The sequence below is a fragment of the Lepisma saccharinum genome, chromosome 14 (genome assembly GCF_977018435.1).
Source record: "Lepisma saccharinum chromosome 14, izLepSacc3.1, whole genome shotgun sequence".
In the NCBI taxonomy this organism is placed as follows: domain Eukaryota; kingdom Metazoa; phylum Arthropoda; class Insecta; order Zygentoma; family Lepismatidae; genus Lepisma; species Lepisma saccharinum.
The window spans coordinates 79,719,719-79,842,433 of NC_139242.1; the positions used below are offsets into that span (position 1 = coordinate 79,719,719).

Genomic DNA, 122,715 nt, shown 5'->3' on the forward strand with positions numbered 1-122,715 from the left:
TTATTTCTAGAAGCAGCTATTTTTTTTATTATACTAGCAGCCTTGACACTTTTATTCATTCGGCACACAAGAGTTCTACATAATACATACTGAGAATCACAATACATGCTTCGATAATTTAGTAATTTCAATATTTTAAGAAATGGTTTGCAACTAAAATGATACTTTCATTAGGTTCATGACATTTCACAAAGGCAAACATTGTAGTTCCATTTGGGCAAGAAAAAGTCCTTGGGAGCAATAAGAATGTGCATGTAGTTTAAAATTTGCTCACCAGATAGCAGGAAGTAACCAACGCTAGGCAAGCTACACTATTGTGACATCTGACGGAAAACTGCGGAATCACTACAGCGTCACGTTTTGTGCCGAGAGAAAATTAAGCTGGGCTGTAACTAAATAATTGGTTGGGCTTCATCGTAATTCGCCTTGTTTATTTTCCATTAGGTACTTCCAATTTGCATTGCTGTCTGTTTTGCTTTGGTCCATTGCCCACTAACAAACGTCAATAACATTTGAAGAATTCTCAAAATATAATTAATATACTCAATTATGAACAAATTAGATAGAAATTAGTGGCAGCACATGTGAACTTTACCAACAGTATTAGGTTAATAATTGGCTGATATATTATTATTAACAATATTTAGATCAATTGAAAACATCACCGAAGTTACAATTGTAATAAACAACTAAAAGCTCTGGACATGCTTGCCATGTGATCTCTCAATATAGTTATGCATTTCTAGGACGAAAGTAAATAATATGCGCAAGGAGAGTCAAATCACCAGTTGTCGACCATTTGGCATTTCCCGTTCTTGACTCAAGAAACATCTAGTTTAAGAAAGATTTGATTGATTGAATTGGTGTTTTAAGTCCACTTTGTGTACAGTAAGGCTAATCGGGACTGGACCTACAGTTTAAAGTGAGATCAGAACCACTATGTGCTTCCACCGGGTATCGAGCTCCGGACCCCTTGATTACAAGGCGACGACGCTACCACTGCGCCATCGGGAGGCCCTGAAACTCCCATTTGATTAGCTGTAACTTAAAGTTGAATATCTTGTGTTTCATTTTCTCCATTAGGAATGCATGGCATTCTGAAAGAAACTTATTGATCATATTTTTCAAACATCGTATCTTGCTTAATAATCAACTTCAAAAAAGGAAAAAAAACACTTCCAATTGCAACATGGAAAGAATTTTACAGCCGGAGGATTTTTTAGTAGCAGTGCGCATTCGGACACGACATTGAAATGAACCCACACCAGGTGCAAAACTGTCACGTTCCCCCTTAAGGAAAGGATATATTTCAATTTGTAGAAATAGGCCAATCAAAGTAATGAAGTAAGATGCCTTACCCGGAACAAATTGCAACAAAAGCTCTGATTGCATTTTTTGGTAGATGCAGTAGTCCTGATCCACATAGCAAAAGCTTACCTAAATCAGAATTGACCTTGACTGCCATTTTGAGCCGCCATCTTGAATTTTACTAATGTACGTTATTTATTCACAAAAACAGGCCTATCTTATTTTATAATGGATCGATTTTCACGTTCTATACACCGTTAGAATGGTAATTGTATTCTCTTCAAATTGTGCATATTTTAAATGTCGTATGTTAAATGGGTGAAATCTTTTACACGAAAATCTTTTAAATGGCTGAAATATGTTTGTTAACTTGCGCCCCCCCTCTCCTAGTAACCCTATAGCGCTACAGCCCAATATTAAGCCCTGGCTTACCTACCAACTGCCGGCCTCCCTCCCACGCGGGCCACCAGGGGGGCGTGGAGATCTGCAGCCAGAATAGGGGGACGGCTGGTCGGCCCGACCAACCCCCAGCCGTTGTAGGACTTTTTTTTTCATTGTCAACATTAGTATGAAATTAATGGGTCACTGCAATGAAAGGTGGCGGTAATTGTAGTAAAAATCCTAATGATTTTATTTTCACAGCACTCAATGTCGATTACAACGTTTCAAATCACTTCAACAAGTTAAGAATTTCACACATCACTATATATACACTATTATATAATGTTCAGTATGAATTCAACCAAAATTTAATGAATGACAATGGGAATAACAAAAAAGAACGAGTTATCAGGAATAAATGAATGATCAGATGGTGCGTATAGGTGTACAGTAGTGTATTATTATAATATTATTAGTGTCAATATTAAACGTTAATTGTTTAATATGTTATAAAACTGATCATTACTGGAATTCATCGTCATTTTTATCTTCATCTTTGAATTTATGCGGTATATTGCACTTATGTGGACTGTTGGAGCACGCTGAACCCCGACATTCTCCACATGCATGTGAACAGTCGATATTATGCTTTCGGCAAGAACGACGACTTGATGCACAGTCTGTCATACAGTTTCAATGGACCATTTCCAAGACACTGTTAGGTGCAGGAGTTAAATCTGTTAGTATTGGGAGTAGTTGTCATCGTCAATGAACCATCCCCATTCTGTTGGTAGCAGCCGATCATTTCCCCTCCACACTTGAGTTTGGTAGTAAGCTCTCATACTGTGGAACTTGGCTGCTGCTGACGTTCGTGGAAGGGACTGAGGCTTAATTGACAAAGTATTTCGTACAACTTTTTCGCTGAACCGTTTAAATCTGAGCACATCAAGACTGTCTGATGCTGAACCATTGTGTTTTGTAACTGTTGCTTTCTCACCTGCTATTTTGTAATAGTCTGTGATAGTTTCTGATGGGTAATTAAAAACGTCTGCACATTTGCATAAAGCTGCCCCTTTCATTAGCATTTTCAGGCCTTTCCCTACGCCGAAAAACTGAGACGTAGAGTCGCATCCTTAAAAGGCATGTACGAACAGAAGATTTTTGACGTTGACTCCCAACTACTCTGGACTGCTTGAACATGCCACGGGTGCGGGCTGCGCATTGCATTTCTTGATCTGGGATGGAAGAAAATATTCTTACACTCAACGTGTGTGTGGTGACAAAGAAGAATCAGTACATCGGTATCATCAGCGACAACAATCACATCCTTCTCCCAAGCAACTTCCACCGCAGTCTGTGCAATTAATACATCCGCATCTCCTTTTGCATGTACACACCGGCAGCAAATTCCTTGTAGGTGGGAACTGAGCATGTGAATGAACCGTTGTTTGTTCAATTTGTTTGCTAAGGAGTTTTCTCTTTTTGATGACAAGGTTGCTGTTAAGGGTTATTAGGACGTCAGGACTGCCATCCTTTCCATATGTCCTGGAGTGGGTTCCATCTTTTACAGATGGACCATCTGAATATCCATCAAAAACAATGATTGCACTGCCATAATGATGTTGAATGTGCACTGCGTAATTCTTGCAGATGTCTAAAACGTAACGCCTTGAGTCCATGCTACATGATGTAACAGATCCCCTCCATCCAGAATGTGAACGCTGCTGACAGTCTTGGCTTTCTGTGTTTCTTTAACAGCAGTCCACAAGGCATCCGCAAGAACTGATTTATTCGCCTGTCGTGGAAGGAGGGTTGAATGAAGGAGTGCTGCTGGATAGCTGCACATTTTGTGCTTTAAGAGCTCCTCTGTTGGCATACTTTCACTAGTTGCCACCACTAGTGTTGCTCACGGGACTTGATAAGCCTTTTGAAATTCGAGACGGGACGAGACGGAATGCCTTTCTCGTCTCGTTTTCGAGACGAGACACGAGACGGGACGGGACGGCTTTTGAAAAGTCTCTTCTCGTCTCGAATGTCTCGAAAAAATAAAAGCAAAATATTTGATCAGTTGCAAATACTTGTTTGCTTGGAATAAAGTATTTCAATTAGAAACGTTGATAAGCGTGTTTTAAGTCAAAAGAGGACTATTCTAGAGAGACTAATGAATGAATTGAATACCTAAACTTATTTTCTATACTCTTTCGAATCTCAACGTTACTCCCCATTTTTTTCAATTTACTCCAGGTTAATAACTTTATGTTACGATAGTACTCCAGATACTAATACAATTTTGAATAACATCAAGTAAAAGGGCAGGTAGAGAAGGTGGAAGGAGGGAACAAAACATCTTGGAGTGTCTGAGTCCGAGATTTATCTTGTAAAAATAGTCTCAGCTTTATAGGTTGGAAAGATAAACGGACCGACGAATAGGGTTTATTATTATTATTATTAAATTTTTACATCAAAGGGTGTACAGAAGTGAAGTTATTAGGAAGTAGGAAAAACATTGTAGGAAACATGGCAGTACAAATTGATAAGGAGTTGTTGGGAAAGTTTTTAAGGAATCCAAGATATTAGCAAGACTAAGAGAAGGAGATAATTAGGGACAAATAATCTTGCATTATCCCACTCCGAACAGCTGAGAGCTAAAGAGGAGGAGAAAATACGGGAAATATGGAAATAACTAATTTGGTGATTTTAGTGTTTACAGGGAACCATGACAAGATTTTACCACATGATTATTTGCACGGGTTGCGAAATTATTAGAATGTTATGGAAATTTCGGAAATGTCTTTGTTCAGAAAATTCTTGTTGTTTCCCTCAGGCAATCTACAGGTGGTTGGATTCGATTTCTTTACGTCCGTTTGAAGATTATTTCCAATGCTTTTTTAAAATTTATTTATTTCTTATTTAAGGAGAATACTATTCTTGGATTGTAATAACGAAATACCGAGTCTGATATAGAATAGATTTCAAATGAAGAAGAGCACAGAGTTCTGTATAATCGCCGTAGAAGGAAACGTTGTTCTACGAGGGGACTCCCCGATGGTGCAGTGTTAGCGTCGTCGCCTTGTAATAAAGGGGTCCCGGGTGTGATACCAGGTGAAGGCACATAGTGATTTGAATCCCACTTTAAACTGTGGGTCCAGTCCCGATTAGCCTTTCTGTAAATCAGATGAACGAATGTTGTATCTGTTCTTTTTATTCTGTGAATTTAGCCTAGTTTTTGAGCAAAATACATGTAGTATGTACTGTCTACATTTTCACTCGTTACCAAACAAATTTCACAAAGTATTTTTTTATTAAACTTCAGAGGGAAGCTGACATCAATGCCAGGAAGGGACGGGAGCTCAGCTCACCCCCTGCCTGGTTAGGCCAGGGTGTATTCCGAGACTATTTTTCGCCGCTCACCACTGACAGAGGTTTCGCTTTGAACAATGGACACCGTTGCTTCAGGGGCGAGGTTGACCTGCAGTAGCGGGTAAGTGCCATAAATCCAGGCCTGAAGTAGGACTGAAGGTTGATGCAAGGGAGGGGCAATAAAAATTCTGTAATTTGGTTTGCTTGCTGACGACGTTTTGCAGGAAAAACTGAAAAGGAAAACGGCAGATTTGAATGAAAGAGGGACAGTGAACACAAGTTCTTTGTATTATTCGCCACACACAAGCTTCCATTTCGAAGGTGAGGCTATTAGCAGCGAAGTTATTAGAGGGTTGGAAGCAGTAACGACGCCAGAGGGGGGCAGGGGGACGCCCCATGCCAGACACTTCGCCCCCCGGCCCCCTAACTGAAGTTAATGAAATATCGAATAATAAGAGAGTTCATTTATAAGAGTATGACGATTTTCACCTTTTCAAAGTGGTGTATTCTGCATGATATCACTTTCCTGCTTATAATACCAACTTGATTAACAAATATTGATTTGTTTTAGTATATACGTATATAGCTATGTGTGTGTGACTTTCTTTCAAGATTCGAGCGTCGACCTGGACATAGGTGATTTCTCATTCATTTATGTCCTGTAATAGCCGAGATTAACCTAAGTTTTAACCAGTCTTAAGAACTGGGAAAAGTGTTGAATGTGGATGGTTTTAAAACATCACGATTTTTCAGGACCACAAGACATCGTCTGTAGTACGGGCAAATTATTCTAATCGTGGTCGTTAGTGACAACGCTAATTATTAAAAGACATTCAAAGTTGATTCAAGATTTGGTTGGTTAGTTGATTTAATGTTTTAAGTCCACTTTATGCACAGTAAGGCTAATCGGGACTGGACTTATAGTTTAAAGTGCCTCTACTGGGGTATCGAACCCAGGACCAAAGGTGATCGAAGAAAACCCGACACTCCATGTCAGTTGTTGTGGATTCATCGCGGTTTCTTACTATTCAGGGACTTGAATTTCGAGATGATGAGTCTGAGGAAACCTTAACAAAGGGAATTTCTTCGATACTCTTGAAGTTAATGAGGGGATATTATTTGGAAATGTATTGAACGTGAACCTTAAAATGCAAATTACACTTAAAATTCGATTCAAAACATATCGCGGGCAGGTAAAAGAACGCATATTAGGATTTGCCACTCTTCAATCATTTGATGCAGGTTCGCTCTTTCTCGTACATATCAAAATCGAAGAACTTCTTCCCACGAACTCCATAAGTGCCTGTAATTGGATAGCACAGACGTACGTTGGAATGGTAGAGTATGAGTAAGTAATGCCAGGGACAGAATATTTCTTGAATTATGAGATAACTGAAACCTTTGTCTGATTTTTTATCCTGTGATAACATTTCCCTGAAAGGTGAAACACAAATTTTGCCCAAAACTCTTCAGCGTTACGAAGATGGTTGTCCTTAAAATCTTTGAAAAGGCTTGCTCGAAACAGGATGCTGGATGCAAACTGCCTCATTTGGCTGTGCTTGCCATTGAGAAGAAATGTCAAGTCCTGGACGTACCAAGGGTGGGCAATGTGTTCTCCAAAGCACATAGAGCAGAATTCTCCTACGGGAGGATTGCACTTCACTAAGTGCCTCACATTGTTTCTAATACTTAAGAAGATTAATTTCTTCCAACGTAACGTTTATTTTCCAAGAAAATTAAATTCTTCGAAGCATTTTTTCGTCATTTATATTATTATCTTAACAAATATTTATATCAGTAGTTTAATCTCAAGAAAGACGATGAATTATAAAATTATGAATGTCTTCCAATACTGAAATAGGCCACTAGAGACAACGCAACTTACCAATAAAAAAGAATTAATGTCTTTATTAAAACGAATCATGTGGAGATAAACTCGTAATCAAGAAGTAAATTTAGGCAGTAAACGTCCACTCTAAATAAAAGACAAACACAAAACACCATACATGAATATACTAATAATTATAATAATAATAATAATAATTATTATTATAAGTATTATTATATATGTATATATGTGTAGTGTTTTCGGGCGTTTTAATGTGACTGACCCCTTACAATATTTTGTTCCCAGCCTTCCGTCCCCCGCCCCCCAGTCACATTTCACTGGCGCCGTCACTGGTTGGAAGTAAATTGATTAGGACGAGGAAAGTAACATTAGCTGTTGACAGTGTTGCACCAAAGGACGTGATATGTGCTACTGTTTGTATAAATGATAGGAAATTTAAGCATAAATTTATAATTGTTGAGACTTGTTTCCGCCATTTCATTGTAGGAAGAGGTTTTCTGAGACAGAGTGGGATTATTTTACACATACATGAGAAAGGGTGGTTGTTTAAAGATAGAGACGTATTTTGCACATTTTTTAAAAGTTCAGATAAAACGAGAATTTAGCCTTACTGTTATGAAAAGAAGTAACGCAGTACAGGGAAATAATAACTCTGCACATTTCTCGCACCTGGTGGGATATAACACACATTCACAAGGTATTGCAGGAAGTCTATGAACGAGGATGAAGAGGGATACGTGAAATTTGACTTACCTGCGGGTGAATTAGTGGATTCGAATATTCTTAAGGTTGATAATTTTTTAATTTTTTTTAAGTCCACTTAATTCACATATAGGCTAAATCGCGAACCGACCTACAGTTTAAAGTGCGATCCGATCTACTTTTTGACTCCATTGGGTTTCGAACGCGAAGACCGTTCATTACAAGACCTCGACGTTATTACTACGCCATCGGGGAGGCACCCAATTTACACAAATATGTTGATTCCAATAACACGTTATATGCATAATCTGATAATGATGCACTTTTGGTGCATCTAAACATATTTTTTTCAACTATAGCATGTCTAAAAGAATCAATCAAATTGGGATTTTTATAACTTCAGGAGGCACGGCTCTGTAAATATGCGATATAAACTAAATGCAGGTTTGCCTTCCATACGTGATGGTTTTGTTACGTTTCTTCGCTTCTTAAAACATACACTTTTGCAGGAACGGCTTCTTGCATCCTCCTGGGGCCTTGCTGTAGCTAAACAAAAATATATATTTGTTTAGCATGATCGAGGGTTACTTATTCTTGCCGAACTTACTAGAAAACAAGGATTCTATTGGGATCATACGGCTTTGCATGACAGTATCAATGAAGATTTATGTACAGAAATATTAATTAGGAACTTTTTTTTTCGTAAACTGGATTTAACATCCTTGTTTGTTATTCAGCAAATCTTCAATTCATCACCTTTTTTGACATTAATTTCCTAGCCAGGACAGCTGTTTTTATGCAAATTTTGGCGATCTTAACTACACGTAAGCTAGATATTAGCTAATATTCGTGCTGTTATATTACTATCCTTGTACCATCTTTGTAACATTGCATGTAATAACAATAATAGAATTAATTAATTTACATATTCAAGTGAATAGACCTATGAATTATATTAATGTACTAATTTAAACATTTGCTTAATTGTTGTCGTTAATGTTGTTATTATTATAATTTTTTCTGAAACACTTGGCTCGGACACCTTTCCCGACATATGTTTCTAGATGCGTGCCTGCCAAAGGATAAATTAGATCAAGCGGTGGTGGTACCGGACTTAGAGGCTAAAGGGAAAACAAAGTATGTGCGTCATAAGCTGAGCGTAAGAAACAGCACAATATCACAAAGAAACACTTTTTGAAACTTATATCATAGAAGATGTTTAACAATATTAAGAACAATAAATGCTTTCTATTTGTAATATACTAAGTATTGAAATTTTAAATAGTCTTTTGTGTTCGTACTACACATTTAAAAACTTTTTTGTTGCTCCCAGCGCCAATCTTAGAATTTAAAGAAAAAATGTACATTTTCATAGTGCACGGAAGTTCGACATTCAGAAAGAAAGAAGGTCTAGTGGAAAACACTTGAAGACTTCCAAAAGGTATAGCAGTAATGAAAAAGAGCACTCACTTATGTACGATGCATAGACAGATGTATTGAAGCGAGAAAAAACACAAGATAGATTTCATAAGATACCTAGCAATCAGTAACCAACAAACTGCATTTTTAATATTAATGTCCTCGTGATTAACGAATCTTATTTATTCTCACCACGCAATGGGTAAACTATTTGGAGCTTTATCCCACTTTCCGGAAAAATATTGTGTTTCTGCTACTTTTGACTTTTGTTGGCATGATATCCCGGATCACTTTTACGAGACGAGACGAGACAAAACGAAACGGGACGAGACGAGACGAGACAGAACCCTTCGAGACGGGACACGAGACGGGACAAACGAATATTTTCGAGACGAGACACGAGACGAGACAGCATTTTCACGAGACGGGACGGGACAGACCAAAGTCTCGTCTCGTCTCGTCTCGTGGGTAACACTAGCCACCACGGCGAGTCGTTGAAACAAGATGCAGTGATCGATTTTTAAAACTTCCTTATTAAACTTTATAAGCTTTTTCATTGCCATTGTCGCAGCCTGTGCACTTCGTTCAGAGGTGTAAGATTGCACGTTTTTACCAACCATACAACGAAGTATGCTTTCTCCTACTTCTGTAAGATCAACGTTCACTTTCTCTGATGCACGCACACCTGATAATACGCTGCGCAACGGGGAATCCGCATGGAATGTGTTTCTGTCAGTAAGATATTCCAGAAACTTGTCTGTATCTTCAGCATCCTTTCGACTTCGGGCCTCAGATGTTTTCTTCTGTTGTTAGCTTGTGTTGTACTTCACCCCAGTGAACTGAGTACTGAAAGTGGTAAACGTTGTAAGTGCCAAAAGCGAAAGTGTTCGGAAATCGCATCGTTCCGCACATCAGCCCGTAAGAACGTTCACACTAGTGACCTCTTTACACGCCCTTTGAACTACTTAGAGGACTACCAGCCACTTTTCACGTTTACCACATTATAAAGCATGGCACATTTCACAGTTTAACGTGGAAAACGATGTTTGAATTATTGTGGCACTTACAGCGTCTACCAATTTTAGTCTTCAACTCTTGCATGGCACAGTTCACTTCAGCGGATGGTGTCATTGACTGCACCCACACATTTACTTCAAAGTCCGTCATCCCCCTTCCTCTTGTCAGGTCTCCGCTGGATTTTAGGCTTGTCATAAGGACTTGTTCTATGAAATGATCTGCTGGTAGCCCTGCCCAGTATTTTTGAGACCGTCGGAATCCTTTCTGAAATTCACAACTGCGTCTATACTCAAGGATTTGTCGCAAAAGGCACACAGATCTTCTTCGAAATTGTCCATGATGACAGCCACGCCTTCAGTAACTGTTTTTGTTTGGGGATTGGGTCGTGGGGTCCGTTACACTACAAACTGCATTTACAACAAACAAAACAATGGCATTAATCGTTAATAAATCAGGGAATGAAATTTACATTATACAGGCAGTAGCCTACAGTGCAAAATTACACAGTATAACACAGGAAGAAGATCAAAACATGTTGTCCATAAATATTAACATGGTAAACAAACATGTTAACTGCAAGAGCAATTAATAAATTGTTTTATTTGGAATTTTTATTAATACAAAATAAATATTCCACATACGCCATTTAGAAGATTTACAATTTGAAGAGAATGAAATTACCATCCTAACGGCGTATAGAACGTGAAAATCGATCCATTATAAGAAAAAGATAGGCCCGTTCTTTTGTGAATAAATAACGTATATTAGTAAAATTCAAGATGGCAGCTCAAAATGGCGGTCAATGTCAATTCAGATTTAGGTAAACTTTTGCTATGTGGATCAGGACTATTTCATCTACCAAAAAATGCAATCAGAGCTTTTCTTGTAATTTGTTCCGGGTCAAACCACAGATTGACTGGACTAAAAGTATCACACTGTCTTCTCTATAATAACAAACATGTCATTCTACATAATACTCTGACAAAACGTTTGTTGGAAAGAAAGAGTAATTTGTATGACATAAATTGAAATTATTTTAAAAGGTTTATTTTATTACGTTTTATTTCTGTGATAATTTATTTCATGTTTACGTGTATTGTAAAATTCATTACCTCTGAATACCAAACTCCAGTAGTTTGAAATTTTTAATTTAACAGAAGGTTCATTTGAAATCCTCGTGTTTAATCACATATTTGTCTTCAAGTTGAGTAACATTATTTATGGGTTAGAATTAAAATCATATGCTTCTGTAATTATGTTCAATCATTTTATTAATCTAAAAAATTGGAATCACATAATAAATCCTCATATCATATTTCAATTTATGAATTTATATTATTGCACAATTCGTACATTTTCACATGCTTAAATGTTTAATTTACATATTCTGGTTTATAATATTCAGGATCCAATTTTGAAATTTTGCCACTCTAGTAAAGCCAGAGAGTGGTGTCCAACCACCACAAGACTCACTTGTAAAAGACACAACTGCTGACAATGCGCCATTGCAAATTAAGGGACCTCCTGAATCACCCTGCGAGAAGAAGAAAATTATATTTGCAAGTCCCTTTCTTTAAGCAATGTAATAACATTACAAATAATAGCTTCCAAGATTTCAAAATTAACAAGGGTTCATAAATTTCACATTAATTAAAAATATAACTACCCGACATTCCTAAATTTGCAAGTTTATTGCTACTACAAGTTTTGCAGTCTATCTCTTATAATAGAGGGTTGTTATTTCTGTTTCGTTTCAACATCGACCTTCCAGCTTTGTCAGTTCCCTGCAGAAGGTCCCTTACCTTCAGGTTTCCCAGCAGAAATCGCCTGCATACATTTATTTATTCCTCTATACGTGACACACGTATAGTAGTGCCCACTGAAATCTTTGGATCTCATTATTCCAATAGTACTGGGAAATGTATGTATATTTTCCAGTTCTGTATTGTGTATTTTTCCATACGAGTCTGTTTCTTTCGTCTGTGTACAATCACTTTTTGATTATTTTATATTTATTAGGTCTACATTTATAAGAATCTGCAAGAATATTGTAATAGAATAATCTGAAATTTAAACCAAGACTGTGTTATATGCATCTATCTCGAGGTCTGCCGTTAAATGATACAGTAATATGTGTGTGTGTGTGCGTGTGTATAGCTTAGAAATTCTTTATACTTGGTCGAGGATAAGCCTGTTGTTACATCATGAGTTACCCTAAAATATCACAAGAAAAACATTGTAATACATAATTTACCAAAAAATAATTCTGCACTCTGTGATTGGTCTGCCCAGGAGCCGACCGATAGGACCCTAGACATGAAAATTTCCCTCCATACCAAATACGGACCGAGAAATGCATAATATTTTCTATGGACATTTATCAGCAAACATTGAAGATAAAGTACAGAAATGGGTGCCAAGAACAAGCAGTTTTATTTACGCCTGGGGTCCAAATTGACCTCGTTGTACCACACATGGGTTAAGGGCCATTTAAACAAAAAGAGGATCAAAATTTAAGGATATTTAAAAATAGTATTATGCAAGGGATACGTATTTGGACCTAGAAGTCATAAAAGAAGAAGTTACTGGAGAATTGTTTGTAATCCTAAAAGTCATAAGCTATACACGTGTCCCAAAATGTACTTTACAACTTTGATGTCATACAGCACAACTTGTAATTGACATAGAGGAATATACTTTGTTGTAGGTGACTCACCAACACTTAAGTTTTTTTTGTTAGGTATTGAATAAGATGGTGCACCATCACACTGGCCCTTAGACGTGAAAAATGACCTGCACAGGACAGTTCCAGCACGTTGGATTGGAAGAGATGGTCCAATTGCCTGACCTCTTAGATACCCTGACATTACACCCCTGGAGTTCTTATTGTGGGGCTATGTCAAAGACACAATGTACAAGACTCATGCCATTGATCTTGATTATTTGAAGGCCAGAATAAGAGTTGCCATTGCCACAGGAATTTTGATTAGATGGTGTACGCGCCACAAGAGGTGCGCATGTTGAAGTAGACTAGCACACAATAAAACTTCATGTGTTGGTAAATCGAATGAGACATGATATGTTTCTTTAAGCCAATTACAAGTTGTGCTATATGGCATTAAAGTTGTAAAGTACCTTCTTGGACACCCTATATATTTACCTACATATAACAAAGTAAATAAAAATACGTCGGCTTGCAAGTCATATGGCATTCATAGGAGAGAAAGTAATTATCGTGATCTTCTTTAAGGGTAAATATTACCAGGCCAGAGCAAATTACCAACTCTCTTTACGCGTTAGTGTTGTAAGTGTCTGAAAACACGATACACAATACCTTGACAGAACAATGCTGATGACATCTTTCACTGAATTTAGTGAAGCAATATCACTATTATCATACGCAGAACTACAACAATCCTAGTGCAAAGGTTTTAAAAATTCCTCGACCAATTTCAAACTCCTTCTCTCAACGGAAACTGTTGCGCTCGGATATTGGGACAATGGACCTGGTCAGGAACATGTGGAACTTTATCGTAAAATCTGTCGTGTTCGGTGGCCTCCTGGCTGGACTGCAAAACTTCCTATTCGGCTTGAACAAGGAGAGGTTATGTTTTGGATGGGACTTCGTTTAGTGTTAGGGTACCCTATAGGCATTGCTATCCCAAAGGGTTATACGTCAAAATATCGACGCAAAAACATCGACAGCACATAACATCGACAGAACAAAACATCGACAGCACAAAACATCGACAGTACAAAACATCGACAGCACAAAACATCCACAGTACAAAACCGACGGGAAAAACATCGACAGCACAAAACATCCACAGTACAAAACATCGCTGTTTTTTGTCATTAAAACCGTTAATTATAATGCAGTCATGTTTTATTATTATTGGAGGAAGGCGGAAAGTAGGATGAGCAGAGTAGAAAGACGGGGGTGAGTAACAGGGTGGAAAGTTGAGGGGCGCTAAAACTCCAACTCGTCCAGGTGAAATGTATATATTGATATCCTCAATGAATAGGATTTAGTGTTGTGATAATAGCATCATGAAGCTACAGCTCTCCTTTGTTTCGATCAAACATGCCTAGATTGGTCGATCTTGTTTTTAGGTTTCTTATCAGCCATGGTTGTTGCGCAAGAGCGGTATTTTCATTGCTTCGATAATTTCGCGCTGCACGCGCACCTTCTGACATCCAAACAATATTATTATTAGCACCTGATTCTTGCCCCAAAGCTCAAACAATGGAATCGTAAACAATGCGAAGTGTCATGTTTCCTTCTGCTTTCTAGCAAGCTGCTTTTAACTTCATAGACTGGATAGTTGTATGCTCCTTATATTGTGGATGTGGAAAAAATGTTCCTTTATGACTATGATACGAAACCGACTGAGGGCCCCTTTGCTTTACCTCCCCCGCCCCCCTTCACCCAGCGGTATCTGCAGACCCCTTGTGACAGCCACTGGACAGAAGCCTTCAAAACATCGTCTCTCCCAAACATCAGGGTTTATCCGCAACTGATATCAATTCTGCCAGTCACACCAGAAGGGTTGCTAGAATTCTTGTCACAAATGTAGATTGTGCATGAAGTGTTTTTAACACTGCCTTAACAGCCTTATATGAACTTAAGAAAATAAGGAGAATAATTTAAGGAATTCCGTCTATTGGAATTTATTTAGCTGTAATTTTTTGCTACTAGTTTGGGTTAGATATAAATACACAGGTTGTGGCCATACACATAGGCGGATCTAGAACTTGTTTCTGGGAATGACATGGAATATATGTATTATATATATATATATATTTATCCTGGCCTAGGCATGTGTATTCTTTGCGAGTGTCCATCAATTTTATTATATATCTCATCAGTAGTATAAAATACAATATTATAAACTCAACAAATGATGAGCCCCCCTCAAGCAGATTTGGCTACACTTAAAACAAGCTCAACATGCCCATATGAGCTTTTTGCTCAAGTGTAGCACCCTGACTAACCCAAGATTTTTGTAAAAATGCCCTTGGGAATTTCCCGAAACTACAGTGTACAAATGATGACCCCCCTCAGATTGATTTGCCCATACTTACAAAAGTTGCATCAGCCAGATTGTTGTCCATAAGCTTGTTAAAAATATGCCCCTCTTGATATTGCTTTGGATACACTTGAAATTAAGCCAAGATCCTCATAAAACCCACACCCACCCACACCCACATACACACACACACACACCTACACACACACACACACACACACACACACACACACACACATATGTTTACTTCTGGTTTATTTCTATTGCATCATGTTGTTCAACAAATTATTATCCAATATTATGCAACAAATTATAAGGCAAGAGCTCCTGCATCATGTTTTGCAACAAATTATTACCCAATATTATGCAATAAATTATTAGGCATGTGTTGTTTTCTGATTGGTTGGTTATGACATAATGTGATGATGTGTTATATTCTGATTGGCTTATTGTTTCAGATGTTTTCAATGCGGTCCGTGCTTAGGCTATATAAAGAGATTTTGCATTGCATATCAGCCAGTATTGTGAGAGTTGTTGAAGAATAAGGGTGTGTTGTTGCAGTGCTTCTCATATTTTTTAAACACAAAAATATAGCAGATTTGTATAAATTGAATTACAAATCTATTTGATTTAATATACAGAATTTTTTATTATTCATATCAAACATATTTGTAAGATATTGAACAAAGGGTTTATATCTGCCCAAGTGCTTCTGTACTTATTCTATTTTTGTGCATGTAGGCTATCAGCTTTATACAACCTGTCATAGGTTTATTGAGTATAGAGTTTTGATTTGAACCCCAAGAAATTTTATATAAATACCAAAGCCAAAAATATTAACACACATACACACACACACACACACACATACAAAATATACAAAGCACACTGCTGAACCCAACTGATATTTTTTATTAAGTATAAAATTTTGATTTGAACCCCAAGAAATATTATATAATAAACCAATAATAAAAATGCCAAATCAAAAACATTGTAATCAATGCAATAAGAATATATCCAGCCCCAATTGGGTTAAGCACCAAAAGAATTGTAATCAGACAAAAGCAGAATTCTCACAAAAATATGCCCAAAATGCCATAGAGAATATAGCATGGAATATTTCACTTATACTTGTTCTGCACAGTCATCAACATTTCCAAACAAAATTGATTGGAAATGTTTGTGTGATTGCCCTGTATAACTTAGATTGCAAGGCCATATTTTGTAATTTTCTAGACCAGGAGCTAGACCCTGAGCACCAGAAACAGGCTATAAAGTGCCTCTCTACAAATTATGTAAGCATTATGGAGCATACAATATATTTTACAATTTTGAGAATCTCAATTTAAATTCAGGAACAAGAGATTTGGATTTGATGTATCTGGAAATATCTCTTCTTTCAAAAAATGTTTGTATCTTGAATCAACCTGCAAACAACATTACATGTTAGGCTGGGCTATCTCAAGAGCAGAGGCATGCAGCTTAGTGGTTTCCCGCACTCACATTCTGTAAATATATTCTATGATTTTATTATCCTATTAAAGCACCCAATGCTGCAATTTTTAAATTTTTACTGTGTATGCATCAAAAGATTGCAGGTGATGATTGAAATCTGCACCACTATACAACATCCCACTGTGTGTTGTAACAAATTCTGACCTATGGAACCTGTCCAGATATAGCTGCAAAGATTTGAAATATTTCTAATTTGAGCTCTGATTAAGAAGGATCTCAAAATCATAGAATCCTCTTAGCTTTGTATAATTTGTGAACCAGTGCCCATAATAGGAAAAATTGCTGTAATAATAGAAAACAACAATTCTTCTATAGGTATTATACACATTACACTTAAACCCCCTAATCACCCTTAGGTTAAGACATTGTGTGTTGTCCAGTGCCCACTGAAACTCTGTTTCATTGTTGATGGCAAACACATCATGCTCTGACAGTGTTGAGAATCTAATTCTGAAACCCTCAATAAGAGATTCAGATCTAATACATCTTGCAATGCCTCTTCTCTCAAAGAATGACATGGTGCATGCATAATATATTTAAGATCTATATGCACAGTTGCAATCTTTACACACAACAGTTTTCATAGAATAATCAGCACTACAATTTTTGGATTTTTGATTCAACAGATACATCATAATCTCATTCAAATCAATAATACCTCTATTGTGGAAATTTCCTGTGCGGACAAAATCTGACCCTCTATACACCATGCCTGTGTTTGTAGTTATAAAATCAAATGCATCAAAATAGCTTAGGTACATGTTATAATTAAAATGTTTCCAGTTTGCAGTCTGATCAAAAGACATATGTGGTGTAGATTCAGGCCAGGTTGCAGCTTCATATAAGTATTGTACAGTTGTAGGTGTGATTTTCCAAGCTGTGTTATATTCTGAAATATTACTACCATCTGCATGTCTTGGGCAATCCATATGCACTTAAACTAATTCATGCACTTGGCCTAATGTGATTCATCAGGTTGAAAGTATTCACTTGGCCTAATGGGATTGCACTGGGATTCTTGCATGCCGTATAAAATCAATTTATTGATGTTTCTGAGCAGTTTCACAGGGATTGTACCTATTCTATGAGCTTATAATTTTATACATGGGAAAATATTTATACACTTGTAAGCAGTTGAACTCTGAAGTATAACCTGCCTGCTGTATAATTTAAGTCTATATGTTTACACCACTGTACAGTTGTTGAAAATTTCTAATAATCAAATATACAACAGCCAGAAGATCTGAGTACACACAAAACATAGAGAATTGTACATGTATAACATCTGCATGTTCAAAAACATGTACAACAGCCAGGAGAGTTCAAATCTCAACCCCCCGTGCCTGTCACATGCATTATTTTTGAGTTATTCAAGTTTGTAGGTATAATTATAGGTTTTTTGAAAAAATTATAGAGACACAAATCATAGAGAATTGTACATGTATAACATCTGAAAAGATTCCAGGTCTCCATCACCTATAGTTTCTGAGATAAATTTGAAAAAATTATCGACTTTTTGAAATTTTTAGTATGTTGTTCAGTGGTGCCTAACAAACATATATTTGCTTGTTAGAGCCCCCTAACATGCATAGTTCTCAAAATATTAACAATTTTGTTAATATTGGACTTTCTGAAAAATTTTATTTATAGAACAGACATAAATTGGACATTTGCAGCTTAAATATTGCATATATCAGGAAAATTATAGAAACAAAAAATGTAAAGAATCATGCCTAGAATATGCCTCCAAAATTTTAAGTCTCCAGTACTGATAGTTTTTGAAAAAATCACAAATTCAAAAAATTATCGATTTTTTAACAAAACTTCTAAACAGCCTCTAGATTTCAAATTGCAACCCCCATGCTCCTATCTTGAAAAATAGGCAAGTTATTCAAGATCGAGAGAACAGCAAGAGATTTTTGAAAAATTATAGAGATCAAAAAGTTGCATCTTGAAATGCCTATGAGAAATCACCAAGCCCCATGTCTCTAGCATTCATGGTTCCAGAGATAATCAAAATTCAAAAAATTATCGATTTTTTCAAAATTTGAGTATGTTGTTCTGTGAGCCATGCCGGGTCATCCCATCGGCCCAGAATGAAATTATTTGTATATGGGCACCTGTGTTAATTCTGAAATTAAAACTGTAGGCCCTAATTGAGTCTCTGGATTGAACATGTGTCAGCAGGCAGGTTATAATATTTTAAGACAGAACTGAGAGTAGAGTATCATGTCTCTGGATTGAACATGTCTCAACATTATTATACAGCAGGCAGGTTATAATATTAGAGAGTATCATGTCTCTGGATTGAACATGTGTAAACATTATTACACAGCAGGTAGGTTATAATATTTTAGAACAAAACTGTTTCTGGATTGAACATGTCTCAACATTATTATATAGTAGGCAGGTATAGCATGCACAGGAAACATTGAACTTGTGACAGAGTTCAGGGCATTGAGATTGTATAGATTAATGCACAGAATTCCTAACCCAGTGGCATTGAATATTTGCATGCACAGGAAATATTGAACTTGTGACAGAGTTCAGGGCATTGAGATTGTATAGATTAATGCACAGAATTCCTAACCCAGTGGCATTGAACTTGTGACAGAGTTTAGGGCATTGGGATTGTGGAGATTAAAGAATCTTTGAGCATAGGCAATGCCTGGAATGGATTGTCAAGGTTGTGTTCAGTGAAAGAGCAATGTCCTGAAAATATATACCTATATAAAGCAGATACAGCACAGGCATTGTTCTATTCTCATGTCAACCGGTGAGTACACACTTTGGCCCAAGTCTCATCCTATTAGGCCTGAGCACCTGCTCAACACAGGGCTGGGATACACAAATTTCAGTGATTATTACACAGCAAGCAGGTTATAATATTTATACCTGTTAAATCCTAACATATTATTCTCAGTTCTGTTCTAAAATATTATAACCTGCCTGCTCTGTAAATCCCTAATACTCGGGCCTAAAATATTATAACCTGCCTGCTGTGTAATAATGTTTACCCATGTTCAATCCAGAGACATGATACTCTCAGTTCTGTCTTAAAATATTATAACCTGCCTGCTGAGTAATGGCCGCGGTGGCTCAGTCGGTAACGCGTCTGACTGCCATGCTCAAGGTCCCGGGTTCGATCCCCGGCCGGTTCAAATCCGGGAACTTTTCTAACGGTGGAAGCGGCCCCGGCGCCCACCCAGCGTCGAATAACATGGGTACCTTGGGGAAACCCTGGGGGGTAAAGGCGGTCAGGGGCGTGATGCTGATCACATCACCCCCACTCACGACCGGATCAAGAAAGTGTGGGGCGTTACCCCCACACCCCCTATACGCCTTCATGGTGTGGTGCTATGCACAGGGGAACACTTTACTTTTTTTACTTTACTTTACTTTTTGCTGAGTAATAATGTCAATCCAGAGACGTGATACTCTCAGCTTTATTTTTATAACCTGCCTGCTGAGTAATAATATTGATGCATGTTCAATGTCTTAAAATATTATAACCTGCTTGCTGTGTAATAATGTTGATGCATGTTCAATCCAGAAACATGATACTCTCAGCTTTGTTTAAAATATTATAACCTGCCTGATGTGAAATAATGTTTACCCCTGTTCAATCCAGAGACATGATACTCTCAGCTCTGTCTTAAAATATTATAACCTGCCTGCTGAGTAATAATATTGATGCATGTTCAGTCCAGAGACATGTTCAATCCAGAGACATGATACTCTCAGCTTTATTTTAAAATATTGTAACCTGCCTGCTGAGTAATAATGTTGATGTATGTTCAATCCAGAAACAGTTCTGTCTTAAAATATTATAACCTGCCTGCTGAGTAATAATGTTGATGCATGTTCAATCCAGAAACAGTTCTGTCTTAAAATATTATAACCTGCCTGCTGAGTAATAATGTTGATGCATGTTCAATCCAGAAACCTGATACTCTCGGTTAAAACCTATAGTTTTAATATTATAACCTACCTGCTATATAATAATGTTGAGACATGTTCAATCCAGAAACAGTTTTGTTCTAAAATATTATAACCTACCTGCTGTGTAATAATGTTTACTCATGTTCAATCCAGAGACATGATACTCTCTAATATTATAACCTGCCTGCTGTATAATAATGTTGAGACATGTTCAATCCAGAGACATGATACTCTACTCTCAGTTCTGTCTTAAAATATTATAACCTGCCTGCTGACACATGTTCAATCCAGAGACTCAATTAGGGCCTACAGTTTTAATTTCAGAATTAACACAGGTGCCCATATACAAATAATTTCATTCTGGGCCGATGGGATGACCCGGCATGGCTCACAGAACAACATACTCAAATTTTGAAAAATCGATAATTTTTTGAATTTTGATTATCTCTGGAACCATGAATGCTAGAGACATGGGGCTTGGTGATTTCTCATAGGCATTTCAAGATGCAACTTTTTGATCTCTATAATTTTTCAAAAATCTCTTGCTGTTCTCTCGATCTTGAATAACTTGCCTATTTTTCAAGATAGGAGCATGGGGGTTGCAATTTGAAATCTAGAGGCTGTTTAGAAGTTTTGTTAAAAAATCGATAATTTTTTGAATTTGTGATTTTTTCAAAAACTATCAGTACTGGAGACTTAAAATTTTGTAGGCGTATTCTAGGCATGATTCTTTACATTTTTTGTTTCCATAATTTTCCTGATATATGCAATATTTAAGCTGCAAATGTCCAATTTATGTCTGTTCTATAAATAAAATTTTTCAGAAAGTCCAATATTAACAAAATTGTTAATATTTTGAGAACTATGCATGTTAGGGGGCTCTAACAAGCAAATATATGTTTGTTAGGCACCACTGAACAACATACTAAAAACTTCAAAAAATCGATAATTTTTTCAAATTTATCTCAGAAACTATAGGTGATGGAGACCTGGAATCTTTTCAGATGTTATACATGTACAATTCTCTATGATTTGTGTCTCTATAATTTTTTCAAAAAACCTATAATTATACCTACAAACTTGAATAACTCAAAAATAATGCATGTGACAGGCACGGGGGGTTGAGATTTGAACTCTCCTGGCTGTTGTACATGTTTTTGAACATGCAGATGTTATACATGTACAATTCTCTATGTTTTGTGTGTACTCAGATCTTCTGGCTGTTGTATATTTGATTATTAGAAATTTTCAACAACTGTACAGTGGTGTAAACATATAGACTTAAATTATACAGCAGGCAGGTTATACTTCAGAGTTCAACTGCTTACAAGTGTATAAATATTTTCCCATGTATAAAATTATAAGCTCATAGAATAGGTACAATCCCTGTGAAACTGCTCAGAAACATCAATAAATTGATTTTATACGGCATGCAAGAATCCCAGTGCAATCCCATTAGGCCAAGTGAATACTTTCAACCTGATGAATCACATTAGGCCAAGGAACCTCCCCGATGGCGTAGTGGTAACGTCGTCGCCTTGTAATCAAGGGGTTCCGCGTTCGATACCCGGTGGAGGCACACAGTGGTTCGGATCCCACTTTAAACTGTAGGTCTAGTCCCGATTAGCCTTTCTGTGCATAAAGTGGACTTAAAACAACAATTCAATTCACATTAGGCCAAGTGCATGAATTAGTTTAAGTGCATATGGATTGCCCAAGACATGCAGATGGTAGTAATATTTCAGAATATAACACAGCTTGGAAAATCACACCTACAACTGTACAATACTTATATGAAGCTGCAACCTGGCCTGAATCTACACCACATATGTCTTTTGATCAGACTGCAAACTGGAAACATTTTAATTATAACATGTACCTAAGCTATTTTGATGCATTTGATTTTATAACTACAAACACAGGCATGGTGTATAGAGGGTCAGATTTTGTCCGCACAGGAAATTTCCACAATAGAGGTATTATTGATTTGAATGAGATTTTGATGTATCTGTTGGATCAAAAATCCAAAAATTGTAGTGCTGATTATTCTATGAAAACTGTTGTGTGTAAAGATTGCAACTGTGCATATAGATCTTAAATATATTATGCATGCACCATGTCATTCTTTGAGAGAAGAGGCATTGCAAGATGTATTAGATCTGAATCTCTTATTGAGGGTTTCAGAATTAGATTCTCAACACTGTCAGAGCATGATGTGTTTGCCATCAACAATGAAACAGAGTTTCAGTGGGCACTGGACAACACACAATGTCTTAACCTAAGGGTGATTAGGGGGTTTAAGTGTAATGTGTATAATACCTATAGAAGAATTGTTGTTTTCTATTATTACAGCAATTTTTCCTATTATGGGCACTGGTTCACAAATTATACAAAGCTAAGAGGATTCTATGATTTTGAGATCCTTCTTAATCAGAGCTCAAATTAGAAATATTTCAAATCTTTGCAGCTATATCTGGACAGGTTCCATAGGTCAGAATTTGTTACAACACACAGTGGGATGTTGTATAGTGGTGCAGATTTCAATCATCACCTGCAATCTTTTGATGCATACACAGCAAAAATTTAAAAATTGCAGCATTGGGTGCTTTAATAGGATAATAAAATCATAGAATATATTTACAGAATGTGAGTGCGGGAAACCACTAAGCTGCATGCCTCTGCTCTTGAGATAGCCCAGCCTAACATGTAATGTTGTTTGCAGGTTGATTCAAGATACAAACATTTTTTGAAAGAAGAGATATTTCCAGATACATCAAATCCAAATCTCTTGTTCCTGAATTTAAATTGAGATTCTCAAAATTGTAAAATATATTGTATGCTCCATAATGCTTACATAATTTGTAGAGAGGCACTTTATAGCCTGTTTCTGGTGCACAGGGTCTAGCTCCTGGTCTAGAAAATTACAAAATATGGCCTTGCAATCTAAGTTATACAGGGCAATCACACAAATATTTCCAATCAATTTTGTTTGGAAATGTTGATGACTGTGCAGAACAAGTATAAGTGAAATATTCCATGCTATATTCTCTATGGCATTTTGGGCATATTTTTGTGAGAATTCTGCTTTTGTCTGATTACAATTCTTTTGGTGCTTAACCCAATTGGGGCTGGATATATTCTTATTGCATTGATTACAATGTTTTTGATTTGGCATTTTTATTATTGGTTTATTATATATATTTCTTGGGATTCAAATCAAAACTTTATAGTTAATAAAAAATATCAGTTGGGTTCAGCAGTGTGCTTTGTATATTTAGTGTGTGTGTGTGTGTGTATGTGTGTATGTGTGTTAATATTTTTGGCTTTGGTATTTATATAAAATTTCTTGGGGTTCAAATCAAAACTCTATACTAAATAAACCTATGACAGGTTGTAAAGCTAATAGCCCACCTGCACAAAAATAGAATAAGTACAGAAGCACTGGGGCAGATATAAACCCTTTGTTCAATATATTACAAATATGTTTGATATGAATAATAAAAAATTCTGTATATTAAATCAAATAGATTTGAAATTCAATTTATACAAATCTGCTATATTTTTGTGTTTAAAAAATATGAGAAGCACTACAACAACACACCCTTATTCTTCAACAACTCTCACAATACTGGCTGATATGCAATGCAAAATCTCTTTATATAGCCTAAGCACGGACCGCCTTGAAAACATCTGAAACAATAAGCCAATTAGAATATAACACATCATCACATTATGTCATAATTAACCAATCAGAAAACAACACATGCCTAATAATTTATTGCATAATATTGGATAAAAATTTGTTGCACAGCATGATGCAAGAGCTCTTGCCTTATAATTTGTTGCATAATATTGGATAATAATTTGTTGCACAACATGATGCAATAGAAATAAACCAGAAGTAAGCATATGTGTGTGTGTGTGTGTGTGTGTGTAGGTGTGTGTGTGTGTGTATGTGGGTGTGGGTGGGTGTGGGTTTTATGAGGATCTTGGCTTAATTTCAAGTGTATCGAAAACAATATCAAGAGGGGCATATTTTTAACAAGCTTATGGACAACAATCTGGCTGATGCAACTTTTGTAAGTATGGGCAAATCAATCTGAGGGGGGTCATCATTTGTACACTGTAGTTTCGGGAAATTCCCAAGGGCATTTTTACAAAAATCCTGGGTTAGACAGGGTGCTACACTTGAGCAAGAAGCTCATATGGGCATGTTGAGCTTGTTTTAAGTGTAGCCAAATCTGCTTGAGGGGGGCTCATCATTTGTTGAGTTTATAATACCACAAACCCTACTACTCTCATCCTCATCGTCATGACTAGCCAAATGTGGCAAAAAAGCGAAACTAATTAACAAAAATAATATAGGCCTATACCTATTAGGGCTGAGACTATGCCGATGTCGTTGTATCAGTATCGGCTGATAAAAATAGTATCGACTTCGGAAAGTATACGCTGGATTCAGTGGCGGCGATTGGTTTCCAATACCGTGGAGTAAGGTGCCAAAACTGGAGGGGGGGAAGACAGTACATTTCCCTTTGTAGATAAGGTTCAGCATAGTGCGGGGGCAAAAGTGGCAATAAATGGGTTGGCAACTCACCCCCTAGTCTACCCTAATCGCCGCCACTGGCTGGATTTACTTTCAGATACTGGCCGATACTTTTCCTGAGTTTTGATAGTTGGCGGGTCCATAAAAATACCGCGCGACAAATTTCACAGTCTAAAGTCGGGCCGCGATAAGAAGCGGTGTGCAATCAGAACGCATAATGGAAGAACGTGACCAAATTCTGTCTCCTCGTTGGCTGCAATGTGGCTGGGGGTTTTCTGCGTTGCCACGTTCGCACAAACAGGCGGACAGGATAATCAGCTGTTGGCAAGCTGGGGAAAAAATAAAACGTCACACGAAATTAAGCTCGTACGTATCAGTATGCTAATATATGTTATTTCCGTCGTAAAGTGATAAATTAACGAATCTAGAAGTTTGAATATGAAGTTTCTTGTGGGTTAACGTTAACTTCCGGTGTGAATTTTACTTTCTGGCAAGCATGAAACATTTTCTCTTCCTGCTCTACACAGCAACCGAAAACCTTCACTGAAAGAACCTCTGTTGTGTTTTTACTATAGTACATTGCAAGCATCAGCTACCGGCATCTTTTTACTTGTGTTGTATCGTATCACAATTACCAACAAAAGAAAGTGCGTCTTGTTATGAACATCTGTGGCAAGTCGTTCTCTTTTGATTTCATGCCTCCTCTCTTTGCCTTCTTTATCACGCCGCGGCGTTCGTCCTTTTCAAAACTCGATACCGACCGCAACTATATTATTTTACCAGCCTCCATCTCCCTCCATCTTCGTCTTGGCCTCCCTACAGGTCTCTTACCATCAGGTTTCCCAACAAGAATCCTGTAAACTCCTCTTTCCTCTCCCATTCGTTTCACCTAAGTCTTCTTGATTTAATCATTCTAACAATATCTGGACATGAATACAAATTATGTAGTTCTAAATTATGTAACCTTCTCCACTCACCTGTCTCCTCATCCCTTTTATCTTCAAAGATTTTCTAAGGATCTTATTTTCAAATACTCTCAGTTCATGTTCCTCTTTCAATGTAAGGGACCAAGTTTCACATCCATATAATACTACAGGCAAAATTACTGTTTTGTATATTTTAACTTTTAGTTTCTTAGATATTAAACGAGAAGACAAAAGTTTATGAAGAGAGAAGTAACATGCATTTCCTGAATTAAGCCTACTTTTTATTTCCTCTTTAATATAATTTTCATTTGTTAATATTACTCCTAAGTATTTGAATTTGAAAACTAGTGCAAACGAGTTGTTATCAATAATTAGATTTTGATTATTACCTAACACTTGGTTTCGGCCTGTAAGCATATATTTAGTTTTCTCTTTGTTAACTTCCAAACCTAACTCTTTAGCAGTTTTGAAAAATATTTTAGCATTATTCTTAATTGTATTCACATCATCCCCCAGTAAGTCTACATCATCTGCATATGCTAACAACTGAGTCACACCATTTAATTTTAGTCCTTCTTTAGATTCTTTTACCTTCCTAACAGCATATTCTAAGGCAAAATTAAAGAGCAATGGAGATAATGCATATCCTTGTTTTAATCCATCATGAATTGTAAATTTGTCAGACATATTAATACCCACACGAATTTTACTTTCTGTTTCACTGGTGCATATTTTTATCATACTATCAAGCTTCTTAGGTATTCCAAACTCTACTAATATATTATATAATTTATCTCTTTTAACCGAATCATATGCTTTTTTGAAATCAATGAATTGTTGATGGACATTTTGATTATATTCCCACTTTTTTTCAAGTGTCTGTCTGATGTGAAAAATTTGATCTGTAGTTGATCTGTTACGTTTAAATCCACATTGATAATCACCCATAATTTCATTAGCATATGGGGTTAGTCTTGTTTAAAGAATGTTAGATAATATTTTATATGTTGTTGAGAGTAGAGAAATTCCACGGTATTTATTGCAGTTCATTTTATCACCTTTTTTAAACACAGGAACAATTATGGATTCTTTCCACTGTTGAGGGATTTCTTCTTTATTCCATATTAAACAAATTAATTTATGAATTTGACATACAGTATTAACGAATTTCCACCATATTTAATTAACTCAGCTGGTATTAAATCAATGCCAGGTGCTTTGTTATTCTTTAGACTTTTAATAACATCTTTAACTTCAGTCAAGTTAGGTTCTGGAACTAAAGGTTCTGGAACTAAAGGTTCTGCTGTGTGCAATTCATTTACTTCTGGATTATCTCCTACATGGACATTTAGAAGGTCATTAAAGTAGTTCTTCCATCTATTTGGAATATCGCTTGGGTCAGATAGAAAATCACCGTCTTTATCTTTTATCAAGTTCACTTTAGGTTGCCACCCCTTTCTAAACTCATTTATACCTTTATATAAATCTCTGATATTTTTATTTTTGCTATTTGTTTCAATTTCGTTAATTTTGCTTTTCAAGTAATCTCTTTTTTTACTTCTGAACGTGTGATTAACTTCTCGCTTTATTCTATTATAATTGTTTAGATCTGTATCATCAGAATTATTTAACCACCTAAGTCTAGCCTGATTTCTTATTTCTATTAGATTATGACATTCATTATCAAACCATGGCTTACTTTTTCTCGGTTTATGGTATCCTATACTTTCTTTAGCTGCTGATTCTATTGCATTACGTATGTGCTCCCAATTCTTATTTACGTCTGTTTCATTTATATTTTCATCATCATTTAAATCCTGCAAAATATTAAATCTATTTGACAGTTTGATTTGGTAATCTTTCTTAATTCTTTCATCAGTAAACGTTCCTGTATCAAATTTTAGAACTTTTAGATTTTGTTGCTTATGATTTATCACTGAGAGTCTTTCTCTTAATTTAGCAATTACTAAATAATGGTCATTGGCACAGTCAGCACCTCTATGTGTACGAACGTCAATTATACTAGTATGCCTTCTCTTATCAATGAGAATATGATCTATCTGATTATGAGTTTTACCATCTGGAGAAGACCAGGTATATTTATGGATATCTTTTTGTTTAAAAGTGGTACTTCTCACAATTAAATTCTTTGAGGTTGGAAAAGTAATCAATCTTATACCATTATCATTACTTAATTCATGAAGACTTTCTTTACCAATCGTGGGTTTAAATGTCTCTTCTTTGCCAATCTGTGCATTACAGTCACCTAACAGAATTTTCATATCATACTGAGAAAATTTATCAAAGACCTGTTCTAACTCTGTATAAAAATCATCTTTAGTATTATCATCTTTATCTTCCGTTGGTGCATGTATGTTTATTAAAATAATTTTACACCATCTACCCTGTAAAACTGCATATGATATCCTATCATTAATAAATTCTACTGTTTTAAGAGCCGAGATAATTCTATTATTTATGAAAAAGCCTGTTCCAAAATTATGATTTTCAGTACCACCATAGAAAAAAGTATAATTTTTAGTTTTACAATTCCCTTCTCCTGGCCACGTAACTTCCTGGTCAGCTACTACATCTAATTTATACTTAACTATCTCATTAACTGTACACTGAAATGCCCCAGGCCGGTAAAGGCTCAGAACATTCCAGGTGCCTAATTTAATATCCTTATTCCTAATGTAGATCTTATCCTTAGTCCAGGTACCTCCCAAAGTAGTCCCCAACCGGAGATCCGAACGGGGGACTATTTTACCTCCGGAATATTTTACCTTGGGAACAACCATGGCTTTATATTGCTGTTTCTTGACATTTTTTTTACAGTGCAGAGTTGTCAGCTCTACGCCTAACCCACAATATGAATGGAGGAGCTACTACACAAGACAAACATAAACACATTAGACAGCAAAAAAAAAATCACCTTTTGCCACCCAAGGCCTTTTTCAGAAGTAAGCCTCGGTTGCCCAAGCCGATTTTGAGCAAAATGCAGAGTTTCAATTAAATGAGTGTAGATCGGAAGCTAATTGCCCTAGAGAGATGAGTGATATACCGTTGTACGCGGAATGAACCAGAGATTCATACTATATGAAATTTTTGCAAATACGGCGTATATGTTGTGTGGGGGGAGGGGCTAACTATCAAAATTACAAAATTTCGGAAAAAAATTTGGTTCCCCCACCCTCCCCAAGAAAAAAGTACATGACAGTGTCGACATGCACATGGAAATGATCGCTGACATGTAAGGAACACAGAAATATTTTCATTATCATCATATGACCAATGTAACTTGAGTTGTACCCCCAAAAGAAATGGTCGGCACTCCACTGATTCATGCTTCAATATGCAGCGGTACCTTGAAATGACTATAGCTCAGAAACTAAATGCTCTAGAGATATGAAAGATATACCGTTGTACGCAGAATGAATCAGAGATTCAGACGATATAATTTATGCACATTCGGCGTACATATGGAGGGGGAAAGGGGGGAAATCCCCTCAAAAATACTTTTCTTAAAAAATATGGTATTTCCCCCCGCCCCGAAAAAAAATGTCAAAATGCACAAAATGCAAAATTTATGCAAATTTGGTGTATATATGGAGGGGGAAGGGAGGAAACCCCCAAAAATTATTTTAAAAAATTTTCACTTCACCCAAAAAAATGTCTTCGCATTTGGGCACAAAACGACACCTACGCACAACATTCACGGACGAAAAGCTAGAATGTAGTGACAAATGAGCGCCAATTCTTGCAGCTGCTTGAAATTATATTTTTAGACAATGCTGGGTAACCCCTGTTGCCACTTGTGGACACTTGTGGTAAAAAAAAAAAAGGTTTCCTTCATCGCGCTTCGAAATTCCATTCTCACAACGCAGATTCAACAACCAGTTTCCCCCTCCCCCTCCTCCCACCCCCTGCTTGCGCCCTCACGGAAAACTTTCATTTTGACATCGGATACTGATAAACAAGCTTCTTTGGAATGCAATTAGCAGGAGGGAGTGAAAAGCATTGCTTTAGAACAACAAAGCTGGTCTTTCTTTGTCGGCAAAATATTGACCTTGAAAAGAGACGCAAAAGAGAAGTCCCTTTTCCCGCCTTTCCCCCTTCATTTTCATGAAGACAAAAAAAAATGCAAAAAAAAACATTTCTGTTAAATACATGTGTTAGGAACAATATAAAAAAATAAAATCGAAATTCTAGCCAAAAATAGAAAAGTTATAACGTAAAAACTACGACCTTGACACAGCGTCTCGATCGAGACGCTTGGTCCCGTGAGGGTTACTTTTGGGTATCTCGATCGAGACGCTTGGGCAGCAAAAGTAAATAACTCTAAATAAATAATTTATAGAATAACAATTTTGTAAATATCAGAAACACTTTTGGTGAAAGTACATTACTCTCGTAATCATTTAATGGTCATTATTAGGTTCTAAGATAGGAAAATAAAGGAAATAAAATATATGTACTGATGGTGTGAAGCTCCTACGAAAAAAAAATGTAAACACAGGATTTCTCTTGATTTAAAATTCAATTGTATGAGCAAAAATAGCAAACATTTCGTGTAGAAAAATATACAAAATACTAACTATGTTAAACCATAAATAGTGTCAATATCATTAAACTGTAAATAAACATGGTAGCTGATATTTTTTGAACTATCATTAAAAAAAATCAAAATTCAGGTACAAAGACTACAAAAATATTTTTAAGTTACAATTATAGAGTACATCCAGAATGTTTTAGTTTCACTGGAAGAAAAGTTACTGAATTTATTATTAGTTTCATTAACAAACTCAACAAACATTTCCATAGGAGTTCGAGTATCAGAAACAGAAAACTGTATGTTTACGTATATTTATTTGCTTTAATCAAACTGTCCAAATCTTTTACAGGGCCATTTACTAGAAAAAGCCTTTCTGTAAAAACATATACCTATGTGCATGGTGCAAAAAAACCATGCAAGCAAGTTTTTAAATTATATTTTGCGGAACATACAAAAATTTACCTCTAAAACAGAATTTCACAGAACTGAGTTACTGTATTACGGAGAAGAATTTATCAAGAACAAATCAATTGTGTGTGAATTGGTTGATTGAGTTGGTGTTTTAAAGTCCACTTTATGCACATTACGGCTAATCTGGAATGGACCTACAGTTGGAAGTGGGATCCGAACCACTATGTGCCCCGACAGGGTATCGAACTCAGGACTACTTGATTACAAGGCGACGACGCTTACCCTACCACTGTACCATCGGGGAGGCACGTGTGGGGGTGTGAAGTGAGCAAATTTGGGAAGCTACATGAGAATACAGGCTCTGGCAATACAGAGTTCAATAAATTACAACGAAACGCTTGGCAATTGCTCGATTTTCGTAACATTAATGATACATTTGGTACATGTGTTATTAATGCTTTGAGCTACCTGTATGTAGAAACATAAAAAATGAACGAAAGAACAGAAGTAGTTAACGTTGTTCCTTCAAATATGAACAGAGTCGGAATGGGAACAATGGAAGTGTCCGTTGTTGACTGTTTAACCAGATGTTTAATCCTACACGTGTTTCTGTGTACTCGCGAAAATCCTGAAGTAGGTCAATCCCAGGGGGTGCTCGTTGCTATGTGAAGTACGTATGCATTACGTCATCTGGGAGGATCGGGTTTGACGGTGCTCGTTGCTATGTGCAGTAAGTTTGGTGCGGGGTACATTTAGCCAGCCCTGGCCCAAAACCATGGTAACGGTTGAAGTTTTTGCGTGCGATGACGTGTGACCGGCCAAGTGAATGCATCACTTCAATGTGAAGTCACGTGAAATGAGGGGTGTAAGGGGTGATTCCACGTAGTACATCCAACTGTCAACCTCACTTCCACGTTAGTGCACCCTGGACTGCGTTTTGCAGACGAACGAGGCTCTGGCGACTGGCACTCTGGCCAGTATAATTTTGTGTGTGTTGTCCTGTTTTTGGTCCTTGTGTGTGCTGAGTGCCCCTTTACAGCCTCAGCTTTTAACGAAAGTCAGAACATTTTAAGATTTTACTTATGCAACGTTAGAGTTGTTCTTTGTAAAGATAAGGGGCTGGACCCCGTATAACGTGACGGGTGCAAAATAGCCTAAGTGCTGGCGCACCCAAAATTTTAAAATCAAATCAAATCAAATCACGTGAAATGACAAAACGACAGTGTTGCAGTATGCAGATATTAAACACCAGAACAAGAACAATGTCTAGATTAGGATGTGTACTACAGGCTGTGGAAAAGGAGATGCTATAACCACTAACGCCGTCAAACTGTTGGGCGGGAACTTTACGTCACATATCATAAAGAAATAATAGGGTCTGAGCTTGCGATTAGTCCACTCAGAATTAGTTCACTTCATCAGATGATTTACTAAATCTCATCAATTTACATTGTCGAATTCATTATTTGAGTTTTTTTTTGGTTTAGGTTCAACATCGTCACCGAAGAGAAAATTATGCTCATTTCTTTGTTTTCCTTGACCCTGTACATCCAGGTGTGTTATGTACAGTGTACGTACAACTATAGATTGAATTGTATATGATTGTATCTTCTCCAAATATGATGTATAAAGAAACAAACTGCCGGAGAACTAAGTGAGGTGGGTGTACAATTTTATATTACTATTATAGTGAACCACAAGCAAAGAAACCTGCGCAGACTCGCGACTCCTGTGCACCGTACTCCAGTGTGGAGGGAAGGGGGAGAGTGGAGCATGCTCTCTTATAGCCCGAGTTGAACAGAAGAGGAGGAAGGTTCTTTTTCTTGTGGTCGCTCTTGTAAGTAAGGGGAACTGTGATTGGCCATTCATCTATTTTATCACTTCTTCATCATCTCAATTGACTTAAATGGCCGGAAGAGCAAAGTAAATTTATCAAATATAAATACAAACACGTACCGTTTAATAAATAACCAAAATGGAATGAAAAGTTAGCAGTTTGTATTTTTATTGCTTTATGTGAATATGTAAGGAAAAAGCGAGAGAGAATTGTACACCAATGGCAAAGAAATGGTAGGCGAAGTATTTACCAGGATTATACTCCCTACATTCCTGCTCATAATAAGGAGTCGAAGGCATCTTGCTTAAGGACATTTCTTCGATGTAAAACTAAAAGTTGACTTTTCAGATTACGTACATAATCTTCTGGGCAGAAATGCGCACTGCAGATTCTAGCATTAGCATGATTCACGTTAGCGTTCCCACACGAATCCAAAGCTCGGTGACCGAAGAATCCTTTTGAAAAACGTATATAACGTATATATTATGTTCAACGTACTTGGAAGATGTATCTTGTGCTGAACTAAAATAAATAATAATAACAAGTGCTGTGCGGTATCTCGAAAAGTCGGGACCGGGATCGGAAAGAAAAATTCTGTCCCTATCCCGACTACAGCAAATGACTTCCCTACTTTTCTGGATCCCGAGCAGTCGGGAAATACCGAATGGTCATTTTAAAGCGGTATTAAATCTTGACGTTTTCTGCATTACAAGTGTCTGGAACTTATCGGAAATTGTTAGTTTTCATTCCAGAAATGCAAAGAAAATCACTTAAGGTGAAAATGAGAATTTGAGATTTCCCGACTAGTCGAGAAATTGCGAATATTTCCCGTCCCGAATGTCGGGATTTAAAAAAAATTCCCGTTCCGATCAATAATATTCTGTCCCGAATAACAATAAATAACTATCTATATTTATTTTCAATTTGTCTGAAGCCACAAAATGTAAATGGGTGGAAATGCTAATTTGTGTACTCGATTTCGTGTGTTCAGTTTCTGGCATGGTTTCCTATCTGCATAGTGCAACACTAGCGCATAAATTTGGAATTCATTTCATGGATAAATTCACCTCTTACCGTCGTTTCGTCATCACGAGTAAACAACGGATTGGCCCAACCTATACTTCTAATAACCTTGCATTTAGCTACTAACACGTCGCAAAAATCTGAACAAGCAGGTTGTTGATTTCGTAGCGTTCGATTTATTTTTATTGTATTTTTGGGTACTATTATCGTATGGGTGAAACACCTACGAATCATATATTTCGGACTTCTTTACATTGCTAACGTGTTGCGGAACATTTCTTAAGGCGAAATAATGCATTTCTAACTAAGATAATGTTTATTTTCTCTATTTACGAGTACTTACTGTTACTTGTAGTTTCGAATCTGTAACACATTATGGCCGTGATAGCATACTGGTTTAGGGGGCGTTCTGAGAGTGTTTTGTCGATTTATGCAGTGGTGCAACCTCGTTCACCGGAAAATATCTACTTTCGTGCCCCTATTTGAAATTATGCTAATACGTCGCATTTACGTGTAGAACTTGTAAAATAACCTTGCGATTTACCACGTTCATTGTCCATACACAGCAATTCGGAACCATCTTTCTTTCGCAAATCGTTAATGCTCTTCCTTTACGCACAACACTCTTGCAACCTTGAATATTGACGTCAGACGAGGAATGCCTACGTGGTTAGGTTAGGCCTGTTAGGTTAGGTTCCATTAGCATAAATACAAAGAAAAAATAATATTTTCGCTAAGAGACGCGTTACCTTTGTATTGCCTAACATGAAAAAAGTCTCTCCTGTGACGTCAGAACACAATGTTGCTAGAATGTTGTGCGATAAGTGACACCCATTCGGGTCGGAACCATCTTTCTTTCGAAATTTGTTAATGCTCTTCCTTTACGCACAACCATCTTGCAACCTTGAATATTGACGTCAGACGAGGAATGCTTACGTGGTTAGGTTAGGCCTGTTGGGTTAGGTTCCATTAGCATAGATACAAAGAAAAATTATTATTTTCGCTAAGAGACGCGTTAGCTTGTATTGCCTAACATGAAAAAGATCTTTCCTGTGACATCAGAACACAATGTTGCTACAGTGTTGTGCGATAAGTGACACCCATTCAGGTAGGAACCATCTTTCTTTCGTAATTCGTTAATTCTCTTCCTTTACGCACAACAATCTTGCAACCTTGAATATTGACGTCAGACGAGGAATGCCTACGTGGTTAGGTTAGGCCTGTTAGGTTAGGTTCCATTAGCATAAATACAAAGAAAAATTGTAAAAACAACTCTCTCCTGTGACGTCCGAACACAATGTTGCTACAATGTTGTGCGATAAGTGACACCCATTCGGGAAAAATGGCTTGTTCCGAACTCGACAGGTGGTTCTAGTGAAAACACGGCGAGTCTGAAACACTGGCTACGGGGTTGCATCGTCTTAACACACGGAACATTGCACACTCATGCAAAAAGCAAATGGCGGGAGCAGAAACAGCGTGTCGGACAGAGATTTTCGCAGAAAACAAAACGCATTCACATTAAAATGAATCAAATCTACATTCAGGAACTTCCAAAACGCTCAAGAAAATGATTTCCGTAAGTACTTTCTCCTGTAAATTTGAAGGAAATTTGAAGGAATCCGTTTTACCCATACGATAATTTTACCTATTTTTGTACTTTTAGACTGCAATCATGTCTAATTGTGCTGTAGCAAGCTATGAAAACTATAACCAGAAAACTAAAGGAAATGACATAAAATATCATAGATTTCCAGTCGATAATTGCGTAAGTAAACAATGGATTCATTCTTGTAGACGAAATGTAAAAAATGCAAGTGTGCAGTGCCAGTTATTGTGAAGAAGACTATGTGCGAGATCTAAAAGCAGAATTTCTGTATTTTCCACCAAAGAACGTGCTGAAGCCAACTGCAGTGCCATCGCTAAAATTACATCCAATTACTTTAGTACCAAATAATTGAGGAAATGGTGTAGTTCTCCTAAACACTTATCTTCACAATATGCTTCGCTTGTAGGACGTGCTGATAAGGTTTGCAGATCTGTACGCTACGAAAGACACTCAATAAGGAAACGTGCCCTAAACAGGCTAAAGACTATGCTGCCAAAAAAGTGAAAAATATATAGACCTTGGTATATACACAAACTGCAAGCAATGTTTCGTTGTTGGAAAACATATTCGATCTATTACAAAGGAGAAATACACATCTGCATAATGAAGCAAATAAATTAAAGATTACAAACAACCTCTTTCAACCGCTTTGACCAAATAAAAAAGTTCAAAATCTAGAACGTAACCTAACCGACAGTACTACAAGAGTTGTCATCAATATTTTGAAAATGTGTTCAACTAGTGCGAAGTACGTAGTGAGCCTAACTGATTTGTTAAGTACATTTTATGTAAGTCGGATTTATAATTATTAACAATTTCATTTAACACAGACCGATGTTGATTGTGATTTGTATGTTCATATTATTGTGAAAAACGTTGTCGGAAATGGGCATTTCGAAGATCGTGTACTAACTTTCACGCTATTCGAAATGAACTTCACTTAGTACATCTTCAATTCGAGTTACATAGCGTTGTATGCACGATGGTAAATATTGCATAAGTGAATATTACACCCATCATTAAAATGTTTGCAACTTTGTTCAATTTTGGTATTTCACAAATATATTGTGAATAATTTTGTACCCTTGTACTCAATATAAACCAATGGATGTTACATTATTTCTTTGTAGAACATTTCTGTCAAAAAGAGCAAGATCTAAGATTAGTGTAATGCAAGTTACTTCGTTAATGTATAAATGTGTGTCGCATATCAGCCTTGGAGTATATTTTCCGGTTATACAACTCAGACACGCATGGAAATAGATAATCTGCGGACAAAGTCCTTTAACGAATAATGATTCGTACAGTTGCACGGTCAATCATTGTGAAGTTCATGTAATTTTTCTCCTTTATTGTTTAATTAAACTAAGATATTTTCATCGATATTCTCAAAGCGTTTCATTTACCGTGTGATCAAAAATCTATTTCTATAGACTTGAATTAGTAGGTTAAGACATTCAAGTTTGATGTTCCTAGTACTCATCAAGTATTTCGAGTAGGTTAACTTAGTTAAATTAGTACTTGTACACTTTGGCTCGTCTTCTGCACGCGTTTGTATGTAAAGTTCTTAATACGAAAAAATACTTTTTAGAACTATGACAACGATAACTTGCAGCCAAATTTGAACCAGAGAAATTAAAAATATCTGCAAATTACAAACTGGAATTGCGTTTTCAAAGTCTGAAACTACTATCTTACACACTATTTCATCATTCTTCCTCCACATAAAACTTTTCAAAAAATTTTTGCTTGTAGAACTTTGATCCGTACGAAAATTATTGTACAGTAAATAAATATATGAAGAAGGTTGGAAATTCTTTCGAATTTAGAGTAAGTATCAAATGCAGAGTAAAATTTTATCTAGATTGTATATTGCTTCTTTCATTTGATAACTTCAAAAATAAAGTTACATTATGGTGAATGGTAAAGATTGGATTTTAAGTATATCAGTATAATTTTAATACTTTCTGATGTTATGTAAAATTTGAAATGTTCCTGGAAATGATTGCAACGTTCTGAATGAATAAGAAGGAAATATTTAGTCAGAAAACTAAATATTAGGCATTTGTACTGACTTGTGTTAAATGTTGTAAATAGATTATACCGGACTACTATCGGATTAGAAATTACGGATATTCAAGTTTGGACTCCAATTAAAAGTTAATCAGTAGAACCACATAAAAACGAGTTACATCAAAATTCAGCTTATTCAATTCTGTGTCAATCTATAGTTACCAATTTATTTTTTTATTATGCCTTCTATTTTTATTATCGTGAGAACAAGATAGAATTATTTTTTAGTTTGGCAAACTATCGCTCTCTTTGAGATTCTATAAATAAAGAACGGGTGTTTTTTATTTATAGATTATATATTATATAATTTATTTATTTATTATCCAAACTCTAATATCCATAATTTATAATCCGATAGTACTCCTGTGACGTTCTATGAGCCCGTAGTACCTCGGAGGACTCTGTCGATCTCCTTGGCGTAGTGCTTAGCACATCGCGCTTCGACGCCAGGGGTCCCGGATTCGAATCCAATCGGGCAAGATATTGATTTGTCCTTAATGGGAAAATTGAGAATTTAGTAAATGTGATAGTATATGTGAAAACAAATATTGATTGATTGATTTGCTTCATTTTACTTCGCTTCTTGTGCCACTTTTGGCTAATTTGCGAAGATAGGGATGAGTGATGAAATGATGAATGAACACTCACAAACATCCATGCCCAAGCCAGGATTCGAACCCAAATCTCTGGCGTTGAAGTGCGATGTGTTAACCACTACGCCAAGGAAGCCGGCTTGTGGAAACAAAGAAAGAGATAGAAAAGGGGGGACTACCTCTTATGGGTTTTCCTTTCATATTTAAAAAAAAGACAGAAAAGCAAAAATAAACCAAATCTGTCAATCAATTCTTTCCTTGTAACTCTTTCACTATGCAATTCTTCTTTAGCATGCAACGTTTCTTATTAAAATCATAATACGATTTATGAAATGATGAATTCTGAAATTCTAATTAGAACACGGACAACCTTCTTTGTAATATATCGATCATGTTTCAGAAAAATGAATTTTTACAATACTTTTGCATGTGCAATTTCCCCCTCTTTTAAAAGTAGCATGTTTTAATTATGTTACTAATCATTAAAGAAATACCTCAATACCTTCCCGAGGTATGATAATTAATATTTACCCCTCAAAGTAATGAAACACTTTCCCTCTCTGAAACTCGCATAGAAATGATAGCGGCCGTTTGCTTCTGCCCAGCCCCGAACGAACATAACCGAAGGGGCACCGAGCATAACCGATCCTCCCACATGACGTCACGCGTTCGTGCATGATCGGCAATTTTCGGATGGCGCTACCTTATAGTATATTAAGTTACCTTGGGTCAATCCGGCAACAGAGCGTCACTACCAGGGCGGGTGATTCCACGCCGGTTGCTAGCGCGTCCCGACTGTAAGTTTCTTGGGTGTTCAGCAAAATATAAGTTTCCATTGATTTTGTATCAATATTGAGTGAGAAAACTATATTTTGTGATTCCTTAACACATATATTTATATACTGGTGCAATTGTATAATAGTTGGATATATTTGGTGGTTGTGGGGTTGTTCTTTTGTTGAAGGTTCAAACGGTGACGAAGAATATGTGCATACAGCTAAGTGTGTATAATTCTTCTATATATCGAATTGCTATTTTTAGAATAGGTCTCACAGGTGAGAAAATATTTTTTTTTATAAGCAGAAGGACGTTCAACATCTAAATAACCTTTAAGCTTCATTTCTGTTTGTTAGTTAGTTCCTCATTCGAGTACCGCGAATATTAGTGTTAGCAATGTTCTCTCATTCGTGTCATAATTATACAGTGCCTTTCACGGCCGAGGTGGCCGTGGAGCGGCGGAAAGCGCGCCGGAAAGTAGGAACGCGTGTTCCTGCAAACTGGATGCAACATCCGCGTAACTGGAACCGCTAGCTATGTAATTAAATAAGCTCGTACAATTGCATTGACAGTTACAATTAAAATGAACACATACCGTGTTACAAAAGGTGTTTAAAATGATGTCGTCCAGTATCCAACATATTTATAGGAAATTTTCGCTAACACGTATCGGTTCCTCTTTCGAAATTGCTTCAATTTATTTCTTCATGTTTTCTGATCACTGTGTCTGTGTGAAACAGGAACATGTGGGAATTCTGCTGCAAAACGCATTCTAACTTCCCTACAAGAATTCGTAATGACGTAAGAGTTATATATAAAAATTGGTTGTTTAAAATTGTACGGATAGCTTGGCAACATTAGACTGCAGAAAGAAACTGGTAATACATAAACTAAAACAAACCAATCTAAAACACTTGTTAACAATTTAACACTTCACAAACACGTGCAAACTGGACAACAGCTGTCTGGATACTGAAGCACTGACGTGTCCAATGCCGAGGTGAGCGTACAGTTGTGGGTTTAATTGCGGGCAGATGTGCTCTTACTTTTCGACGCGCTAGCCGCCACCCAACGGCCACGTCGGCCGTGAAAGGCAGTGTATACGTATATCCTTATCGCTAAAAATTCCGAGAGAGAGAAATACGACGCTATGAAATCAAGGAGTTAACAAACTATGAATTAGAAATATTAAAATTGAGCTCCACACCCATGGGCGTAGCTTGGAATTTAACTTTAGGGGGTCACAATTGAACTCGCCGCTTAACTTTTTTGGGGAGGATTAAAAAGTTTTCTAGGCCATAAAAATAGCGTCCAAGATTATTTTTATTTTGTGAAACAACTGTCACATTTGTGAAATCATAAAAATTGCTCCTCTGGTCCGAAGAGGTCAATAAAAGTACCATTGACTTGTAAATGTTAATAAACCTGAAAATTTTAGACGACCAATGCTCCACTTGCTTCCGACATTCTCATTTGCGAAACCAGTCCTCTTCTATTGCCTTCACTTCAGTTACTTTTGTATTTGAGACTATTTCCTGATGTCAAATATTTACGGAAAGAATTTATGACTGTCGTAGCATTCGCACAGCAAGCCCATCTTGTTACAGATAGGATCCTTAAAGGAATAAGTTTCTATCCTGCATCTCTTAAGATGCTTTCGAAGATACCATGCCTTGTTGGACTACTTGCAATTAAGCTATATATGTATTACATTATTAAAAAAAGATCACACTTTTTAAGTTATATGTGACTTTAAATTAATATCTTAGGTTCAGACTCAAAACAACTACACATAATTTATTAATTTCCAAGTATGAGCTATTTATTCGCCAGCCACATTAAGCAACACAGCTCACAACTCCCAGCTAACGAGTGTTAATAACAAGAAATTTCCTACAAAACTGAGTGGAATAGTTCAATTATATACAAAGTAATACAAGCAACCCCCTCTCCCGTAGTTACTTGGAGATGTATCGGCTTAAAAATAGATAACATTCTTTTAGAGTATAATATTATAACTGCATTAAGATTGCATTGCATTTCTAAGTAAAGGATTAGGGGTGGGACAGTCGGCCACCCTTGCCTCCCCGTGGCACGTCTATGAAAATGAAGCTTAAAGGTTCGTTAGGTGTTGAACGTCCTCCTACATATAAAAATGTATTTTCGCACCTGTTAGACCTATTCTTAAAAATAGTGATTCAATTTTTGTGGCACGTTTGGTGAGTTATGATCGGCCAAATGTAAGTTTCTTAATGGAAAATATTGAGTGAGTTTTTCCTATTTTTGGTCGAAATGCGTCTAACCTACTATAATAATCTTGTGGAGAAGGGAGCCAGAGATGTTTTGTGGGGCTTCAGTCCCCTAGCCCGCCTGGAACGCCGTCCCTGATAAGGTGGACATAAGGGAATAAGAGCGAATGTTCTGAGGGAAAGTGACTCACTAGATGGACAGTTTGATTCAGATGGTCATTGATACCCATCACTGTAACATTTGTAAGAGTGCAGTGTAAAAATTAAAAATACTTTCAATCACCAGTTACTTTATTTGCAAAAGGAACTAATTTTCCAATTGTCTCTGCAATAAACGTAGTGTTACCCTGTAATCAATGGGTCCCGGGTTCGATACCCAGTGAAAGCACATGGTGGTTCAGATCCTATTTTAAATTGTGGGTCCAGTCCGATTAACTTCTCTGTGCATAAAGAGGACTTAAAACGATTATTATTATTATTATTATTATTTTATTGGTGCACATGTAACATTGAAATTTCCGGTATTTGGAATATTATTTATTTTGTCCTGTATATTTATTTTTTTAAAAACTGAAACATGCAATTCGTAGTTTTATATACAATCTCAATTGTTTGCAAATATATTTATAACAAAAAACAATATAGGCCTATGTATATAATTAATCGTAATAATTGAGGATATGGTGTTTTAGACCTTTAATTTAACCGATCAACAAGGTAATTTTTCTCGTGTGACCCACGAAGGGTTAATCGGAACTGAACCTATAGTTTAAAGAATCCATACCACTGTGCAACTTTCCTCCACAGGGGATCGAACCTCGGACCCCTTGATTCAAATACAACAGCGGTACTGATACACAGTGAAGGCGCTTCGTGGTGCGGCACCCGGGGAAAATGTCTGGAGGGGAAGGGGGCAAGACAATATTGCAAAAGGGGCAGTTATATTACTTGGACACGGTGTATACCAGTGCATGAACCGAAAGAAAGTCATTACGGAAAAGTCAAGTTGTATATTGGTCCTTTCGGTCCCCTTGCTTTTAATAAGCAAAGAATAACAATAGTCGGTGGCCTTTTCATGTTTCACACGCAGGTGCCTTCTTTTCCCTTTCGCCCGACCACAAACGCTGCCGGCGAGAAGTGACAAATGGTTACCAGAAACTGTACAATCGCGTTCACTGCGCAATCTCATTGTCTGTAATTTTATCAATAATAATAATAATGTCTTTATTGAGAGGGTGTGTTTCGGCCTCGCGGGCTGTTCTTACAACAATGACCATTATACTACAGCGCCTTGAATAACGTAGTGTGGAAAACGACCCAAGAAACTGGTTCCCCAGACGGATGAGAAACATAGATGGCAGTGCGATCAGTGTCGGTGCTAATTTTCTTATGAAAGTAATGCGGCTTTGTTAGTTTTTAGAATATATTATGTAGATTTGTTTGTCTTGAAAGGCGGTAAGTGAATTGATGGAAACAGTTATATTTGTGGAGTGATTTGCAGTCACGAAATGGCATTAATTTGGAAAGAAAAGTAAAATAAAATGAATAAATAAATAGCATGCGTGCATAACACATGAAGAAATATCGCAATGTGATTCCGGACGTTAGGTCTTGGACTGTGTATTAGAGTTTATTTTTCTGAGTTTATTTTTCTATGTTATTAGAATATAATTAGTATCCTGAGAGATATTTTTCATACCGAGGCAACAATTCACAAGTGTCTCTTGAAAGCGAGCAGTCTGTAATCAATGGAGCTTTTCGAACCGTAGAGACACAAGCTCTCACTGCACAGTTTCCTCAAGGAGATTTTAGACCAAAGCGACACGCGACAAACGATACGAGGATTTCACACCAAAGCGACACGTGTCCTTCGGTCCAAGGCAACTTTCATACCGAAGTGAGACGCGACACATGTTGCTTGGAAACGAGCCAGTCAAGAGCAACATTTCACATTGTAAAGGCATGACGGGCAGCACAGGCCAGCGTTCGGTTGTTGAAATCCTCAAGCAATAAGTGTCGCGTGCCGCTTTGGTGCGCAATATTCCTAAAGTAAGACACTCATTGCATTGTACATGCACGAACAACAAACCACGGCAACACGTTGCAAGCTATTGAGGAAATTGCCCAGTTTGAGCGAGATACAAGCCACAAAGCGACACGTGTGGCTTATCGTGTCGCCTAGATCTGTTGTTCGCACAATTAGCAGCAAACGCTTGCTATTAGACTGAAGTGCCGCTTCAAGGCTGTCGCTTGTCACTTAGTTGGGAACTTCCCCTGTAGCGCGTCGCTTCGGTCTGAGCACCCTTCCTTTAAGGAGCTTTCCGACCGAAAAAACAAGTAGCATGCGAATACGACATATGAACGTGTCGTTTGCTGTTTCGACCGTAATGCGCAATGAATGCTATTTTACAGTCTGGTAGTGTCTGTGTCACTAGTCACATCAGTGTAACATCCCGTGTCGCTTGTTCCATTGGTCTGAAAGTTTCCTTATACTCATGTCGATGGCACTCCCCTTGTCGTTTCATGCAATCATCATTATCATCATTGCCGCGATTAGTTTAAAGCGGAAGAAAATAGACAGTACATATTAAAAATATAAATGCTCCAGTGTGTATATCTTTAAAAGAAATGATGATGATGATAATAAAAATGAACCTAATTCATACATAAATATTTAGTTACCAAGAGCATTCCACGCGTATTTTTTCTCCCGCATTATTAATGAAAGTATAACGATAACAGGACGTGGTCGATTGTCTAGAATGTTCGTTAATATCTTCGCGACCACTGTACCAAATATCATAGCAATTATCATATTCATAGAAATGCTTCATGTAAAAGAATCAGACGTTGCAGCGATAGCTTCATTTACTTCCATTATAAGCAGACGAATGCCATGCATCGAGACCAACACCAGCGCCTCTAGCGGTATCATTTTCGAGTGGAACCAGCCAGAGAGGTCAGAACAGTGCCGGTTTCCACACTACGTTATTCAAGGCGCTGTAATCATACATTGGTAGCACGATAGCACTTTATAATTTACGGTAGCCCATCTCAAAATATTCGGGATTAGATGATGTCAAAAAATGATTTTCCCGTCGATATTTTTGCGGTCGATGTTTTTGCCGTCGATGTTTTTGGCGTCGATGTTTTTGCCGTCGATGTTTTGTCGGTGATGATTTGACGCTACACCATCCCAATTTACCGGAGCTCACTAGCCAGCTATGTTCGAGAAAAAGTAATTCCAAGTTTCGAAGCTTGTTAAGCTTCACCTCGTGAGGTAAAGATATTGACAAATGCGAATTAGGCTCTCGACTCCAGGGACGGATTGGTTTGCGGGACGCACTACGGCTGCAGGAGTCCTGTGTTCGAATCCCTGTTAAGACGTGTATGTTTGTGTTTGCCTGTCCTGAAGTCCAGAATGAAGAATGAATAATATGGAGTTAAATTGATATTATGTTGAGGTGGAAAAAAATGAAGAAAATGTGGCAATGAATCAGTTTCACGCGCTGAAGATTCTGGTCTCGATTCCGGTTGAATTATTTCTTTTTTATTTTATTAACTGGAGAAAATATTTATCGAATTTTATAAGCTGCTAAAATTCGCCTTTTATTTGCTGGGCGAATTGTCGAAAAATACTTTGTTTTCCATAGTTTTGCATTGATTGTGAATAGATTATTTTTGTGTTTTGTTCCTTGAATTTTTTTCGAAACGAAAATGTATTTCTTTCGCTACACATACTATTTTGTCGAATATACACATGGATAATTTATTTGTTTGTTTCTACAATGATGACCAAAATTAAAGAAAGCTTAAGTCATAAATAATTTTAATAAATGAAAAGAAGTATTTTCCCAAAAACATTTCAATAAAATTTTATTGAATAGGATGAAAGGAAACGTAATAAATACTTTGGTCTTATACCACAAGCATTATTCCACATACAGCATATCAGTACATAAAGAATTTCCCCACGTTTTCTCCCTTAATAGGCCTTAACACTTATTTGTAGTATTAGCCGCAGTTAACGCAAACATGGCGTTCACTGGTGAACAGAAGGCTCTCTTCTGCGTATTAGAATACACTGAATATGAGTCCGTTGTGACGGTACAACGAAGATTTCGTTCGAAATATCGAACGGCACCTACAGATACGACAATTCGTGCGTGGTGGAACACGTTCAAAGAGACTGGCTACCTGCGCGATGCAGAACGATATGTTTGGACGTGTATGCCAGAAACTTGATTTCAAGATTGAGGTCTGCTCCGTGAGCAGGAGTGCACATATCGAGCACCTATAGGGTAGGTACCAAACTTGAGGAGATTCTTTTTGTACTGATGTGCACCTTTTTACTGTATTAGTAGTTTTTGTACAGTGCTCTTCATGGTCGAGTGGTCCGTGGAGCGCTCCCCTTCGCTCCACGGACAACTCGTCCGTGAAATGCATTGTACTATAAACGTTAAAAACTCGGGAAAAAATGATGAAACACCACGTATAAAAGTAATCATGCCTATATGACGATTTCTATGATATCACACTGTAGAAACAATTGATGCATAAGTATTCTATTTATTCTTGAATTAGCATACCTGGCAAATAACCCTGTGTGGATTATAATTTGCGGCACAGACTACAGTCTCTGTGAGAAGCATGAATGCAGATGGAGGCGCAACAACATTGCAGGTGTCGGATGTTGCCGTAATAAGTAGATTAAATTGCAAAATATCTGGATACTGACCGGGCTCAACTAATCCCCAACCTGCTGCAACACATGGTTCTCCTGTTAAAGAGTAGGAAAATAATTAATCTAATGCAATAATAACAAAACATATAAATTAATCATCAAAGTTTACTAACACTTTTTTGGAAATTGTACCTCCTGATTAGTGGCAAACACTGCGTTCCAAGGAGGGTTAGCAAAAGGTAGTAGAAAAAATCCACCCACTCACTCCTCAATCCCACCGATAAATACAGATTTACTCCCCTTTCGTGCCGCGTTCTAATCAAGGTGTCCCGGGTTCGATACCCGGTGGAGGCACAAGTGGTTCGCATCCCACTTTAAACTGCAGATCCAGTTCCGATTAGCCTTACTGTGAATAAAGTGGACTTAAAACACCAAGTCAACTCAACTCAACTTTCGCCGGAAACAAATATAATATCTTACCTAAGCACAATTATCGGCAAAATGGAAATTCCCGTTTCACCGAATAAATTGAAGGGAAGGAATTTTCCCTACGCTGGGAAATTTAAGGAACTGAAGTTCAAGACAGTTTCAAAGATGTCAGAAACTAATTGTGCATTTTCGTTGGCTGATGAAAGTAAATGTTAAGAAGGTTTGGATAATTGAAAACTTAGCAACTCTAATGTTCAATCATGCATTCATCTCTTCTTGCCTTAATACGAGTCAAAAATTATCTACACTTTTCACCATAACTTTATTTAGGTTGGCCACACTGTCCACAGCTCTCGCATCCTGATAAGTGGTACTCTTGTGGTTACGTGGCCGAGGTTTCATATTTTTCGCTCCATTTTTCTTTCTTTTGTAACAGAGTGAACATGGCAGTGCTGGTGGTAATGTCCGCCAAGGGAAAACAGAGACCAGTGATCTGAAGCTTGTCGTGGACGATTTTGCACACACAACCATGACTAACAGTGGCGTGCACAGAATTTTCGAAAGGGGATGGGTTTATGTATACTTTTTTTAGTAGTCGGTTCTCATTTTGCCATTTTACCCTACCATTGACGTTCTTTTTGTTTAAGAATTCTGGGCCAAATGGGAGGGGTTATAACCCCAACCAATCCTCCCCCCCTCAGGCATGCCATTGATGACCAATTTGCAGAGAGCATGCCACCTCATCGGCTGCCATCCTGTGACCTATCTGTTCCTCAGAATCATCTCTTGAGCTTGCTGAATCTTTCCATCAGTGGTGGAGGTTGATTAGCGTCCTGCTTTCGCTTTGTGCTTCCCGCTTGTCCGGTCATTTTTAAATCTCTCGATCCACTCATATACACTTCTACGCAGTAGGGCACTGTTCCCGTATTGTACTGAAAGCCTAAGGTGAAAATCAGCCCCGGACACACCTTCGGAGCAGAGAAACGGATCATTGTTCTCTGCTCTGCGTTGGTGCACACTGCCAGCAGAGCGACCATGTTCACTCTGTTACAAAAGAAAGAAAAATGGAGCGAAAAATATGAAACCTCGGCCACGTAAACACAAAAGTACCACTTATCAGCATGCGAGAGCTGTGGACAGTGTGGCCAATGTAAATAAAGTTATGGTGAAAAGTGTAGATAATTTTTGACTTACCCTCGTAGGAACTTTTGTTCTCTCCAAGCTTTTGTTTTATGCCATGTTTCATGTCAGCACAAAATCTACATAATTAAATATTACCTTTCATTTGATACATTTCTATCCGGATTCTTTCCATTTTAATCCTTTTTTCAGCTTGTCTTAGACAGTTTCCCAGCAATTTTTTGCCTCTTTCTTAATAACTTCTTTCGCCAACTCTTTGTAGCACAGTTCTTACGTGGTCTATCACACGATCCATTCTTCGCCATAGCCACATTTCTAAAGCTTCTGGTCGCTCTTCCTCACTTCTTCGTAAGGCCTTCGTTTCTGCACCACACAACACTCCACAAAACACTTAAATATTCTCCTTCTTAGTATAACCGATTGTTGTAGGACTTATCGGCGAGAGTTGGCTTCTATTAAAAAGACTTCACACCCCTCTTAAATAATAGACTGAGTCTCAAAGACAATGGAAAATAAGCGCTCGTGAATTTCGGGCTAAGGTTTGTTGCAACAGTCGGCGAAAGAGAGTTACAGCGTCTGGTTTTTGTGGTTAATGTCCGCGCGCGTTGCTGGAAAAACGTGAAAAGTTTGCAGCCGTTCGAGCTGTTGACATTTTTAGATTTCGTCACCGCGGTACACAAAAGTGCATGGATAGTTCGAGCCCAAAACAGAACACGAATGGTGAACTCGTAGTTTGAAAGACGAAAAGACTTGTAGTGTTATGAATCGGCGAGAGGTGGCTTCTACCGCAACTTTTTAAGGATACAGACAGGAGGAATGAAGAGGAAGGGCCAACCAGTAGTTGAAGAATATAAGTGCTCAGTGATTTTGATAGTGATTCTTCTTAAGTGTTGAGAGCTCTCAAATATATGGCCTTTTTAGCGTCGATCATTACGAAGTTGAAAGTACAGCGCTGAACTATACAACCGTGAGTAATATTTTTCAATGTGTTATATTAGGTTCTATCTTGTGTTAGTTTTCAAGTATGGTTACATTTTTGAATCTTCACCGATACAATCGGGGCACTCTCCGTAAATTCCTGTATCTGAATCTTTCAGTATAAATCATATGAAAGAGACTTACCAAAAACCTCCTTCATAATTGTTTAATGTTAATTAGAACTTCAGAAATAAAAGTTTGTAAAAGGTTATTTTCTTTTCTGGTTTATACAGCAAATCAGGTTTTGTAAAAAGCTGAAAATCCTATTTTGCTTGAACGAAAGCAGTAAGCCCATTCTTAAGCTACAACTATTATCGTTATATTAGCATACATGTGTTTTTGAAAAAATAGCCTCTAAGTAACTTTTGCAAATGGTACTGAAGCTAAAACGTGTGTTTCAAAAGAAATAAAATTGAAAGTGCTTTATTGTGTGTAATTCAACAATTAAAATGTATCAATCTATTGAAACGAAAACCAACTTCACGTATATATGATTTACAGTTGTCTGCTGTAATAGATTCCTCTGTGACAGTTGAATTTTGTGTTTCACTAAAAATTTTCCATGTCGAAGTTTCGGCCTGAGCATAATGTAGTGCCTACATGTTTGTACATGAACATTTCTTGTCTCATGAGTGTGCCTCCATGAAAGTCACAAGTTACAGAAAACACTCAGCATTGCGAAACATGTTTTTAGTTTTGGGAACGAAATGTTAATTTGGTACAAATATTACTTCTATCACTTCTATATAATCCTGTATTATACTCACCAACATCAGGCCCCTTGTATGAAAGTTGAATTGGACTCACAACTGGTGAAGATTGTATTGGATCATCAAGCAGAAGCAAGGCTATATCATTTCCACATGCGAATCTGTAAGATATAACATGTGAGTGGTGTATTCGCTTATGCGCACATTCTCAAGTTCACATCAAATAAATCTGTAATACAAATAATTTTTATTGTATTTTCAATCAATTGTATGTCCTTTAACCCACCGTTAACATTGCTGATACTATTGAAAATCTATAGTGGAAAATAATTCCAAGAATGATTTGTCAACGATATTGCTCGAAGAAAGGACGGACAAGAAGCCGTTATGTTGCGTTTCGCATTTCTGAATTTCATTGATATACAGGTGCTTTTCACATTTACTGTGTAAGCTGACCTTTATGGTGCTTAGTGCAGAAGGTTCCCTGATGACAAGTGCCGAAAAAAGATTAGGATCTCGCCAAAAGATTACAAAGATATGATACGAAATATTAGGATTTTCTCACCTAAAAATTAGTGAAAAGTTTAGAATCTTACCAGAAAATTAACCAAAAGTCAGAGCCTCGCGAAAAGATTATTCAAAATATGACCTAGGTACTGCTACAGTGCGTTCAGTTTAACTAGGGGCCGAGATAGCGCGTGACTGTAAAACGGCGAGGCATGGAGCAGATGCCGGCATTTTCGTTCCGTAACGTCCCGCTTATTTTGACATACATAGCCATATTTAGTATGAATACATTCATATATATTGTATAACGAGTACTATCAAGTGTTATAAGAGTTTTTCAAAGTGAAGGCCAACTGCATTTACAACAAGCCAATCTATCAATGAACCACTAGTGTAATAATCTAACAAGGGCAGGAAAATTGTAACCTTGAACGACTTTATGACATGATTTTAGAATTTAGTTGGACATGTGAATGGACAGCTGACGCTATTCCGATCTTATTTTTACCAATTTTTAATAGATGCATAAATTTTAATGTATGAATGAAAATATTCTCAATCGTGTCTACATTGTCTCAAAGAAATACATTGGGTACACGTTCTGGATCTTCTATATATATGTCATTAAGTGTTTTATTGTTGATAATATTACAAAGTAGTTTGAGTTGAAAACTAATGTCCTTAATCTTGGAATAAACATTCCCAATTTCAAAGATTTGTTAACGAATTTGGTTTTATTTCATGCATTATGCTAAGTGAACAGAAGACTATTTTCATTAATTTAACCGTAGTTTTAATCTTATCAATAAAAAAATCATATTCGCACATATTCATAGTAACTTTATTATCTTCAAATTTAAGAATACTTACGTGCAGTAATCTGCATGAACATAAGCTTCACGAACTCTACGAAATTGCTTATTTTCGTAGGGGTCAGATAACGTTCGAACACCTGCCACCACCTACAGACAAATATGAATGTTCATGCTTCGATAATGTTACGATTTAATTAAAATCAATATTATAAATATAAAATATATGACGTAAAGGCATTAAAAATATATGAATTTAAGATTGGAATTGCTTAGGAGAAAAAAAAGGTAAAGTGCTCCACTTTGCTTAGCACCACGCCATGAAGGCGTATAGGGGGTAACTCCCCACACTTTTTTGATCCGGTCGTGAGTGAGGGTGATGTGATCAGCATCACGCCCCTGACCTTCTTTACCCCCCAGGGTTTCCCCCAGGTACCCAAGCACCGGGGTCGCTTCCAACGTTAGAAAAGTTCCCGGATTTGCTTACAAGATGTGTACATAAATCAGCAGCCAAATAAAACTTACCTTATACTTGTAGTAAGAAAGCAGACTTAACTAAGTGATAGGATGACTTCAATATGACATGTTTTATGTCTCATATTCGTAGGGACGTGAAGTTTTCGTTTTATTTTCCCCTAAATTTGGGTCGGTTTACAGTAAAATTCGGTGTTATTAATTGAAAACCGTTTATTTTTACATGCGTTTTCACTGTTTCTTCTATGCATAATATTTACAAATTGCTTTAGCTATGGAAAATTGATACAAATTTTGGTTTTAAAAACAAAAATAAACATATTTAAGGCTTGTCTTTGTGAGAAATGACCAAATTTCGTGGATTTGGAAAAATATTTCATATCATCGGACACAAAATATGAAATATTTATTGAAGGCTATCACCCAAATATTTGGAACACAATCATATTTCCAACTTTTCACTCTCACGGAATAAAATTTTCAAAAATTATTTTCTTGAATTCACTTTTCAGTTTACAATAACATTGGTGATTTTCCATGCACAGATGGTGTGTAATAAATGTTCACAGTATTCACTCACAACACTACCTGTACTACAAAACGAACTTATAAATAGGAAGATACCACTTTTTACCATTTACTGCAATGAAATGGTTCCTTTAACAAAGGTAATTCGTTCGAAGTGCAATGTACTCATTGTCTTCTTTCCTTCTTTTAGGCTTCTCGAAGCCTTCGACGACAGAGAGTTTTCTTCTCGTGTTTCCCGGACGGCGTAGTGGTAACGTCACCGCCTTGAAATCAAGCGGTCCCAGGTTCGATATCGGGTGGAGGCACCACGATGGGTCGAATCCCACTTTAAAATGTAGGTCAAGTCCCGATTAGCCTTTATGTGCATAAAGTGAACGTAAAACAACAATTCAAATAAACAAACTTGTCTTCTCGATGTGCCTCTCGCTTCCATTGCGCTTAATCAAGAAATACAAACTACAAAATATTGTAGTTTTATCTGAAGCATAAAATCTTTCAGAAGCAAACTACTGAATTTCTGCTGGTTTTGGCTACTGCGAAATACATCACGGGAGGAAATGGAAATGCAAGACGATGCACAAACCATGCAGCGTCAGGGATTCTGATTTCTGAAATTTCCCTAACAATGCCAAAAAATCCTTCTTGCATCTCAAAATAACCTTTTGTGTGCATGCATACACCTACACCTCTATCCACCTCCGATGCAACACAACAAGTGTTTCTCCCTGAACATTTTCGTTTCCTCTGAATCTTCGCTTCTGGGGGAGATCCCCGCAGCGATCTGTATTTCAGGACAACGTTAAACACTGTCAGTCATTTCTGCGCCAAACTGCAATAAATGAAGCGTAGCAATCTATTTTGAATCGAACTTTCACTAGCTAGCTTAGAAATGGCAGAACTCGTACCTCTTCAGGTAGTCGTTTTTGAACAAAGGAAGTGTTATGCCCAGGTCATAGTGCATATTTCGCGGCGTTTTTCGCGTTAAAGTACAAAATTCGGTGTTATTCTGAAAAATAGCGAAATTCGCGTTATTTCGCGATTCCGAAACACCGAAAACTTTCTTCCTTGACCTACCCAAATTCATTTTATTAAACACTTTATTTTGCTTTCCTCAACTTTTCGGTGTTATCCTTAAAACGAAAACATATTGGTTACCACAGAAGAGATATACAGATGTTGTCGAGAGACCTGCTCAGACTATCTCGTGGGGATCGATCACAATTATTTAACTGGGGAAAAAAGAGAAGCGGTTGTAATGGTAACATTGGAAACAAAATTGAAACAAAATTGACTTTTGGCCAGCACAACAGGTGACGTCGTCGGCATACGTTTCGATTCTGAGCTAGTCTTTTATCGCATAAACATTGACATAGCCTACACGATATAACCAAGGCAACTCTGGTTTTTATATATTCCAACGATACTGATTTTACGACCCTTTTTAAATTAACTCTTACAGATTCTTGCAAGCTCAGCTTTACGTACGCAGATGATACAAGCATGCTGAACGATCATTTGTTCTTGTTTCGTGAAATGCCGCCTCAAGCTCTAATGAAGTAACGTTCTACTAACCACTTATAAGACCCGTGCACACGTATGGAGTTGAAACATTCGTCCTCACAAAGCAGGACGAATCACAGTTAGACTGTTTTCAGAGAAAAAATCCTACGTCAAATCTATGGACCCTTATAGAGACGTGAATGAGAAGAACAAATCAAAATTTCTATCAGTTATCACTGCTTTGGCCACAGTACGCGTTTCTAAAAATCTGTCATAAATATCATACCCCTAAAACGTATTTTTAATTTTTTTGAGAAAGAAAATAAAAAGTAAGATTCTTAGCTATGTATTCTTGTTAGGTTTCATCACATTCAAATGTAATGCAGTAGATATAGAAATTCCTCTCTACTATAATGTGTTGAGTGAAATAACTATGATTGTTTTGTTACATCAACCAGAATACTTCAAAAAGGACATTCTCGCTATAAAAACAGCAGGTGGTAGGGTTAATGAGATTATAGACCAGCTGACAACGTTCTTAAATTTATTTGGTGCATGTTCTCAATATCATCTGCAAGTTATTCGTACAGGGTATTGGTTCAACAGCGAGAGATGAAATTTCTCGTCATGTGATGATTATGTGGGCACGTTTCTTGAGCAATTCCATTCGACAAACAAACAAATTGGTAGTCGAGCGTTCTTGTAAATATAATATATGCGTACGCATTGAATTTTTATTGATCTTATTGTGACCATGTAGAAAATCCTGTCCAAGCTGAAATACGTATAAGGCGTAATGCTAATTCAGCTTCCCGACAACAGTTTCTAAGATTGTAGATTGTCACGAAATTTCCAAACTTGACAGTTGACACAGAAAACTGGATATGAACTTGTATTATAGTGAGAACACTTAATATTTAGCACTGGTGAATAGACTGGAGAGGAATATAACTCGAATGTGTTTGGAAAATCCAGACATTTTTGTGAGGCAAGTGCTTGCTCAAAATACATCCTGTAGTGACTCACCTACGCACACTAAAGCTTCAGAGAGATCTAGCTACCTACCAGCTGTTAAGATCCTATGTACACATCTTGGAGCATTTTGGATTTATCCAAGAGAGTTCTAAAAGACAGGCAACTACTAGAATTTGTACTTTCTCAGTGACCATTGATGAACAATGATTGAAAGCAGCATTGACAATAGCAATTGTGAATTTGGGACTAATGGAAACAGAAGATTTCAAACATTGAAAATTACAGGATTACCAATTTCCTCTGTTGTTAATAATTCAAATAATTTGTTTTCGTTTTTGTTTGAAGTCCACTTTGTACACAGAAAGGTTACGTGGGACTGGGCGTGGAGTTTAAGTTGGGATCCGTACGGAGTTATATTAACAGTCTGAATGAAGGATATTCTATGGCAACTAATGTTACTAGTGGAACCCCTGTGAGTACATTAAACTACTGAGACGGGTAAATACGCTCTTATTCGCCGTGCCAAACTATTACGATAAATGGTTTACTTGTACTTATTGTCCTTACTTTTCCATGTTAAAGTCTTGTCCTTGCTATTACAATGGAGTTAAATGTTTTGCCTGTAGTATTTTTGCTTGCGTTCTTTGAATCAGAGTGGACTGTTACAGAAAGGAATTCCTGAACCTATACTTTGAAGCACCGGGAATATGTTGAAGAATATACACCATATTTGTTAAATGTTTAATTTACAGTGGTAGTCAATGTAAATTGTTGGATTTATTTACTTAGCTATGGCTTCAGATACAGTACTGATACACAATACTGATTATACTCTTGGTTCTTTCCTGTCCAGGATAACGTTGGAAGGAAGTTGGCTTATTTCACGGGTGAAGAACAAATGTATGTAGGATCAAGTCACCAAATAATTTATTTCCTTCCACTTAGTACGTGAACTAAATAGGTAGCGATTAAGTGCAAAGAGAAAACTTTTCATACGGATAAATGTACAATCAAGTGCCAGCATATCGTTTCTTTGTTAGATCAAGCAATTTAATAACGTGGCTATGTCTAGATATAATAAACATCACGAGGATATTCAGTAGCAACGACCTAATGCACATAAGGGATAGAAGATATCTGAACATTTGTTAAGAATTACCATTAAGATTCTACAAACATTTATATAACTGATATTTTATTTAGTGAATTAAAAAAATATTTGACCAAATATACTTGGATAAAATATTGGCTACTGTATTACATACCAGAATATAATTCTTATTAACTGCATCAAGACAGTGAGCGGCCGTTAGTACCCATTTAGCTGCAACAATGGAACCACCGCATAAGTGTTTAGGTTCAAAACCACAGTGTGGCTCTAGCACTTGTAATGAAACTATGAAAGGAAACTGCCCTGAAAAAAAAATAAACATTATGACGTAAGAAGCCTGTGTTGTCAAAATTTAATTTTGTGAACTGTTCGATGGCAGTTTTAAAATTCAGAAGAGCTAGTTCTTCAATAATATTGCCAATTTAAAAATAATATGAAATTCTCAATTTGTTTTTATACTTCTTCACCACAAAGTGACCCTCGTATATACGTGTAGCTTGCGTTTGCTTCTATTACTTTTTCCACAATATATGTATCAAATACAGTAGATAAAATATTTGAATAATGGAATTTCTGAAATTTGTCAATGATGATGAAAAATGTTGAAGGAATGTTTAAGGAAGCAGATTCTAATGGTATGGCATTCGCTGACTGTTTGGAAGACAGTGCTGAATGAATGTTAGCATTCTTTTGTTGTAGCATGTTGCACAATAACGCTGAGATAGTCTTCATATGCCCGGGATGTTTGAAGTTAAAATGATATCATTAACTTGAAACTACATTCCATTATTTAGTTTCAATTTTCTGATGGCAATCTAGTAAATATTCTTTGCAGAAAATGAAGGTGTAACACAGAAGTTGTAAGTGTTGAATTTTTTCTATTTTTTTTTTGCAGAAATTTCGTTGTATTTAAATATAATTTTCCGCACATATAAATCATATCTCATCGATAGTTGTGGCAACTTCACTAGCGATTTCTAACGCGAAGGGCTCTCTGCTGTTCTTTTTTTTTTTTTAATCTGCTGATTTATCCTGACCTCACGTGCATGTTCACGTGATCGCTTTGTAGGGTGGGTGATCCCACATGTATACATTGGTTGCCATCTCTCGGCCTCAAAAGATCCTAGCTACGAAAATTTTAATATGAAAGCAACTAACACGAAAGTGAAAATGTTATGAAAACTATTTTAATGCGTTTCATTGTAGAATAAATGGAAGCTTGAAATCATCTTGAGCTCATTTTAAAAGAGACAATTACTGGTTATATTGTGGCTATAAAAGTCATATTCTTTACCATTTTATAGTGTATTACCACAACCTAAGAATTTCAATCAATATTTTAACATACCTATTTCAGCGTTCTGTCCGTTATAAATCTTAGGATCGAAGCCATATTCTGAAATTAATATAATTACCTCAAATTATTAACGACGATTTCTAGAATAAGAAAGTCACTAACAAATTAAAAATTTATGTTTTAATTCTATTGTAATCTACGTGTTTGAAGAAGGAGCATTGTGATGAGTGAAATTGAAATCTATACGAAATTTAATTCCATAGTCCCTGTTTGGCTCATGAATTCAGTGGTACAGGAAATTTAAAAAAAAACAACAACTTATTTTTGTTTTGTTTTTTCCATAGTTCTTGTTTTACATGGTTCTACAAATAAGAATTATGTCACATTTTTTTGGAATCAATAATTATGAGAAGTCTGGTACGTTACACGAAGGCTCCCTGCTATAAATATGCGTGCACAATCATATTCTCATTTTATCTATTTGCATATCATAGTTACATAATAACCCATCATTCTAAAATATTAAAATAATACTTTCCGTCTAAATACGTATTATGCATTTTTTATTTCCTCCTTGAATTTCCAAATGCACATGCTGGACTTTTGTGGTCCCAAAGGAAAATCTTAGAAAATAATCATATCTGATCAAGACTATTCGAAGAAAATACTTAGCAATTAGAAAGCATTGCCCTTCTTTGTATTCAAATCTACATTTATGGGGAATAGATGTGGGTGTATTTGTTTCTTTCACCCTCTTTAAAATAAATTGGAAATCTAACACATTCTAATCGCACAAAGTAATCTCACTGTCTCATAAAATGTTTTTGCATTACATTCTCTCTCTATTTGCTGTGCACACACACACGATTGCCCCCCAAATGGAAGAGTCCAATAACAGAAAATGGGTGCAGATCTCTGGTGTGGTAGTGAGCTGTGTTAACCACCAGGTCAGCAGATGCCTGGAAGGGTACAAGTATTCATTATGTTTGTATATGGAGGGTAAGGGGGCACAAGGCCCAGGGCAGGTTGTTGCGGATAGTGATGATAAAGGGGTATTAATCCAAATTAATGGATTTATTATGAGAATTGGATTTGTCACATTAAAGTTTGTTGTAATGATATATTGTAGCAGTGTTTGTGATACGGTTTTGTGTGATTCAGGTGAAATGGGAAAATATCTGAAAATTTTTGTTGTCACACTTAAGTAGTAAGCCTGTTCTGTCACTACCTATTATGTTTAATATGTCTGTGTTCAGGTATGGGTGTGCGTTCACGTTGAAATGTAAATGTAATATTATAATACTACCTTCTGCCATTTGAGACTTGTCTCTGTTGACGGGAAATAAATTAACAAATATTTTGAAGGTAAACATCTATTTCTCTGAATATCTCCTCAATCATTTATTATATTTCTTACCAGCTACGGTAGTAGAATTTATCAATATTAATATTTCATTTTCATCGATTGAAATACTGCTGAAAAGAACTTGGCGTGGAAAATGACAAATATAGAGTTAAATCAGATTCTGCAGAAAAAAATATGATTGTAAGGTGAAGATTTCGACTTACCGTGTGAAGCTGGCTGACCGTCGAATATTCTGGTGTTTGATTCGTTAGAATTTGATCCTGAAACTAATATGGAATTATATCATTAAATTTTGCGCAAATGAATAACAATCTTTAATTATGTGTATGCTGAGTAAAATGAAAATATTTTGACCTACTTGGAACGCCGGATTACCGCTGAGTATTTTAGAATACAATTCAGGAAATAATTCTGAAATTAATGTGGATAATACGAAACATTATCAATGTACACTTATATAATTCCAAAAAAGTTTAAATATATATATTTGAAGCATTGCATTTCAGTGAATTTTATTATTATGTGTGTTAAGTATGCTACCGTTTGGAATTTGAGTAGTAACTTCAAAATTAATATTACATTCATTCTCTAATCCAAACATTAAAGCTTGAAACAATTTAATTTGCACAGGTAGAGAAAACGTAAGAAACTTGAATCTGCAAGGTTCAAGAAACCTTTGACTAGAAGTGCATCACACATAAATTTACCGTTGCGTAGAAACGAATTTTCGTTTCGTCTCCCTCTCTCTTAGCATCACGTGTTCTACCCTGCTCGAAAACCTTCGCTATTGTTGCCATATTGTCATTTAATTCCTGGACACACTCGCGCAAACATCATTGAAAACAATTGAATAGCGCTCCAGCTCGCGGTTCCCACCGTTCGGCAGGGACGGTAATGTGGCAATATAGCACGGCGTAGTGGTTGCTTCTTTTATGCAGTGCATGTCATTGGCTAGCTAGTATCTAGTGTTGCCAACTGTAATAATGAAGCACTATTTCTGTCACGGAAGGGGAAAGGCAGGTAAAGTGGCGGTGAGTTTTGTTGGATTGGAAGCACCATATTTTTATTTTATACTAAGTATTTGACCGGTTTGACGTTGTGTGCGTGTATTGCGTGTGTGTATGTTAAAGTATGTGTTTGCTAATGAACGTTAAATTTCATAATGCCTCCAGTTCTGTCGAAGTTGAAATCAAAAACCTTGCATAGTCAAGCTCGGGAAATTCTAAGCAACGTGCACGAGTTCATGAAGGAGGAAGCCAGTCATGGTGTTAGCATCCCAATAAAGCATTTTGGCAAGAGAGCAGCGGCTGCCACTGGAGTTCCTGAAAGTACAATCAGGGCTATCATGAACGAAAGACAATCTCTTGAGATGTCAGAATGTCCCTCCACATCATTCCACACTCCCGGGAAAGAACGACAAAGACCAGCGACCAAATCGTCAGTGGACGCTTTCGATGAAAACGTTATCCGTAGGCGCATATACGACTACGCTCTGCGTGAAAATGAAGTGCCGACATTGAAAAAATTGCATGTCAAATTACAGGCGGACATACATTTTGCGGGAAGTCAAGAGAGTTTGCGACGTTTGCTGCGAAAGATGGGATTTAGGTGGAGTATTGAAATAGCATAAGAAGTCTCATTATTTATTTTATATTTTGATGTTTTAGTTAGGAATATATTGATTTTCAATTTTCCGTTGCTGCGTAATGACCGGGGAGGCAAAATGACTAGCGCCGGCCCTGGTTCATAACAAAAGAAAAAGACGCGCAGCTTATCGTCTAGTGGCAGTATATGTACTTGTTATTGTTGTGGAAGCCGGCATCCTTTGTAAATGTACAACAAAGGCAACCGACTGTCGCCGATCTCAGAGAGGAAATAATAATACTGCTTGAGGAGGAGTGTTATGGTGCAATTGCCGCGGTTTAACACGTTGGCATGTTATTATCTGCCGTTGCAGTTCCATACCAGTGTATACGGGTTTTGGGAGTGAAAAGTTAGAACGCCACCAATGCATTAATGCAATGAAAAATAATATATATATTTTTTTTATTTTGTTTGAAATCACTCAAATAAGGAATCGTCTGAAGAAGTCTTCTTTGCAGCATTTTTGGTAATTTTACTTATGTGTTAGTTCATATTTTGCGAATTTTTAGTCCATATGTATGTAGCTACATAAAAAGCCACTTGTTAGTACATATTAATCCTAGTCCTGGTATAATGCATAACGTTTAAAACTCAACGTTAGATAGACCTGAATTCTCTAATTTTATTGTTGTACGTAACAGCTGTGCAGTGCATCGGCGCACTGTAGCGATTTTTCTATCTGCTCCATTAGCAACACTGCTTCTTTAGTTGTTTCGCGCATCGCACGGCAGAAATATCTGCGCTGGACTCTACGTGGGGAGGCCAATGAATTCGAACCCTCACTATGATGTAGATGAGCTATGGCTCTGAAATTTTAAACAGCTATAGGTTGGTGAGTCAATGACATTTATGCCAATTTATGTAGTCAATCACTATGTATTAGAATCAGTAGTCAATCACAATCGAACATATCGCAGATAGGTTTGCAGGGAGAATAGCGCAGTAAAATAAAGTTACAGGACGAAAATTGTAGCGCTATAGCAGCAGTAAAATTCTGCGTCTAAATGTCTACAGTATATTATGAACACCGTAACTACAATATATAGTAAATACTAAGGTGTTTCAGACAGAAACGGAGAACTGAGCATTAGACTGTTCTTACGTACATAATTTATTGTAAATTATATTATTTACAATTAAGAGTAAATATGTCACTACATATGCACGGTCCATCTACTGGACAATTACCGACGGGTTCATTGTGGAAATTGTAGTAACTACACTTTCTTCAAGAACATTCCCAAAGGCATAACACTTACAGTAGACACAGTTTTCTTGGCTTTTTCGCCGAAAATTCATCTACTATATCATCGAAGTTCAATTCACGAGGAAGTTCATGTTCAATGCTTAATAAACAAATATTGGCTAAGCGATCCTGTCCCATGGCAGCACGAAGCCTGTTTTTCACAAATTTCATTTTTGAGAAAGATCTTTCTCCGCTGCAGTTTGTTACCATTAAGACCAAATATATTCTAAAGAGAATATGTGCCTTTAACATTATACATAGATAGTTCCATTGGGATGTCTTACTGATGTTGACATTGCTACTGCTTAGAACTCACAGTTAACAATAGAAAGTTATGTACTTCGTAGGATTATTTATTATCTTAATCGTATCTGAGAATTGATTGTTTGAATAAGTGTGCCTTTTTTCCGCACCACAGCCAAATCAATCCATGGTATAAACTATACTGACCTTCAGATATCTACAAACATATCGACTGAAAGCTGTGCTACAATTGGATCCAGAAGAGTGTACACATACGACAATATTGAAGTTCTTTTGATTCTTAAAATACAACTTCTTATGTAATTTTTCACAAGCATAGCCAGCTGGTTAAAATATTTTTTTGGTGGAGGCCCTTCACAGCTTCCTTGTGGTGGGGCCCCCGAGGGCAATTCCCCCATTTGCCCTTAGGTTAATCCGGCCCTGGAAATGTCCATCATATGACACTGTCGAACGATGGAAAAGAGAATTCAAATGTGAGGGCACAAGTCCACAGGATGGCTCAAAATAAGGACACTCACCCAGAGTCAGAAAACCAAGCGTGGTGGCATAATTGGAGCAGGTCGTTATTCAAAACTGACGTGCGATGATTAATTTCTTAGCAGGGGATGTGAACATTGAGTTTGCTATTGACTCAAATTTCTCATTGGTATCTTTCCCCAGCACCAACATTGATTCCAATGAGTTTGTGTCTCGTTCACAGGTTGTATTTTAAGATAGGTACGAAGTACGATCAAAATACAACTCTTTCTTAACTATGAGACTTAGAGGCTCATAACCTTATGCCACGTGCCCTACTAGCTTTCCATTTTACTCAGGGAAACAAACTGCTAAATAACGCCCAAAATATCACGAATCAGAAATCAGTGGTAATTGAAAACATCAATTGCTATTTAACTCGGCTCAAATCTCACCCAAGCATGCGACCTTAAAGTGCTAGAATCTCTCTATGTGATTGAATTATATCGTAAATATTAACTTGGAGAGAAATAAGTTATGTGTTGGAATGGGTGATTTCTTGGTACATGAAATATGATGGTTGGAACGTACAGTTCTGCACTCTTATTTCATAGCTGATTTATAAATATATGCAAGCATTATCGAAAAAATAGTACAAGATTCGTGCATCAAATTGGTACTGCAGACACTCAAGTATTAGTAAATAAGTTTAGAATAAGACTGGGATGATTATTTAGTCCAGATTGTACACAGTCATATCTATTGATCTAAAAATGTACCAAATTATGAAACAGTACTACTGTCATTTCATCATTTTCTGAATTGGTAATTTGCACCACAGATAAACGTATTATATGTTTATCTATGCATCCACTCTTCATGATACTACATTAGTACACTTAATAACATGCAAGACTTTGTTTTAACTCTTCAAACATCAACAATTAAGAAGGAAAACAGCGTTTATATTCAGTTCCTTTGTGAAATTGTAAATGTAACAGATGTTAAGATGTTAACAAATTTCCTTAAGAACAGCAGTTTGACTAAATCATCACAAGAGGCGCGTCTCAGGCTATTGTATCTTGTGCATTGTGGTGAGTGATCAGAAATCTTAGTGCAAAATCGTCCCATATGAGTTAGGGTCGTAGTTTGTAGAACACTTCAGCGTTCCATGCACGGCATAGCGGAGCGACCAGTCCTTACAGATAATGACGATGTGTAAGACGACTGTGTCCAATGCAAAGCCGAGTTTATATGACATTTTTTCGACGGGAGGGACGCCATGCATCGACGGTGGACTTGATAGCGCGGAGCTTGTTTCCCTTTTAGTCCAGTAAAAGTAGGCAAAATGTCATAAAAGAATGGAAAATTCCAACAGAGATAAAAGTTGGTAGATATCACCAGTATGGTATTTCAAACAACATACTAGAAGTCCCCAACAATCCGAGTTTTACTCTGTCCGCCATATTGGAAAATGGCGAATGAACGGTGACGTTTGATCATAATTGCTTTATTAACTTAAATGGTGAAGGTTGAGCCGAAAATGTGTTCAGACATAAATTAAAGAAAATAAAATTTCGAATAACTGTAAGAAGATAAATGTTTGTGATTTAACCAACCTATCTAATAATGTAAAAAATAAATTTAACTCTGTGGAAACTTTTCCCATTATTTTGTAATGAAATTTTCCTGGTGTTGATTGAAGTTTTACACTTCTATTTCGTGACTTGTAACGAATAATATATATTACTGACCAAGCTTCTTCCAATCTCCTTCCCCTCATCATATATCCTATCGCTCCCTGCTTCCCCTCATCACATATCCTATCGCTCCCATGTACGACATAAGTATGTGGAATCCACCTAGACGAAGGACAACTCACGACATATCTCCGTTGTCTAGAGAAGCCGCAACAATTTCAGAGGCTTTCAGATATAGAGGTTGGTCGAAAGTAACAATACATGTCTTTCATTCATTCTTCAACTGCGAACATAAGGGATGAGTATATGGCATCTGGACTTGTCGGCAGCAGCTTTATAAATGGTAATATACTTATTTCAGAAATGTGATATTCCTTGCTACCTTCAGTGGCAAGCTCCATATAACCACTCAACTTGGACTTGGTGCCAAGGTAAGGTGATTTCCACACATCCATACAAAATCATGAAGTGATGCAACATGCACTGATGGTGCTACCTTTTTGGTGTATTCAATTTCTTTAATCTTGATTTTCTGCAGGCCACGGACAGCAGGCACAACGTATGTGCGTAATGGAACATTACCAAATTTGGCAAGGTAACATTCTGGTGGTTGCTTCTTCAATCGAACAATTTCTTTTCTGGGATGAACAGATCTTGAAGGAGTAGTGTACATAATGCTCCCCATATTGTGGAAAGTTCCTAGTCCGTCCAAGGTCCAAACATTGATGTCTGCATTATCAAAAACAAAGCGATTCAATAATTCCTTGTCAGCAACAATTTCCAAATCACTTAACATTGCAGAACTAAGATACAATATGGCTTCATTGTAGAATGCACATAAACCCATGCTTGATAAAATATCAATAAGATTTCTTAAACGAAAATGTCTATGTAGATGAACTGCAAGTCCAATCTGAATCATTGAATTGAATGACCGTGGTATTACTGCTAAAATAATAGCATGCTCAATGCACACATTTTCTTTTGATGGAGTCTTCATTTCCTTTTATTCGTTTCATAATCACACCCTCTGTAAAGACCCTTAATGTCTCTGGAACCATATCATCAACTGTCTTCAAGCATTCATGTGGATTTGGATACATATCTTTGGCATATGTTTCAGATCGTATATCTTCCCGAATTATTGCGGCAGCAGTTCTAACAATTCAAAGTCTTTCGTTCTTTGGATCTTCTTCTTTCTCTGTGTGTACCAACTTTTGGATATTTTATATCCTGTATCACGGAAACATACTGTAGCGGTTTGCCCTTTACGTGTTGTTATTATCATGTCTTCTCCATAGTGATCACATAGGCGTTTCTTAAGAGTTGTTTCTGAGACATCAGTATCTTGTGGAAGATATTCCTTCATTTTCGTCATAAGTTGATTCATCGAGTACTGACACTCGTCGTTATCATTATCAAGGTAGCAGCATAACTGCAGAAATGCTATAGAAATACACTCATCTTCAGGCCTACCACGTTTTCCCGATGTAGGTGAGGATGTGTAAAATTTAGTGAAACAAGGATGGTGGTACCTAGCCTCAACTGCAACTAGATCAATAACGGTAAGAATTCGATCCATCCCCAATCATCATTCCTCTTGATGGCAGCTTCAATGATTTGATCCTTGAATGTTAAGGATCGAACTTCAAACATTTAAACTCGTCTGTTCACATTTTTCTTTCGTTTCTGCTTGAAAATCACAAACTTCACTGCAAAACAAGCAATCACGTTTGAAGTCAAATATATGTACTGCTTATCGAAGGAGTATTGAATTTTGTGGCGAACGATTACTTGCAGCAGTAATACTACTCTCACGAGTATAGTCTTTACGGCACTTAATATGTAACCTCACATTCGTCTCATTTTCCAATTTCTCAAATATTCCATCTTTTCGACGTAAACTGCTGCTCTTTATAGCATTTAAGCCTTTTATCACAACTACAGTGAGTAGTGCAGGTGGGCCGGTTGACAGCCATCAAGTGGGGTTCAAAAAACCTCAAAAAACTCACTTTCTCTCCACGTTCCGTGCCTCATTTATTGCGCTAACGATGTTTCACAGCGAAGAAAACAGCACCAAAACATCAAAAACTCATTTTACTCATTTGGGGTTCACCAAAATCTCAAAAAAAAACCAACTTATTTTTATTAATTGAGGTTCACCAAAATCTGAAAAAAAAAAAACTCACTTTCTCTCCACGTTCCACGCATTTATTCGTTGCGCTGACACAGCGTGATGAGTAAATAATGCACTCTCTCATCTTTGAAGGATGAATGCACCTTATTGTAATTTTCCAACTCTGGGACCAAATGTTTATATATCGTGACCTTTGTAAACCTCTTTCGGGAACGATGTGTCGCACACACACACGCGCGCTGACACAGCGTGATGAGTAAATAATGCACTCTCTCATCTTTGAAGGATGAATGCACCTTATTGTAATCTTCCAACTCTGGGACCAAATGTTTATATATCGTGACTTTTGTAAACCTCTTTCGGGAACGATGTGTCGCACACACACACGCGCGCGCGCGCGCCTGTATTGTGACGCAAGCAAACAAAAAAAAAACTTTGCCTGTCATTACAAAAAAAAAAAACTTTGACCGTATTCTTAAATAACTAACAAGGACAATGAATCTTTTTGGCTTCCGCAAACAGATCAACATGGAGACTGCACCGCCAAATTTCAATAACATCTTACCTTCTGTGTTATCTAAACTCAATGGTTTACTGATCGTTCATCTCAACAGCATTTGGACGAAACTGAATGACGATGTGGGCAAGATGTTTTATGTTTTTAATAACAATTTACATTTCTACGAAATTCCGATCGACGGGAAACTTCAAATCACCGTGAATCCGGAAAACGCAGGCGAAATCAAAATTTCTACCGGCAAGAATATTTTTCGAATCAAGCACGACAAGATGCTTTCTAACATTACGTACGATGTTTCTGCAGGAGATTATCTTTACATGGAACTTCTCGGAGATTACGACAAACTCATTCCTCTCTTCGTAGAATTACGAATCGTCTATCCTATTATAAATAATCGTTAACCAAAAATGCCTAACGACATTTTCGGCAACACCAAGCGTGTAGACCACGCAGAAGAGATTCTCATGTTGGACATTCGAGTTAAGAAGTTGAGGACCGATTTGATTGCTTTGCAGGAGACCTTAAACAAAAGTTTAGAGTCGGAAATCGCTACGCTCCAAACGCAATGTCTCGACCCCATTCTGAAAATCGATTCCGAACTGAAGACGCAGATAAAAAATTATGTTGACGTACCTTCTTACGACAACGTTCAAAATATACAGTTGAGCGTGGATTCGCTTCAAAATGATTTGGCCAAATTACAGCAATTTCAATCGAAAAATGAAGATTTGGAAAAATTGAAACTCGAAATCGAAGAACGAACTTCCGCAATAGAAAAGAATTTCTCTGAACTTCAAACCGTCGTGAACGATATAGACGCAGAACGCTTGCATGTCGTCGTTTCCAAATTACAAGAAGAATTTACCAGCACGTTGGAAGAAATTAAATCCAAGTTGCAGACTTTGGAAGATACAATGACGAACCTACCATCGTCGGACGAACTGCAGGTCATCGGTAAAAGCGTCGCGAACATAAAAATTCAATTGGAGGCGTATCGAGATTTCGAACACATTCAAACCACCATCGCTACGCTTCAGGCGTCCTTGGAATTGATCAACGAAGAAATTAAAAATATTCACGCTGAAGCAAGAGCGTTGACGAGCATTCAAGACACGTTAAGCACGGTTCAGCAGAAGATCGAATATTTAGAAAATTTGAACGTCGAAACGAATCTCGCTCATTTTCATCACGTACTCGACAACATACAGGGTGACTTGGAATCGTTACGGACGAGCGTGCCTTCGAGCGAAGATTTGGAAAAATTGAAAACGGCGGTGACGGCACTATCCGATTCGAGCGACATCAAAAGTTCATTGAGCGATCTCGAGAGTAGGGTGGCCAATCTCCCCACCTCCAAAGAATTGCACGCTTTGAAAAGAAACATATCTCGAATGCTGAAACGACTAGAAACGGAAACGGCGAACGTGGAACAGATTCGAGACGAAATTAGTTCGCTGGTGTCGACGCTGCCCACTTCGCAGAGCGTCGCCGACCTTCACACGCAGTTTACAGAGATGCGAAGCATCGTGAACGATCTTACCGAGAAGAGCTCGAAAATGAATCAAGTCGAGAACCTTCAGAATATTGTCGTCAACATCAGAGATCAAGTTGGAGTGCTGGAATCCACGCAGGAATCGACGCTGGCCTCTTTCGGTGCCAAGTTGCAAGAACTCAACGAAAACTACAAGCAGTTGAACGTGGAAGTGAAAATCAAACCGTCGTTTTCTGCCGTAACGGATACCATAATCGAGCATTTGCTGCCCATCGAAAATAAACTCGGACAAGTTCACAGTAATCTCGTCACCTTCGACACTAAATTCGCCAAATTGTTCACCTTGCAAGCCATCGAAATCAACAGCGTTCCCAATCAGCAGAGAATCTCCACGTTCGTCGAAGGTAACAAACTGTACATGTTGCATCCTTATCATCCGTACTACAAGTTTCTCCTCGATGGCACAATTCAGATAAACGAATTTTCGTACTGGTCTCACGGCAGAAAAGCTAGCGTTCCCACCATGACCTTAATATCGAATCGTGGTGTCCAGAAAGCAGGAAACATTCCTCTGGCACGTTGGAACGAAACGCGCAACATATATGAAATACACGAAGACGAAGATCTTACCGTTTTCGACGTGAGTGCCGGCGATAAGCTGATCATTCAAAACACGAGCGAGGTGCCACCCTCTTTGAATCCCATCACGCTGGTGCTTCTCTTCAAACGTAATCTCTAAAAAAATGTCTAGGCAAGCCATCGTCGAAGAATTGCATAAACCTGCACGCCGCAACTACGAACGTTTGGCTGTGGTAACCAAGGGCATCGACGACCTCTGGCAAAGTGACCTCGTGGAGATGAGCAGCGGCAATTTGAAAAACGTACATAAATGGAACAAGGGCAACAAGTACCTCCTCACCGTCATAGACACATTTTCGAAATTCGCATGGGCTCTACCTTTGAAGGCGAAAACGGGATCGTGCGTCACGGAAGCATTCAAATTAATTTTTCGCGAAAGCGGCGGCAGACGACCTCGGTTTCTGCATACGGACAACGTTAAAGAATTTTACAACGCTGTATTCCAAAAGTTTATTCAAAAACATGACATTCGACATTATTCGACCTTCAGTCACATCAAAGCCAGCATCGTGGAAAGATTTAATCGAACCTTGAAAATACACATGTGGAAACGATTCACGCTTCGGGGAAATTACAAATGGGTCGACATCCTGCCGGAACTCGTCGACACCTATAATAATACGGTACACAGAACGATAGGCATGAAGCCAGTTGACGTTACCAAGTCTGACGAGCAGCGTTTAATTTCTACTGTTTACTGTCCAAAGTACACACCCACGACAAAAAAAGCTAAATACAAAATTGGAGACCAGGTGAGGATCAGCAAATTCAAACGCGCCTTCGAGAAGGGGTTCACAAAAAATTGGAGCACGGAACTCTTTACGGTGGTTCGAGTTTTACCCGGAAACCGACACACGTATATAATAAAAGATAGTAGCGGCGAGATTTTGAAAGGAAGATTTTACGAAGAGGAACTCTCTAAAACGAAACACCCCGACACGTACCTCATCGAGAAAGTATTGCGTAGGAAAGGTGACAAACTGTTTGTCAAATGGCTGGGACTTCCGGAAAAGAGTTGGATCGACGCGAACGAAGTGATCTTGTGAGTACGTGGAACGTGGTGAAGCGTCTACCGGATCCGGAAAGTCAAACGGGAAAAAAAAAGAACGGCGAGTTGCTTCCCGACAGCATCCGCTGTCTGATCGTAGGTCCTTCGGGGTGTGGGAAAACGACACCGCCGTTTTCAATTTTTCCAAATCTTCGCTCAAAGGCACGCTCGTCCGTAACGATTCCAAGTCACCCTGTATGTTGTCGAGTACGTGATGAAAATGAGCGAGATTCGTTTCGACGTTTAAATTTTCTAAATATTCGATCTTCTGCTGAACCGTGCTTAACGTGTCTTGAATGCTCGTCAACGCTCTTGCTTCAGCGTGAATATTTTTAATTTCTTCGTTGATCAATTCCAAGGACGCCTGAAGCGTAGCGATGGTGGTTTGAATGTGTTCGAAATCTCGATACGCCTCCAATTGAATTTTTATGTTCGCGACGCTTTTACCGATGACCTGCAGTTCGTCCGACGATGGTAGGTTCGTCATTCTATCTTCCAAAGTCTGCAACTTGGATTTAATTTCTTCCAACGTGCTGGTAAATTCTTCTTGTAATTTGGAAACGACGACATGCAAGTGTTCTGCGTCTATATCGTTCACGACGGTTTGAAGTTCAGAGAAATTCTTTTCTATTGCGGAAGTTCGTTCTTCGATTTCGAGTTTCAATTTTTCCAAATCTTCATTTTTCGATTGAAATTGCTGTAATTTGGCCAAATCATTTTGAAGCGAATCCACGCTCAACTGTATATTTTGAACGTTGTCGTAAGAAGGTACGTCAACATAACTTTTTATCAGCGTCTTCAGTTCGGAATCGATTTTCAGAATGGGGTCGAGACATTGCGTTTGGAGCGTAGCGATTTCCGACTCTAAACTTTTGTTTAAGGTCTCCTGCAAAGCAATCAAATCGGTCCTCAACTTCTTAACTCGAATGTCCAACATGAGAATCTCTTCTGCGTGGTCTACACGCTTGGTGTTGCCGAAAATGTCGTTAGGCATTTTTGGTTAACGGTTATTTATAATAGGATAGACGATTCGTAATTCTACGAAGAGAGGAATGAGTTTGTCGTAATCTCCGAGAAGTTCCATGTAAAGATAATCTCCTGCAGAAACATCGTACGTAATGTTAGAAAGCATCTTGTCGTGCTTGATTCGAAAAATATTCTTGCCGGTAGAAATTTTGATTTCGCCTGCGTTTTCCGGATTCACGGTGATTTGAAGTTTCCCGTCGATCGGAATTTCGTAGAAATGTAAATTGTTATTAAAAACATAAAACATCTTGCCCACATCGTCATTCAGTTTCGTCCAAATGCTGTTGAGATGAACGATCAGTAAACCATTGAGTTTAGATAACACAGAAGGTAAGATGTTATTGAAATTTGGCGGTGCAGTCTCCATGTTGATCTGTTTGCGGAAGCCAAAAAGATTCATTGTCCTTGTTAGTTATTTAAGAATACGGTCAAAGTTTTTTTTTTTTGTAATGACAGGCAAAGTTTTTTTTTTGTTTGCTTGCGTCACAATACAGGCGCGCGCGCGCGCGTGTGTGTGTGCGACACATCGTTCCCGAAAGAGGTTTACAAAAGTCACGATATATAAACATTTGGTCCCAGAGTTGGAAGATTACAATAAGGTGCATTCATCCTTCAAAGATGAGAGAGTGCATTATTTACTCATCACGCTGTGTCAGCGCGCGTGTGTGTGTGCGACACATCGTTCCCGAAAGAGGTTTACAAAGGTCACGATATATAAACATTTGGTCCCAGAGTTGGAAAATTACAATAAGGTGCATTCATCCTTCAAAGATGAGAGAGTGCATTATTTACTCATCACGCTGTGTCAGCGCAACGAATAAATGCGCGGAACGTGGAGAGAAAGTGAGTTTTTTTTGTTTTTTTTTCAGATTTTGGTGAACCTCAATTAATAAAAATAAGTTTGTTTTTTTTGAGATTTTGGTGAACCCCAAATGAGTAAAGTGAGTTTTTGATGTTTTGGTGCTGTTTTCTTCGCTGTGAAACATCGTTAGCGCAATAAATGAGGCACGGAACGTGGAGAGAAAGTGAGTTTTTTGAGGTTTTTTGAACCCCACTTGATGGCTGTCAACCGGCCCACCTGCACTACTACAGTGTCACCCTTACTCATCGTTTGTTCACAAATAATACATTGTTGTTCATTGGGTTGTTTTTTTAAGTCCACTTTATGCACAGTAAGGCTAATCGGGACTGGACCTACAGTTTAAAGTGGGATCCGAACCACTTGTGCCTCCATCGGGTATCGAACCCGGGACCCCTTGATTTTCAATTCGACGACGCTACACAAATAATACAATATTGTGCATTGTTGCCTTGCCGAAAAGGTAATTCAGTTTGTTTTCCGATGATCACATACATTACATCCAAGTTCCACAACGGGCAGCATGTAAAGAAATTTCATATATTATTAACAGTGAATTTGGTTGGTTAAATCACAAAAATTTATCTTCTTACAGTTATTGGCAATTTTCTTTTCTTTAATTTATGTCTGAACACATTTTCGGCTCAGCCTTCACCATTTGTAGTTAATAAAGCAATTATGATCAAACGTCACCGTTCATCCGCCATTTTAGTAGTGTAATTGGCCCTACTATAAACTCAACAAATGATAACCCCCCTTAGGCAGATTTGCCTACACTTAAACCTAGCTCAACATGCCCATATGAGTTTTTTGCTCAAGTGTGGAACCCTGTCTAATCCAAGATTTTTGTAAAAATGCCCTCGGGAATTTCCCGAAACTACAGTGTACAAATGATGAGCCCCCTCAGATTGATTTGCCTACACTTATAAAAGGCACTTCTGTGAGATTGTTGTCCATAAATTTGTTAAAAATATGCCTCTCTTGATATTTTTTTTGGATACACTTAAAACTAAGCCAAGATGCTCATAAGAGCTACCCACGCACACCCACACCCACCCACATACACCCACACCCACCCACACCCACACATATTTACTTCCGGTCCACTTCCGGTCCACTTCCGGTCCACTTCCGGTACACTTCCGGTTCACTTCCGGTTTACTTCCGGTCCACTTCCGGTTCACTTCCGGTTTGCCTACTTCCGGTCCACTTGTGGCCTATTTCTGGTTTATTTATATTGCATCATGTTTTGCAACAAATTATTACCCAATATTAAGCAATAAATTATTAGACATGTGTTGTTTTCTGATTGGTTGGTTAAGACATAATGTGATGATGTGTTATATTCTGATTGGCTTATTGTTTCAGATGTTTTCAATGCGGTCTGTGTTTAGGCTATATAAAGAGATTTTGCATTGCATATCAGCCAGTATTGTGAGAGTTGTTGAAGAGTAAGGGTGTGTTGTTGCAGTGCTGATCATATTTTTTAAACACAAAAATATTGCAAATTTATATAAATTGAATTACAAATCTATTTGATTTAATAGACAGAATTTTTGACAACCTGTCATAGGTTTATTAAGTATAGAGTTTTGATTTGAACCCCAAGAAATTTTATATAAATACCAAAGCCAAAAATATTAACACACATACACACACACACACACTAAATATACCAAAAAACACTGCTGAACCCAACTGATATTTTTTTATTAAGCATAGAATTTTGATTTGAACCCCAAGAAATTTTATATAATAAACATAACAAAATTCTAATATTTATTTTTGTTTAACAGGAACAACAAGTTCTGAGCACATAAGCAGTTTCTGAGGAATACAAGGCAGCAGCAGCAGCAAGCAAATAACTTATAGAAGGCAGTGTGTATCATATCTAATTGCATGGATAATCTTGACACAGGATTTTTTGAGAGAAGATGTATTTCAAAATACATAAAATCTAAGTCACTTGTTGATGATTTAAAGCTTAGATTCTGTGGCCTGTCCGAGTATGACCTGTTTGCTGTGCAGAATGAAACTGAAATGCAGTGGGTGCTTGCCAGTGACAGGCCATTCCAATGCCTGTATCTCAACAGTTGCTGAAATAACATCTATATGTTTCATCCCTGACTGAGCTGTGCTGTTATTGGGAACAAGCTTCAAACTTGGAATCTAGATATTTTAATAGATAGAAGATACATCCTTAATTAAATCTATACTCAATATCCCTATACCTAACAATTACAAATCACACAGACATAGAGCCTTGCTCGGAACTGTTGCTGAAATAACATCTAGATGTTTCATCCCTGACAGAGCTGTGCTGTTATTGGGAACAAGCTTCAAACTTGGAATCTAGATATTTTAATAGATAGAAGATACATACCTACTTAATTATATCTATACTCAATATCCCTATACCTAACAATTACAAATCACACAGATACAGAGCCTTGCTCGGAACTGTTGCTGAAATAACATCTAGATGTTTCATCCCTGACAGAGCTGTGCTGTTATGGGGAACAAGCTTCAAACTTGGAATCTAGATATTTTAATAGATAGAAGATACATACCTACTTAATTAAATCTATACTCAATATCCTATCCCTATCCCTAACAATTACAAATCACACAGACACAGAGCCTTGCTGATATTTCTACAAGCACGAAATTGTTGCTGTAACATCTAGATGTTTCATCCCCAAGAGAGCTGTGCTGTTATTGGGACTAAGCCTCAAATCCCACACAGATACAGAGTCTTGGAATCTAGAGATTTTAATAGATAGAAGATACGTACTTAATTAAATCTATATTCAATATTCCTATCCCTAACAATTACAAATATTTCTACTACATTTACATGTTTCCTATACATAACAGAGCTGTGCTGTTATTGGGAATAAGCCTCAAATCCTACACAGATACAGAGCCTTGGAATCTAGAGATTTTAATAGATCGAAGATATATAATTAATTAAATTTATACTCGATATTTCTATCCTAACAATTACAATCATGGAACTGTTTGAACTAAATCTAGAAGTTTCTTCCCTGACAGAGCTGTGCTGTTATTCGGAACAAGCTTCAAATTCCACTCAGATACAGAGGCTTGGAATCTACATATTTTAATATCCCTATCTCGAACAATTACAAATATTTATACAAGCATGGAACTGTTGCTGGAATAACATCTAGATGTTTCATCCCTGACAGAGCTGTGCTGCTTCAAATTCCACACAGATACAGAGGCTTGGAATCTAGATATTTTAATAGATAGAAGATACATACTTAATTAAATCTATATTCAATATCCCTATCCTACAATTATAAATATTGATACAAGCATGGAACTATTGCTGAAATGTTTCATCCCTGACAGAGCTGTGTGGTGATGCTCAAATCCCATACAGATACAGAGCCTTGTAATCTTTAATAGATAGAAGATACATACTTAATTCAATATTCCTATCCTTAACAATTACAAGTATGGAACTGTTGATAACATCTAGACGTTTCATCCCTGACAGAGCTGTGTGGTGATGCTCAAATCCCACACACAGAGCCTTGGAATCTTTAATAGATAGAAGATTGATTGATTGATTGATTGATTTAGTTTATTGTACTTCACGTTTTGTGCCTCTTGGCTAATTTGCGAAGATGGGGATGAGTGATGAAATGATGAAATGGATGAAAATGGACATTCACAAACAACCATACCCGACCGGGATTCGAACCCGGGACCCTTGGCGTCGCAGCGCGATGTGCTAACCACTCGGCCACAGGGTCGGGCAATAGATAGAAGATACAAACTATATTCAATATTCCTATCCCTAATAATTACAAGTAGGGAACTGTTGATAGCATCTAGATGTTTCTTCCCTGACAGAGCTGTGCTGTGATGCTGTTATGAGGAACAAGCTTGGAATTGTTATGGATAGGTGAAGTGAAAAATTGAATCAATACTTAGAATGGAGCCTTGCTGATATTTTTACAAGCATAGAATTGTTCTATGTTGTGTATAGTGTCTTGTTTTGTTGATATTGTTATTGAAATAATAGTAACAGAGTTGTGTTGTGTTTAAGATAAGAATACATACCTGGATCTGTATACATATTTAATAATGTCCCTATCCCTGACAGAGCTGTGCTGTGATGCTGTTATTAGGTACAGGCTTCAGGAAATTATACCCAAGCAAATAACAAAATTTTATGTACCATTGCAGGTGTCATGCCTGTTCCTGCATACAAACCAAAACATAGCGGATATTTCCACAGCCCTGCTGGGCAGGAACATACAATTGCTGTACCTGTCATACAGGACAAAATCAAAAATCTGTTATGCAGATAGGAATATTGAATATAGATTTAATTAAGTATGTATCTTCTATCTATTAAAATCTCTAGATTCCAAGACTCTTTATCTGTGTGGGATTTGAGGCTTAGTCCCAATAACAGCACAGCTCTGTTAGGGATAAAACATCTAGATGTTACAGCAACAATTTCGTGCTTGTAGAAATATCAGCAAGGCTCTGTGTCTGTGTGATTTGTAATTGTTAGGGATAGGGATAGGATATTGAGTATAGATTTAATTAAGTAGGTATGTATCTTCTATCTATTAAAATATCTAGATTCCAAGTTTGAAGCTTGTTCCCCATAACAGCACAGCTCTGTCAGGGATGAAACATCTAGATGTTATTTCAGCAACAGTTCCGAGCAAGGCTCTGTATCTGTGTGATTTGTAATTGTTAGGTATAGGGATATTGAGTATAGATTTAATTAAGTAGAAGGTGTATCTTCTATCTATTAAAATATCTAGATTCCAAGTTTGAAGCTTGTTCCCAATAACAGCACAGCTCTGTCAGGGATGAAACATCTAGATGTTATTTCAGCAACAGTTCCGAGCAAGGCTCTATGTCTGTGTGATTTGTAATTGTTAGGTATAGGGATATTGAGTATAGATTTAATTAAGTAGGTATATATCTTCTATCTATTAAAATATCTAGATTCCAAGTTTGAAGCTTGTTCCCAATAACAGCACAGCTCTGTCAGGGATGAAACATCTAGATGTTATTTCAGCAACAATTCCGAGGAAGGCTCTATGTCTGTGTGATTTGTAATTGTTAGGTATAGGGATATTGAGTATAGATTTAATTAAGGATGTATCTTCTATCTATTAAAATATCTAGATTCCAAGTTTGAAGCTTGTTCCCAATAACAGCACAGCTCTGTCAGGGATGAAACATCTAGATGTTATTTCAGCAACAGTTCCGAGCAAGGCTCTATGTCTGTGTGATTTGTAATTGTTAGGTATAGGGATATTGAGTATAGATTTAATTAAGTAGGTATGTATCTTCTATCTATTAAAATATCTAGATTCCAAGTTTGAAGCTTGTTCCCAATAACAGCACAGCTCTGTCAGGGATGAAACATCTAGATGTTATTTCAGCAACAGTTTCAAGCAAGGCTCTGTATCTGTGTGATTTGTAATTGTTAGGATAGGGATATTGAGTATAGATTTAATTAAGTATGTATCTTCTATCTATTAAAATATCTAGATTCCAAGGCTATGTATCTGTGTGGGAGAAGCTTGTTCCCAATAACAGCATCACTGTTATGTATAGAAACTATTAAAACATCCAGATGTTATGTTCCGAAATATCAGCAAGGCTCTGTGTTTGTGTGAGATTTGAAGCTTGTTTGTATCAATATATGGCTTCAACCATCTTGAGTGCCTGAAGCTCAAAACTTTTTCCCAATAACAGCATCACTGTTATGTATAGAAATTATGGAAACATCTAGATGTTATTTCACGGCAACAGTTCCGAAATATCAGCAAGGCTCTGTGTTTGTGTGAGATTTGAAGCTTGTTCCCAATAACAGCACAGTTCTGTTATGTTTAGGAAACATCTAGATGTTATTTCACGGCAATAGTTCCGTGCTTGTAGCAATATCGGCAAGGTTCTGGGTAGGATTTGTAATTGTTAGGGATAGGGTTATGGATATTGAATATAGATTTAATTAAGTATGTATCTTCTATCTATTAAAATATCTATTATAATAATTCTAAACTCAACAAGGCTCTGTGTCTGTGTGGGATTTGAAGCTTGTTCCTAATAACAGCACAGTTCTGTTATTTTCAGTTTCATGCTTGTAGCAATATTGGCAAGGTTCTGGGTGGGATTTGTAATTGTTAGGGATAGGGATATTGAATATAGATTTAATTAAGTATGTATCTTCTATCTATTAAAATATCTAGATAATCACGTGTAATTGAATCTTGTACCTAATAACAGCACTCACAGCTAAAGCGGGTGTTAAGAATATATTTATCTTCTGTGTTTGTGTCTGGATAATTCACAGAACATATCACAGTTTTGAACAGGGATATGGAGTATAGATTTCTGGAAAAATATTATTCAAAATCTGTTACCTATTCATAATAGTATCTGTGTTGGGATATGAAACCTGTTCCCAATAACAACACATAACAACACATCTCTGTTATGTATAGAGATATGGCAATTCTTCCCCTCTAACAACACAGCTCTGTCAGGTATGATGATATTAAGTATTTAGGGTATCTGTGTGTGATTTGAAGCCTATTCCAATAACAGTAACACAACTCTGCTATAAAAAAATCAGAAAATTATACCCAAGCAGATTTCAAACAAATATCTTGCCTCTTCCTGCATACAGACCCGAGCCTGGCTGTGATGGGCAGGGATTTACACTTGCAGCAAATATTTATTTACCTTGATTGCTGTCTCTGCTGAGATAATCAGGGCTGCCTGCTGCGGGTTGATTCCCAACTGCCAGATTCCTGTGCCTGAAATCACACTGAGAGGCTGGACAAAACTCTCCCACAGTTGCATATATCATGCAAATTATTCTGCCCCAGTGCCTCAACAATACAATCATAAGTGCAATCTCTAAATTTTTGCCTTATCAAATATATATAGTTGGAATTTGATACAAACTCTGGATTGAAATCTTCACCACTGTACAAATTCCCATTATCAGTTGTAACAAATTCAATATTCTTATATTTAGATATCTTGTTAATAATTTTATTTGAATATTTATAATGTCTCCAATTTAAACTCTGAGATGCAATCATGGCCATCCTATACTCAAAACAATGCTCATAGCAATTGTTGAACCAATAATTGTCAAACAATTTCAACCTTAAATTATAATGGCACCTGTCTGTATAAAAATTAACAAACAATCCAACAATTCTCTTGTACTTGTTGTATACAAGCCTTTCAAACTCACTGATAAAGTTGAGATACAGGCATTGGAATGGCCTGTCACTGGCAAGCACCCACTGCATTTCAGTTTCATTCTGCACAGCAAACAGGTCATACTCGGACAGGCCACAGAATCTAAGCTTTAAATCATCAACAAGTGACTTAGATTTTATGTATTTTGAAATACATCTTCTCTCAAAAAATCCTGTGTCAAGATTATCCATGCAATTAGATATGATACACACTGCCTTCTATAAGTTATTTGCTTGCTGCTGCTGCTGCCTTGTATTCCTCAGAAACTGCTTATGTGCTCAGAACTTGTTGTTCCTGTTAAACAAAAATAAATATTAGAATTTTGTTATGTTTATTATATAAAATTTCTTGGGGTTCAAATCAAAATTCTATGCTTAATAAAAAAATATCAGTTGGGTTCAGCAGTGTGTTTTGTATATTTAGTGTGTGTGTGTGTGTATGTGTGTTAATATTTTTGGCTTTGGTATTTATATAAAATTTCTTGGGGTTCAAATCAAAACTCTATACTTAATAAACCTATGACAGGTTGTCAAAAATTCTGTCTATTAAATCAAATAGATTTGTAATTCAATTTATATAAATTTGCAATATTTTTGTGTTTAAAAAAATATGATCAGCACTGCAACAACACACCCTTACTCTTCAACAACTCTCACAATACTGGCTGATATGCAATGCAAAATCTCTTTATATAGCCTAAACACAGACCGCATTGAAAACATCTGAAACAATAAGCCAATCAGAATATAACACATCATCACATTATGTCTTAACCAACCAATCAGAAAACAACACATGTCTAATAATTTATTGCTTAATATTGGGTAATAATTTGTTGCAAAACATGATGCAATATAAATAAACCAGAAATAGGCCACAAGTGGACCGGAAGTAGGCAAACCGGAAGTGAACCGGAAGTGGACCGGAAGTAAACCGGAAGTGGACCGGAAGTGAACCGGAAGTGGACCGGAAGTGAACCGGAAGTAAATATGTGTGGGTGTGGGTGTATGTGAGTGGGTGTGGGTGGGTGTGGGTGGGTGTGCGTGGGTGTGCGTGGGTAGCTCTTATGAGCATCTTGGCTTAGTTTTAAGTGTATCCAAAAAAAATATCAAGAGAGGCATATTTTTAACAAATTTATGGACAACAATCTCACAGAAGTGCCTTTTATAAGTGTAGGCAAATCAATCTGAGGGGGCTCATAATTTGTACACTGTAGTTTCGGGAAATTCCCGAGGACATTTTTACAAAAATCTTGGATTAGACAGGGTTCCACACTTGAGCAAAAAACTCATATGGGCATGTTGAGCTTGTTTTAAGTGTAGGCAAATCTGCCTGAGGGGGGCTCATCATTTGTTGAGTTTATAGTAGGGCCAATTACACTACTCATTTTCCAATATGGCAGACAGAGCACAACTCGGATTGTCGGGGACTTTTAGTATGTTGTTTGAAATACCATACTGGCGATATCTACCAATTTTTATCTCTGTTGGAATTTTTTCCATTCTTTTTTCTAATTTGCCTGGACTATTTATTCCTCTCGATGTTCACGTGACTGTTGACCCAGCCGAAGCGGATTTTACCACCGACAGTTAAGGACACGAGCCGTCGAAAATGTGCTGCTTTATGGAACACCTGGAAGAGAGTGAATCAATGCAATTGGGTTTATATAAGGCTCCTTAAATTCTTTTTTGTAATTTATATATTCAGAAACAAAGAGACATACACACGCGTGGTTCGTTACGAATGTTTTAGTTGCACTTCGAAATTATTGGTTTTTGAAGGATAAATTATGTGGTTTCCTTATTTATGTTATGCGATACTTTCAAGTAGTTGCAGGTAGCACCACATGGAGAAGACATATAGGCCCGTTCCGAAAGTCGCACGAGTTTAACTCGTTAAACGAGTCATGGTAACTGGCTGTCCCATAAGTGTTCCCGTGCGTTTCGTGAAAGAACAGGCCAGGAGGCTGCTTTGTTCGGTGAGAATCGTCTGCTGCTTGCAGACAACGCGCGTGCATGATGGCTTCAAACTGCACAAGTTCGAAAAATGTATTATAAATTTAACAGAGAGCTATATGAATCAACATGCACAAGATGAGTGTGCCTTAACTGTGCTTACAATGAGTAACAGTGTTTCGCAGCAGAGTTTATTTCTGCCAGATGCACATGCCTTCCGCTGGACACCATACGGAAAATTTCTATAAACAAAACGCTGCGCATGCGCTTTCGTCTAGAGCGTCCCAGAAGTCTGGAAAATAACTGGTTTCACCAGGATCACGAGGCCAGTTACTTTCGCTCGAATAGTTTGTTTCGTTAAGACTTTCGGAACGCACCCATAATGTGATAAATATTTACTCTTCAGAATGATTTAGTCCGAAATTCAAAACTTAATTCTCTTTACTCGTCCCTTTTCAGGAGGTGCACAATACATTATATTAGAGTCGTAGACAATAAACTAAATGTCTAGAAACTACAATAATTGAAAGAACAAAAACTGTTTGCGTTTTCATTTCATTGGTTATAGAAAAATGAATATGTAAGCTGTGCATTACCTGAGCGTCCTATTCCTCCCACGTGTTTACGATCTAATGCTTCAGCTAAAATGTTAACTGGAAAAAATAGATGGTATAATTACGATTTACAAATTTTACACAACAAAACAACAAGAAAAAAAGAGAATGTTATGTAAAATAGCATGCTATTCGTCAAGTGCATTAGTATACAAGGTTTCGGTAACCTTTCCACCGAAGGTTGCTCCCGGGAATTCACTTACTGCTGACTGGGTGAACCTCAGAGCTACTTTATGCAGGAACAATTTCTGAAAATTTCCCAAATTACATAACCCACCCCAGGAATGGTCCCATGAGTCTAGGACAGCGGTTCTCAATTTTTTTCTCATTGTACCGTTTAGTCGTAACTAAGCGTCTAAGGTACCCCCACCATAGTGGGTTTTGGGGATTTTATTTTTCAGCTGCCTGATTGGTGGGTCGTTTTTGATATGCTGGAGGCGTATATCTGCAATAGAGCAAAATGGCATTCGGGCTGAATGTAGAAAGATAATAAACAAATAAACATTAGAATCCTAAGATTATTACTTTATTGGGTGTTCCTACGGTTACAATCTTTATGATTAGTTAAAAAAAATGAAAATATGAAGCACATGTCTGCTAAGTACATAAAAATCTTTCATTTACATATATTATAGTATATATATATAAAGTAAGAGAACATAAATATGGGGCCTCCCCGATGGCGCAGTGGTAGCGTCGTCGCCTTGTAATCAAGGGGTCCCGGGTTCGATACCCGGTGGAGGCACAAGTGGTTCGGATTCCACTTTAAACTGTAGGTCCAGTCCCGATTAGCCTTACTGTGCATAAAGTGGACTTAAAAAAACACCAAATGTTAAGCAGAATTTTGAAATTTTTATTGTTAGTCCCTAGAGTTGCTGTTGAGTAGGATGTGCCTGCATAGCCTGATACAGTCTCTTAATGTCTGCTTGTGCACTTGAATCTTTAAAGCGGAGATTCGGTTCCAAATTTAGTCCATTTTGGTACTTGTCTTTTATGTACACCATGCATGAAAAGACTCTCTCGCAAACGAATGTAGTGAAGAAAGGGATCAAAAACTCTATTGCGCAGTCAGCTGCATGAAGAACGAGAGATTTCGTATTTTATTTCAATACACATGAAACAAAGATAATAGTGTCAGTGATAAAATCAGCCTTATTTTCCTGTTGATTGTTGAAGCTATGAAGTCTGAAACAATGAAGTCTGCTCTTCACACTTGCAGAGGAAATTTGTTGTGTGAGTATTCTCGATATTTCTCTTCCGAGCAGATCGCGTACCCTCTTCAAGTCGTTCGTGTACCCCTGGGGATACGCGTACCACAGTTTCAGTTTGAGAATCACTGGTCTAGGACAATTAAAATAGCCTAATTCAGTCACTCATTTTCTAGACTGGATGCAAAGGACATCATTTTAAGGCTGAAAATCCTTCCAGAAAAATCGGTCAAATATTCACAGGGATATGGTTAGTTTCGTGATCGAGTAGCCGCCATCTTTGATGACGTCATAGCGGAAAAAGGTACCCTAAGCATTGCCGAAAAGAAAAATGTTCGTACCAGACTTTACTACAGAACAATAGGTAGGAAGAGAACTAAAGGCAGCACTCCTTATCGTTGAGCTCAATAATCGCTAGGTTTTCCGATATTTGAAAATCACATGTGTTCTTGAATAAACGTCACTTCGACAATGAAGTGCGAGTACTCCTCAGTAAAATTACTTATCATCCGGAATCCAATTGTGACAGTCCTCTCCGCTTTTGTTGTGTATTTGCATAGCAGTTAGTTAACTATCTGCGTAACGATCATTTACCGGAATCAAATTTATATCGAAACGATAAAATGTCAGGATTAATTCAAGTGGAAACACTTGGGTATCACCTGTGCGATTACGCGAAAAGCGAAGAGGAGCAACAAGTGGTCAACAATTATGAAACGGATATTATTTGATATTTTTGATAGTAATTAGAATTTGTATTATCCAAAGAAAGACAGAAAATATATAACTGAATATAAAAATAAATTATTGAAATATGTATTGTCACTTACTCGTTGCATCGTTACAACATTCTGGTAAGCGATGACAGCATGGACGAATGATTTTTTCACAATCTGGTAACAAAACATGTAGGAAAAAACAAGTAAGATGTCATGAATTTGCTGAAGTAACGAGCCAAGTTATATTACTTAAGATCATATCACTATTTTTATATTACCTTAATTAATGAATTAATGTGGACCTTGTTGTTGCTTTTCCACTAACATCCAGATCGGTCACCACATTAGCGTCACCATAACGGCAGCTAGAAGATAACAACACTATTGTAGAAGTCTGTTTCGGCACGACGTAACCACCGGCGAACCTCAACCTGCACCCTTCATTCTTCACCCGTCTTGGACAGATCTATATGATGTCCTGTATAGCACTGTGTCCAATGCTCAGATAATGTGCAATTTCTCGTGCAGTTACCCTCCTATCACTTTGGATAAGCTCGTCGATCCGGTCCGTGTTGTTGCGCGTGGAAGCTGTTTTCGGCAGGGTTGTTAAAGGTCCAAAGGAACCCATAAATTCTAACGGTTTCTATTGGGTTACGCTGCAGGACCGGAACCTTTTTCTCGCACAATTTAAATTCGGTCCAAGTTGCGTATTGTTACATTGAGAAAGGTTCCTGGACCGAATTTAATACTGTCACGTGCCAGTCACGACGAAACAATGAGAAATGCAAGGAAAAAATGTTTCCCGAAAATCGACGAGAGATGGCAGCACGCCATATAGAGAGGAGCAAAGGAAATTGTAAAAACTTGGAGCGGAGAAGAGGGATTACATATATTATAGTAAATTGAGAAATATATAAAAGAAGAGTCTAAATACTATAGAAGAAGTAAATATAATGTTGTAAGTAGTAAATTAAGATAATTAAGAACATGCTTGCATATGAAACATTTAGGAAAGACATTAAGTGAGCGAAGGAATTCAGAAATATATCTCTCTATCTCTCTTTTGACTCTCTGGCGAGGAGAACGTCGCCAGGTTTTGGTTGTTTGTCCCCGGTGGCGCTGTGTCAAATTAGACGCCCCGAAGCACTTTACGGTTGCTCTTCTTTTTAGTCGCACTGGGCCATTGGCAGCGCTTGTTATTAGCGATCCTGGTTATTCCCCTTTGGTCGTGAAATAGGAGGTGGCGCTATTGTCAGTTTAGTCGACCCTACTCCTTTATATAAGTATAGCTTGGTTGCTGGATAAGGCCAAAGAAGCGGGGAAAGCGAGCATAAATATAGAATAAATAAGATTAGGAGCGAAAAGGAAAAGAAACAAATTAGAAGAAGAAAAAGAGGAAGAAGCTTTCTACAAAGTATATAAGGGAAAAGAAGAAGAAGCCTTTTCCATATTAAAAGAAGAAGAAGCCTTTTCCATATTAAAAGAAGAAGAAGCCTTTTCCACATTAAAAGAAGAAGAAGCCTTTTAAAAGAAGAAGAAGCCTTTTCATATAGAAGAAATAAGAGAAAAGAAGAAGAAGCCTTTTTCAAAACCAAAGAAGAAGAAGTACTTTCGATAATCAAAGAAGAAGAAGCCTTTTCTATATTAAAAGAAGAAGAAGCCTTTTCGATTATATACATATATATATATTTTCTCTGTATTTTTGTATAGTTCTCAGAATATAGATCCGCATTTAACTGTATCCTCTTGGCTATAAAACGCTCTCTTATTTGGAATTCTCAAACAAAGAAACTATTAACCTGAGATTAAGATTTCTGTAGCCGTGGTAAATAACATTGTAGTACGTACCCACAAGGGGCGTTGCAATACTTTACAGATAAAAAGGTTCTTTACGGTCCAGAACTCATTTACGCTTGCTGATTTTCTCTCCCGGACCGGAATTGAATTTATTTAAAATTCCTGGACCTTTAACAACCCTGGTTTTCGGTCTGCCACTACGAGGCTTATCAACAATGTCTGTGTTGCCATATCTAAAATGTTTCACCCAGCTTTTCACTGAACTGTAACCCATGCAGCCATCTCCACAGAAGTTCTGTAAATGCTGATGAATTTCTGCAGCTCCAACGTTTTCACTAACAAGAAATTCCACAACAGCACGTTGACAAAACGAACTGTCTGTGGGCGCCATTTTTCTCCTACCGACGGCATTGACAGCGAAAGTGGGCATGCGCCATCATGTGGTTCATTCAGTGAACAACACCTGCCATACGTGAGGTTTCGACCGAAATTTGCAAGGCCTGAGAGTAATCTAACAAGGCTTACGACTTTCAGAACGTGCCAATAGTATGGAAAAAAATGCATATGTGCATATGTGGTTGTGTGTGTCGTGCAAAATAATGTTACATATTAGTAGTCCAATTAAGCCGGTTCAACGCCCGAAAATGGGGCTCGGTGGGGCTCGCAGTGTTGCCAACTCCTCACTCGAAAAAAATCACCAAGGTTTTTCTTGGTCTAACCTAACCTAAAGCAAGGAGTTGGCAACCTTGCTTGAGAGTTCTGCAACCGGAAGTGGGGCTTGCAGTGTTGCCAACTCCTCACTGGAAAAAAATCACCAAGGTTTTTTTGTTGGTCTAACCTAACCTAAAGCAAGGAGCTGGCAACCTTGCTTCAGAGTTCTGCAACCGGAAGTGGGGCTTGCAGTGTTGCCAACTCCTCACTCGAAAAAAATCACTAAGGTTTTAGGTCTAACCTAACCCAAAGCAAGAAGCTGGCAACCTTGCTTGAGGCTTGCCTTACAGTGCATAACGCAAGGTTGCCAACCTACTGGTACTTTTACCATGGCTTTTTACAAAAAAAAAGAGAGGAGAGAGAGAGGGAAGAGTTAAACAACCGACAGTATACCTACAGCTTTTTTTTTCTTGGTCTAACCTAGCCCAAAGCAAGGAGTTGGCAACCTTGCTTGAGGCTTGCCTTACAGTGCATAAAGCAAGGTTGCCAACCTACTGGTACTTTTGCCATAGCCTTTTACAAAAAGGAGAGAGAGAGGGAAGAGTTAAACAACCGACAACCTACCTACAGCTTTTTTTTTCTTGGTCTAACCTAACCTAAAGCAAGGAGCTGGCAACCTTGCTTGAGGCTTGCCTTACAGTGCATAAAGCAAGGTTGCCAACCTACTGGTATTTTTGCCATAGCCTTTTACAAAAAAAAAAAAAAAGAGAGAGAGAGAGGAGAGAGAGGGAAGAGTTAAACAACCGACAGCTGCCAACACCTTACTCGAAAAAATCACCAAGATATTTTTCTTGGTCTAACCTAACCCAAAGCAAGGAGCTGGCAACCTTGCTTGAGGCTTGCCTTACAGTGCATAAAGCAAGGTTGCCAACCTACTGGTACTTTTGCCATAGCCTTTTACAAAAAAAAGAGAGAGGAGAGAGAGAGAGGGAAGAGTTAAACAACCGACAGTTTACCTACAGCTTTTTTTTTTTCTTGGTCTAACCTAGCCTAAAGCAAGGAGCTGGCAATTTTGCTTGAGGCTTGCCTTACAGTGCATAAAGCAATTTTTGTCAACCTACACACACTAAACAAGGAGAGCCGGCAACAAATATGTACTGCCGTAAAAGAGAGGGAGATGGATGGCAACACAGTATGTGTGTGCGTGTGTGTGTATAATATGTAGCATTATTAACTAGAGTGTGTTGGCAATTTACTTACAACTAAAAAAAAAATAGAGATGCCAACGTTGCTGTAAGATGAAAAGAGAAAAAGAGATTTATGGCAGGCAACAGTAATGAGCGAATGCGTCATATCGCAATTTTCCAAGTCCCAAAAAAAAAAAAAAAAAAAGAGAGAGGCCAATGTTTGTATATTGTGACCTTTGTAAACCTCTCTCTCGGGGGAACGATGTGCCACACACGCGCGCGCGCGTGCCTGTATTGTGACGCAAACAAACAAACAAAATAATAATTGTTGTTTTTTAGGATGCCTGGCCCCTATAACCTCGCCAGGGTGCGTGGTGCCCAGCCAAAAAAGTAAAAGTTTTCTAATGGCTGCGGTTATCTACAACCGCACCTCTGTAGAGTTTCACGTGTTTTTTTTTTCTCAAACTTCCATGAAACTCTACAGAGGGCCTCCGTAATGCATGCAACGTGTACTATCGACTCTAGTGTTATTTGATGTTGTGATATTTTTGGATATAGAGTTTTATTGTGAGATATAGATAAAAATAATTATGTTTATTATAATATTTTCTTGATGAAGATGGAGAATATGTGTGTGTTACAAATAAAGTTGCATGCTTTTTTTTCTAGTGTGTGTGTATGTGTTTTTGATGTTTCGACAGCATCTGAAACGATAAAAAAAAGAAATTTTATTGTTAATTTTCACGTGTAAAAAACAACAACAAATTTTTTTTGTGCAAATTTTCTGATTTGTCTCTTGTGCTATAGTGATGAAAAAAGATATTGTAACTGATAACTGATGAAATTGACATTTGTAACTGATCTGAACTAGTGAAATTCGTATTGTGCCATTGTAACTGATTGTGCTAGTACAAAAAATTTCTTATTGTGCAAGAAAAGATGTTAAAAAACTTGTTAAAACTGCTCTGTGATCCTCTCGTTCTTCACGTCGTAGGCGAAGGACTTCTCTGCAATCAGGATGACACTGCATAGGGTATCCTCGGGCAAGGCATCGTGGAACTCGCAGACGACCTTGATGTTGGTTCGATCGTTGACCACAACCTTCTTTCTCTTAGATGTGTTGATGACGGTCATGGGTCTCCGTGCTTTGAACTCGCTGGGCGTGTAGTACATGTCCACGCTTCCCTCGGTCACGCGTTTGTAAGCCGAGAACGCTTCGTAAAGTTTGAGGTAATCGTTTTTGGTCACGTCGAGGTTGTAATTCTCGCGCGGGAACACTTCGTTGCGTCCATTCTTCAGATAAACGTTCTTGATCTTGCAGTCGTCGAACTTGCTGGAATCTTTTTCCTGATTCTTGTCCCTCCCGGTCTGAAAGAGCACTACGACGAAATCTGGCATGTCGAACTGTATGTTGTTGAACTGCGTCGTCACGTCGAATTCCATGTGACTTCCCGACGCCATCTTCTGCACGCACTGGTAACCGTGAAAATGAATCGGCACCTGCGGACTTTTCAAGATCTCCGCTTTGTACTTGAGGGCGTAGTTCGTTTCGTATTCCACCACCGGCATTCTCAATTCCATGCTCCGGATGACGCACTTGGCTGCTTCGGGTAAAGTGTTGGCTATCGGCGTGGTGCCGTCCGGACCCAAAGTAGCGTATCGCATCAGTGCGTCGTTGTCGTTGGCCGCTCTTCGAAACGTGATCCTCAGTCCTCCCTTCCACATGATCTCCTTGTAGTCCGAGAAGAAACCCGGCAGCAGACGCATGGGAAAGAGCACCGTGTGACTTGTCGTCGATATTTTGGTCCCGGCTTCGAATCCCCCGGCCTGGTAGTACGCTGCGTCCGTTTTGGATAATTTCAACGTTCCCACTGCCGTCGACGTGATGCCTGGATAATCTATTCTGTCGATGACGGTGTTGTGTTTTCTCACCTCCACCTGCGAGAACAGGTGAGGCACGAAGTTGTCCACGAGTATTAAGTTTGCAGCTGCGGGAAACGCGTCTCCGCTTTCCTTCTTCACCACGTCGAATTGAAGGTAGAGGTCCGCTCTGTGAGGATGAACGAACCCGTCGCCTACGTCCACGTCGTATTCGATCTCCCTGTTTGCTTCGTTCAGATTGGCGAACGTGCGACGGTTGGGAGGGAAAGATTGCAATTCGTAACTTTCGATTTGCTCCATTTTACATGTATGGTTATTTATTATACGTTGATCTCCACGATGGCCGTCGTAGTGGCACCTGCGAAATCCACCACGTCTCCTTTCTCGTTCGTCACCACCAACTCTATGTCGTCTATGCGGTTGCGACATACTGGAAAATAGATCGGCGAAGAGGGCGTGTAGATGATCGGTTCCATGAACTCGGAACTTGGTTTGAAAGTGGCTATGATTCCCGTCTGCTTGTGACTTCCTAATAATCCGTCCGAAGATTTCGTGATCATGCCTTCCGCCACGTTGCAGTGTACGTTCAGAGACTCTATGGCCAAGAATTTAGGAATGTTGGTTGCTACGTGCTTGATGCCAGCTTCGAGTTTGGTGTCGTTCTCGAAACCTAAAAGTTCTCCCATGGTGCCCAGGTCCACGGTCTCCGTCGCGGATAGGATTTCCACTCTGTGCGTGACCGAATTTTGAGAAAGGTATGTGCCTTTGGGTAATTGAGCTTGCAAAGTGGAAAGATTGTATTGTCCTGGCGTGACGACGATGTGTTCGCTTCCGACGCTAATTTTGTTGTTGTGCTGCGTGACGTTAGGTATGAGGTACATGCTGTAGAATGCACGCAGAGCCACGGATTTAGGATAGACGATGTCGTCGTGCAGCGTGAGTTTCAAGATTGAAGATTCGCTCGTAAGATGGAACACGCCCATCCTAGTGATGCTGTTTGAGGTTCCACAATGCTTTCTGGAAATCCTCGATCGTAGGGTTATTTATTTTAGAGAGAAACGCGAGCACGGAGAGGCAGAGATAGCCGCAGTTCACGTCTCCGAAATTTTGAATGCGTTCGTCGTTGTAGTATATAGAGGTTTTGTTCGTTTTCAGATAATGGATTAAATTTGTAGGTGGAACACCTCCGAAAGAATCGAAAACGAATGCTTTATCATCATTTTTGTGGTAACATATCCAATGCGTGCCTGGATTTTCTTGACCGTCCAAGTTGACTACTCCGCATTCTCTTCTTTTAACGCTTGAAGGTAACGAGTCGGACATGAAAACTCCTCTGAAGTGTTTGATTTGTAACGGTCCGATCAGAGATTCAATGTCTCGGTTGGTGAGTGCTTCTGTTTCTTTTTTTTAAACTTCTTCATCATGCCCTTCCCCTTCTTCTCCATGGCCAGGTTGTGACGTTTCTGTTCTTCCAACTCGGCCTTGTTCTTCTTCGAGTCGATGACGGTTTTCGCGATGGCGGCACTTCCACCGGCCAAACTTCCAACGGCCCCCAATGCTGCTAGGATGGCCGGGATGCTGAATATGAAACCTCCGATCTTTTGCTGTTTCCGCGAAAGCTGCAATCTTTTCAATTGAGGTGTGCTGAGCAGCAATTTCATTCCGTGTCCTTTCGACAAGCAAGAACGTTTCTTCTCGCGTTGTTTCTTGGTGAGTAACCCATCGAGGGCACCTAGATTTTTAAGATTGGAGTATGGTATCTGGTACACGACACCCTTGGGCTTCATGTTGATGCTCTATGTGTTATTTTCATGGTATGTTATTTATATATATATTCTGAGATTTTTTCTTGTGTAGTTTTTTTACGGTATGTTATTTATATATTTTCAAGGCCTTGCAGTCGTTACACAAATTCTATTACGTGCTTTGTTTTCTTGCCAAGAAGTTCCTTTGTCCCCTTGTACACGATTCGAGTTTTGTTCTCGATTAAAATAGATAGCTTCTCGTCGGATAACATGTTAGCGTATCGATCTGGTAAAAATAGACTGTATTGTGCGTTGAGCAACAGGCGTACCTTGGGACCATACTGGGTAGAAACGATTGAACCGGAAGTTATCGTGTAAGGTTTGTCGACTTCCAATTCCTGAATTTTTACATACTCGACTGACAAATTTAGCATTTGTTTTAATGCTTGGAGATCACTCATTTTTTCAGTCGTCATATCAAAAAAAAATTTCAGAGTGTTAGAGAGAAATTTAATTGTTTTTTCACGATGTGTGTTATTTATATATACCAAAGATTATTTTTTTTCACGATGTGTGTTATTTATATATCAAGTTTTTTTTTGACACGTATATATATTATTATTTTTAACAGAGGAAGAAAGTCCGTGCTTCGGAAAACGCGATGATGTGCGTAATGATATCTTCTGTCTCCTGCATAGACTTGTACCAATCTACTGTGTACCGTCTTCTTCCCTGCCTTGCCTCGTCCAGTTCGTCTAACCTTTCGTTCAATTTTTCCCCTGCAGCCGAAAGCAGAATGTTGAGATCACCGCACCTCAGGCCGCTGATCTCCCGAAGATGGTTCTTGAGAACCATTTCACAAGGGATGCGAAATTCCGGCGTTGTTCTTGCTATGATTACAAGTTTATTAACATCTCCGTTAACTACCTTTTTGAATATTTTTGATAGTAGCTCGGGTGGCAAATCAGTTATACGAGACATGTTGTTATTATTATTATTTTTTACTCTATGTTATTTATATACCCCACCCCAATTTTTGTTTCGTGTTCATGGCGATGGTGGTACCCAGTGCGGCGACCCGTTCACCCAGCGATGCGTCTCTGCTCACGAATCTTTCGAAAGCTGCGTGCTCTAACTTTCTGTCTGCTTCGTGACGTGCGTCCAGATCCGTCTGCGTGGTGTTGTAGGCGATGTCGTGATCTTTGCATGCCGCGTCCAACGGATTCACACCCTTGTCTCCACTCTCCAATCTTTTCTCGAGTTTGGTACCCGGTCCGCAGTACTGGTAGCCAGGTAGATGCATCTCGAAAGGTAACTTGTTGATGATGTCGTTCACGAGTCCTTTTCCTTCGGCCGCGTTCCAAAATTTCGGAGGCAGCGTGTTGATGATTTTGATCAGGTAACCTATGCCCTTGTCGTCGTTCACGATGAAGTTGGAAAGTTTCGTGCTGATCATGTCCACGATGCCAACCTTCTCGTTGTAGAAATTACGGTTGCCTGCATTCTCTTCGCCGGCTATCACCAACAATCGGTCCACGAGCTTCCTAACGTCGTCCACCCAAACGAATTCTTTGGGTAACGTGTTGTAGCGTTTGACGCCGCTGCCTGTTTTGACCTGGTTCCAAATCGGTTTGATGAGATTCCTGTACTTCTCGCCGCTGCTCGATTTCACCCTATTCTGCGAGGCGTCGTTGTTCTGGTACAAGGCATCCGTCATGATCAGAATTTCCTTGTAACTTTGGTAATCTTCGTCGGTGTAATCTTTCGGCTGCTTTTTGGCAACGAGTTCCCACAGTCCCACCGTACCCGGATACCTGTTCCAACTATCCTTGTCGCCTAAATTGACTTTAATGTCGTTGCCTTCGAAGGTCACCTTCGATTTCCCAATCTTCCACACCACACCGCCGCCTTCGCTGGTTTCCATGCTGGGATACAATCCGAACACTTCATCCTTGTCGAATTTCCCCGTGCTCAGGTAGTCTCGTGCCAAAGGTCCCAACTCGATCTTATCCGAAGACGTGCTGCCTATGGCTCGACGTCGTGCCGGTGCATCCTTCAGTTCGAACGGCGTCGAAGGAATGCTCGAAATGGGCGTGGGTACGGCGTAACTTTTAGCTGCGAGTGGTACGAGTTCGTTGATCAAATTTTTATTTTGTTCCGTGACACTTTTAATTTCTTTACCTAGACCGCTGATGGCATCGATCACAGGTTGATCCTGACGTTTCTTCTCTTCGTAGAATCCGCGATTCTCGGATTTCCAACCTTTGAAGCGTTTCGCGAGGTAATCGCGAAGCTTGAGATTTTCGTCTTCGATTTTTCGTTTCGTCATGACGTTATTTATACACGTCGTTTCTCACAACGTTGCAACGTTTAGAAAGTCGTTGATTTTGTTTCTGTATTTTCCGTCGTTGGGTTTCCTCGTCATGTCGATCGTCGCGAATCCGAAATCGTCACCGTTCCAGCAAGTAGAGCAGCAGCGTTCCGAAAATTGATTGTAGTTCATGTCTCCGCCTACGTAGTCATCGTACGCGTGCTTGAGGTTGGTGTGATCTTGACGAAACAAACATATGAAATTAGCGTTGTCGCGTATTAACTGTTTTGGAATTTTGGAAAACGTTTGAGCTAGGTAAAAACAATCCATTCCTTTGTGACGACCTTGCGTGAAAAAGTTGCGAATTTCATTTTGATTTTCCAGGATGGCGTCGTCGAACACGACGACTGAATTTTCACGACAATCGTCGAGTGGTTTTATTTCCGAGGCGAACGTTGCAATGTCCAGACCATCGTACAGTTTCATCAGTTGCTGGTATTTGGATTGCTCCAAACTTTTCGAGAACACGTACAGGTGCCTGTTCTTCCAATCTAACCAATTCGGTGCGAGGAGCAAATTGTCCACGAGCAGTGTCGTTTTCCCACACCCCGAAGGACCTACGATCAGACAGCGGATGCTGTCGGGAAGCAACTCGCCGTTCTTTTTTTTTCTCGTTTGACTTTCCGGATCCGGTAGACGCTTCACCACGTTCCACGTACTTACAAGATCACTTCGTTCGCGTCGATCCAACTCTTTTCCGGAAGTCCCAGCCATTTGACAAACAGTTTGTCACCTTTCCTACGCAATACTTTCTCGATGAGGTACGTGTCAGGGTGTTTCGTTTTAGAGAGTTCCTCTTCGTAAAATCTTCCTTTCAAAAACTCGTCGCTACTATCTTTTATTATATACGTGTGTCGGTTTCCGGGTAGAACTCGAACCACGGTAAAAAGTTCCGTGCTCCAATTTTTTGTGAACCCCTTCTCGAAGGTGCGTTTGAATTTGCTGATCCTCACCTGGTCTCCAATTTTGTATTTAGCTTTTTTTGTCGTGGGTGTGTACTTTGGACAGTAAACTGTAGAAATTAAACGCTGCTCGTCAGACTTGGTAACGTCAACTGGCTTCATGCCTATCGTTCTGTGCACCGTATTATTATAGGTGTCGACGAGTTCCGGCAGGATGTCGACCCATTTGTAATTTCCCCGAAGCGTGAATCGTTTCCACATGTGTGTTTTCAAGGTTCGATTGAATCTTTCCACGATGCTGGCTTTGATGTGACTGAAGCTCGAATAATGTCGAATCTTGTGTTTTTGAATAAATTTTTGGAATACGGCGTTGTAAAATTCTTTACCGTTGTCCGTTTGCAGAAACCGTGGTCGTCTGCCACCGCTTTCGCGAAAAATTGTCTTGAATGCTTCCGTGACGCATGTTCCCGTTGTCGCCTTCAAAGGTAGAGCCCATGCGAATTTCGAAAACGTGTCTATGACGGTGAGAAGGTACTTGTTTTCCTTGTTCAATTTATGCACGTTTTTCAAATTGCCGCTACTCATCTCCACGAGGTCGCTTTGCCAGAGGTCGTCGATGCCCTTGGTTACCACAGCCAAACGTTCGTAGTTGCGGCGTGCAGGTTTATGCAATTCTTCGACGATGGCTTGCCTAGACATTTTTTTAGAGATTACGTTTCAAGAGAAGCACAAGCGTGATGGGATTCAAAGAGGGTGGCACTTCGCTCGTGTTTTGAATGATCAGCTTATCGCCGGCACTCACGTCGAAAACGGTAAGATCTTCGTCTTCGTGTATTTCATATATGTTGCGCGTTTCGTTCCAACGTGCCAGAGGAATGTTTCCTGCTTTCTGGACACCACGGTTCGATATCAAAGTCATGGTAGGAACGCTAGCTTTTCTACCGTGAGACCAGTACGAAAATTCGTTTATCTGAATCGTGCCATCGAGGAGAAACTTGTAGTACGGATGATAAGGATGCAACATGTACAGTTTGTTACCTTCGACGAACGTGGAGATTCTCTGTTGATTGGGTACGCTGTTGATTTCGATGGCTTGCAGAGAATGCAGTTTAGCGAATTTAGTGTCGACGCCGAGCAGATTACTGTGAACTTGTCCGAGTTTATTTTCGATGGGCAGCAAATGCTCGATTATGGTATCCGTTACGGCAGAAAACGACGGTTTGATTTTCACTTCCACGTTCAACTGCTTGTAGTTTTCGTTGAGTTCTTGCAACTTGGCGCCGAAAGAGGCCAGCGTCGATTCCTGCGTGGATTCCAGCACTCCGACTTGATCTCTGATGTTGACGACGATGTTCTGAAGGTTCTCGACTTGATTCAATTTCGAGCTCTTCTCGGTAAGATCGTTCACGATGCTTCGCATCTCTGTAAACTGCGTGTGAAGGTCGGCGACGCTCTGCGAAGTGGGCAGCGTCGACACCAGCGAAGTAATTTCGTCTCGAATCTGTTCCACGTTCGCCGTTTCCGTTTCCAGTCGTTTCAGCATTCGAGATATGTTTCTTTTCAAAGCGTGCAATTCTTTGGAGGTGGGGAGATTGGCCACCCTACTCTCGAGATCGCTCAATGAACTTTTGATGTCGTTCGAATCGGATAGTGCCGTCACCGCCGTTTTCAATTTTTCCAAATCTTCGCTCGAAGGCACGCTCGTCCGTAACGATTCCAAGTCACCCTGTATGTTGTCGAGTACGTGATGAAAATGAGCGAGATTCGTTTCGACGTTTAAATTTTCTAAATATTCGATCTTCTGCTGAACCGTGCTTAACGTGTCTTGAATGCTCGTCAACGCTCTTGCTTCAGCGTGAATATTTTTAATTTCTTCGTTGATCAATTCCAAGGACGCCTGAAGCGTAGCGATGGTGGTTTGAATGTGTTCGAAATCTTGATAGGCCTCCAATTGAATTTTTATGTTCGCGACGCTTTTACCGATGACCTGCAGTTCGTCCGACGATGGTAGGTTCGTCATTGTATCTTCCGAAGTCTGCAACTTGGATTTAATTTCTTCCAACGTGCTGGTGAATTCTTCTTGTAATTTGGAAACGACGACATGCAAGCGTTCTGCGTCTATATCGTTCACGACGGTTTGAAGTTCAGAGAAATTCTTTTCTATTGCGGAAGTTCGTTCTTCGATTTCGAGTTTCAATTTTTCCAAATCTTCATTTTTCGATTGAAATTGCTGTAATTTGGCCAAATCATTTTGAAGCGAATCCACGCTCAACTGTATATTTTGAACGTTGTCGTAAGAAGGTACGTCGACATAATTTTTTATCAGCGCCTTCAGTTCGGAATCGATTTTCAGAATGGGGTCGAGACATTGCGTTTGGAGCGTAGCGATTTCCGACTCTAAACTTTTGTTTAAGGTTTCCTGCAAAGCGATCAAATCTGTCCTCAACTTCTTAACTCGAATATCCAACATGAGAATCTCTTCTGCGTGGTCTACACGCTTGGTGTTGCCGAAAATGTCGTTAGGCATTTTTGGTTAACGGTTATTTATAATAGGATAGACGATTCGTAATTCTACGAAGAGAGGAATAAGTTTGTCGTAATCTCCGAGGAGTTCCATGTAAAGATAATCTCCTGCAGACACATCGTACGTAATGTTAGAAAGCATCTTGTCGTGCTAGATTCGAAAAATGTTCTTGCCGGTAGAAATTTTGATTTCGCCTGCGTTTTCCGGATTCACGGTGATTTGAAGTTTCCCGTCGATCGGAATTTCGTAGAAATGTAAATTGTTATTAAAAACATAAAACATCTTGCCCACATCGTCATTTAGTTTCGTCCAAATGCTGTTGAGGTGAATGATCAACAGACCGTTGAGTTTAGGTAACACGGAAGGTAAGACTTCATGATCTGGTATGGTTTCCATAATGATCTGTTTTTTGAAACCGAACAAATTCATAGGCATGCTGGTTATTTAAGAATACGGTCAAAGTTATTTTTGTAATGACAGTCAATGTTTTTTTTTTTTTTGTAATAACTAACAACATGATTTTTTTTTGTTTTGTTCTTGTTTTTATGAATCTTCTGTTGAAGATGGGCATATGTTGCAGGTTTTGCTTTCTGCTAAGCGATAGTGCCCCCACGGCAATGTGTGAATACCACACTCGAGGACGCACCTCTTATCGTCGTTGGGATCCAGCGCAATTTTTCTAACTTTGTTTGTGGTCAACACATGGTCGACGCTCTGGATGCGCTGTTCTGCTCTTAGAACCGACGACCTGGTCTTGAGGCAATCGACGAAGTCCTCGAATGTGAGATGCCCCCGAACCACCTGTCTGCCGACACCCTTGGCCTTCTTGGTAACGCTGCCCTCGGCTTTGATGGCATAGGCCTTGGCACGAGGACCTGCAAACTCGAGAATTACATCACCGTCCTTCTCGTCTTTGAGTTTGCCAGGCACTTTTTTGTTTCGGGGCAGGATGCCGTACTGGTTCGGCTGGGGATAGCCCGAGGTGTCGAAGAGGTTAACCAAAGCTGGTACCGTGACTATATCCCTGTATGCATCGGCTGAGTGGACGTTGTACACCAAGCTGTCCGTGTCCGTGTAGAGAAGCGAGATGTTGTGGCTATAATGTGGACGTAATATGTCGTAGTACGTCTCGAACATGTGCAGCTTGCTCAGGTCTAATACCGAGGCACCAACATAAATTGGCTTGTCGAGCCTCACCTCACTCTTCCTCATATGCACCAGAGCAAGCTGCTCATTATAAATGGTCCTCGATTTGAATAACGGGTTTGCTACGAGCCTGCGACATTGTGCTTTCCTCGTTACCAATTTTATGTCCATGCGATTCCGTACATTCTCCATAGTTTTGCCAAACACCGCATTATTCATTAACTTGAAGAAATCGCGATCGAAATCAGAAGTGGCGACTGTGCGATGTTCGGTGTTGAGCTTGATGTATGGCTTCAACCATGGAGAATGCTCGAACATCAAAACTCGATGTACTGTGCGGACGGTAACCCCTTGCTTCATCAACCACCGGAGGTTTTGGTAGTGCAGGACATAACGCTCTTTGGACTCGAAGTCCATGACGAGCTTCTTCTGGTTGGAATCCGGTGGACACTTCAACTCGGGTGCAGGGGGAAGATCGCAGAACAAATCCTGCAGCTTCTCGGAGAACTCAAGGTCCACCTCGGCGAAGAACCCATGTTCCGAATCGTCGAAGCTTTCGATGTCGAAGTTGGAAGGGTCAGCCCACTCGAAGCCTCTAAAGGGGAGTGCCTGCATCATGGAGTGTCCATAGAGGTTATTGACGTCCGTGTACATGATGTAGCTGGACGGTTGTGAGGGGTCGTAAGCGGTGGACATGTGGTGATTGTTGGCGCGCGAGTGTCGCTGCGACACCTGGACCATTCCACCCCGCACGGCACGTTCCACAAACAGCACCATGTTCACGTCCGAAAGAAGCTCCAGCTCGATCTTCGTTACCAGAAACATGGCTGACCACGCCAGTCCGGGGAGACTGTAGAAGTAGGCAGGGTCCAGCTGGTAGATGGTCTTCGCAGTCGCACGGAACGTCTGGAACACGTCGGCGAGGAGCATCACATCAAGTCTGAGGTAGGCGTCGTGGTAGTCCCCGAGAGTTCGACAGCCCAGCTCGCGCCACATGGACTGGGCGTGGTGATATTCCTCGTCGGTGATGTTCGAGCCTCGCAGCTTGCTATAGAAGTTTGCTCGAGGAGGTAGCGACGTCTCTGCGAACTTGGAAGGGTCTGTGATGTATTCGTAGGGATAGACCCCCTTACGCTTGAAGAGGCCGGCGTCCAAGTTCGGAAAGTTTCCGGAGGTAATGAGCATTTGCTCGTCGCTAAGCTTCCCTGCGAGAGCATCGAGGCTGGCCGGGAGGAACCTCAGGGAGTCGAGGAAGCGAAGCTCGACGGTAGAGTGTGATCCTGAGATTCGCACCCACTTGCTCAAGCTAATGTAACGCTCCTCGTTCTGCGCCAGAACGTTGATTCGCATGTCGTCGTACCCAAAGTGAGGCACCAGATGGTGGAAGTCGTATCCCGAGCCATTATGAAAAAACACAGGGATGAAGCGCGGGTCCCGGGCCATAAGGTTGCATCCGTTGCACCAAGGACCAACATACCTACCGTTAAAGTGATCATGGTGTTGGACTTTACGGTTGTTGGTGGTGTACTCCTTGACGCAGACAGGGCAAGCGATGGCCTCGTCGTGTCTACGTTGATCATCGGGGGACAGTGGGAGCATAGACTTGGGGGCCAACAGTACCTTCCCTATCTCGCTGGCTTCCACAACCATCCTCTCGAGGAAGTGTTTGGCTGCGTCGGGACCGCGATACACGTAGGGCTCGGGGCCGATTTGCTGGTCACGTCGCACCACAACGTATGCGAAGCTGGATGCCTCGTGGAGTTGGTAAGGGGTGGTGGAGGAAACTTCGGGATCTGGATCGCAAGTGGACAGGGGTTTGAGGAAGGCCTCGAAATCCGCGATGATGATAGCGGGATGCTCCACCATGGCACCGTGCATGTGGAAACGCTCCACGGTGCCAGGTTTGGGCAAGACTGCCACACCAGGCTCGTTGTTACTACAGTAGAACTTGTGGCGAGCGAGCTTCTCGACAGCGATGTTGGGACCTTTGATGTGCTGATAATCCTGCTGTTTTTGATTGTCAAAAGTTGACAAGCACCTGCGACAAACTTCTATGTGGTGTTCGTGTTTGCTTGTTTGGCTCGACACCAACCGGGAGAGGGAACGGATAAGGGTGTAGTGGTGATGGGTCTCGTTCTTGATGAGCAGAAGGTGAATTTCCTGCGCACCATCAACGTTTACGTCGCTCACCCTGATGGGGTATACCGCATTTTCGTCAGTGAGACCGTAAACGTTGATGGCCAACCGTGCACGAACCTCAAACTTTCGAATGTCCGAAAACGCCACCGGGTAGTCGATCCCAGCCATCGCAACTTCCAGCTCTGCCTCGTAGGGTAGGTAGTGGTTAACTCGGTGTGGATGGTTTTTCCAGTGGACAGGGTGCAACGCTGCAAGCACCGACCAGACGAAGCACTTGGCGTCTTTGTTCTGAATGTTCAGAACAGCCTTCTTTGCCACAATGGTAGGTGGTAAGGGGACGTAGCTGGAGGCGGAGAGAGGCACGAACTTACAAAGTTTGACGCACAGTTCGTGAGGCTCGCCACACAGCGAACCCCCCGAGCCTTTAGCTTGATGTTCTTCTTGTTTTGCCACCAGCTCCTCGGCAAACTGGTTGTAGATGACTTCGAGGTTGTCGACATCCGCCAGATGCAGCGTCTTCGCCTTGGTGTTGTGGCAGAAGCTGTAAATTTCATCAGACGGCTTCTTGTACTGGCAACGTAGCGATGCGTAGAATTTGGTGGAGTGCGTTGCAAGCGCATCGCCGAGGATGGAAATAATTTTGGCTTGCATGTTCTCCAATAAGCTACGCACGTCGCCTGAGCCCTCCGAAGTGATGACAAAGTCCTCTAACAACCACTCGAAAGCAGTCTGGTTCGCTTTCGCCACAGGCTTGACGCGTTTCGTGGGTGGTGCATTGATGGAGGCTGCTTCTGCCTTCCTCTTGGTGGAGGTCGAAGGCTGGGCCCCAGATGTATTTTTGCTTAGACAATTAAGCTTATGCTCCTTGACATACGCAATTGTGATCTGTATATTGCATCCGGAACATAGTTCAGTGGCAGCCAAATGCTTGCCTGGCACGCAGGTACGACAATGTCTTGCAAAATGTATGCTTGATTTGGTTTTCTTGCACACAGGACAACTTTTCATGGAGCGCATTTTTTTGGGGGGGTATGTTTATTTATATGTGATCTGTTGGTGGTAGAGTGTTTCAAAAATAAACCCTGTAAAAAAATTTAAAACGTTGAAATTATCCAAAACGGACGCAGCGTACTACCAGGCCGGGGGATTCGAAGCCGGGACCAAAATATCGACGACAAGTCACACGGTGCTCTTTCCCATGCGTCTGCTGCCGGGTTTCTTCTCGGACTACAAGGAGATCATGTGGAAGGGAGGACTGAGGATCACGTTTCGAAGAGCGGCCAACGACAACGACGCACTGATGCGATACGCTACTTTGGGTCCGGACGGCACCACGCCGATAGCCAACACTTTACCCGAAGCAGCCAAGTGCGTCATCCGGAGCATGGAATTGAGAATGCCGGTGGTGGAATACGAAACGAACTACGCCCTCAAGTACAAAGCGGAGATCTTGAAAAGTCCGCAGGTGCCGATTCACTTTCACGGTTACCAGTGCGTGCAGAAGATGGCGTCGGGAAGTCACATGGAATTCGACGTGACGACGCAGTTCAACAACATACAGTTCGACATGCCAGATTTCGTCGTAGTGCTCTTTCAGACCGGGAGGGACAAGAATCAGGAAAAAGATTCCAGCAAGTTCGACGACTGCAAGATCAAGAACGTTTATCTGAAGAATGGACGCAACGAAGTGTTCCCGCGCGAGAATTACAACCTCGACGTGACCAAAAACGATTACCTCAAACTTTACGAAGCGTTCTCGGCTTACAAACGCGTGACCGAGGGAAGCGTGGACATGTACTACACGCCCAGCGAGTTCAAAGCACGGAGACCCATGACCGTCATCAACACATCTAAGAGAAAGAAGGTTGTGGTCAACGATCGAACCAACATCAAGGTCGTCTGCGAGTTCCACGATGCCTTGCCCGAGGATACCCTATGCAGTGTCATCCTGATTGCAGAGAAGTCCTTCGCCTACGACGTGAAGAACGAGAGGGTCACAGAGCAGTTTTAACAAGTTTTTTAACATCTTTTCTTGCACAATAAGAAATTTTTTGTACTAGCACAATCAGTTACAATGGCACAATACGAATTTCACTAGTTCAGATCAGTTACAAATGTCAATTTCATCAGTTATCAGTTACAATATCTTTTTTCATCACTATAGCACAAGAGACAAATCAGAAAATTTGCACAAAAAAAATTTGTTGTTGTTTTTTACACGTGAAAATTAACAATAAAATTTCTTTTTTTTATCGTTTCAGATGCTGTCGAAACATCAAAAACACATACACACACACTAGAAAAAAAAGCATGCAACTTTATTTGTAACACACACATATTCTCCATCTTCATCAAGAAAATATTATAATAAACATAATTATTTTTATCTATATCTCACAATAAAACTCTATATCCAAAAATATCACAACATCAAATAACACTAGAGTCGATAGTACACGTTGCATGCATTACGGAGGCCCTCTGTAGAGTTTCATGGAAGTTTGAGAAAAAAAAAACACGTGAAACTCTACAGAGGTGCGGTTGTAGATAACCGCAGCCATTAGAAAACTTTTACTTTTTTGGCTGGGCACCACGCACCCTGGCGAGGTTATAGGGGCCAGGCATCCTAAAAAACAACAATTATTATTTTGTTTGTTTGTTTGCGTCACAATACAGGCACGCGCGCGCGCGTGTGTGGCACATCGTTCCCCCGAGAGAGAGGTTTACAAAGGTCACAATATACAAACATTGGCCTCTCTCTTTTTTTTTTTTTTTTTTGGGACTTGGAAAATTGCGATATGACGCATTCGCTCATTACTGTTGCCTGCCATAAATCTCTTTTTCTCTTTTCATCTTACAGCAACGTTGGCATCTCTATTTTTTTTTTTAGTTGTAAGTAAATTGCCAACACACTCTAGTTAATAATGCTACATATTATACACACACACGCACACACATACTGTGTTGCCATCCATCTCTCTCTCTTTTACGGCAGTACATATTTGTTGCCGGCTCTCCTTGTTTAGTGTGTGTAGGTTGACAAAAATTGCTTTATGCACTGTAAGGCAAGCCTCAAGCAAAATTGCCAGCTCCTTGCTTTAGGCTAGGTTAGACCAAGAAAAAAAAAAGCTGTAGGTAAACTGTCGGTTGTTTAACTCTTCCCTCTCTCTCTCTCCTCTCTCTTTTTTTTGTAAAAGGCTATGGCAAAAGTACCAGTAGGTTGGCAACCTTGCTTTATGCACTGTAAGGCAAGCCTCAAGCAAGGTTGCCAGCTCCTTGCTTTGGGTTAGGTTAGACCAAGAAAAAAATCTTGGTGATTTTTTCGAGTAAGGTGTTGGCAGCTGTCGGTTGTTTAACTCTTCCCTCTCTCTCCTCTCTCTCTTTTTTTTTTTTGTAAAAGGCTATGGCAAAAATACCAGTAGGTTGGCAACCTTGCTTTATGCACTGTGAGGCAAGCCTCAAGCAAGGTTGCCAGCTCCTTGCTTTAGGTTAGGTTAGACCAAGAAAAAAAAAGCTGTAGGTAGGTTGTCGGTTGTTTAACTCTTCCCTCTCTCTCTCCTTTTTGTAAAAGGCTATGGCAAAAATACCAGTAGGTTGGCAACGTTGCTTTATGCACTGTAAGGCAAGCCTCAAGCAAGGTTGCCAGCTCCTTGCTTTGGGCTAGGTTAGACCAAGAAAAAAAAAGCTGTAGGTAGACTCTCGGTTGTTTAACTCTTCCCTCTCTCTCTCCTCTCTCTTTTTTTTTTTGTAAAAAGCCATGGTAAAAGTACCAGTAGGTTGACAACCTTGCGTTATGCACTGTAAGGCAAGCCTCAAGCAAGGTTGCCAGCTTCTTGCTTTGGGTTAGGTTAGACCTAAAACCTTAGTGATTTTTTTCGAGTGAAGAGTTGGCAACACTGCAAGCCCCACTTCCGGTTGCAGAACTCTCAAGCAAGGTTGCCAGCTCCTTGCTTTAGGTTAGGTTAGACCAAGAAAAAAACCTTGGTGATTTTTTTCGAGTGAGGAGTTGGCAACACTGCAAGCCCCACTTCCGGTTGCAGAACTCTCAAGCAAGGTTGCCAACTCCTTGCTTTAGGTTAGGTTAGACCAAGAAAAACCTTGGTGATTTTTTTCGAGTGAGGAGTTGGCAACACTGCGAGCCCCACCGAGCCCCATTTTCGGGCGTTGAACCGGCTTAATTGGACTACTCATATTATATTATTTAACTATAACACTTTCATAGTAATAATAACAATATAACACAATATATTTTATTTATAGTGTAATGCTCAAAATATTCTATAAATTTTGAAACCATGGCGTGATCAAAATTCGAACCATCGCAAACCTCTTAATAGCATAGACGTGTTGAGAGAATACCATACCTCCAGTGTAATAAAACCTCTCCTATTGACACATGCTTTATTTTGTTACCTTACTAACGGCTGAGAGAAATTTCGGAATCTCAGATTTAACTCACGGCAAACAAAAATTAATTTTTACAACTTATTACTTGAGTGGAATTATTAAATAGCAAAATGTCAAAATTCTTAAACCTGGAAAACATGGATGTGGCTTCATGCTTTATTTTAATATTTTTGAAGTAAAATCAAGAAACTAATTAACGTGAACAAAATGACAGTTCTGGAATGATGATTCCTTTTCCTAATTTTGAATTCATACAGTCTCTCCCAAGAGTCTGTGGAGCAACACTGTGCATAACGGTAGAGAAGGGGAGAGAGCGATTGTGTAGAGAGAAGCAGTTCGCGCTACTGCAAACAGCTGGTAGCTGCAGTCGCGTTGGCCCGCCATGAAACAGACACGTTCGCAGGCGTTCATTGGTCGAGCTCTGTCGAGTCACTTCTTGCTGAGAGGAATTCTATTCGTTTGTATGACACGCGCAGTGGCACATTGTGAAGTACGTATAGTAGCCTGATTCTCATGTATGCCTGTTAGCCTTTTTTACTGGTCTGGAGAATGGGGGAGGGGGATGCGCGTCAAATGTTCATGTTTTTTAACTTGTGTACTTTGCCTGTAATTGTCGTCATCAATATTTAATTTAGCGCTTACAGTGTGGTATTGCGATTGAATATACCGAGACAAGCATGCGACATTTTCAGTTATCAATGAGGCTCGTATCAGTGTACAGCCTGAACTGTGCAAACATAAATACTGTAATTGTAATATATATTTATACTATAAAATATCAATACTTACTCTGAGTGATTCCTGTCAGAAATAATGATGAAAGCTAGAATTTAAAAGTGTGAGAGTAAAATAAATGTTATTTTCTTACTATTGCAAAACGGAGGTAATTGTTCTATTATTACAAGATAATGATGGTCTCTCAAAGCTAAAAAAAAACGTTAAAATTATTTTATTAGAAGCTTATGGTTGTACTACATTCAGAAGTCTTCTTACGTATTCAATGAAAGTTTTGTTTTGAGAGCTGCGTAAGAGGGAAAATGACATTATTTTTTTAAATGTTATGTAATGATGCGTTCATTACTGGATTCTTTTTATGTTATATGTTTATTAATTATAAATAATTAGACTGCCCAGGTTTTAGTTTAATGTGTTTTGGTGATGTTAGTGGCATTTATATTAATGTGTGTGCAACTTCTGTGGATATATATGTATTGCTGTGCGTTTGAATTCTTGGCCATAGGGACAGCCAAGTGTATCGCTGAACAGTCGACCAGTGGAAGTTTCCAGTAACGGGTTAGGTCATTAGCGGGACCTATAAATAGGAAGGGAACAAGGCAGTGAGCCTCAGATGTTTGGCGGAGTACTGCGATGTAATAGGTACCTTCTACCTTCGTTGAGTTTTGGCTACAATACAACTTTATTTTACATAATTCAGACCAAGTAGGTGAATGTCTATAATTAATTACATTTAAATAGGCTGTAATTCACATTAAACATAAAGGTAATATTTTGTCAAGTGTTGCCACGTAATGTTGATCAAATGTTGCATAAATTGTAATTTAATTCACTTTTAATGCTAAAAAATTGCAAGATATAAAAATATAATATTAGTTTTTATTTGTGATAATATCCAGCATTGGACATGTTTAGATATACAACAAGTGTCTTTTATTTCACCAGAAACATGTATTAAATAATGGAAAATATGCACATTCAATGCTAATGCATGTCCTGGAAAGTTTTTAATTTTTAAGAAAGCCATGGGCTAACCTGTAGGAACCGTCTATATACATATAATTGTAGATACTTTGGATTGAAGATGGCGGTTTCCAAGAAGGGAGGAGAATGATATATATACTGCACAAACAAAACATTAAGCAATAATCTCTTTCTTACTGATGATGCTTTCAACATTTTCATTGTAAGCATTTTCGGTTGGTTCACAATGTCCTGACTTACCATGTATCTACATTTAAGGCACAGCTACATATTTATTATGGATTTTTTACAAATCTGCGTTGGAGTTTCTTCAAACTTCTCTTATGAGATTGCACATTTATATACTTTATCAAGTGCGATAGTGAAATATTTGATCTGAGAATCTTTCATTTTAATTTATAAAGAATCAAACATTGTCACACATAGTAATCAAAATTAACGATTGTTAGAATATTGTTATATTTATTGCTGATATTTATATTCACTTTGAATTTGCATTTAAAATTTTGGGTACGTCAGCACTAAGGCTATTTTTCACTCGTCACACTATATGGGGTCAAACCCCTTACCATAACTAAAGTGGCATAACTGTAATGCCGTGTTGTAACTAAAATCTTAAAATTTCTTGACTTTGGTTAAAAAGCTGAGGCTGTAAAGGGGCACTCAGCACATAGAACGACAAAACACAGGACAACACAGAATTATACTGGCCACAGGACCAGTCGCCAGAGCCTCTTCAGTCTGCAGAAAGCAGGGTGTACTACGTGGAAAGTCACCCCTTACACCTCATTTACATGTTGCAATACATTTTCAGTGACAAGTTAGAAAATTAAAATAAAATTATTGATGAATATAAAATGATATTTTGTATTACAATATTAATATTAATTACGAAATAACACACATAATCCTACGATTACCTGTACACATAGGAGAGCTGTGAAATGAGTGGAAATCCTCATTTTAAATTCCAGAAAATAAATTTCACTGTACTTGCGAGATAGAGAGAACATTATAGTTTATATATGAAATGTTATCAATTATGAATTCGTTCATGTTTTCAAACATGCTCTGTTAATTCGTTATCGTTTGCAATTTATACAGAAATTATTATTTGACGTAATGCTATAATGAGAACAACACCGAAACACTCAATTCCCCCGATTGTTTTCTATTATGAATTAACTTAAAGTGATTGTGCATGTTATTTCTTTTTGAAAACCAAGAATAGGAAGTCGAAACAAATTAAATACCATAACATATACTGTGGAAGACAATGGCGTAAAGTTTTCTTGAAATGTGTACATGGTATTAATTATCATCCAAAGTTCAAACATATTTATTTCTATTACAATTGGATCCAATTAAGTATTGTACAGCTAACGTTATGTCGAATTGACACTATATCACACCAGGCTTTGCCATGTAAGCAAAAAGTGTTTCTTAAAAAAAATCGAATTAAATTTAAAAAACAACATTTTTAAAATGAAAATCATTATTTTTATCCACTCTGCTTAAAATATACCAGGAAGTCAGTTACGCGAACGTTTACTGGATTCCCTTGCTTTTCTATATTATTTTCTGTTTATTTATGATTTTCATTTTACTACATGACGATATGATTTTAAAATCATACCAGAACGAGATCCAATGAGTATTCGGTATCCAGAATAGTCATTGGTTTAGTTGAATGTGTTAGAAAGTGTCAAATTTGACTAAATCTCTGTTACAGAGTAATTGAAGTTCAAGCATGGATGTGTTAGGTCTACAAATGTTTTCCAGCTATTTCATCTCAAGGTTACAGAGAACACAAAAGCACGTGAACGAGTACTGTGGACATTGTTATTAGGAGCATGAGGGTTTCTTTTTCGCGAGATGGTCATCTCAGCGGCACTGTTTCCAACTTAACTTTTTTGGAGCCAGATCTGGCTCTGTCATGCAATCGCTTGACTGTAAAATGGGGCGCCCACCCCTTGCCACACCATGATATTGTCACTAGCTCCGGCATACCTAGACCAACTTTTGCCACGAACATATATTTTGCAGGTGATATTGCTATTTTGGCTGTTGACTTTTTCCCCTCTTACCTCACAGCTACTTTCTATAGGCCTGTGTCTGACGTGAAGATGACAAAATATTGTTATCCGGGCATCCTACGACCATCGGTAGATTATTGAGATGGGTGATGCCACCAGATCTAGACGGTGAAAACTAGAAATAAATTGTCATCACTTTAAAGTTGACGGTAATAGCTGCGCCACTACCCTTTTCATACCTAAAATTACCCCAGGAGGCACTTTATCCAACCTTCGTAAATCTACCTTCTTGAAAGTCAACTTTAGCTTCATTAAGATGAAATTTAGCTCTTTTATGCGCATCAAATTTAGCAACACTGCCACAATGTCCTTAAGAGGCAAGGAAAAATGAATTACACTTATATGAGCATTCTTTTGTTTGTTCTCTCGGGAATATCAAACATTCAATGTCGTAGAAAGGTACATGGACGGAAAAGGAACACGTTGAACAATTTCTTGGTGGTAAGAAAGGTCGAAACATCCATTTGATTAGCTGTAACTTGAAGTTGATGCCCCATAAGGAATACTTGAGATTCTGTATACACTATTCATCACATTTTTCGAACATTGTGTCTAGCTTAATAACACTGAGGAACAAATTAAAACTTTCTGTTTTGCCGCTGGATGAAAATAGGTGATCTTTAATAAATCGAGTGCACTGATTTCAAAAATCATAACAAAAATGCTGTATCACGTACCATTTCTGGCGGAAACCATTTTGAAAAATTTTCACCACATATTGAAAGAAGGGTAAAATATAGAATTTTGCTGCAAACCTTAATGTGGTAGTGTGATTTTTAGTAAAACATTGGGTTCATAGAAAACCAAATGTGATTGTAAATGATGTAGTTACGACATGCACTAAAATTTGCAGTTGCAGTAAAATAGTAAATAATAAAGTAAACAGTAAAAGTAACGCACCATCAAAACGTATTTTTCTGTATGATTCCCGCTTATAGCAGCCGTGTTGAACATCTGAGACTGTGTTCCATAAGTAATCCACTAGTAAACTGGGAGACCATCTGCCTTTATAACGTTTTTCCATTTCTGCGATTTGTTGGTGAAAGAGCTCGCCCTGCTCGTCACTCACTTCACCCAGATTAGAGGGGAAAAATTCTAAATTGGAACACAGAAAGTGTATCTTGAGAGACATATTGCATCCCATTTCTTTGTATGTTGCCAACATACGTTCTACAAGTTCAGAATAATTGTGAGCCCTATGGTTGCCAAGGAAATTGCGACACACACCCTTGAACGCACCCCATGCTGCTTTCTCACATTCACTTAACAGTTCTTCAAAATTGGGATCGTTCATTACCTCCCGGATTTGTGGGCCAACAAAAATCCCTTTATTTATTTTAGCATCGCTTACACCAGGAAATTTGCTTCGTAAGTACTCAAACCCTTTTTCCTTCTTTGTTCATGCCCTTCACAAAGTTCTTCATTAACCCCAACTTGATGTGCAGTGGGGGGAGTAACACATTGTTGGCGTCCAGAAGAGGTTTGTGAGAGACACTTTTTTCTCCAGGTGTGTAACACACTCTGGGAGGCCGGTTTAGTTTTGTAATGCATGGTCTTTGCTCTGTTGTCCCATGGACAGAGGAAACAACAGAATTTCGTGAAACGTGATTGCATCCTCTTCAGATCAGCACTGATTTTTCACTGGTGTTTGTCGTAGCTAACACTTGTGACAATGAAAGCAATGGTTTCATATGTGTCCTTCATTTCACTCGCATGAGCAACTGGCACTGAAGGTTTCTCATTTCCATTATGCAGGAGGACCGCCTTCAAGCTACATGTAGTTGTTCACGCATCGATGAATAACATTCATTCGTCTGATTTATAGTTTTCTCTCAACTTCTGCATAAATCCAGTGACATTGTTGTAGTATATCAGGGACCCATTCATAAAAAGAAGAAAATTTTAGTTGACATTTTCTGAATGTAAGGCTTGTCCCTGGTTCCAGCAGGTTCCACCCTTGCAGTCTTGAGCCCAGCAATTCCGCTTCTTTCTTTGTAAGGTTCAAATCACATACTAAATCATTTAATTCTGGCTGGGTGATAAGATGCGGTGTCTTCCGTGATTCTTGAAAGTCAGGATCATGTCCAAGAGAAGATATCTGTTCATCTGAGGAAGTTTGTTTTCTCTTCCAAACACCATTCCAATGGTGGCTTTGGAACAGGTAATGTCTCATCATGTTGTACTGGTCTTATCGCAGAAGGTAAATTTGGATACTGTAGGATATATTTGGACTTTCTTGAGAATCCCGTAACATAAGTTAAACAAAAGTAACAATCAGTAATGTGATCTCGAGGTTCGCGCCATACCATGGGAACAGAAAAGGGCATGGATAGATGTGTATCATGTAACCACTCTCGTAAATATCGCGAGCATCTACTGCAACAGACATGAGGAGCCCACCCTTTATATTGGTCTCCGATTTTGCATCCGAAATATAGCTCGTAAGCTTTCTTCACTATTGGTGTAATTGAGTTTCGTTGGAATTTTGTCGTGAACTCACCACTCACATAGCAAAACAGATTGGGTGAATTTACACAGTTACGAGGCATCACTGCACTATTTTCAAATACCACACAAAACAATCCCAATGAAGCACACAACCTACACTTCCAGCAAACAGAACTCAACTGATAAAGACACAGTACAATGTATCACCTTGCCTCTTTAACAAGGACTTTTCTCTACTCTTGTTTTATCGGGTAACAAAATAAACAACAATATTTGCCCTTTTTATTGTTGTTACAATGATTTCTTCATATTATGCAGGAAAAACAGCCACACGTGTTCTCTTGATGAATCCTTGTATATGATATGGCGAAAAAAAAGCTTTGTTACATGTATTTCAATTTTGTGTTATTTCAAAATCTAGACGTGGTGGAGAAAAAAGAACATCATTTTCGTGTTCAGCAAGTCAAAAAACATAGAAATAAGTTGTTTTCCGGTCGCGGCAAATTTCACTGTTCCTCAGTGTAATCAAACCGCTTCCACTTGCAACATGGAGAGAAATCCTTACCCCATTGTGTTGTCGGTGTATTTTCAGTAGTAGTTGCAATGTCGCCGTCGTGATGATCAGCCACTACTCTCCCTTCATTTCCTTTCCTCCAATTCCAGGGTAGTTCTGCCAATATTCCTATCAGCACATATCAACTGGTGAATGACTATGAAGAGCGACGCATAGCGTTACGCAAAATTGGGAAGGAAAACATAACAACTGATGAGGGAAAACGCTCAAAATCAAAATAAAACAAATACCATCCTTTTAAAATCATCATGGCTTAGCTGCATGGCTGGGGAGAGACCTGCGCTCGATCGCCAGCTCTAAACTTCGAAGGAGACGAAGAAAGTGAGCGGAAACATCCATCGCGACACTTTAGGCTGCTCTCATACTGAACTAGGCTTCGTGGCGGTTCCTCTCTCGAACCTTTAGGCCACCCTCTGTCGTCAGCGTCCTCGAGCATAAATCGCCTTTGAAAAACTATACAATCGCAGCTATTACATTAAAAATATCACGAAGACAAAGCGTCCATCCTCATCTTTACCTTCTTATTTCTTTCAATCACCTTTCAATATCCTATGTCATCTGTTTCTTCACCTCGGCTAAAACTCAGTGGGCTAATGGGATACTCTGACCCCTCTCAGGTACGGGCATAGTAGTACAAATACCTGGGATATGAAGCTTCAAGTGTTATGTACTAAATCATTTGATAGGCTATGGAAAAGGGAGATTTTATAAATGAATAACATCTGTTTCCGAAGAAAGGTCTGCGTCTTCAGTAGGCTTCTTTATGGGCAATTGTTTTCCTGAAGATGGTTTATTTTCAAGATACTTTTATAAATTTACATCTTAGTTACAGATTTCCATAAATAAAGAACAGAACACATTTCCTTCTTATAATTAAATCTACGCGACTTTTGCAGTTTATTTACATAATATGGATCAAGCTGTCATATCAGTTATATAAAGACGACCAGGCGCTTGCTTGGAACTTTACGAACGCTCCTTGACATAATGAAGCATAACTTTGACGTGACTGGCGAAGGTTTTAAATATTGACTCCGGTTTTAATATAAATTGGACATTATGGTCTGGCTTCAAGATATATATGCAGAAATACAAACTGCTACAATTCGTAAAATATTAGAGACATCGACTTGATATCGGGTATGGCAACATGTTAGCATGTTCACAGGGCGAAACCTAACCATGCCAGATATCAATAATGAATAACCTGATCAATAAATAATAATCACGGAGACGAAATAATCTGAACTTATTCTTCCGTATGATGGCATGTTAGCATGCCCACAGGGCGAACCTACTCATACGACAGAATAACATTAAGTCCTGTTGCATTATGCAACAATTGAAAATATATTACGTATAAGTTTTGAAGAAATCAAACTGAATTATCACAAAAGTTAAAAGAAATCGTAAATTAACTTATTCTCACGCATGGTGACATGTTAGCATGTCCACAGGGCGAATCTAACCATGTGTCAGAATAACAGTAAGTTCTGAGTCGAAATTTAACATTATTTTGCTAAGATTTTATTTAAAATTTCAGAAAAATTTAATATAAAGTTTAAATTAACTTATTCTTTCGTATGGTGACATGTTAGCATGTCAGTAGATAGTAAATATACCTTCCACACCAACCCTGATTTTTTGACCTCTAGGAAAATCGCACCGAAACCTCAAAAACTCACTTTCTCTCCACGTTCCGCGCCTCATTTATTGCGCTGACGATGTTAGTAGTGTATATTGGTTGTTTCAAAGTAGTACTTAGTAGGTATTGTTTTTTTTTATCAATTGAATATCACTTTTTGACATATTTTGACAATTTTTTGTCGATGTTTTAGCGTTTGACGATTTTTCAGTGCAATTTTTACTGCATCTCATTTTCTTCCCACTCGTACTTGGTAGGTATGCATTTGTAGCTTTTTTTTTATCAATTGAAAATCAGTTTTTGACATATTTTGACAAATTTTTGTCGATGTTTTAGCGTTTAGCGATGTTTTTGTAAAATTTCCTATTTTTTTTTTCCCACTCGTACTTGGCACGAATGCTGCGATCTTACGTGATATAACTTAACCTATTTATTTTTTTTCGTGCTAAACTACACGAGAGCCTCTACGTGCTTTGACCTACTTTAGAGTAGAACCATAAAGACAGAGCTGCAACTGAAAGTGAGGCTCGAAGTGAGGCTCGGTGAGGCTCGACTTAATAGTTTGCTCTTGTAAGACATAAGCCTTATTTTCTCGCAGTGTTGCCAACATTTTACTCGAAATAAAATCACCAAGGTTTTTTTTCTTGGTCTAACCTATGTTATTGAACTGCGTTGTCACGTCCAAACCTGCATGACTTCCGAACACTATTGGTTTTATTCATATTTTTTCTTACGTATAGGTGTATATGATGAATCCCCAAACAGATTTTTCCTAAGTCTTACTGTTTCCAAGATAACCCCACTTCCGGTTGCCATTTTGGATTTCTGAACATAGGTTCTATTCATATTTTACTTACATATAGGCGTTCGTGGTGAATCTGCAAACAGATTTTTTCTAAGTCTTACAGTTTCCAAGATAACCCCACTTCCGGTCGCCATTTTGGATTTCCGAACATAGGTTCTATTCATATTTTACTTACATATAGGCGTACGTGACGAATCCGCAAACAGATTTTTTCTAAGTCTTACCGTTTCAAAGATAACCCCACTTCCGGTCGCCATTTTGGATTTCCGAGCATAGGTTCTATTCATATTTTACTTACATATAGGCGTACATGACGAATCCGCAAACAGATTTTTCCTAACTCTCACTGTTTCCAACATAACTAGTAGTGCAGGTTAGCCGGTTCACCAACCGAAAATGGGGCTCGGTGGGGCTCGGTGGGGCTCGCCAAACCTCAAAAACTCACTTTCTCTCCACGTTCCACGCCTTATTTATTGCGCTAACGATGTTTCACAGCGTAGAAAACAGCACCAAAACATCAAAAACTCATTTTGATTATTTGGAGCTCACCAAAACCTCAAAAACTTATTTTTATTAATTGAGGTTCACCAAACCTCAAAAACTCTTATTTTTTTTCTATGTTCAGCGCCTTATTTATTGCGCTGACACAACGTGATGAGTAAATAATGCAGTCTCTTATTCTTGAAGGATGAATGCACCTTATCGTAATTTTCCAAGCCCCGGTCAAATGTTTGTATATCGTGACTTTTGTAAACCTCTTTCTCGGGAACGATGTGCCACACATACACGCGCGCGCGTGCCTATATTGTGACGCAAACAAACAAACAAATAATATTTTTTTTTAAGATTCCTGGCCCCTAACCCTACTTCCGGTCGCCATTTTGGATTTCCGAGCATAGGTTCTATTCATATTTTACTTACATATAGGTGTACGTGATGAATCCGCAAACAGATTTTTCCTAAGTCTTACCGTTTCCAAGATAACCCCACTTTCGGTCGCCATTTTGGATTTCCGATCATAGCTTCTATTCATATTTTTTCTCACATATAGGTGTACACGATGAATCACCAAACAGATTTTTCCTAAGTCTTACCGTTTCCAAGATAACCCCACTTCCGGTCGCTATTTTGAATTTCCGAACATAGGTTCTATTCATATTTTACTTACATATAGGCGTTCGTGGTGAATCAGCAAACAGATTTTTCCTAAGTCTTACTGTTTCTAAGATAATCCTACTTCCGGTTGCTATTTTGGATTTCCGAACATAGGTTCTATTCATATTTTACTCATGTATAGGCGTACGTGATGAATCCGCAAACAGATTTTTCCTAAGTCATGAATTGGAGGGTTCTATGGCAACCTATATTAATTCTCGTAAGAGAACAGAAAACGCACACACACAAAAAAAAAAAACAATACTGTGGTCACTACAACAAATAGTCTTCTTCAACCCCTATCCAACAAACCAAAAAAAATCATCATCCTAACTAGAACCATGTAACTAACATTGTGATGACTCATATTAAGTACCTCTTAATTGTATTACTTATAAGTTTATACTATTGCACAACGTTTTTGCAACAAGTTATTACGTAACATTGTGATGACTCATATCTAATGCCCTTCGTTGTATTAACTATAAGGGAGTAAACTATTACACAACATGTTGCAACAAGTTATGACGTAATGTGATGAGTCATATCTAACGTGGCGTGAGAGCAGCCCGAAGAGTACGGACGTCCTGTTGCAGCGCTCCTCGTTTTTGTAAAAAAAATAGGTATTTAACTTTCTTTGAAGCTACATACCATCTATTATTTCAAGTTCAAAGGTGTTTCACGTGGTTTTTCATAGTAATTTCGACCAGATTGAATTTTGACGTGATCGTGCATTTTCTATTTCACCTCAAGAAATTCTATATAAATAACATACCTGAAAATTGTATCGCTATATACTAGACTTTTTGATTTCTGTGATTTTCGAAAAAGCAATGGCATCCACCACCAGTTTCAATCGTAAAAATGATAAAACTGAATGTGTTACTTGTGGGAAGCTAATCTCAAGGAACAATTTATCGGTACACAGGGCAAGATGTAGCGAAACAGGTTCGAGAATTAATCGTTCGTCACCTTCTAAGTCTTGTGCTCGATGCGGAAAGATGACCTGCATTACAAATTTAAGTAAACACCTCAAAATTTGCAAACCATCGACCGAACAAGGAACATTAAAAAGAAAAATCGATGATCCAGGAACCGAAGCTTCCACTTCCAAGCAAATTAAATTATCCAATGAACGCAAACCAATTAGATCTGCATTCAACGACCAACTCCAGGATTTTTCAATTAAGTCAGAACCAGGCCGTGACATCCTTAGTTTCTTGGATGAAACGAAAACATCTGTACTAAATATTTTGAAAGATAAACTTGAAAACAACTCTATAAAAGTATACGTTGTTCTGTTTTCCGAATACGAGAAAGTCGATGGCACAACGAGTATTTTTTATTATTGTACAAAAAACCAGACACTTTATTTTGCTGACGTCGAAAATTTGGACAACTTCTATTATAAAGTTTCCAACGAGCTGGTTAAGAAACATGACGATTTCGAGGCTATAGGGTCGGGATGGTCTCTATGTGGAAGTCCTCACACGTTAACCGTTTACGTGAACCGATTCTCGCCTCTTCGTGCATCCAGCTACGTCCCTCTTCCACCGAACATTCAACACAAGAGGGCTGTGTTAAATATACAGAACAGCGATAACAAGTGTTTTCTCTGGTGTGTGTTGGCTGCACTGCATCCTGTTCATTGCAAAAATAATCCAGAACAGGTTTCTCATTACAAGCAATACGACTCCGAATTTGAAAGTGTAATGTCTGACATCGAATACCCGGTGACATTGTCGGATATAACAAAGTTCGAAAATCGTGCAGGAAAACGCATCGCTATTAATGTATATTCTTTTACGTCAGATAAATATCTTGTGCACCCCGTCAGGATAAGCGATATTGACGATGACGATGCTCGTGTGATTAATCTTCTTCTAATTTCCAACGAGGATGTTCATCACTACACGCTAATTCGTTCACTATCACGTTTGGTCAGAAGTCAATCAACCAAGCATGCAAACAACATCGAAGTTTGCCCGAGATGCCTAACCACGTTCGACGATCGAAAACAACTCAATTATCGAAATTACACCGGACGTCAAATTGCTATCGAGAAACTTGCCGAACATAAAATTTATTGCGGTGACAACAGACCGGCTAGAATGTTGATGCCCGAAACGAACGAAGTCGAAGAATTTAAAATGCACAAGGCATTGTTGGAACATCCCGCAATCATCGTCGCAGATTTCGAGGCGTTCCTCAAACCACTCTCCTACTGCGAACCGGATCCTGAAATTTCCTCCACAACGCCGTACCAGCTTCATCAACCTAATAGTTTCGGCTATGTTGTTGTGCGACGTGATAAAATGAATGAAGCATATATATACCGCGGGCCAAATGCAATCGAACACTTCCTGGAAAAAATGGTGGAGGAGGTTGAGGTAATTGGTAGCGTACTGCTTACATCAAAACCGATGGCACCTTTAACTGAAAATGAACTTCAAAATTACAATTCCACTGAGGTGTGTCCGGTATGTGATCAAAGTTTCACTGATGAGAACAAAAAAATATTCCACCACGATCATTTCAGCGGAAACTACGTAGGTGGAATTTGCAACACGTGCAATCTTAAAATCCAGAAACCTAAATTCATCCCCATATTCTTTCACAACGGAAGCGGATATGATTTTCACCACCTGGTGAGACATCTTGGCTACGATCCGAAACGTATAGGTGTCTTGGCCGAGAATGAAGAACGCTACATTAGTCTCAGCAAGCAAGTGTCGATTCCGGGAACGAAAAATACAATCGAGATGCGCTTCCTGGATTCGTATAGATTTCTCTCTGCAAGTCTGGATGCTTTAGCGAACAAACTCACCGACGATCAATTTAAAATAACTAGAGCTAGTTTTCCCAACGTAGACATAGAACTCGTTAGACGTAAAGGGATTTATCCTTACGAATATGTTAGTGATAATTCTAAATTTAACGACGACGCTCTCCCACCACCAAGAGAATTTTACAGCAGACTCAGAGAGAAAGGAATCACGGACGAAGAATACCAACACGCGCAACTCATGTGGGAGAAATTAGAATGTAGGACACTCGGAGACTACCACGACGCGTACTTAAAATTGGACGTGACGATACTCGCGGATGTTTTTCAAGCGTTCAGGAAAACGGCAACGAATATTTATAAATTAGATCCAGCGTATTTCTACAGTCTACCGGGATTAGCGTGGTCGGCAATGTTATTCCAGACAAAGGTCAAGCTGGAACTGATATCGGACGTTGACATGTTACTTTTCATCGAAAGAGGGATACGAGGTGGAATGGTGCAATGCGTACAGAGACATGCAAAAGCTAATAACGTACACATGAAAGAAGATTACGATTCAAATCGAGCATCGAATTACATCTTCTACGCTGACGTTAATAATCTCTACGGACATGCCATGGTTCAGAAACTTCCTTACGGGGGATTCGAATGGTTAGATCCCACTTCGATAGACATTATTCATTTCGACGATAGCGAGTGTGGTTTCTTCGCAGAGGTAGATCTCCAATTCTCTGATCACCTGCACGACACGTTTTCGGATTTGCCTCCGACTCCCGAAATCAAATGTCCACCCGACTCGGTTCAAGACAAGCTTTTGTTAACATTGGACCCTAAACAGAGATACGTCGTCCACTACAAGAATCTCCGGTTTTTGATTGGGAAGGGTGTTCAGATAGTAAATGTTAGAAGAATACTAAAGTTTAAACATTCCACGTGGTTAAGATCTTACATAGAAACTAACACACAACATAGAACAGCTGCCACTTCCGATTTAGACAAGGACTTCTTTAAATTAATGAACAATGCGGTGTACGGAAAGACCATGGAGAATGTTAGAAAGCACGTAGACGTGAAATTAATTTCCGATAAGAATAAATGTCGGAAGTGGATAGCCGATCCTAGATTCAAGTCGAGAAAAATTTACAACGAGAATTTGGCACTTTTCAATCTAGATATAAAATTGATGAAATTCAGAAAACCAATTTACGTTGGCGCAACGGTTCTCGACTTGTCGAAACTTTACATGTTCGAATTTCATTACGACGTGATGAAACCCTTCTACAATGATAAGATATCACTTTTGTACACGGACACCGACAGCTTTATTTACAGCATACAAACACCTAACCTATACGAAGACATAAAAAATCCTTCCATGCTTGAGTATTTCGATACTTCTGCGTATCCTCAACCCAACAGATTTGGGATTCCATCTCGTAACAAAAAAGTCCTAGGTAAACTGAAAGATGAATGTAACGGTGATATTATTGTCGAGTTCGCGGGTTTGCGTTCGAAGATGTATGCCATGAGAACAGAGAGTAGCGTCACGAAGAAAGCAAAAGGTGTGGGCAAGAATACGGTGGAGAACAAACTCACCTTCCACGATTACATCGATTGCCTTTACTCACAATCGACGATACTAAGTATAGAACAAAGAATCCAAAGTGTAGACCACGTGATTACAACAAACGAAGTTAGGAAAGTAGCATTAGATCCGCACGACGATAAAAGATGTATTTTGTCTTGTGGAATCCACACGTTGCCTTGGGGACACTATCGTTTAGAAAATAGTAAAAATTGTAGGCAATGCAATTGAAAAAAAAATAAACTTAAATAACTATAACTAAAATAAAAAAAACTTTGACTGTCTCAAATTATCACATACACAATAAAGAACTAGCAAGGACAATGAATCTCTTTGGTTTCCGAAAGCAAACAATGGAGACTGTACACCGCAAGGCAGATCATGAATTTCTACCTTCCATGTTATCTAAACTCAACGGCCTGTTGATCAATCAATTTTCAAAACGTTGCTCTTCTTGCTGGAACAGGGACGATTTCGGTTTCGCGACGATCGACGTGACGAGGAAACCCAACGACGGAAAATACAGAAACAAAATCAACGACTTTCAAAACGTTGCAACGTTTGAAAGTCGTTGATTTTGTTTCTGTATTTTCCGTCGTTGGGTTTCCTCGTCACGTCGATCGTCGCGAAACCGAAATCGTCCCTGTTCCAGCAAGAAGAGCAACGTTTTGAAAATTGATTGATCAACAGGCCGTTGAGTTTAGATAACATGGAAGGTAGAAATTCATGATCTGCCTTGCGGTGTACAGTCTCCATTGTTTGCTTTCGGAAACCAAAGAGATTCATTGTCCTTGCTAGTTCTTTATTGTGTATGTGATAATTTGAGACAGTCAAAGTTTTTTTATTTTAGTTATAGTTATTTAAGTTTATTTTTTTTTCAATTGCATTGCTACAATTTTTACTATTTTCTAAACGATAGTGTCCCCAAGGCAACGTGTGGATTCCACAAGACAAAATACATCTTTTATCGTCGTGCGGATCTAATGCTACTTTCCTAACTTCGTTTGTTGTAATCACGTGGTCTGACACTTTGGATTCTTTGTTCTATACTTAGTATCGTCGATTGTGAGTAAAGGCAATCGATGTAATCGTGGAAGGTGAGTTTGTTCTCCACCGTATTCTTGCCCACACCTTTTGCTTTCTTCGTGACGCTACTCTCTGTTCTCATGGCATACATCTTCGAACGCAAACCCGCGAACTCGACAATAATATCACCGTTACAGTCATCTTTCAGTTTACCTAGGACTTTTTTGTTACGAGATGGAATCCCAAATCTGTTGGGTTGAGGATACGCAGAAGTATCGAAATACTCAAGCATGGAAGGATTTTTTATGTCTTCGTATAGGTTAGGTGTTGTATGCTGTAAATAAAGCTGTCGGGTGTCCGTGTACAAAAGTGATATCTTATCATTGTAGAAGGGTTTCATCACGTCCGTAATGAAATTCGAACATGTAAAGTTTCGACAAGTCGAGAACCGTTGCGCCAACGTAAATTGGTTTCTGAATTTCATCAATTTTATATCTAGATTGAAAAGTGCCAAATTCTCGTTGTAAATTTTTCTCGACTTGAATCTAGGATCGGCTATCCACTTCCGACATTTATTCTTATCGGAAATTAATTTCACGTCTACGTGCTTTTCTAACATTCTCCATGGTCTTTCCGTACACCGCATTGTTCATTAATTTAAAGAAGTCCTTTGTCTAAATCGGAAGTGGCAGCTGTTCTATGTTGTGTGTTAGTTTCTATGTAAGATCTTAACCACGTGGAATGTTTAAACTTTAGTATTCTTCTAACACTTTACTATCTGAACACCCTTCCCAATCAAAACCCGGAGATTCTTGTAGTGGACGACGTATCTCTGTTTAGGGTCCAATGTTAACAAAAGCTTGTCCTTGAACCGAGTCGGGTGGACATTTGATTTCGGGAGTCGGAGGCAAAATCCGAAAACGTGTCGTGCAGGTGATCAGAGAATTGGAGATCTACCTCTGCGAAGAAACCACACTCGCTATCGTCGAAATGAATAATGTCTATCGAAGTGGGATCTAACCATTCGAATCCCCCGTAAGGAAGTTTCTGAACCATGCATGTCCGTAGAGATTATTAACGTCAGCGTAGAAGATGTAATTCGATGCTCGATTTGAATCGTAATCTTCTTTCATGTGTACGTTATTAGCTTTTGCATGTCTCTGTACGCATTGCACCATTCCACCTCGTATCCCTCTTTCGATGAAAAGTAACATGTCAACCGTCCGATATCAGTTCCAGCTTGACCTTTGTCTGGAATAACATTGCCGACCACGCTAATCCCGGTAGACTGTAGAAATACGCTGGATCTAATTTATAAATATTCGTTGCCGTTTTCCTGAACGCTTGAAAAACATCCGCGAGTATCGTCACGTCCAATTTTAAGTACGCGTCGTGGTAGTCTCCGAGTGTCCTACATTCTAATTTCTCCCACATGAGTTGCGCGTGTTGGTATTCTTCGTCCGTGATTCCTTTCTCTCTGAGTCTGCTGTAAAATTCTCTTGGTGGTGGGGAGAGCGTCGTCGTTAAATTTAGAATTATCACTAACATATTCGTAAGGATAAATCCCTTTACGTCTAACGAGTTCTATGTCTACGTTGGGAAAACTAGCTCTAGTTATTTTAAATTGATCGTCGGTGAGTTTGTTCGCTAAAGCATCCAGACTTGCAGAGAGAAATCTATACGAATCCAGGAAGCGCATCTCGATTGTATTTTTCGTTCCCGGAATCGACACTTGCTTGCTGAGACTAATGTATCGTTCTTCATTCTCGGCCAAGACACCCTATACGTTTCGGATCGTAGCAAGATGTCTCACCAGGTGGTGAAAATCATATCCGCTTCCGTTGTGAAAGAATATGGGGATGAATTTAGGTTTCTGGATTTTAAGATTGCACGTGTTGCAAATTCCACCTACGTAGTTTCCGCTGAAATGATCGTGGTGGAATATTTTTTTGTTCTCATCAGTGAAACTTTGATCACATACCGGACACAACCTCAGTGGAATTGTAATTTTGAAGTTCATTTTCAGTTAAAGGTGCCATCGGTTTTGATGTAAGCAGTACGCTACCAATTACCTCAACCTCCTCCACCATTTTTTCAGAAGTGTTCGATTGCATTTGGCCCGCGGTATATATATGCTTCATTCATTTTATCACGTCGCACAACAACATAGCCGAAACTATTAGGTTGATGAAGCTGGTACGGCGTTTGTGGAGGAAATTTCAGGATCCGGTTCGCAGTAGGAGAGTGGTTTGAGGAACGCCTCGAAATCTGCGACGATGATTGCGGGATGTTCCAACAATGCCTTGTGCATTTTAAATTCTTCGACTTCGTTCGTTTCGGGCATCAACATTCTAGCCGGTCTGTTGTCACCGCAATAAATTTTTATGTTCGGCAAGTTTCTCGATAGCAATTTGACGTCCGGTGTAATTTCGATAATTGAGTTGTTTTCGATCGTCGAACGTGGTTAGGCATGTCTCGGGCAAACTTCGATGTTGTTTGCATGCTTGGTTGATTGACTTCTGACCAAACGTGATAGTGAACGAATTAGCGTGTAGTGATGAACATCCTCGTTGGAAATTAGAAGAAGATTAATCACACGAGCATCGTCATCGTCAATATCGCTTATCCTGACGGGCGTGCACAAGATTTTATCTGACGTAAAAGAATATACATTAATAGCGATGCGTTTTCCTGCACGATTTTCGACTTTGTTATATCCGACAATGTCACCGGGTATTCGATGTCAGACATTACACTTTCAAATTCGGAGTCGTATTGCTTGTAATGAGAAACCTGTTCTGGATTATTTTTGCAATGAACAGGATGCAGTGCAGCCACACACCACCAGAGAAAACACTTGTTATCGCTGTTCTGTATATTTAACACAGCCCTCTTGTGTTGAATGTTCGGTGGAAGAGGGACGTAGCTGGATGCACGAAGAGGCGAGAAATCGGTTCACGTAAACGGTTAACGTGTGAGGACTTCCACATAGAGACCATCCGACCCCTATAGCCTCGAAATCGTCATGTTTCTTAACCAGCTCGTTGGAAACTTTATAATAGAAGTTGTCCAAATTTTCGACGTCAGCAAAATAAAGTGTCTGGTTTTTTGTACAATAATAAAAAATACTCGTTGTGCCATCGACTTTCTCGTATTCGGAAACAGAACAACGTATACTTTTATAGAGTTGTTTTCAAGTTTATCTTTCAAAATATTTAGTACAGAGGTTTTCGTTTCATCCAAGAAACTAAGGATGTCACGGCCTGGTTCTGACTTAATTGAAAAATCCTGGAGTTGGTCGTTGAATGCAGATCTAATTGGTTTGCGTTCATTGGATAATTTAATTTGCTTGGAAGTGGAAGCTTCGGTTCCTGGATCATCGATTTTTCTTTTTAATGTTCCTTGTTCGGTCGATGGTTTGCAAATTTTGAGGTGTTTACTTAAATTTGTAATGCAGGTCATCTTTCCGCATCGAGCACAAGACTTAGAAGGTGACGAACGATTAATTCTCGAACTGTTTCGCTACATCTTGCCCTGTGTACCGATAAATTGTTCCTTGAGATTAGCTTCCCACAAGTAACACATTCAGTTTTATCATTTTTACGATTGAAACTGGTGGTGGATGCCATTGGCTTTTTCGAAAATCACAGAAATCAAAAAGTCTAGTATATAGCGATACAATTTTC

General features: G+C 38.7%; 1 protein-coding gene across 3 annotated transcripts; it reads right to left on the reverse strand.

Annotated features, from left to right (window-relative positions):
• Positions 1 to 11,287: 11,287 nt before the first annotated feature.
• On the reverse strand, positions 11,288 to 105,899 carry LOC145998629 (complement factor D-like). 3 transcript variants are annotated; one of them, XM_083135088.1, is made up of 11 exons: positions 105,828 to 105,899; positions 103,978 to 104,011; positions 82,550 to 82,612; positions 80,494 to 80,550; positions 57,837 to 57,893; positions 56,319 to 56,366; positions 55,125 to 55,273; positions 50,441 to 50,532; positions 49,121 to 49,224; positions 45,712 to 45,902; positions 11,288 to 11,570 (listed from the first exon to the last, which is right to left on the reverse strand). In XM_083135088.1, the coding sequence occupies exons 1-11, from the start codon at positions 105,867 to 105,869 to the stop codon at positions 11,415 to 11,417; spliced, it is 993 nt and encodes a 330-aa protein (XP_082991214.1). In that variant the 5' UTR covers positions 105,870 to 105,899; the 3' UTR covers positions 11,288 to 11,414. The 3 variants fall into 3 exon arrangements, with proteins under 3 accessions (XP_082991214.1, XP_082991213.1, XP_082991215.1); XM_083135087.1 differs by having other exon boundaries at positions 57,837 to 57,899; XM_083135089.1 differs by lacking the exon at positions 82,550 to 82,612 and having other exon boundaries at positions 57,837 to 57,899.
• Between the last annotated feature and the right edge of the window lie 16,816 nt (positions 105,900 to 122,715).

What these genes read in the sequence shown, in the direction of transcription:
- LOC145998629 (XM_083135087.1), bottom strand. Translation starts at nt 105,869, where the DNA reads ATGAGGATTTCCACTCATTTCACAGCTCTCCTATGTGTACAG. An exon ending in GGGAGGAATAGGACGCTCAG is followed by an intron (nt 57,900 to 80,493) that starts GTAATGCACAGC and finishes ATTCCATATTAG; the next exon opens with TTTCAGGATCAAATTCTAAC. An exon ending in CGGTCAGCCAGCTTCACACG is followed by an intron (nt 56,367 to 57,836) that starts GTAAGTCGAAAT and finishes TATTAATTTCAG; the next exon opens with AATATGGCTTCGATCCTAAG.